We start from the raw sequence: 103491 nt of genomic DNA on the forward strand, positions 1-103491 counted from the left end.
GTCTCTGATATAGAGGTTGTAACGGCACATACCCAGGGCTCCTGATTCCTTAGCTGGCACAGCCAAGAGTCAATTCTGACTGGTGACTGTGTCATATGGTTGTTACATTATTTTTCTATTATAAAAATGTCAAACATCATAAAACTGGAGAACATACTATATAAGAATGCCCGCAAATCCATCATCATCATTCTGCATATATCACCTGATCCTTTTGTTATTGTTAAAGCATTATACACGTAGAAAATGTTCTTACTGAAAGAAACATACATAAAGTAGCCATCTTGGTGGATTTTTCAGTGAATCAGATCAAAATATAGACCATTTCCAGCCACCCCACCTCCACCCTGAAGTCTCACTCATGGCCCTTCCCAGACATGGGTAATCACCATTCTGACTTCTGTCATCATTGATTAGTGTTGCCTATTGGGGGAATTTATAAAAATGGAATCACCCAGTGCATACTCTTTTGTGCCTGTCTTCTTATCTTCGGCATCAAGTTGGGAAGGTTCATCCACATAGTCATGTGTTCTGTGGTTCTTTCTCACTGTGTTTACATTTATGAATGTATCACAATTTATCCATTCTAATGTTCGCGGACATTTGGGATTTTTTTTTAAAGAGAAAGGTGAATATATGATCCAATTTTTTTTTTAGTTTTATTTATTTATTTGTTTGTTTGTTTGTTTATTTATTTATTTATTTTTGGCTGTGTTGGGTCTTCGTTTCTGTGCGAGGGCTTTCTCTAGTTGTGGCGAGCAGGGGCCACTCTTCATCGTGGTGCGTGGGCCTCTCACTGTCGCGGCCTCTCTTGTTGCAGAGCACAAGCTCCAGATGCACAGGCTCAGTAGTTGTGGCTCATGGGCCTAGTTGCTCCGCGGCATGTTGGATCTTCCCGGACCAGGGCTCGAACCTGTGTCCCTTGCATTGGCAGGAAGATTCTCAACCACTGCGCCCCCAGGGAAGCCCCCATTTGGGATATTTTATGTTATAATTCTGCTGTAGACATTCTTGTCCATGTCTTTTGGTACATATGTATACACACACTTTTTTTTTAGTGGAAATACTGGATCATAGGACATGTACATGTCCAGCCTCATTAGATGCTTCCATGTAGTTTTTCTTTTATATAAATTTATTTTATTTATTTATTTTTGGCTGCGTTGGGTCTTCAGTGCTGTGCACGGGCTTTCTCTAGCTGCAGTGAGCAGGACCTACTCTTCGTTGCGGTGTGTGGGCCTCTCATTGTGGTGGCTTCTCCTGTTGTGGAGCACGGGCTCCAGGCACACAGGCTTCAGCAGTTGTGGCACGCGGGCTCAGCAGTTGTGGCTCACGGGCTCTAGAGTGCAGGCTCAGTAGCTGTGGCGTATGGGCTTAGTCGCTCCGCGGCATGTGGGATCTTCCCAGACCAGGGCTCAAACCCGCATCCCCTGCATTGGCAGGTGGATTCTTAACCACTGTGCCACCAGGGAAGCCCCATATAGTTTTTCAAAGTGATTGCATCCCTTGTCACTCTCTCCTGCAGTATGTGAGACTTGCTCCACATTCTCACCAACACTTGGTTTTGTCAGTTTTTAAACATTTTATCAGGAATTCCCTGGCAGTCCAGTAGTTAGGATTCAGGGCTTTCACTGCTGGGTATAAATAAATAAATAAACAGACAGACACACACACATTTTATCCATCCTGGTAGGTGCACAATGGTATCTCAGTGCGGAATGATCTTAATTTGTGTATCCCTGATGACTAAAAACATTGAGCACTTTTTACATCCTCTTTTGTGAAGCACCTATTCGTGTTTTTTGCCCATCTTTCTAGTAGACTGTCATTTCCTTATTGATCGGTAGGAGTACTTTATATATTCTGGATAAAAATCCTTTGTTCAGGGCTTCCCTGGTGGCGCAGTGGTTGAGAGTCCGCCTGCCGATGCAGGGGACGCGGGTTCGTGCCCCGGTCTGGGAGGATCCCACATGCCGCGGAGCGGCTGGGCCCGTGAGCCATGGCTGCTGAGCCTGCGCTCCGCAACGGGAGAGGCCACAACAGTGAGAGGCCCGCGTACAGCTAAAAAAAAAAAAAAAAAAAAAAAAAAAAAAAAATCCTTTGTTCAATATATGCATTGCAACTGCCTTCTCCCACTTGGTGGTTTACCTTTTAACTCTCTTAATGATGTCTAAGCAGATCTTAACTTTAATGTAGTCCAGTTTATTGCTCTTTTCCTTTATGGAAAAGTGTTTTTAGACTCCTGTTTGAGAAATCTTTCAAGGTCGTGAAATACTCTCCTAGTTTTTCTTTTCGAAGATTTATTGTTTTACCTTGACTTGTAAGTCTATGGTCCACTTGGAATTGGTCTCTGTGTATAGTGTGAGACAGGTGTCAAGGTTCTTTTTCTCCATTTGGATGTCCAGGTGATACAGCACCATCTATTAAAAAATAACATTAGGGCTTCCCTGGTGGCGCAGTGGTTGAGAGTCCGCCTGCCGATGCAGGGGACGCGGGTTTGGGCCCCGGTCCGGGAAGGTCCCACATGCCGCGGAGCGGCTGGGCCCATGAGCCATGGCTGCTGAGCCTGCGCGTCCGGAGCCTGTGCTCCACAACGGCAGAGGCCACAACAGTGAGAGGCCCACGTACCGCAAAAAAATAAATAAATAAATAACATTAGCTGACTAATATATGTGACTCTTGTACATCAGGTGACTGTATATACGTGGCTCTATTTCTGGACTTACTGTTTTGTTCCATTTGACCATCCTTGCAACAATACCACACTATTTTAATATCTGTTGGTGATAATAACTTTAACATAAACAGCTTTATTTTAGCCAATACCATAGTCCTCACCAACATTTGGAGAAGTAAATATTTTTAATTTTAGCTATTCTAAAGGGTGGTATTCCACTGTGGTTTAATTTTCACTGTCCTGATGAGAGACGATGTTGAGCACCTTTTACATGCTTACTGGGCATTCATACATCTTCTTTGGGGAAGTGGCCATCCAAGTCTTTTGCCCATTTTTTCTTGGGTTCTGTTTTTATACATGGATTTCTGGGATTTCCTTATATAGTCAGCATGCAAGTCCTTTTCTAGATGTATGTATTGTGAATATTATCACCCTGTCTGTGGCTTGCTTTTTCATTTTCTTACTTTCATTTTCACTGACCTAATGAGCAGAAGTTTCACTGTTGGTGGAATGCGAACTATCTGTTTTCGTTTCTATTTAATGCTTTTGCTTATCTCTACAAGTAGTTTTGCCTATGCCAAGGTCATGAAGATATTCTATGTTTTCTTCTGGAAATGTTATGGTTGTACTTGTTATAGTTAAGTTTATGACCTATATTAATCCCCACTTTGGGGTTAATTTGTTCTTTTTTTCTAGCTTCTTAAGATGGAAAAATAGAATATTTATTTTTAAATGTTTCATTTAAAGCTACAAAATTCCTTCTAAGGACCACTTTAGCTTCATCCCACAAGTTTTGATGTGTTAGTTTTTATTATCACTGACATTGCAAAATAGCTCTTAATTTCCTTTTTGATTTCTTCTTTGGACCATGGGTTATTTAGAAGGATAATGTTTAATTATCAAATATTTAGGGCTTTTCTAGATAAGTTATTTGTTTTGATTTCTAATTTAATTCTCTTGTGGTCAGACAACATATTCTGTAAGATTTTAGTGCTCTTCCTTTAGTTCTGTCAGTTTTTGCTTCACTGCACTTTGAAACTCTGTTATTAGGTGAATAATCATTTAGGATTGTTATGTCTTCCAAATATATTGACCCTTTTATCATTATGAACTATCCTACTTATCTCTGGTAATATTTCATGTCTTAAAATATACATTGTTTCATATTACTACAACCACACAAGCTTTATAATGCTTACTAATGCATAATTTTCCATCCTTTTAGTTTCAACTATTTGTGTCCTAATATTTAAAGTGTATTACTTACAGCAGTACAAAGCTGAGTCTTACTGGTTTTATCCTATTGGATAACCTCTGGCCTTTACTTGGAAGATTTCATTCATTTAGATTTAATGTGATTACTGATATGGTTGAGTTTAAGTCCAGCATCTTGCTATTTGTTTTCTATTTATTCTACTTCTTCTTTGTTACTCTTTTCCTGACTTCTTTTAGGCTAATTGAATAATTTTACATTCCATCTTATTTCTTTTACTAGTTTTTTAGCTATACCTTTTTATATTGCTTTAGGGATTATATTATGCATTATTGATTTTCCAGAGTGTACCTAGAATAAATATTTTACCACTTCAGGTAAAAAGTAAATACTCTAAAATAGTATAATTCCATTTAACCTCCTCCTTTGCACTATCAATGTTATATTCTACCTATGTTATAAACTCCCAAATACAAAATCACTATTTTTGTTTTAAACAGTAGTCTTTTGGGCTTCCCTGGTGGCGCAGTGGTTGAGAGCCCGCCTGCCGATGCAGGGGACGCGGGTTCGTGCCCCGGTCCGGGAAGATCCCACATGCCACGGAGCGGCTGGGCCCGTGAGCCATGGACGCTGAGCCTGTGCGTCCGGAGCCTGTGCTCCGCAACGGGAGGGGCCACAACAGTGAGAGGCCCATGTACCGCAAAAAAATAAATAAATAAATAAATAAATAAATAAACAGTAGTCTTTTAAAGAGATTAAGGAAATTAAAGATAGTTTTATATTTAGCCATGTGTTTACCATTTCTGGTGCTCTCCATTCCCCCATGAATGTCAGTTTCCACCTTGTATCATTCCTTTCAGCCTGAAGTACTTGCTTTAGAATATCTTGTCATGCAGTTCTGCTGGAGACAGATTGTCTCAACTCTTTTCCAACTAAATTCCCCATAGAATTTTACATTCACAGTTTTTTTTTTTCCTTTCAGCACTTCAATGTGGGCATTCTATTGTTTTCTAGCTTCTGTCGTTTCTGATGAGAAGCCAGTCATCAGTCTATATTCAAATTCACCCAGTTACCTCCAAAATGACTTTTTATCATTGTTTAGTTCAAATCAAGATCCAAAAAGGACCCTCATATTGCATTTTGTAATTATGGATTTTTTTAGTCCCTTTTAATCAATGGCTTTTGTTTCCTGACACCATGTGTATGATTATGTGTGAGTGTGTGTGTGTGATTTTTGAAGGACTGGATCAATGGTCCTAAGGAATGTCCTCATAGTGAATGTTTCTGAATTCTCCCCTCATGGTAGGTACTTCTTCCTCCAAACTTAATTTGTTCCTATATCCCCTAAGCTTCTTGTAAACTGGACATCAGATCTGCGAGCCTGATTAGATTCAGGTGTGTCATTTTAGTATTTTATACTGTCTGACATTAATTATATTGAACAAAATCTCTCCATCTACCTCATAGGGTTGGCAGGGGGATTAAAGGATCATAAAGCCTTTCTCAGCACCTACCTTAGAGCAAGTGAATATAAATGTTAACTAGTGTCATTATTACCATTCAGTCAGTTATGCCACTGGTTATGCTACTGACAGCCCACTGGTTAAATCCACACTACAGATGTATCTGGTATTATTTTTTAGGTTTTTTTTTTTTTTTGCGGTACGCCGGCCTCTCACTGTTGTGGTCTCTCCCGTTGCGGAGCACAGGCTCCAGACGCACAGGCTCAGTGGCCATGGCTCACGGGCCCAGCTGCTCCGCGGCATGTGGGATCCTCCCGGACCGGGGCACGAACCCATGTCCCCTGCATTGGCAGACAGACTCTCAACCACTGCGCCACCAAGGAAGCCCTCTTGGGCTCTCTTTATTTTTGTTTTGTTTTGTTTTTGGCTGCACCGTGCAGCATGCGGGATCTTACTTCCCCAACCAGGGATTGAACCCGCACCCCCTGCAGTGAAATCGTGGAGTCCTAACCACTGGACCTCCAGGGAATTCCCTCTTGGGCTCTCTTTAAAATGCATCTTAGGATATTCAGGGCTCTGAGAAATCCTGCAGGAAAGAGCCTATTTCATTTTAACTCAGCACTTTCCAGACACATTTGGCCTCAGAACCCTTTTTTTGTGTGTAATGTACCTCATGGGACCAATATCCCCAAGAACACCTGTTAGGAAATGATGCTGTAGGGAAAAGTGTGTGGGTTTTGGGACCCAATAGGCCATGGTTTGATTCCTGCTCTGTTACCCCTGAAATATGCATCTTTTTTTTTTTTTTTTTTTTTTTTTTGCAGTACACGGGCCTGTCACTGATGTGGCCTCTCCCGTTGCAGAGCACAGTCTCCGGACGCGCAGGCTCAGTGGCCATGGCTCACAGGCCCAGCCGCTCCGCTGCATGTGGGATCTTCCTGGACCGGGGCACAAACCCGCGTCCCCTGCATTGGCAGGCAGACTCTCAACCACTGGGCCACCAGGGAAGCCCTATTTTTTAGTTTTGAATTAATCCCCAATGTTTTTTTTTTTAAGATTTGTTTATTATTTATTTATTTTTGGCTGCGTCAAGTCTTAGTTGCAGCATGCGGGATCTTCATTGAGGCATGCAGGATATTTCGTCGCAGCACCCGGGCTTCTCTCTAGTTGTGGTGTGCAGGTTTTCTCTTCTCTAGTTGTGGCACGCAGGCTCCAGGGATCATGGGCTCTGTAGTTATGGTGCGTGGGTTCTGGAGCTCATGGGCTCTGTCATTTGTGGCACACAGGCTCTCTAGTTGTGGCGTGCAAGCTCAGTAGTTGTGGCACTCGGGCTTACCTGCCCCACGGCACGTGGGATCTTAGTTCCCTGGTCAGGATCCAACCCGCGTCCCCTGCATTGGAAGGCAGATTCTTTAGCACTGGACCACCAGGGAAGTCCCTCTCAATGCTTTTTTAAGTACTGGAAATTTTATATAAAATTCTAAATTTATGGCTTCTCTGGGAAAATGAGAAGTGGCAACACTCGGTCTCTCTTTCTGCATAGCCTTGATCAGCTGGAGCTAAAGTACGGATGCTTCCCTCAGAGGGGGCCCACTCACCCCAGCTGATAGTCATTGCCTCTCAGTCGATGTGGGTGTGTAATTCCTGGTCCAAACTCACCCCATCTCTTGTCTAAAGAGCTGGGACCATTTCTGAGGTTCTTTTCCTGTAGTTTCAGTACTCTGATCTTCAGAAAGGCTGTGACTGCCACTGCTGAGAAGAGTTCCATTTCAATTCAGCAGACATTCATTGAGTCCTTTAACCACTCAATTAAAACAACAAAAGCCATTCTCAGCAACCACTTTGTTAATATCCCAGGGCTCTCCAAAGGGTTCTACAATTACTATCAAGGGCCAAGTGAGCTAACCCTTGGGAAAAAAATTGGACTCCATGCTCGTGCTAAAAAATGGACAAAAATACCAGTTGACCAAAGGTGGGGAAATAGGAAGGACTTGCTATGATTCATATAATTCATTCCTGTGTATAAAATAAGACCAAGATAGAAGTGGCGTGAGCATCATGGTGGCGTGAGATGCTCTCTTTGTCTCTCCCCTTCAATCTACAACCAGTAAAACATCCACAATTCAGCACAGGTGTCTCTGCCCAACTCACCAGGCTACCCGAAAACTTCACACATTTGTACATCTAACAGCGGGTGGACTGGAACACACAGAGGAGGTGGAACTGGGGGAACAGTGGAAATGACACCTACAATCTCAGACTCCCAGCTGTGGCAGCTGTCTGCAGCCCCAGAGAACCCAGTAGCAAGAGGGGAGGTGGTGCCCACAACTCCAGCCACCTGGCTATAGCAGCTCCCATGGCCACAGATAACTGGGCAGCAGTGAGGTCTGTGAACCCATCTCTCTGGCTGTAGAGGCATCCATGACTCTCACCCCCTGTCCCCACCCACCGCGGTGAAGCCTGAACCCGACGGACAAGGTATATGCAACCCTGACTTCCCCCTCCTTCCCCTTTCAACTGCAGTGTAGCCTGCAACTCAGGAGGTCCTGGACTAAGCACCTACCATTCTGGTGCCCCAGACAGTGATGCCAGTGACACCAGCAGCAGCAAGGCGCCAACAACCCTTAGAGGCACAAGCAGCGCTAATGATGGCACTAGGTGACACCTACGACAGAGGCAGTGGAGGGTGGAAAGTGCTGACTCTCAAATATAACCAGAGGGAGCGCCGCTAAGAGCACCCAAAAAAGTGTGCTGTAGCGCCACCTACTGGAAAACTAAAGAAAGGTCTCTAACTTCTAATCCATTGACTTGTTAAGAATGAATTTTTTTAAAAAAAGCTTTACTTAAAAAAGAAAGGTATTCATTACTTCAAATGTGTCAGCAGAGGGACAACTCATCAAGTACCATGAAGAAGCACAGTAACTCTATGTCATAAAAAGAAAATGACAATTCTCCAGAAAGCAAACGTAAAGCCACAGAATATTGTGATCTACCTGATAAAAAAGGTATTCAAGGGCTTCGCTGGTGACACAGTGGTTAAGAATCCGCCTGCAAATGAAGGGGACACGGGTTCAAAGCCCTGGTCCGAGAAGGTCCCACATGCCGTGGAGCAACTAAGCCCGTGCGCCACAACTACTGAGCCTGTGCTCTAGGGCCCGGGAGTCACAACTACTGAAGCCCGAGGGCTCGAGCACCTAGAGCCTGTGCTCTGCAACAGAAGAAGCCACTGCAATGACAAACCTGCACACCGCAACGAAGAGTAGCCCCCGCTGGCTGCAACAAGAGAAAGCTCGCATGCAGCAACGAAGACCCAACGCAGCCAAAAATAAAATTTTTTTTTAAAAAAGATATTCAAAATACCTGTCATGAAGAAACTCAACAAACCACAAGAAAACTCAGAAAGGCAGTTCAGTGAGCTAAGAAATAAAATTAATGAACAGAAGTAATACTTTACTAAAGAGATGGAAACTCTAGGGAATTCCCTGGCGGTCCAGTGGTTAGGACTCTGAGCTTTCACTGCTGAGAGCGCAGGTTCAATCCCTGGTCAGGGAACTAAGATCCCACAAGCCCTGTGGTGAGGCCAAAAGAGAGAGCTCTCTCTCTTTTGAGAGAGAGAGAGAGAGAGATTAAAACTCTGTAAAAGAACCAAACAGAAATTCTGGGGCTGAAGAACTCAATAAATGAGATGAAGAATGCATTAGAAAGCATTGGAAATAGAGCAGACCATATGGAAGAGAGAATTAGTGAGCTCAAAGATAGAAATTTCGAAATAACACAGGTAGAAGAAGAAAAAGTGGACCCACCAGGTCATCTGCCTGGAGGAGACACTGTTGGACGGCAGGGATATTGAATAATATCCTCTGAACTGAGAAGGAACTTTGAGACTGAAAAGCAGAGCCGGCAACTCCATAAAGTGCAATTATGAAGTTTACTGTGGGTAACTGACATACAGGCAGGAGATGATCCAGAGGCATTTGCAGCTATACTCAGCACCGCCAAAAGGGATATTTAAAGGGGCCAAAGCTAAAAATAGAACCTGACCACTACGGAAGAAGCACATCTGCACCAACAGGAACCAGGAGCTATTCCTCCCCCCGGGGACCATTAATCCTCGAGAGCCATTCACCATCTGCATCAGCAAAATGCTTTCTTCCAGTTTTCGTATCAGATGAAGGCAAGGATTAAAGTTGGTCAGGAATTTATCTGACTCGGGTGCATTCCTGGTGAGTAGGCTAAATCTCAGTCATGCAGAAAGGGGACTACGGTCCCAAGATGGAGCTGACAAAACAGAGTCAGTGTGATTCAGCTACACAGATAGCCACCGGCCATCCGGGGCGACAGGGCCAAGGAGGCTGGCCACCAGTAGCACGTTGCCCTTCAGGCTGACAGAGAGAGGAGGACAAGGCTGCCCTTGGACGGGGGCCAGGGGAGGGATAGGTTGACATCCAACCTCCAAGAAGGCTGAAGTTGCTCAGAAACTACCAAAGCACAGACAAAGTGGGTGGCAGTGTGGTACCAGGGCGCCACACCACTTGGGGGCAGCTGCCACTGCCAGGCCTGGAGGAGGAATGTCAGGGCCACCACGGCAGCCAAGTCAGGGCCGGTCTTCAGAGCTGCAAGAAATTCCTTCTGGTCTTTCAGGAGCCGAAGCAGCTCAGAGATGGCACCTGAGAAGAGCAAGCTGGGCTCAGGGTCCTGACTCCAAGGGCACGCTGGGGTGCCTGCTGCCATCTCCAAGTGTTGCCTGCAGACTAAGCCTGATTTCTCCTCACACTAGGCATGGTGGGCACATATCCTGCCCAGTTCCCCCTGACAGAGGGCCTCCATCCTCTGAGCATCAACCTGTCCAGGACCATGGCTCAGCATCACCCAGGGCAACCCAGCAGCAGAGGGCCTGCTCTGCTTGGAGGAAGCAGATCAGCAAGCCTCGGAGGACGTGCCTGCAGGTCAGAGCCCCCAGTGGCCTGGTCCATGGCTGCCATTGGCCAAGGCAGGTCCAGTATGACAGCCCCCATCAAGGCCACTGGAGAAACTGCACAGGTGGCCAGAATCCTCCACATCTGGCTGGCTCCAGGGATGAAAAGGAGGAACTGGGGATGGAAAGCCCCACCGAGACACCCAGGGATGGGCTGTTGGACACCTCAATGAGGCCAGGGGTCCAGGAGTGGAAGGAGGTGGAGCTAACGATTTTACAGGAGTTTCCAGGGAGGACAAGGATTCATGGGAAAGTCAAGGCCCCGCATGAGAGTCAGCAGGGGTCCTGGACCCAGGACTATATCCAAGGTAATGGCCCTGACCCAGTTATATTTCCTCATCTGCAAATCCCTGATGATGACAACAGTTATCCCATTAAGTTGTGAGAATTAAATGAAAGGATGTGGGTAGAGCCCATGGGAGGGGCTCAATAAATGGGAATCTTTAGATTATGACTGAGGGAGGGTAGTGTCATGGTTAGGGGCATGGACTCTGGAGAGAGTCTCCTGGGTTCAAATCCAGGCTCTGCTACTTACTACCTGTGGGCTTTCACCCCTCTGTGCCTGTTTCCTCATTTGTTTGTTTGTTTGTTAATATTTATTTATTTCACTGCATCGGGTCTTAGTCGCAACATGCAGGATCTTTCATTGCAGCGTGCGGGCTCTTTGTTGCGGCGCATGGGCTTCTCTCTAGTTGTGGTGCCTGAGCTCAGTAGTTGTGGCACGCGGCCTTAGTTGCCCCGCAGCATGGGGGATATTAGTTCCCCGACCAGGGATCGAACCCGTGTCCTCTGCATTGAAAGGCAATTTCTTTACCACTGGACCACCAGGGAAGTCCCCCGGTTCCTCAGATGTAAAGTGAGGATGGTAAGAATAGTGACAAACACATGGGGTTGATGTAAGGATTATAAGAGTGAAAATAACTAAAGATAATTAACACTCATATGGTCATCCCAGTATCAGCTCTTATTTTCTCTCTCGATCTGAGGGTGATTACCAGCAACAGATTTCTAATACTAGCCCTTCTCTTTCTCAAGCCATCTTCTGAAAAATGCAGAGGAAGTCTTTTATTTATGACTAAACCAAGTATCAGTAGGAAAGTAAATCTACTACAGAGTCACAGCATGCACTCCCAAGCCAAGGCAAAACGATGTAAATTTCCTGCAGTTTTTGTTTTGCCCACTTTATCGCTGTGGATGATGTGGACTTAACTGCGTTAGCAGGCGAGAGCTCGGGTGGGCGCCGGGAGTGAGAAGCAATGAAGCAGGAGGAAGCCGCCTGCTCCTGGATGCCCAGGGTCTAAGCCCGACTGGGAGAAGCGCAGGGGCAGCTACGGAAGGAGGCCCCACCCCCACCCCTTCCCTCACACCCAGCAGCGCGAGGTTCAGTCCAGAGACTTGAACTCTGCAGATTTAGGGGCCACCTGGGGTGAGGGCTTCATCTAATTATCTGCAGCCAGCAAGTCTACGGGAGGGCTGACTGGGGGGATCTTGTTTGTCCTGGTCCATATTCTGGCTCAGAGCCCTGTGGAAGCCGGGGAGAGCGTAGACACTGGTCGAGGCTGCGCTTGAAAAAGGGGACACCTCTGGGAAGGAGCAGGGAGGTTGGAGGCTCAAGGACTCCAGCCTCTCACCTGCTCTGGGCTCGGCTTCCCCTTAGGGTGTCCCTGAAGCCCTCCTCTTCCCTCCGTTCTTCCTTCCTTGCCTCCCTCCCTCCCGTAGACTCCCTCCCTCCCGGGCAGCGGCGACCCTTCGTTTCTGTCTGGGCTGGGCCAAGCGTGTCGGGGAGAGCCGGTCCTCCCCTGCCCTGACTCGAAACCGCACACCCGTCTTGGCCGCGGGGCGGCGGAAAATGAGGACCTGTCTGGATCCGAGGGCGGCTCCTGTCCGCGGTGCTGAAATGCTGCACCCGCTACAGGCCCGGCCAAAGCATCTGCCCTGCGCGCTCCCGGAGGCGCCCTGCCCTCCATGAAGCCCCCGTGTAGGATTTGTGGTGCGGAGTTCATGGCTCTTCTCTCAGCCTCTGTCCTTACGTGATCAAATCCTGCTTTCTGTCCCCTAAAATTGTCCCTAGTGTTTTCTGGGGATCTCTCTGGGCAGACATCACAGGCTGGCCCGTTTGCTCATTATTTGCACCTTTGTTTTACACTCCACGCCACCTCCCAACTCCGCCTCCCACTGTCTTTTTGGGGGGACACTGACGTTTCCCACCCTTAACCAGGCTTTTTTTCTGATTATAAAAGTAACTCTTGGGACTTCCCTGGTGGTGCAGTGGTTAAGACTCTGTGCTCCCAATGCAGGGGGCCTGGGTTCGATCTCTGGTCAGGGAACTAGATCCCACATGCATGCTGCAACTAAGAGTTCGCATGCCACAACTAAGGAGCCTCCGTGCTGCAACTGAGGAGCCTGCCTGCCGCAACTAAGACCCAGTGTAACCAAATGGATAAATAAATAATTTTTTTTAAAAAAAGATCATGTTATTAAAAAAACCCTCTTATTTATTGCTGGGAATAAATTGTTTATTATTAATATTTTTATGTTTACTCTTAAACCTTTTATAGGCACATACATCTTTTTTTCTACCTAACTGGAATATACTTTTGTATCTTTCTTTTCTACCAAATAAATTGTAAACATATTCATATGTCATTATACATTCTTTGGAGAAAAACATTTTAATGGCTTCAAAATAGTCCAATTTATGGAGCTACCACAATGTAGTTAATTACTTATTGCTAGATGTTCATATCACTTCCAATTTTATTTTCATTGTAAAAAGTGCATTTTTCCACACATATATTTTTCTACATTTCTGTTCCCTTAAAATATATTCCCAAATGTGAAATTGTTGACTTGAAGCATATGAACTTTTAAAATATTCTTTTTAAGACTCTTGATAACCAAGTGACATTCTTTTTTTTAATTAATTAATTAATTTATTTATGGCTGTGTTGGGTCTTCGTTGCTGCACGTGGGCTTTCTCTAGTTGCGGATTCTTAACCATTGCGCTATCAGGGAAGCCCACCTGTGCTTTCTTAATAGCCATTTTCTCTCTACCAGTTGTTGACTGCAAGGCCTTGGGTGAGCTACTTCATGTCTCTGTTCAAACATTTTTTCTGCATCTATTGATATGATGATGTGATTTTTTTTCTTTAGCCTGTTGATGTGATGGACTAAATGAATTGATTTTCAAATATTGAACCAGCCTTGCATACTTGGGATAAATCCCACTTGGTTGTGGTGTATAATTCTTTTTATATATTGTGGGATTCAATTTGCTATTTTTTTAATATTTATTTTTTATTATTATTATTTTTTGATTGTGTTGGGTCTTACTTGCGGCAGGTGGGCTCCTTAGTTGCAGCTTGTGGGCTCCTTAGTTGTGACACGTGGGCTTCTTAGTTGTGGCATGCAAACTCTTAGTTGTGGCACGCATGTGGGATCTAGTTCCCTGACCAGGGATTAAACCCGGGCCCCCTGCATTGGGAGTGTGGAGTCTTAACCATTGTGCCACCAGGGAAGTCCCAATTTGCTATTATTTTGTTGAGGATTTTTGCATCTTTATTCATGAGACATATTTGCCTGTAGTTTTCTTTTCTTGTAATGTCTTTGTCTGGTTTTAGTATTAGGGTAATTCTAGCCTCATAGAATGAATTAGGAAGAATTCTCATCTATCCTCTGAAAAAAATTGTAGAGAATTGGTATAATTTCTTCCTTAAATGTTTGGTAGAAGTCACCAGTGAATGTATCTGTGCCCTGTGCTTTCTGCTTTGGAAGGTTATTAATTATTGATTGATTTCTTTAATAGATATAGACCTATTCAGATTGTCTATTTCTTCTTGTGCAATTTTGGAAGATTGTATCTTTCAAAGAATAGGTTCATTTCATCTAGGTTATCAAATTTGTGAGCACAGAGTTATTTATAATATTCCTTTATTATCCTTTTAATGTCCAAGGATAAAAGGAACTGTAGTGGTGTCAAAAAAATAGGATGTCCCATCTCCCAGCTGCTTTCAGTATTGTACTGGGAGTCCTGGTTAGTGCAATATGATGAAAGGGAAATTAAAAGCATACAGATTTGAGAATTCCCTGGAAGTCCAGTGGTTAGGACTCCGTGCTTTCGCTGCCGAGGGCATGGGTTCAATCCCTGATCAGAACTAAGATCCCACAAGCCATGCAGCATGGCAAAAAAAAAAAAAAAAAAGGGTATACAGATTTGGAGTGAATAAATAAAACTGTTCTTTTCCACAGATGACATGATTATCTATGAAGAAAATCCAAATAATTCACACACACACAAAAAAAAAAAACACCTCCTGGAACTGAAAAGCAATTATAACAAGGTTGTGGGATAAAAGGTAAATATATTGATACAAAAGTCAATCAACTTCCTCTATGCCAGCAATGAACAAGTAGAATCTGAAATTAAAAACATATTACCATCAAGAGAAAGAGAAGACAAGACACAGAGTTGGAGAGAATATTTGCAAAAGACACATCTGACAAAGAACTATTATCCAAAATATACAAAGAACTCTTCAAACACAATAAGAAAACAACACCATGGGCAACAAAAGCAAACATAGGCAAGTAGGACTACATCATACATCGAACTAAGAAGTTTCTGCATAGCAAAGGAACTCCTGTAACTCAATGGCAAAAAAACAAAAAAGATAAAAAATGAGCAAAGGACTTGAATAGACATTTCTCCAAAAATATACCAATGGCCAACAGGGGTATGAAAAGATGCTCAACATCTCTAATCATCAGGGAAATACAAATCAAAACCACAATGTGTGGGACTTCCCTGGCGGTACAGTGGTTAAGACTCTGTGCTTCCAATGCAGAGGGCGAGGGTTCCATCCCTGGTTGGGGAACAAAGATCCCACATGCTGCACGGTGTGACCAAAAAAAAAAAAAAAACAACCCACAATGTGATGTTATCGCACACCTATTCGGATGGTTATTATCAAAAAATCAAAAAATAAGAAGTGTTGGCAATGAAAAACTGGAACCCTTGTACATTGTTGGTGGGAATGCAAAATGGTGCAGCCACTATGGGAAACAGGATGGAGGCTCCTTAAAAAATTAAAAAGTAATACTATCATATGTTCCAGCAATCCCATTTCTGGGTATTTATCAAACGAATTGAAATCAGGATATCAAAGAGTTATACACACTCCCATGTTCATTGCAGCATTATTCACAATAGCCAAAATGTGTAAACCACATAAATGTCCACTGATGGATGAATAGATAAAGAAATGTGGCATATCCACACAATGGAATATTACTCAGCCTTTAAAAAGAAGGAAATCCTGCTAAATGTAGCAACATGACTGACCCTTAAGGACACTATGCTAAGTGAAATGAGTCAGTCATTGCATAATTCCTCTTATGTGAAGTATCTAATATAGTCAAATTCATAGAAGCAGAGAGTAGAAGGGTGGTTGCTAGGGGTTGGGGGAGGGAGGCATGGGGAGTTGTTATTCAATGGGTATAACATTTCATTGTGCAGGATGAATAAGTTCTAGAGATCTGCTGAGGAGCATTTTGTCTATAGTTTAAGTGTATTGTACACTTAAAATGTTTTAAGAGAGTGTATCTCACATTAACTGTTCCTATTGCAATAGAAAGAAAGAGAGAGAGAGAAAAGGAGGGAAGGAAGGAAAGAAGAAAGGAAGGAAGGAAGGGGAGGAAGAAAAAGAAAGAGAAAGAAAGAAAGAAAGAAAGAAAGAAAGAAAGAAAGAAAGAAAATGAACATTCGGATTAAAAAATGGACAAAAGACTTGAACACACACCTCACCAAAGAAGATATACAGACAGAAAGTAAGCATATGAAAAGATGCTCAACATCCTATGTCATCAGAGTTGCAAATTAAAACAAAGAAATATCACTACAACCTATTAAAATGGTCAGAATTCAGAACACTGACAACACCAAATGATGGTGAGGATGTGGAGCAACAAGAACTCTCATTCGTCATTGGCGGGGATGTAAAATTTTACACACACTTTGGAAGTCAGTTTGTTAGTTTCTTACAAAACTAAATAACATCGTACCATGTGATCCAGCAGCTGCACTCCTTGGTGTCTACCCAAAGGAGGTAAGAACTTGCTTCCACACAAAAGTCTTCATGTGAGTGTTTATAGCAGCTTTATTCGTAGTTGCCAAAATCTGGAAGTAACCAAGATGTTTTTCAATAGTTGAGTGTATAAATAAACCACGGTACATCTGACAATGGAATATTATTCGGCACTAAAAAGAAATGAGCTAGCAAGCCATTAAAAGACATGGAAGAAACTTAAATGCACATTGTTAAGTTTAAAAAAAGTCAATCTGAAAGTCTACATCCTGCAAAATTCCAACTGTATGACATCGTGGAAAAGGAAAAACTATAGAGACAGTAAAAGGATCAGTGGCTGCCAGGGGTTAAGGAGGAAGGAGGGATGAATAGGTGGAGCACAGTGGATTTTTAGGGTGGTAAAACCACTCTGTATAATACTACGATGGTAGATAAGTGTCCTTATACTTTTGTCAAAACCCACAGAATATACAACACCAAGAGTGAACCCTGATGTAAACTAGGTGTTTTCGATGGTAATGATGTGTCAATGTAGGTTCATAGATCATAACAAGTGTACCACTCTGCTTGGAGACGTTGATAGTGGGGAAGGTTGCAGGGAGGTGGGCAAGGGTGTATAGGAACACTCCGTACTTCCTGCTCGGTTTTGCTGTGAGCCTAAAACTGCTCTAAAAAATAAAGTTTGTTAATTTTTAAAAATCGAATGAACAATTTCACACCAATAATTTTAAGAACATAGACAAAATGGATACATTTCTAGAAAAATATAAAGTGCTGAAACTGGCATAAGAAAAATTAATACATTTCTGTACATTAATAGCCAATAAAAATATTGATATGAGAATCAAAAACCTTCCATCCCCAAAGCCTCAAGCCAAAATGGTCATAGATAAGTTCTACCAAACTTTTCAGGAGTATTTATCTCCTATCTTATACCAGCTTTTCTAATCATTTGGAAAAATACCAAATTATATTCATACCTGACACCATACACCAGAATAAACTTCAAACACACCAAAGATCAAAATGTTTTAAAAAATGAAACCATATAAGTACTAGAAGAAAATACGAGTGAATTCTTTTTATAATATGCATGAGGAAGCCCTTTCTAACTATGACTCAAAATCTAGAAAAAAAATAAATGATTGATAATTTGACTCCATCTTTAAAAAATACTTTTGCTCCGCAAAAATGAAAAACAGAAAGAAAATATTAGCAACTTACCTGGCAGATATATTTACCTTAAATATAAAGAGCTCTTTAAAATGACGGGGAAAATCTTTCCTTTCTGCGATATGCAGCTGCAAGATGGTAGTGCAGATTTCCAAGAAAACTTAACTGAAAATGCACACAAAAAGAGGTAGACAAATGGCCCTTAAACATACGGAAAGATGCTCACCTTTACTTTAAGAAAGAGAAATGAAAATTAAAACTATATTGGGGGGCTTCCCTGGTGGTGCAGTGGTTAAGAATCCGCCTGCCAATTCAGGGGACATGGGTTCGACCCCTGGTCCGGGAAGATCCCACATGCCACGGAGCAACTAAGCCCGTGCACCACAACTACTGAGCCTACACTCTAGAGCCCACGAGCCACAACTACTGAGCCCACGTGCCACAACTACTGAAGCCCGCGCATCTAGAGCGAGCCCGTGCTCTGCAACAATAGAAGCCACCGCAATGAGAAGCCTGCGCACCTCATCGAAGAGTAGCCCCGGCTCACTGCAACTAGAGAAAGCCTGTGCGCAGCAACGAAGACCCAATGCAGCCAAAAATTTAAATAATTAATTAATTAACTTAAAAATGGGTTGTTATACAACAGATAAAATGCATGACCTGGAACTAGGTCTATAGATATACCCACACAAAAAAATATTGAAAACATAAATGTTGCATGAAAAAGGCATGTTGCGGAAGGATGGATCAAATATATTATAAACCTGAATTTTAAAAACACAAGATCAAAGTTTTTTGTGTTTGGAGGACCCACCACAGCTTTACTGGAGAGGAAGCAAATGCAGGTTTCAACTGTATAAAAACAGATCTAAAGCATATTTGGAGAAATGTTGACATCTCTTAAATTCAGGGGTCAGATGCACTTTCATTTGTTACAGTTTTCTGTGGAGTTAGAAGTATTTCGTGATTTTTTTTAGTATATTGTTATTAATTTGTTTCCGCTTTATTGACGTATAATTGACAAATAAAATTGTAAGATATTTAAAGTGTATGTTGCATTAATTTGAAATACATATACATTGCTAAAGGATTCCTCCCATCCAGTTAATTAACAAATCTAGCAACTTACATATTTATATTTTCTTGCATGTGTGAGAACATTTAAGTTCTACTCTCTTAACAAATTTCCATTATACAGTATAGTGTTATCAACTATAGTCACCATGTTATACCTTATTTTTTTTACAGCTGAAAGTTTATAACCTTTTACCAAACTCTCCCTATTTCCCCCGCCTCCCAGCCCTGGCAACCACTTTTCTACTCTCTGTTTCTATGAGTTTGACTTTTTTTTTTTAAGATTCCACATATAAATGATACCACGCAGTGTGTATTATATCTGTCTGTCTCTGATTGGCTTATGTCACTTATCATAATGCCTTCAACTTTCACCCATGCTGTTGTAAATGGGAAGATTTCACTCTTCTTTATGTCTGAGTAGTACTCCACTATCTATCTATCTACCTATTCCATTATATATATATATATAAAACACAACCTTTTAATCCATTCATCTGTTGGTGGACACTTAGGTTGTTTCCATGTCTTGGCTATAGTAATAATGCTGCAATGAACATAACGGTGTATATATCTTTTCAAATTAGTGATTCAGTCTTCCTCAGATAAAGACCCAGAAGTGGAATTGCTGGGCCATGTGGTAGTTTTCATTTTAATTTTTTGATTTAATTTTGGACTCTCCTCCTACCTCTTTGAAGCAGGTCCTCAGGGCTAACTGAGGAGCTATTTCCCAGGCTGTAGTCCTCAGTAAGGTCCCTGAATAACGTTGAAAACCACAACTCTTTCTGTTTTTTGGTTTTGGGGTTTTTTTGGCCACGCTGTATGTGGGATCTTAGTTCCCCTGAAAATTGCAACCCTCGATTGTGCATTTTTCATTCTGTTGACAAGGGGCAGATACTGACCAACTGGTAGATTTGGGGGTGGGAAGATAAGGCTCCTGCTCTCTCAATGAAACCCTTGGGAGGTCACTGGCTGAGAGTGAGTCAGGGATGGGGGGCATGAAGGTGAGAGGAGAAAGTTTAAAAGGGGCATATTGGGGGTTGGACAGCCAGAGAAATGTCCAAAAAAACTGAGGCCCTCCTCAATCGTCTGATATTTCCAGCAGTTCAGTCGCCCCAGAACAGATGCTGAAAAGGCAGAGGGTGGGGTATTCCCAGCTGAGGAAGTTGGAGGGAACTTGGGGCAGGCAGGAGGTGGATGGAGGAACGGGCTCCATCCACGCCAGTCTTTGGGGCGGAGGGACCACCATGCTCCCCCTTCCCTCCTTTCCTTCTGCTACCTAGGGCTTGGGGTCCTTCCTCTAACCTGAAGTCAGCTACTGCCCCCTCCCCACTTCCCACCCCACCCTCATCTATTGTTTTTCTTTTTCTTTTTAAAATTTTTATTGAAGTATAGTTGATTTTTCATGTTGTTTAATTTCTGCTGTACATCAAAGTGATTCAGTTATACATATATATATATTCTTGTTCATCTTCTTTTCCATTACGGTTTATCACAGGATATTGGATATAGTTCCCTGCGCTGTACAGTAGGACCTTGTTTACTTCCCCGCTCCTGCATCTTCGTTCTCTCCCTCTGCACTGCCTCGTCCCCGGCAAAGTTTGACCCCCTTTAACACTCTCCTGATGCCAAAGAAAGAAAGAGTCCTCCTCGAACCTCACACCCCTTCCGCCGGTCTCCCTGAAGCCTTCACTCTCCACTCCACTCACGCCCTCATCAGCTCCCCACAGTGGGGCTTCTATCACTTCCACTCCCTGAAAACGCCTCTGGTCAAGGTCACTGACTTCCATCCCGTGACATCCACTGGCCCTTACAGTCCCCACCTTAATTGACCTCCGGTGGATATTTAACACAACTGACTGCTCCCTTCTGCCCTTGATTTCTCGGTGGTCCCCAGTCCTGGTCTTCCTTCTGCCTCCCTGGCCCCTTCCTAATGACCTTCACATGCTTCTCCTGCTGCATCACCTCCCCTCAATGCCACCATCCCCTAAGGATCTCCCTAGAATGTTTTCTTTCCTCGACTTTGACCCTTTCCCAGGCCTTGCCCCCCATCCAGGCCACTGTATTTCTCTCTGCTTTAATTCTCAGGCTCCTAATTCGCTTCCCCAAACCTCCTTGCTTTCCAACAATAGCCACACTTTAACCAGAGTGGTTGTCCAACAGTGTCTCTCAACCCAGCTGGCATCACACTCACCTGGAGGGCTTGTTAAAACCCAGCTGCTGGGCCCCACTCTCAGAGTTTCAGATTCAGTGGGTCTTGGAGTAGGACCCAAGAACCTGCATATCTAACACGTACCCAGGTGACACTGATCTGCTGGTCCCAGGACCGCTGTGTTAAAAAGCTAATCTGATCATGTATTCATTTTTAAAGCTCTTCACTGCCTCCCCACTGTCCTCAGGGTAAATCCAAGCTCTTAGCTGGCACTGATGGCCAACTGGTTACTTGCCCTCTGAGCACTGTGCCTCCCTGCCGGAATACCCTCACCACCCGGCTCCTGTTCTGCCCAGATGTCATCTTCTGTTATCAGTGCTCATCACTGACACCTGGCTCCCCATCACACTGAGCACTCCTTGAAGATGAAATATTACGGTTATCACTCTATCCCTAGAGGCCAGCACAGGGTTGAACACAGTGTTCAATAAATTTTTGTTGAATGATGAACATAATTATTTCAAGCTTTTAAATTTTTATTTTATTTTATTTTATTTTATTTTATTTTATTTCACTCCAAAAGAAATTTTTACTTGTAATGCCACCTATAAAACAGACTTTTTCTAGCTGGATCAGCCTCAGCTCTCTATCCTAAGTCTCGCCTCCGTTCTGCCCCCTGGCGGTAGTCTCGGGCCAGCACAAGATGAATGAACTATTTGAGGTATTTCCGGAAACCGGAGTGTAAAGACTGAGATTTCATTTGCATATCCAGAATGCATTGCACCCAGGACAAGTTTTTCGACTGAAAAATGACTAGATTCTCCTTCTCTCTTTAACTATTTTTCCCAGAAGTGAGAATTCTTTCATAGAATTGTCTGAGGAGAAAGCAGATATTAATAGCTCTTTCAGTTAAATAATCACCATTACTGTGTTAGGGGTAGCAGTTACCCGAGGAATGCGTGCTGCCTCATGGAAGGCATACTCTGGTTTCTCTTCAGATCGTATAAATCTTTCGCCTTTTACTAAAGATTTCCGTGGAGAGGAACAATTCTGAGTTTTTACCCAATTTTTTGAGGTCTTGCGTTTGCAAGGCCAATAATGATGTTTAAAAATAGAATTCTGTAGTTCCGGGTTGTTTAGTTTGTGGACGGATGTTTGTTTAATTTTGCGAACGATGTTCGGTTTCACGGAGAAGATCGTTGATTTTTTTTAGGCATCTAACGTTTTGAAAATATTTTCAGTACGCGTCTGGGAGTAAACGGCGTTAAACCCACTTGAAAAGATAAAAGTGTCGAAGTTCGGAGAGCGCAATAGTTGCTGTTTTTGAAATAAAAGTGTTTTCGTTTATGTTCCTTGGTTGCTTTTTCAGTGTTAAATGCGGCCCGCGGTGGGAGGGTTTTTCTTAAACTGTAGCGGGCAAGGTTTGGCGCTCTGGGATTCAATAATGGCGGTCAGCGGGTTTAGTTCCCTCCTCGCGTTTTGTAGAATCAGTTTCCCGACCAGGCATCTAGACCCCGTCCCCCGCAATAAAAGGGAGATTCTTAACCAATAACTGTGAAGGAAATCTATAAAAATGTTTCTTTAGAAAGAATTTAAGTATGGATTCATTGTTTCTTCTATAGCGTGTTTGTAAGTATCGTTGTTTTACTCTGTTGAGGTAGTTTAGCTTCAGAACAGAAACCATATCATTTTCGAAAAATACTACTCAAGAAAGACGTTCGCTCACGGTTGTAACAAATTTAATAAAACCCGCACGGAAGTGAGTACTTTAACTGATCACAGTGGCTAGAATTCAGCTTTCTGAGCACGCGTAACTGCAAAGGAGACTGGGAAATGTAGTCGTTTCTCCAGGCAGCCATGACCTTTGCGAGATCCTAGGAGGGAGGAAGTGAATACGTGGGAAAAAAACTAGCAGCGTCTGCCCCAGTAAAGAAAGGAGGGAATCCATCCGCACGTTTCCTTCTTGCAAGTTCCTTTGTTGAGTTTCGTTTTCTTGCCTCCCAGGCTTTTCCCTGTGGCCAGCTCTCCCATACGTGTACAAGACACCTCTGGGAGGCTGTAACGCTGCTGTGGGATCACCCCTTCCCAGGCCCTTTCGATGTTCTCTTGTGTAGAGAACCAGAACCCCAGGCTCAGGCAAGTTGTCCACCGTCTACCCCTGCCCCACTGCGGCGGGTAGTTTTCTTGTCCCCCTAGAAACGTTGCTTTTCTCACGACGAGATCTGGTCAGTGAGAATGTAATACTGGTGACAGTGCTTTCTTGGGCTCTGAAGGCTGAGTATGTATCCAAAGTAGGGGTTTTAACTTGTTTGTTGTTCACCTTCGGCAAAAGCAACAATCCAGAGTAACGAGCACGCCGAGCAACCAGAGCACTAGGTATTATATGTCTCCGGGTGAAAGAGCACGCTGCTCCCATGAAGTTGTCTGGCTGGGGAAAATCGAACTTGAGTCTGTTCAAGACTAGACCTGACCACTCGTTGACAGAAGAGCGGAGCACAGTCGAGCTTGTCTGCATCTCTGCGGGGATGGACGCAATCAGCAAAACCCTGGCTCGAGGAGCTTTTCAGGGCAAACCACCAGATTTCTTCAACAAATAAATTACAAGAAGAAATGAGAGAGAGAGATAAAAAGGGAATCTATATGTTAAAAGAGAGTTAAAAGAACCCATCTCACCAAGCAGAACTTACTGGGATCCCGGTTTAAACAAACACTATTTTCAGAACTTATTACATTTATGAGATGTCTTCATTTTTCAATCTGACTAGATATTTGATGATATCAAGGAATTACTGAAGGGTTTGGGGTATGATTATCATAGTGTGGTAATGTTTTTTGTTTTAACCTCTTTATATTTAGAAGTAGCTACAGGAGTATCTACAATATAAACTTTTTTTGGTGGGGGGCACACCGCACAGCTTGTGGGATCTTGGTTCCCTGACCAGGGATGGAACCCACGCCTTCAGCAGTGAGAGCGTGGAGTCTTAACCACTGGACTGCCAGTGAATTCCCCGGAAATATCTACAGATGAAATGATATTATATCTTGGATTTGCTTCAAGATAATGAGTGCAAAGAAAAAGCCCCACCCCCCAAATAAAAAAACAAAAACAAAAATAAAATTTTGTTTACGTGATGGTTGTTGGACTCGGTAACCAACACACGGAGATTCTTTATACTATTAGTTCTACTTTTGTGTATGGTAAACATTATTCATAATTTAAAAGTTTTGAATATATTTATTTTTTGGCCGCACCGCTCGGCTTGTGAGGTCCTAGTTCCCCGACCAGGGATCAAACCCAGTCCCCCTACAGTGGAAGCATAAAGTCCTAACCACTGGACCGCCAGGGAATTCCCTGAATATATTTTAAAAACAACTTTGCAGTTGGTAACATATGCACTTCTTCATTAATAGATCAAATATTGGTATCTAGTGGGAAGTCTCATGACTACCAGCATTTCAAAGTCACGATGATGTGAGCAATATTTCAAGATGCCTGCCACCACTGGGCGTGTCATGACTGCATCTGTGATTTCTAGTTGTGACAATGATGCAAATGTCAAAGTTAATCATGGAAGGAAATGCTGAATTTCAGTTGGAGGTTAGCGAAAAAAAAGATTTCTTTCCAGGGTTTCCCTGGTGGCACAGTGGTTGAGAGTCCGTCTGCCAATGCAGGGGATGTGGGTTCGTGCCCCGGTCCGGGAAGATCCCACATGCCGCGGAGCGTCTGGGCCCGTGAGCCATGGCCGCTGAGCCTGTGCGTCTGGAGCCTGTGCTCTACAACGGGAGAGGCCACAACAGTGAGAGGCCCACGTACCGCAAAAAAAAAAAAAAAAAAAAAAAAAAAAAAGATTTCTTTCCATCCAATTTCGCAGACCCCCTGAATTCTGTTCAGGGACCCAAGGTTTAGAAGTCCTGATCTGCATTCCCTTGCCTCTAGGCACATAATACAAACAATTCCCCCTTGTATGGGGAGAAGTTTTTGAATTTATCAAAGCACCTTCACACAGAGTCATTTATTTCATGGGAATTCCTAACCATCTTTCTGAAGCTGGAAGGTGTTACTGACCCATTTTACAGGTGGGAACCTAGAGCGTAACACTTAACCCACTTGTTTGAGGTTACACAGTGATAATGACAGAGCTGGAGACAGAACCCAGGTCCCCTAACTCCCAGCCCACTCCCCACTCTTTCGCATCCAGCTCCCAGCTCCAGAAATGCTGCTTAGTTAACTTTTCTTGAAGTTTTCTTTTGAGAGAAGCCACAGCCTTTCTCCTGAGCTCACCTGTCCTCCGTTTGGTCATCTCTCAGGACCCCCTTGAACAGTCACATTGATTCCTGTGGTGCTCGCGGGCAACCAGGACCTCTGATTTCCAGCACTCTCCTTCACATACTAGCAGAGGTGATAATTAACCTGCCACTGGGAGAGTGTCAATCCTGCAAGGTGGTCAGTGACCTCTGGCAAGTCTCTTTCACTGTGTCTCAGTTTCTACTTTTGTAAAACAGGATGATGAACTGTCGTCCTTGGTTTTGGAGGAAGCTGTAAAGATTGGCTAAAATTATGACAGTAACTAGGGGAGAGTAAGTGATTAATCCTCGGGAGAAATTATTACCTGTAATGTTATCATTGCCATGAGTTAGGGCCAGAGCCCACCTACCCCTTGCCTTTACAGGTCAATGAGGTGGAACCATAAATCCCAACTCTCTAAGCTTATTACCTACTTTTTTTCCCTTCCTGGATTCTATGCTCCAGACAAACTGAAGTATTACTATCCATTGCCTCTTTAAACCTCCCCATTTCTGTATGTCTACTCGGGCTCTGCCCACTGCCTGGACGGTCCTCTCCCACACCTTAACCTAGGATGTGGGATGTGGGATCTTAGTTCCCTGACCAAGGATCAAACCCATGCCCCCTGAAGTGGAAGCGCAGAGTCTTAACCACTGGACCGCCAGGGAAATTCCAAAGATTCACAATGAACATTTACTGAGTCAAATGATTTATTTGAAGCTTCCATCAGCCAAAGTCCAGAGGAGAGGCTCCCAGGAAGCACGATTATGAGACTAGGTAGCTTGTTCACGGCAAGGCTGTTTGCTCAGCTCAGCTGAGATGGGCCTCCTTTCTGCAAGGGGAGCAAGTGCCCCTCAGCAAGTGAGGTGATCCACCCAATCACCAGACCCCTAAGCAGATGGCCGGAGGTCAGACCACTGCTGCTTCTTGGGGGTGGGGTGGGGGGCTGAAAACAAGACCCCAAAGTGCAGGTTATCTTGTTCTTAAGGGTTTTTTTTTTAAAGGTCAGGAATCCTTTTAAGAATCTGAGGAAAGCTACAGAAACTCTCCTCATGAAAAAAAAAAAAAAGTACATACATTTTGCAATTCCAGGGGTTCACAGGTCACTTGAAGCCAGGTTACGGACACTTGAACAAAAAAACCTCTAAGGTTTTTTTAATCTAAGACCCTACGAATGTCTGGATTTTTGGCTTCGTACCACCCTTGAAAAGTTCCATTCCTCCACTGGAAGAATATGACTTAGTCCGTTTGCGCTCCTACAGCAGAATACCACACACCGGGTGGCTTATAAACAATAGAAATCTATTTCTCACAGTTCTGGAGGCTGGAAGTCTGAGATCAGGGTGCCGGCGTGGTCGGGTTCTGATGAGAGCCCTCTTCTGGGCTGGAGATAGCTGTCGTCTCTCTGCGTCCTCACACGGCAGGGAGAGGACTAGAGAGCTCCCTGGGGTCTCTTGTATAATGGCACTAATCCCATTCATGAGGGCTCCACCCTCATGATCTATTCACCTCCCAGAGGCCCCACCTCCAAACACCATCACATTGGGGGTTAGGCTTCAACATGTGAATCAGTCCGTAACAACACCCACAGGAGAATCCAACTTCCTCTTGGAAAAACCCTCCAGAGGAGCCACAGACCTCCTGGTTAGTGTCTTAACCCGAAGCAAAACTTGTGTTCGGGTAGTTTATTTAGGAAGAGATCCCAGGGGACAGCAGAGGGAGGCTGAGGGAGGGTAAAATGGAGGGAGGGAAACTGAATCAAGGGTGTCTTCCCAAGTTCTTCACCACTGTGGGCAGTGGGGGGCCTGATCTTGCCGTCTGAGGAGCCGTGTAGAATGTGTCACAGAACTGTCCGCCCAGGGGACGGCGGAGGGAGCACTGGTCCACTGGCTCCATCTCTCACGGGAGAAGGGTTGCCCCTAGCAGCGATATCCTTGGCCTGCTTTGAGGCTACACACATGCTGAGTGCAGAGCAGCTTCCTGAAGGTCAGAGAGAAGGTGAGGTCAGATGCTGCCAGGAACCCGCACCTGGAAAGAGCTGGTGGCTGCAACCATGGCAGGAGTGAAAGGTGGCCTGAGAGGACATGAGATAGGGCACGAGAGGCCAAGGTGCCCGTAGGTTTTCAGGGAGTTGATACATTTCCAAACCAACTTTTCAGCTGTTGGGAAGTGCTGGGTAGTATGCAATTCCATACCAAGCCCTGAAAAGCAACTGGACCAAGCCTCTTTGTGCATCCAGCCCAAGAAGAAAGCTCCAGTGCATTACCGGACCGTGAGAGGCAGACCCACTAGAGTTAGTGGATGGCCTGCTCCCAACTGAGGCTGAACTGGAGGCACTGCAGAGGCTCACGGCAGACGCCCAGCCGCTTTCAGAGTGGGCTGATGTCATCCCAGAGGGCAGGAGCAAATGCATTACCCACCCCATCCTGCGGGAACCATCAGAGGAGTGTGCGGGGAGAGAGCACGGGGAGAAACAGTGTGGGGGCTGAGAGAGAGGCTGGGCTGACAGCGAGCCCCAGTTTGCATCCCAGCCTGGGCTGCTCGGCCTTGAGCACATTTCTTCATCTCTCAAATTGGCATCTTAACCCTTAGCCACCTCCTCCCCGCATGAGGCCGTGTTGATGTAAAATACGTTAACACATGTGCTCGCTTCAATGACCTATAATTCGCAAGTGTTCATCTACTGAAACTCTAGTCGTTGGCTCAGTATTCTCCAGGCACAGGTACATGGGTTCGTGTTTACATGTATGCGAGCCCACGCCATGCCTGGTTCCAAGTTAACAGGGTGAGTGGGAGCCATGAAGTGCTGCTCCTGTGGTCAAGTAACTTCCAGTTGAATGCAGTGACTAGAGGGCATGTCATGCCAGACACCACAGCCCACCACACCCCGCCGCCAGCCAAGGGCCCCCGGCCAGAAGGGGGAGGCACCCTCAGAGCAGGAGTGGAAGGCGCACAGGACTGGAGCGACAGCAGGAAACCAGAGCAAGTCGTAGAAGAGCCTGAAACCCTTGTGTACTTTCTCTCCCAGCCACCTGCGGGGGCCGGACACTCGGCAACTTGGCAAGCAAACCAGGCTTCCTGGTGAGCCAGGCTGCTCAAAACGCCCATCTGGGAAGCCAGGGAAACCACCAAGACGCTGAGGGTGATGGTCCACACTCAGCCCGGCCCCTCTTTCCTCCATTCTCCCCACAAAGGAAGGACTCAGACCTTAGCTTCGAGAACAATCTGCAGGAGGCCCACTCAGGGTTTTTCCTGCCCCCGGTCCTATGGGCAGCAAAACCGGGGCACGCAACTCTCTTTAGGGCAGGCAGGGGGAGAGGCGCTGCAGCAGGAAAGGGCCAGGGTAATGCTCCTCGAGCAGCCCACTCAGCTGGGACATGCAGCAATCCCCCAGGTGGGCAGCACGGGGGCCACCTCCACCGCCTCAGAGTGGGCTCCTCTGAAGAGGAGAGGACGTGGGAAAAGAATACTGTCACCACGGCGGGGCCTTTGCTTCAGACTCTACCCAAAAGCCTGGTGACCGAGGAAGGTCCGATGTCTCCAGAGGTCTCAACCACACGCAAACCGGTCGTGGAGGTTTGAAAGAAATTTATTTAAAAACAGAACACAAAAAAAAGCTTTGGTATTCCAAAACCCAACAATCATCGATCACTAGACAGTTAAACACCTCCCCTAAAGCCCAGAGGTACAAAACCACAGATCTCCATAGGCTTTATCTGATAAGAAAGACGCAATGTGCAAACCCGAGGGTGACGGAGACCCACCCCCTCCACGCAGGCGGCGTGCGGGCCTCCAAACCTCCCGAGGTGGTGCATATTGGAAATCACTGCCAAGATTCCCTACCGAGGGTGGATGCAAAAGCCATCCAGCAAAATCTCAACAATAAATTAAAAATTCATTCAAGAAAGAACACATTAAATTAGGAAAAGAATACATTTTTTCCTAGACAAGAGTCTTTTCAAAAGAGGGTCTCTTTCCTGGGACAGAGGAAAGGGGGAAAGTGGAAAGAGCGAGTTCGATTTCAAGTATTTTCCGTACAGGTTCACTTTATTGAGTCGAAAGCTTACAAAAAGTCCAGCAGCCCATCCCCTCCCGCTCCCCGATGCAAACTCCTGAACATCCACACGCACTTCCGAGTCACTGGTGTCCCCCAACAAGGCACAAAAGGCTGGGTGCTTTCAAAGGATCCCTTGTTCGCAGCAGCAGGACTTTCAGTGCTGGGTGTCTTGTGTAAGTGGCGACTGAAAGCAGGACAGATGCCACTCAGACACTGGGATCTTCCTGTTCAATCAACAAGACAGGTCGTTACTGCTCACGCCAACCCCGGTGGAGAGCTACAGCAATCTCAAGGGAAGCAGGCGATGGAGACACCCTGCTGGCACCCCACCCAGGCTCCGAGCCCGCCTTGCTGACAGCGCTTGGCCCAGGGACAGGCTAGAGCTGCCACGGGCTCGGGGGCCCAGGCGCCTCCTTAGGCGGGTGCGGCGAGTTCACGGGCTCTGCTCTGGCCAGGCCCGGCTGGAGGGGCGGGCAGACGTCACTGGGCAGGACCTGCGAAGGCAGCTTGGCCTGTCCCCCTGATCAGATGGGAACCACGGGTGAATGGGGATACGCCAGATTAAGAGCAGAGAAGCCCACCACCTAGCAGGGAGAAGCGGCTCGCCCGCCTGCTTGACAGAGGCTGCCGGATCCATGCGATGCAAACGCAGACCCTGTCCTGTGACGGCCACCCGGGAAGGCGGCCTGCACATTTCCCTTTGATCTGACTTTCCGGGTTCTTCACGCTTGAGGAGCTCAGACCTGCCTCCGGCCCTTCTCCCACTCCTTCAGGTCAAGTGCTACCTCCTTCTCCAAACGAGAAGCCACAGAGCCCCTCTCTCCTGAGTCCGGGCTCTTTAAAGAGTGGGAGCACAGAGCTGGAGCTTAACGTACCCTCCACCCCACTACACTAGACTCGGGACAGAGCGCGAGGCCAGGGCCCCGGGCTCCGGAGGCGCAGTGGCTTTATACCTTACTCCTGAAGAGGGGCTTGGCGCCAGGCCCACAGTACTCGTTGTAGATGAGCTTGAATAGGAAGAGGTGGAAGAGGGTGATGAGGGATGCCACGCTGAACCAGAAGAGGAAGGGCAGCCCGGGGTCCTGCTGGGCCATGTGCTCGTCGTGGGCCAGGATGGCCTTGAGGTGCAGCGTGTGCCGCAGGTCCTGCAGGTGCGTGAGGTCGGTGGAGATGTAGAGCAGCGGCGTGATGGGCTGCGTCACCATGACCGAGAAGGTGTGGCCCTGGGGTGCCGAGGTCAGCTCCACAGGCTCGTCCAGGCAGCCCGCTTCGCAGGCGTAGATCTTGATGAGCTGGCCGCGGGACTCCACAGACACGTGCAGGTACGGCTTGCCCTCGGGGTCCGCGAGCACGGCCAGGTTGATGTGGTCATTCTTGTAGCGGATGCCATGCAGGGCATAGCTGTTGTGCAGCACGTCGGGGTCGGCCTGGAACTGGAGGTGGTTCTCGGTGAACTGCAGGCCGCCGAAGCTGAGCACCATGCCCTGCAGGATGCCCGGGGCGCCCGCCCGCACCAGCCCCTTGCAGCCGCGCTTCTGCAGGGTCAGCCTCCACAGGTCCCAGAGCTGCAGGATCTGCTGGATGGAGGACAGGCGGCCCGGCCAGAGGTTCCCGGCGTGCATGGTGGCGTGGCCGCTGAAGCAGTGATCTTCATAGTTGAGGGTCGACTCCATCTGGTCCCGCTCCCTGTGGCTCAGGTCGGGGCTGAGCAGTGGTGCGGGGGAGCAGGAAAGCATGTAGTACAGCGTCAGGTTCACGGTCAGGCCTGATGGAGTGTGGGCATCAGTGATCTTCTTCATTTCCACACCTGTAACACCACAAAGGTTGTACATTAAGGAGGAATGGCATGGCCAAGAGGCTGAGGTTATGAAACAAAGATCAAGAGCAGCAGAGACACGAAGCTTTTGTCCTCAGGGATGAAAGCAGCAGCTCCAGTCTCCCACGAGTTCGGGAGAACAGCACCCTGCCTGGCTTCCTCACGTGACCGCCCTGAGCCCTCTGGGCCTGAAACTGAAAATTCCGCCAGTGGGGCTCCTGCCAGAGTCCAGAAGAACACAGGTTTAGCCAAGCCTAGGGCGCCAAGTAAAAAGGCCAGTTCCCCGACTCCAAGAACTGTCATCAACGCCCTGACCAGTCGTGGGCTGCTTCTCTCTCACCGGGCCTGCAGCTTTAAACATCTGAGCACAGGATTGCCCAGATTTGTATGAGCTCTAGACTCAAGACAGCTCACCGCCCACGTGGTGTCTCAAGCTGGATGTCTGACAGGCATTTGGAAACGGACAAGGTTTGATGAATCCTTCCAGCTCCATGCTAATCCTTCCCTAAATCACCTCCAGACACCCGCTGGAGCCCTCCCCCCAAATCCAGGAGTCACCCTCAAGTTCTCACTCCCCACAGCCAGTCCACAGAACGCCTGGTGGCTCCAGCTGCAAAAGTTTCCGACTCATCCACCCCTGCTTCTATGGTCGCAGCTCTGGTCCCAGCCACCGTCCTCTCAGCTGGGCTCCTGCCAAAACCTCCTATCTGGTCTCCACACTCTACTTCCCCCTCTCCCCCACACTGTCTACACTCTGACACAGCAGCACCGGGACCTTTAAAAATGTGCACCAGATGGTGCCTCCACCCTGCCTCCCATCTCACTTAGAATAAAATTCACTGATCTCACCAAGGACCCAAGGCCCTTTACTCTCTGGCCACTGCCACCCTCCCCTGGCTCACTAGCCGCCAGCCACACTGGCCACTCAACCAAGCCCGCCCCTGCCTCAGGGCCTCTGCCCCGCTGGCTCCCTCCAGACCACCACACAGCGCTTCTCCTAGCTGTGCAGGCCTCGGCTTCGGCCATGCCTGCTCAGAGAGGCCTCCCCGACAGCAGAGCTACACACTCAGCCCCATCCACTGCAGTCACTCACCCCCAAGCACATATTTTTATCTTTTCTCCTTATAACGCTTGAGCCTAAAAAGCTATCTCACTTTTTAAATCAAATTTTCGCTTTCTAATATCTGTCTTCCGCCCGCCCAGAATTTAAGAACCATGAGAACCGGAACTTTGTTCTGTTGGCTTCCGTATGCCCCACGTGAAGAACACTTTCTGGCAGAAGCATTCGATAAATACTTGACTAAATTAAAGACTCTTTGAGCAACTAAGTTTAAGGATTTAGACAACTAGAACCCTGGAAACCAAAATCTCTTAATCTCTCTCTCCTCCACACTAGGATTTCCTTTTCTTAAGCAGTCAAGGGGGCGAAGGAGTTTTCAGTTGACAGGAGCATCCCACCTGCTGAAGAGATTCCACTACCCGCCCCCCCCCCGCCATGAAAAAGCTGAAGCCACAACAGCGAGGCCACAGCTCAGGCTAGCGGGAGTCATGTCAAGAAGCCCATGCCCAGGGCTTCCCTGGTGGCGCAGTGGTTGGGAGTCCACCTGCCGATGCAGGGGACGTGGGTTCGTGCCCCGGTCCGGGAAGATCCCACATGCCACGGAGCGGCTGGGCCCGTGAGCCATGGCCGCTGAGCCTGCGCGTCCGGAGCCTGTGCTCCGCAACGGGCGTCCGGAGCCTGTGCTCCGCAACGGGAGGGGCCACAACAGTGAGAGGCCCGCGTACCGCAAAAAAAAAAAAAAAAAAAAAGCAGCCCATGACTGTCACCAGCCAGAACTGTGGGGAACTGAGTTAAGAAACCCAGGATCGGGCTTCCCTCGTGGCTCAGTGGTTAAGAATCCGCCTGCAAATGCAAGGGACACGGGTTCGAGCCCTGGTCTGGGAAGATCCCACATGCCGCGCAGTAACTAAGCCCGTGTGCCACAACCACTGAGCCTGCACACTAGAGCCCGCGTGTCACAACTACTGAGCGTGTGTGTCACTACCGAAGCCCGCGCGCCTAGAGCCCGTGCTCATAACGAGAAACCCGTGCACCGCAATGAAGAGTAGCCCCCCGCTCACCACAACTAGAGAAAGCATCCGCGCAGTCGCGAAGACCCAATGCAGCCAAAAATAAATACATTAAAAAAAAAAAAAATCCCAGGATCGGCCAGGCCTCTGGCTTATCCTTTACCAACTGACCTCCCAAACCACGCTGCTCAAATAAGGCTTCAGCCACAAGAACGAATAACAATAAGACCTGCCCTTGCACTCCTCTTCCACGACAATCTCACAAAAGTCCTCTGAGGTAGGTGCTACTGTTATTATTGGACACAAGCCCAGAGAGCGTAGGGGTCAAGGTCACATAGCTACTAAGTGGTGGAGCAAGAGTCAGCCCCAGATCAAACGCCAAGCCCAAGTTTGAACCACCCCGGGACCCCGCCCTTCAGTGTCACCTCTGCAGACTCTGCAGGGGCATCTCCAGGGTGGACCGTGCTCACCCTGGTGCAAGGTGTGGACGGTGGACCAAGCACTCGCCAGGCCTCACCTGGGCTGAAGAGCTGGGCCCAGAGACGCTGGTGGTCCTGAAGCAGCTCCGCCGCCGGCATCTCCAAGAGCTCCAGCATTTCCTTCCGTGCCAAGTCCTGGAGCACCTTGAGCTCCTTGCCTGCTTTGCTTTTGAGCACCTGGGGGTTAAGAGGGCCGGAGACGTGAACCACCCACAGCACAGTCTCGTCCAGCTGCGTCTTGGGAGCCACTTGGAGACGGTTCACTAACTTCTTGGCGGCCACCACCATCAGGTGCACCAGCCCCGTGGGAAAAGGCGGGGACCGGCCCGAGTAGAGGAGGAACTGATGGTCTCCGACCTTCTCCAGGGTGCTGGTGAAGGCCCTGGGGACCGGGCCGGCAGTGGGCCCGACAGTCTGCAGCGCGGCCACGCGTTCCGTGGGGTTGTTGAGCTGGATGCGCTGCAGATAGACGTGGGGTCGGCCCCGGTGCGCCAGAAAGTCCTCTTGCAGCAGCACGCAGTCTCGGCCGGATCCCGTGACGAGGCCGGAGGCCGAGGCGGGGCCCGGGCCGCCGGCCGCAGGGCCGGGACCCGGAGTCCCGAGCTGCAGGCAGCGCACCCGCCGCAGCAGCCCTTCCCGCAGCAGCAACAATGACTCTCCAGCTTCAGATAGCACGCTCAGCGGGCGCAGCTGCACGAAGGGCACGAAGTCCGGCGCCACGGCGGGCTCCCGCTCCCCAGGGGTCACCCACAGCCGGTTGGCGACCACGTCCAGGGCCAGGAAGCCGTTGGCCACCAGGGCCGGCACTCCAGGGCCCAGCGGTACAGCCTCGCCCCGCTCCCGCAGGCCGCGCCACGCGCGGGTGGCTGCCTCCAGACAGGCAGAGGGCTCGGCGGCGCCCGGCTCGCCGCGGGGCCAGGGCAGCAGCTGCAGACCGCCCGCCGCCCGTCGCGCCCCGGAGCCCGCGAACCACAGAAGCAGCACCAGGAGGCCGAGCAGGCAGAGTAGGCGGCGGGCCCAGCTGCTCGACAGCAGTCCCGGCAGCCCCTTAAGCCGCTGCTGCAGCCACATCGGGCCGCCAGGCGCGGGCGCGGCGCGGGGGCGGCCGCCGGGCCCGCCGCCCAGCCCACCGGCCCGGCCGCCCGCGCCTCACTCCCGGGCCCGGACCGCGGCGCCCACCCCAGGCCCCGTCACAGGCGCGGCGGCAGCCGCCACAGCCGCTTCCTCCTCCTTCTCGGTTGCCTCCGGCCGTCAAACGACGCGGGCCGTCAAGCGCCGCCTACTCTTTTGCGACAGATGGAAAAGGGGAGGGCGGAGGGAGGGGAGAGGGGCGGGCCCGGGAGAAGGAGGCGGGGCCACAGCGAGGAGGGGGCGGGCACCGCCGGGGTTTGGAGCACCAGTGCTCGGGCCTGAAAAGTCAAGTCCAGAAGAGGAGAGGGGTCAGCGGAGGACTGGAAGCGGCCAATTCATGGGAAATAAAAACAGAAACGAAAAAACCCACCGCGCTAGCCAAACCGAACACGTGTTGGGCCCCATTCGCTACTAATGTATTCAACAACAGCCCCAAGATTTAAAAAAAATAATTTAAAAACTTTTTTTCTGGGCCTCCCTGGTGGCGCAGTGGTTGAGAGTCCGCCTGCCGATGCAGGGGATACGGGTTCGTGCCCCGGTCTGGGAGGATCCCATATGCCGCGGAGCGGCTGGGCCCGTGAGCCGTGGCCGCTGGGCCTGCGCATCCGGAGCCTGTGCTCCGCAACGGGAGAGGCCACAACAGTGAGAGGCCCGCATACAGCAAAAAAAAGAAAAAAAAAAAACAAAAAACTTTTTTTCTGTAAAAATGATCCTCACTGCAAAAAAAAAAAAAAAAAAAAGACTTAGAACAGTACAGAACAGTACCCCCCCAAAAAAGAAAGAAAGAAAAAGAAAAGTAAGCACTGTCAACCAGACTTTCTAGGATATATTTTGTTGACAGCTCTTCCAGACCTGTCTGGCTGCATGTACAGCATATAGGACACAAATCAGGCCCAGGACTGTCCATTTCTCCACCACACCAAGTCGTCTTCTTGATGTCAACCGTGAGTCTTAACTTATTAAATAACATAAAACGCTAAAGTCTTATGCTTGAAAATGCTTTTAAATTGTGTATTATCAATGCAAAAGACAAATTTTGTTTTGTTTCTCAGAAAAAACTTCAATTTGAGCACAGGGGCAGACAATGGGGCGATTGTTTCCACTTTAGGTTCAGGACATTCCAAAGCCAGACAGTGCTTCCCAGTTGTTGAAAATTAAATGGTCATTTGAGGTGGCTTCTTGTGAGCTGTGAGCAGACACGTGTGTTTGCCAAGTCTTAGGGCCAGCACCCTATAAGAAGGCAGCTGTCCAGGTGATCCTACAGTATGCTTACCTTCTTTTTTTTCTTTTTTAAGATCATTATCAAAACATACACACAAAATTCTTAATTTCCACCAGGATTTCACAAACCCCACAGAGTAACTTCATGGATGTGCAGTAATCCATAACCTACAGTTAGAGAGATAGGATCCATCCAAGCCCCTCAGGGAGGCAGAAACACTTGGGAGGCACAGTGAGATGAGAGCAAAGGACTAAACCAGGCTTGATCCCACCTGTGAAACGGGAATGACCAGAGAAACTGCCTCTCAGGTTTCTGAGGAATAAGTAAGTTAATACAGGCAAAGCAAGCAAGGTGCATGACATGGGGTAAGTACACAGTAAATGTAAACCCACATAATTATTTTTCGCTATTACGAATGTCTGGGTAATAGACATATACCTTGGCCTACTTTTGAGACTGTTTCTGGGGGAGCAATTCCTGGAAGTAGATTCCTACGTTAAAGAGAAGGTTCATGCTGGGGCTCTTAACTCCCTTACCACTCTCCAAACACCCCAGGAGAGGGAATCACAGCCCACAATCAGCAACATAGCCACAACAAAGCCAGGAGGTCAAGGGTAAGGACACTGGCATGAGGCTGCCTGGGTTTTGAATCTTGGCCTTGCCCCTTGCTAAAGTCAGCTAACTTCCTTGGGCCTTGGTTTCTCCATCCATAAAATGGGGATCATGAGACAGAGTAGAATTGCTTTGAGACTTCAGTTAGATAAACAAGTTAAACGCTTAAAATAACCATTCACTATTTAATTTATTTTTACTAGGAAACAGGAAACACATGTACATGACACAAAATTCAACATATATGAAAGGGTGAAGAGTGGCCATTAAGTCTTCCTCTTTCCTGGAGCCCCAGCTAGTCAGTTCCTCTTCCCAGATGCAACCACTGTTTCCTGTTCCTTGGATGCTCTTCTAGAAATTCTATTCACTTACAGATATATAGCCATATAGACAGAGACCTATATTTTTCCCTTCACAGAAATTGTAGCATATTATATACTCTTGCATATTACTTTTTTCATTTAAGGGAACAGCTTGGAAATTCCCTTATTATTATCATCATCATCATCATCAAAGGGGGTAGGTGCCAGTGGGACTAGCTGATGGGTGTAAATGGGGAGGAGGCTGAGAATCGGCTGGCAGCATAGAACGTGGCTGTCCACTGAGACCATCGCTCTTCCTCGGGTCAAGAAAGGAAATGGTAAAAATGGAGAAAAGCAGAGGATGAAAGGAGGAAAAGCCCCTTGTGGCACCAGACCACTACCCTCCAGTCCAGCTACCCTTCCTGCTTCCCAGAAAAGCAGAGTCCTGTGCCTTCAACTGTGCGCAACACGTGCAGCACGTACCCTGAGTAACATCTAGGCAGCAGCCACCCCTGGTTAAAGAGACAAGTCCTCCTTTTGGATGAAGCTTGGACCGAGTTCAAGTTCCAGCAATTTTGTGAAGGGTGGCAGGCAGGCTTCACCAGGGTGAATCCTTTCTCCAGGGGCGACCAGCAGCCTCCAAGATTGATTCCCCCTCCCAATTTGCGATGACTCTGGGAACTCCACTGCCCAAGGATTTTTTTCTGTCCATAGTATGCCACCATTGAGGTTCTCCTTGGGCCCGAGCAAAAGGGAAGTTAGAGCCGGTTTCCAAAGTCGCCTCCCTTACTGTGGTCCCCCATCAGCTGTGTGACTTCGAGGAAGTTGCTTCACATCTCTGAGCCCCGGTTTCCTTATTTCACAAATGGGGGCAATACTGCCTAACTGGCAGGGCTGTGGGGAACATGGCATAAGCCAGAGCTTTGAAAATTGAGCCAGTCAACACATGCTCTTCTCTTCCCCTCCGCTTATCCCTCCATTTCCTCCTCGAAGGAGCTGGAATTTCAGTCTGCATCCTCCTGAATTCAAAAACATCCGGTGGATTCTGGCACCATGTCCTGTCCCCAGCTGCAGAAACTCCCCGCCCTAGGTCCCAGGTCCCAGCTGGGTGGCAGCCCTGGATTGCACTCATGCCTCTTCCCTTTACTTGCCTTTCGAATTTGAACTTGCTGTTGGGTCCCCCTGGGCCTTTCTTCTACCATCTTTACCATGAGTAAATCTCTGTTCAGTGAGAAAATTTCCCAGGTTCCCAGGGATTGTACCTATCTTCTAAAAAGAACATGTGTTGGCTTTGTTTGGATTGTACAAATTGTATATATTCATTGTAAAATGATTGTAAAAACAATGAAAAATATAAATCAGAAAATAAAAACTACCTGGCAATAACACACACACACACACAGACACACACACACACATTCCCACAAGTTGGAAATAATGACTGTAAATATTTGGCTGTCATTTTCTTTTAGCATCATCTCTATGCATTGTACCTGTAAGGATATATTTTTGCTGAGCGGGGTCATACCGTATATACTGCTTTTCCCATGTAACATCATGTCGGTAGTGCATTACCCTGGCTGCGTCAGTCTTAAGAGCACTGCTGATTTCTCTTTTCCCCAGGACCTAGCATGGCCTGCTTTATGTTGTTCATTGATAATCATGACATTCCTCCCGCCTCTGCCCTTTCCCCCTGTGGGTGGGGAAGCCCCTGCCCACCCAGGGTTGTACCCACTACCCACTCCTCTGGAGCCTAACCAGCTGGAAAGGATCTCCCTTTGAGGGTCTCTTCCAAGGATGAAAATTGTTGTTGTTGTTTTCCCAGAGATGGCTGCCTCTAGCTGACATCTGCTCCAGGAAACCTTGTTCTAGAAATGCTTGAGTTGTTTTTTGAAGACCCACATCTGTGAAGAGACCCTAAACAACTTCTTTCTTTCTTTCTTCCTTCCTTCCTTCCTTCATCCCTCCTTCCCTCCTTCCCTCACTTTCTTCTCTCTCTCATTCATTCATTCATCCATTCATTCAACAATGTGACCTCAGGAACCAGACCTTCCTTGTCTTAGAGGTTCCCTTTGCCTCCTAGGGACAAAAAGGCAGATTAAGTGAGTCCCTTTTTGCGGGGCGGTGGTGCGTTTCTGCACTTGCAGCAGCCAGAAGGGTCTCGGCAGGCGTGTGGATGCCTCTGAGCACATTCCTGCCAGGCCTCGCCCGCTCCAGGCTCAGACCCTCACGCCCAAGGCTTTGGACAAGGGCGAATGAAATCTGAATAGCTGAGATTTACTGAGGGCTTATCAAGGGGCTGTTCTAAGGGCACTGCAGGTAACAATGTCATTAACCCGTGCAAGACCCGACGCATAGATACCATTATAAACCCCGCTTTCCAGAGAGGAAACCGAGGCTCACGTTTATTGATACCATCAAGGCTTGGCGCGGGGTCCGGGGTATAGAAATTGTTGCCTCGCCCCCGTCTCCCCTCCTCTTTCCGGTCGGAGTGAAGCCCCCGGAGACGGGAGGGAGGAGGCCGGCGGCGGAAGGACCCGGGAGCCGCAGGGACGGGCCCGCAGGGAGCTGCCCGGACTCGGAGAGGCTGCTGGTTCGGGAGAGTCTGCAGGAAACCCTTCCCCCCGGCAGCGCGGCGCGACACCGCCCCCGGGGCGGGCCCAGTGCGTGGCAGCGGGATCGCCGGCCCCGTCGGGAAGTTTCCAGCCTGCGAGCGAGCGCCGCTGGACGCGCCGGACGTTCCCAGACCCGGACCATGCGGCTCCAGCTGCTCCTGGCCCCGCTGGGCTGGCTGCTCCTGGTGGAAACGAAGGGTGATGCCAAGCCGGAGGGTGAGGGCTCCGGGCCGGGGGCGGGAGGGGGAATCCGGGGCGGGAGGTGGGGTGGGGTGGGGTGGGGAATGGGGGCAGGTGGGCTGGTCTGGGGGCTGCCTCCGTTAGGACCGGCCTGTAGCGGAGGCCTGGGCTTCCGAGGGGTTCTAGGTTCAGGCCAGTTGTCCACTGACTCAGTGGTGACTTGGACAAGGCACTTCCCCTCTTAGGGTTGCGTTTCCCACTTTCCTCGGGCAGCTGGAGGGGAAGAACGGCCCAAGTCCCGTTCATTACCCAGAGAGGCAAATAATAATAGCACTCATAATAATAAGGACCATAACTACCTTTGTGGAGCACTGGCTATGAGTCAGACGTCGATTAAGCAGGATCCTAACCTTCAGAAGTGCATCCTTCTATCATTTCCATTTTCCAGCTGGGCAAACTGAGGCTCCAGAGTTGATTCACTTGCCCAGGGTCACACCGCTTGTGGGCTGTGAAATCAGGATTCACACCTAGGCCTCACAACTATGGAGTGAGGGGCACCCGGGCCGGGTGGGGGACAGAAAGGGTGGCTCACATCACAGAGCCGTTTGTACTTTCACCCGTGTCCTCAGTGGTCTGCTCTCCCCCTCCCAGGTGGGTCTCACTCTCTCCGGGTTGCACATGAGGAAACTGAGGCCCAGACAGGTGTAGTGATTGCCCAGGGGGATCCAGCTTTGGAGTGGTGGGTCTCAGATCTGCTGGACTCCGGCTCCAGTGCTTTTTCTACAACCCCAAGGCAGATTGGATTTCAAAGTGTGTCCCACTGTGTATCCTGAGCGGGTGCTACTCTCCTCCCCAGCCCTCCCTGGACCACCTGCAGGGCCGCCCAGTCAGCACCTGAGAGCCCCAGGAGGACACAGACCACTGGCAGTCCCAGCGAAGCAGGGCCAGACTGACCACAACCTCCATCATCCCCCGTTCCCCTTGGCCCACTCTTCTAGAGAAACTGGGAACCAGAGTGGGGCAGGATGGTAGTTTAGCAGACCCTTGGGCCAGGAAAAGGGATGGGAACCACCATTCCTTGAGTACTTCCTTTGTGTCAGGTTCTACCCAAGGCCATGCGTCTCCCGTGGTAAAGCAGTGGTGCTTAATCTCCGTGAGGCTTGGTGTTCTAGCCTGCAAAACAGGCGTGATGATACCTGCGTCCTAGAGCTCTTGACAAGGATTCTGTGGGATGAGGCCTGTTAGTGAGAGTTCAGCTCGATGCCCAGCCCATAAAGGCATTTTCTTTCTTGGCCCAGCGCTGCCAGCTTTCCTGGAGTATCCCAGCAGGGCAGTAAGACAGGTCAAAAAATCCAGTGAGGGAGGTGCTAAGCACAGGGCTGGGCTGGTGGTGTGTGCAAAGGTCCTATGGCCTGGCTCCAGTTGCTGGCCTTTTTTCCCCTTGGGCGTCTCTTCCCTCTGCTTCTGCTGATGTAGAATCCCTCCACCCCAGACCATCCCAGGGGAGAAACTCCAGCTGCCCAGGGAGGTGATGAAGCCCGGGAGGTGAGTTGGAGGGTCCAAATTGATGACAAGGCTTCAGGTGCCCTGACCCCTATCAGGTGATGGGAGGGGACAGAGTGGACACGAGGCAGCCCCCACAGAGGGTACAGGATTCAGGGTGTTGCTGAGATAATCCAGGTAAAGCACCTAGTAGATAGTAAGCGGGTCCCCAGGCATGTGGCGAAAGTCAGGCCGCTCTCAAGTTTGAGGCCCTGTGCTTCCCTGGCTCCATTCAGACCCTTTTGATACATAAGGAATCATTGGCCTCATTTTTCAGATAGGAAGACTGAGACCCTAAACGGTTAAACACCTGGTCTCAGGTTGCCACCGCTGATTGGAAGTGGCATCATCGACTGGGACTCAGACCTTCTGCTCATGCCTGCTGACCCCCAGCTCCAGATGGGGGGGCAGGTGTTGCCGGGAGATGCTGCCTGGGGAAGTCTGCCCAACTGTCCCAGACCCAGGTGGTTGGGACCCCTCAGCCTGCTGGCCAAGAAGGCAGCATAGGATGGTAGTTTTTCCTACAGGCCTGGCCCAGGCTGCCCACTGGCCTCAGCAAGGGGGCACCCCAGCTGCCTGCAGAGGCCAACTCCTTCCTTCGGCTGGCTGGATGGGGACACCCAGCCCAGGTGGCTGGGATGGAGCAGCTACAGAGGAGTGTTCCATGGGGCAGGCGCAGGGACTGTGCCGTGTGTCCCTCAGGGGCCCAGTGAAGCCTGAAGTGGGGCAGGGGATTTGCTGCACGGGGTGTGGCGGGTGGAGGTGCTCTCAGCTGCTTGTCCACCCTCATCTGCACACCCAAGGATTCGGCACACGGAGAGAAAGAGGGACAGTTCTCCCTTTCAGGGTGCTGCCAGTCTGAGGGAGGGCACAGAGCTTCTCACCCCAGTGGACGCCCAGTCTGATGGGGGAGGCACAGCCCTCTGCTCCCAGAGAGCCCTGTGCCTGAGGGAGGAGACAGTGCCCTGCCCTGGGGGCCCCCCAGACTGATGTGGGGGACAGAAAAAGGCCTTCAACAAAGCAGCATCCAAACAAGCAAATTTGCACAGAGCTGAGGGGGTGGGAGAGTCCAGGAGCAACATGGTCCGTCCTTCTTTCTGTAGCTGCTTCTAGCTGAGCCCCCCTCTCTCCCTGGGCCCATGCCTTTCCCTGCAGGCCTTCATCTGGCCACAGAGAGGGAAGGAGCAGCCTGAGCCCGATGGCCGCTGAGACCTGAGACTCCAGGGATACCAGCTGGGCTTGGGTGGGAGCTTCAGGTCGTGCCGTTCCGGCGCAGGAAATGGAGAAGCAGGCAGACCCAGCTGGCTGTGTGTGTGTCAGGGCGGGGGAGTCTCAGGAGACCTGAGGTGGCAGAAATGAGTGGGAGGCCAGACCTGGGGAAGAGGCAGGACTGGCTCCAGCCTGGGAATCCCCATCTCCTGGCTTCCGTTCCAGCCCCAGGTGGGTGTGGGGGATGGGAGAGGAGCTTCATTCATTCCCGCCTCCCCAGAGAGCAGACTGGGTGTGTCATGACCGTGCCTTGGGAGCCAAGGCCACACGCTGACCATCCACCCCCTTGCCTGGACCCGCACTGCTTGGGGAGAGGAGGTGGCATCTGAAGAAACACAGCCGAACAGAGCCTGAGTCCTCAGCCTTCTCTTAGGATCCCAGAGAGATGTCTGCACTCCCCTCAAGACCCCCGTGCCCACCCCCCACTCCCCATCATTCTCACTCTCAGGAAGGCAGCTCCTCTCCATCCCTGCCCCCCAGGGCAGCACTTTAGTTCCCCGACCAGGGATTGAACCCCGGCCCTTGTCAGTAAAAGCGCAGAGTCCTAACCACTCCTGGACCGCCAAAGAATTCCCTGGTACTATTGTTATTACTCCCATTTTACAGATAAGAAAACAGAGGCACAGAGAGGCTAAGTTACCCTCCCAGCAATCTGTGGCAGTTTGCCACTCCACTCTGCTCTCTGGTTTGTCTCTGCTGACCCTGGATCATGGGTCATCCATCTGGGGAAACCACTGCTGGACTTTGAGCAGCAGGTCAGGGGGGACCAAGAGCCCTGTATGTCGGGCCTCACGTGGGCCCTGGCCTCAGCCCAAGGTGGCTGGCTGGACCAGACAGAAAGCAGGTGGGCAGGGCCCTGGGCCACGTTGTCACCCTGTAGGCTGCCCAGAGCTCTGGCTGTGCAGTGAGTTGGGAAGAGACCTCACCCAGTAACTGGAGCGGGTGTCCACACTGGGGAGGCCTGAGAGAAGGTGGCTGGAAATGCTGGATTCAGTCTACAGCTGGGATTCCCAGCATTCCGGGATGTTGGACAGGGAAACTGTGGTGAAGGGCATGGGCATTTGGAATTCCAGCTCATTTCCTTCTGACCTCGAGGTTATATAGCCTCTCTGTGCCTCAGTTTCCTCACCTGTAGAAGGGGGGGTAGAAATATCACCTACAGCACAGGGTGTCGATGGTTAAATTTGATAATGAATGTAACACGCTTCACAAGGTGCATGGCATCTAGAAAAGGCTCAACAGTGCTAGCGCTTACTAGTCATCTCCACAGGGCTCCTGAAGGCCAGACACTGTACCTGAGGCCCAAGTCACACTCAGTCCGAGTCCTGGGGAGGGGGAGGGAAACCGAGGAAATAGAGATGTGGGCCTGGCCTGGCAAAGGGAGGAGCAGGTTTGTACTGGTACTTCACCTGCTGTGCACACGGAGACTTCACGGGCCGAGGACTGACTGGGTAAGGGGATGAGATTGAGGAGGGCTTCCTGGAGGAAGTGGCCTGGGCCCTTTTCAGGGGAAGAAGCAAGTTTTTCAGGCAGGACAAAGGAATGGGGTGCCGGCTGGATTCAGCGATGCAGTTTCATGGGGTGTTGAGGGGTGATGCCAGGGTCCCTTAGGGGAGGGGCCTGCCTTGAGTTCTCTTGCTGTGAACCACCTCCCAGGCCCCTGCACTGGAGCCCAGAGGCAGAGGACCAAGGGATGGGTTGGACCAGCGGTTTCTAAATGTGGCTGACAGCAGAAATCACCAGGGAAATGTAGGACAAATCCAGACTCCTGGGTCCATCTCAGATCTCTGGTCCTGGGGCCCGAGAATGTGGATTTCACAACCTCCCTTGTGATGCTGGTATGCAGGCAGGTTTGGGGCCCTCTGTGCTGGGGGATTTTGTGGGGTCCTTGGCTAGGAGAGTGGGCGTTGTGTTGCCCAAGGAACCCAGGATTTGTTAAGGTGCCATTGCGAGCACCTGGCAGGAAAACTGAGTGGAGACAGGCTGTGCAGGAGGAAGGGGGCATGTGGGGAGGGAAGTGGGGAGGGTCCAGCATGGCTTGAGCTGGACAGTCTCATGAGACAGATGGAGATGGACGCCTGGCCACGTCCCAGGCCTGAGCGGTGCGTGCCGAGGTGAAGAGAGGGGACTCTGGGTCCAGGTATCTGTGTCCAAATCATGGTGCTGCGACATCATGGCTCCCTTGGGCAGGTTACCATGTCTGAGCCTTGGGTTCCTCACTTCCCCTCCCCCACTTCCTGACTTCAGGAGCCCTGGTCCAATGGAGAATCCAGAATCTCACATAGATACACACGCTGGCTTTTTCCATCCATGAAATGTGACACTCTTCCTGTCCCCAGCAGCCGACAAGAGGGCCTCAGAGCTGGGGCTCTGTCTCTCCTTGCCTGAGGGCAGACTTAACCATCCTGGCAGGAGTTGGGGGGGGCCCTTCCCCAAGTGTGAGCAGCACCCCTCTTTCCTGGACCCCAGGGTCAGATGGTGAGGCCTCCCCTCTACACATCTGCCTAGTGAATCCACCCGCTTCTGCGCCAGGTCTCTGGACCCACCCGCAGCGGATCCTTGCCAATCCTGGCTGGGCCACCTGGCACCAACCCCTTGCTCTGGGACCAGCAGCCTGCCCCTCAGCTCAGCCAGCTCTGTCAGGCCGGACTCCTTTGTTCTTTTAGCCCAGACTCCTCCTGACTTCCTGGGGAGGTCGAGGTGGGAGGGCCTTACCTGCCTGTGCTGGCCTGAGCCACTTGGTGAGTCTGTTCACCCAGAAAAGTGTTAAGACCTGGACCCCAGGGAAGTAAGGCTCACCCAGTGAAACAATGATGGGCGCTGCAAAGTGGGGTCCTGCCCTCTGCCCAGAGAGAGGTCAGGAGAAATCCAAAAAGGCTTCCTAGAGGTGGTGGCAGGGAAGACGTGTCACTGGCCCTGGGACTTGAAGGAAGGTTAGAGAAAGAGCAGAGAGAGGGAGCCCTGGCAGGAGGGAGGAGCCCAGCCAGGAGGAGGGCCCACTCAGTGGAGGGAATGAGTGTGTCACCAGGCCAATCATTGGGGGCCTTGAATGCCAGAGCAAGGCGTTTGCCTCTCAGTAATAAGCACCAATAATAGCTTAGTGTGTGCCGGCATCCCAACCAGGATTTTACAGGCCTGATCTCATTTAATTAGCCCAGCAGCCCTGGGAAGTAGGTACTACTACTATCCCTATTTTACAAGGGGGAAACCAGCTCAGAAGGGTCAAGGACTTGCCCTAGGTCACACCGTTGGTAAGGAGCAGAGTTAGGAGCCTAACCAGGCCAGCCTCAGGGAATTGTTTTTTTTTCTCCTGTGCAGCACGGCTTGTGGGATCTCAGGTCCCCGACCAGGGATTGAACCAGGGCCTCAGCAGTGAAAGCCCGAAACCCTAACCACTAGGCCACCAGGGGACTCCCAGAGCCTTCACTTCTCATAGAACACAGCCTCAAAGTATGGTCTGGGGGCTTCCCTGGTGGCGCAGTGGTTGAGAGTCCGCCTGCCGATGCAGGGGACGCGGGTTCGTGCCCCGGTCTGGGAAGATCCCACATGCCGTGGAGCGGCTGGGCCCTTGAGCCATGGCTGCTGAGCCTGTGCGTCTGGAGCCTGTGCTGCGCAACGGGAGAGGCCACAACAGTGAGAGGCCCGCGTACCGCAAAAAAAAAAAAAAAGTATGGTCTGGGAGGGGCTTCTTCACAGCTCCCAGAGATGTCATCTGGGAGCGTTTCCAGCAGGTTCTGTTGCAGAGGTGAAGCCATACTGCAGAGCCCAGAGAGGTCCCTCATTAAAAAGGTAGCATAGCTGCTCTGGCCAAAGGCCAGGATTTCAAGTCAGTTTCCACTACAGGCCAGCTCTTATTGGTTCTCACTGTGTTGGGAGAATCCAAGGCCAAGTGAGGCTCAGCAGGAAGGTCTGTTGGGATTGATTAGCAATGTCTGCCCTCAGTGCGGGCGTGGAGAGCTGTGATTGTTGCCAGGCTAATGTCTGATATTGGCCAGAGAGGTCCTCCTGTTGTTCAGCATTCAGAGCGAATCCTTTCCTCTGCTCCTAAATCCAGAGAGACCCAGTCTCACAATGCAAGGTGCAGACACCTCTGCTCTGGGTACTTCCCGCCACATTGGTCAGTTACCAGATGAACGGAGCCCTGAAGGAGAACTGGGAGACCCAGGTTATGTCCCAGCTCTGTCATTAACCCAGCTGAGTGATCTTAGGTGTGTCTCTTCCTACCTGGGCCCTGGGCCCTTGTGTATAATGGGTTGACAGGAAGATACATCTTGTGGGATTTGACACATCCCGCTGGGCACGGTCATCCATTCCTGCTGTCACCTCTCTTCATCCTTCATTCCCTTCTCTGTCCCTAGACAACCTTTTGGTCCTCACGGTGGCCACAAAGGAGACCGAGGGGTTCCGACGCTTCAAGCGGTCGGCCCAGTTCTTCAACTACAAGATCCAGGTAAGGGGCTCCCCGGGTGGGGCAGAGATAGCCGAGGGGTGGGGGGAGAGTCCAGGAGCTGGATGTCTGCCTTTCCCAAACTGACTTGGGCCCAAAGGGAAATCTTCTGGAAAAGTAAGATGGGAAGAACATAAGCAAAGTCTAGGAGGTGCTGGAGATAGAGGGTGTGTGGAAGGTGAGACTCGAGAGGTATGTGGGAATGCTCGTGTTAGTGCATAAGACTCGCCTGGGGACCTGTGGCTAGTTTAGAGGGTAGGGCCTGGGGATCAGCATTTCCACAAGGCCTCCCAGGTGATTTGGGGATGCCGTTGTATGGATATCTTACCTGTATAAACACTGCTGTAACGAAACACAAGCTAACGCCATGTCCATCGGTGGCATGGATTTCATGTCCTGTGCGTGCAGTCTGTGGGGCTGAGCCCTGCAGGGAGAGATTCCTCCATTTCACTGAGTGTGCTGAGTGCCTCCTTGTGTCAGGTGCCATGGTTGGCACTGGGGACAGAAAGATGGACGAGACAGACCAGGGCACCGCCTACACAGCTTGCAGTCTAGTGGCTTTAAGCCAGAAAGAAAGTGTATTAGTTTGTGGCTTCCCTGGTGGCGCAGTGGTTAAGAATTTGCCTGCCAATGGAGGGGACAGGGGTTCAAGCCCTGGTCCGGGAAGATCCCACACGCTGAGGAGCAATTAAGCTCATGCACCACAACTACTGGAGCCTGCGCACCTAGAGCCCATGCTTCGCAACAAGAGAAGCCACTGCAATGAGAAGCCCGCACACCGCAATGAAGAGTAGCCCCCGCTCGCCACAACTAGAGAAAACCCTCGTGCAGGAACAAAGACCCAACGCAGCCAAAAATAAATAAATTTTTAAAAAAATTAAAAAAATTCATTAGAAAGTGTAGGGGTCTTCCCTGGTGGCGCAGTCGTTGAGAGTCCGCCTGCCGATGCAGGGGACACAGGTTCGTGCCCCGGTCCGGGAGGATCCCACATGCCACGGAGCGACTGGGCCCGTGAGCCATGGCCGCTGGGCCTGTGCATCCAGAGCCTGTGCTCCGCAACGGGAGAGGCCACAGCAGTGAGAGGCCTGCGTACCGCAAAAAAAAAAAAAAAAAAAAAAGAAAGTGTATTAGTTTACATAAATGGGGCTTGAGGCAGGGGGTTGCTTCAGACATAGCTGGATCTAGGAGTTCAAGCAGCATGGTAAGGGCCTCGTCTTTCCATCTCTAGACCCTGTTTGTTTTCATTTGCGGACATGCTCTCTCTACATGGTGGCAGGATGACCACCAGCCATAGACCCACATGCCCCAGCTTCACAACCTCAGCAGAACAAGACAACCTTTTCTTACTTTTAACAGAACAGTCCCAGGGAAGACTTATAGGCCCTACTTGGGTTACATGCTCAAACTTATGGCTCTGGGAGAGATGGGACACTCTGATTGGCCAGCCATGGTCACATGACCACACCAGGCACCTGCTCAGCCACACATATGTCTTAGAATGGTTTCCCATGGGGAGGGGAGGAGGTGCTGGCCACAGCCAGAAGCAAAGATGTGCACTGCCCAGGTGGGGTTGGAAATTGAGCTGGCCAGATTTTTGTTTACCAGAAGCTCATGTTAAGGGGCCTTTCTCTGCAGGCGCTGGGGCTGGGGGAGGACTGGCATGGGGGCAAGGAGATGTCGGCAGGTGGAGGGCTGAAGGTTCGACTACTGAAGAAAGCCCTGGAGAAGCACGCAGACAAGGAGAACCTGGTCATTCTCTTCACAGACAGGTAGGCAGCTGAGAGGTAGAGGAATATTCTAGAATGAGGTCCTGCCAGGACATCAGGGATGAGGGGGGTTACTCTAGCTAAGGTTGCCTGAAGTTTTAAGGGGTCTATGAACCCCAGAAAAGACCCATGTCCACTCTTGGTGAAAAGATGGGTGGGGGGACCTGCCCAGGTTTGGTAACCGATGCTTTGAGTGTGAGATGGGCACAGATTATGGAGACCACGTCTCTGCCCAGGAAGGGGGTGGAAACGTGGTGGGCAGGGGCAAAGGCAACAGGGCAGATCCATTTCCCAGATGTGGCCTGGGGTTGGCGTGGGAGGAGGGGGAGAGCCTTGATCCCTGGTCTCCTCCTGCCTGCACCCTCCTGAGCCCCTGCCTCCCTCTCCCCCGCCCCCCTCTCCCCCACCCCTTCTCCTCCCTGTTCACCTCTGCCCTGTCTTCTCCCGGCTCTGGCCACAGCTACGACGTGGTGTTTGCCTCGGGGCCCCGAGAGCTCCTGAAGAAGTTCCGGCAGGCCAGGAGCCAGGTGGTCTTCTCTGCCGAGGAGCTCATCTACCCGGACCGCAGGCTGGAGGCCAAGTACCCGGTGGTATCTGACGGCAAGAGGTTCCTGGGCTCTGGAGGTGAGGGGTCCGGGTGCGGAGTGTGTGGCAGGCTGGGCAGGCTCCAGAGGGGTCCATCTGCTGCCTGCGTGCGGACCCCCCCTGGCTTGACATCCCATGCGGATGGCTCACAGGTCCTGAATGCAGAATGTCCTCAGTAGAACTCCTGATTTTTTTTTTTTTTTTTTTTTTTGGCGGTACGCGGGCCTCTCACTGTTGTGGCCTCTCCTGCTGCGGAGCACAGGCTCCGGACGCACAAGCTCAGCGGCCACGGCTCACGGGCCCAGCTGCTCCACAGCATGTGGGATCATCCCGGACCGGGGCACGAACCCGTGTCCCCTGCATCGGCAGGCGGACTCTCAACCACTGCGCCACCAGGGAAGCCCCAACTCCTGACTTTTTAACCCTTAAATCAGCTTCTCTGCAACCTTCCTTGTCTCATTCAATAGCCCCCCATCTGCACAGGGCAAAACAGGGAGTCACCCCTGATTCCTCCCTTGCCTTCCCGCACCTTAGTCCATCAGCAGGTCACAGCACTTCCAAGTCAAAAGATCTCTGGAATCGGCCCTCTCATGTCCACGCCCCTTGCCGCTGCCTCCTGGGGCCCCTGGCATGGGCAGTCGTCTCCTAACTGCTCTGCCAGCCTCCACCCTCGCCCCTTCCAGTCCATTCTCCACCCAGCAGCCAGATGCGAGTCTGCACACATCACTCAGTGACTTCCTACTGCACGGGGAATAAAATCCATATTTTATTCTGTATTCCTCTGTCCAGCCACGGAAGGGCGATCCGCCCCCAGGGACCACGTTTCCCCATTGGCCAAGAGAGTTAGCAGAGTCCAGATGGCCTGGCCCTGGCCCAGGGGTAGAGGTGTCCCCTAGGGCAGGGCCCTCCCTGGCTGCCCACCTTCTCCTTTTTCTCTTCCCTTCTCACCAGTCTGCACTGTAGCCTGGGGGCTGTGTGGCCCTTACCCTCTAAGCCCTCCTGTACTGTGTGACCTTGGCTCAGCCTCTACCCTTCTCTGGGTCAGGTTTCTCAGATAGCTGTAGAAAAGGGGCTCCAAGCCTGTGCCCCACCAGCCCTGCTCTCCTGGGCTTCTGGTCTAATTCATTTATTTACCACCTGTGTGGTGCCCAGGACCTGAGCTGGTGCAGCTTAATGGACAGCACTGATTTTTCTCTCTGGGCTCAGTGGAAACTTGTCACCAAGTGGCATTAACTGGCAGGCTGTTTCCAACCTATAGATATCACCTCTTCTCAATCCAGGAGGGCTTCTGAGAGGAGGCAGGGCTTATGGGTAAGGAAGTGGGAGGTGGATGAGAGGGGAGGCTGGGAAGAGGCCCCTGGCTTAGAGGCCGGAAGCTAAGTGTCTGTGTCTGTATGTCCCCCACCCCCAGGCTTCATCGGTTATGCCCCCAACCTCAGCAAACTGGTGGCTGAGTGGGAGGGTCAGGACAGTGACAGTGACCAGCTCTTTTACACCAAGATCTTCTTGGACCCGGAGAAGAGGGTAAGAGGCAGTGGGTGGGACTGTGGGATCTTGACGCTGGATTCCCCCAGACCAGGCTGCACTAGGAGCAGCCCCTGCCCCCCAGGCCTGACCCCCTGGGTTGGGCATTGACACTCCATTTATCTATTCTTCGATTCACTCATTTATTCAGCAGGTATTTATTGAGTGCCTGTGGTGTGTGAGAGACACTGTCAGGTGTAGGGCAGGGATATGGCAATGAACAAGACAGTTGGGGTGTCTGCCCTCGTGGACCTTCAAGCTGGGGACACAAGGAATTTACAGCCTCAGGTCAGGTGGTGAGGATGGTCATGAAAGGAACTGACAGGCTGAGCTGCCCCTGCCCAACCCTACCTGGAGGGTTTCTAGGGGGCTGATGTGATCTTGGCTGGACCTGGGCCCCAGAAGCTAGGCCTCTCAGCCTGTCTCAAGGCAAGGATCATTGGGGAATTCCCTGGTGGCCCAGTGGTTAGGACTGGGCGCTTTCATTGCTGAGGGTGCGGGTTCAATCCCTGGTTGGGGAACTAAGATCCCTCAAGCCACATGGCAAGGCCAAAAAAGAAAAAGCAGAGATCATTGAGGGGAATGGAAGCAGTAGAACTGGGCCAGTGTAGCCCCAAAGCCAACCAGTGTCCTCTGGGCAGGCAGGAAATTTAGGGAGCCCTTGAGGGGGGTCAGTATTCCTGGATTCTTCCCTGCTTACCCCCCCCCAGCCCCTGTTTATTCTGTGCTGCATGATGTAGGGTAACTCACTTTCCCTCTCTGGGCCTTGATTTTTGTTATCCATGAAATAATGAAGCAATTGGACTTGTGCAGTGGAAACTATGAACTTGATCTTTAGTTAGCCCAGTCCTTCCTCCTCCTTCCCCTTTGCCTCCAGTTACATTGCTAGCAGAAGCCCATGGTCTAAAACAAAACAGTGGAGCTGTTCTCTGTGGGATGAAGGCTGAGCCTAGAGTGTCACTTGGCCTGGCCTAGAGCTCCATGAGACACAGTCAGATCTCGAAGAGGCAGCATTATGCAGTGAACGTGGACCTCAGGACCAGGCTACCAGGCTCAGATGCCAGCTTAGCCAATTACTAAGTGTATGACCTTGAGCAAGTTATCCAACCTCTCTGTGCCTTGTTTGTTTTTATTTATTTATTTATTTATTTATTTACTTACTTACTTGGCTGTGTTGGGTCTTCGCTGCTGCACACGGGCTTTCTCTAGTTGCGGCGAGCGGGGGCTACTCTTCGTTGCAGTGCGCGGGCTTCTCACTGCCGTGGCTTCTCTTATTGTGGAGCACGGGCTCTAGGCACACGGGCTCCAGTAGTTGTGGCACGCGGGCTCAGTAGTTGTGGCTCGTGGGCTCTAGAGCGCAGGCTCAGTAGTTGTGGCGCACGGGCTTCGTTGCTCCGCGGCATGTGGGATCTTCCCGGAGCAGGGCTCGAACCCGTGTTCCCTGCATTGGCAGCCGGATTCTTAACCACTGTGCCACCAGGGAAGTCCGTGTGCCTTGTTTTTAAGTCTATAAGGCTGTTGTGTGGATTACATTAATGTACATACAACACTTAGGATGTGATTGGCACACAGTAAAGTGCTAAACAAGCATTTGTTATTACTATGGTGGTTGTTGTCATTGAACCAGCTGTTTCCTTAGATTCCTTCCAGTTCTGAGAGTCCCTGGTTCTCTGTGAATAGAGCCACTAGACTAGCAGACCCCAGGGGCTTGGCCACTGGCTGGCCTTCCCAAGGCTCCCAGCTGCCCTGATGTGACAGGGCAAAGTGGGTGAGGGGAAAGGAAGTGGCAGGAGTGGGAGGACAGATTCCCCACACTGGGTGATGGAGCCTTGTCCGCTGCCCTCTTTCCCGCAGGAGGGGATCAATATCACCCTGGACCACCGTTGCCGTATCTTCCAGAATCTGGATGGAGCCTTGGGTGAGCAGCCCCGACAGGGAGGGGGATCCTGCGAGGAGTGGTGAGGAGATGAGGATTCCAGGCAGGGCCTGAGCCGAGGAGGTTCCTCTCGGGTTGTTGTGGTGGGACGTCGCCCACCTCATCCCCAGGTCCCCAGAGACCACCTGGATGTCCTCTGGGGGCAGAGCTGTGTCTCCCTAGGGGTGGAGAAAGGAGGGCTAAGAGGTCATTCCAGAGAGCCTGCCGGACACCGAGGCTCAGCCTGGGAGGAGCTGGGTGATGCACTCGGCGGGTACCTGATCCCTGCCCTGCATAACTGGTCTTTAGAGGTGAGAGCCTGCTTCACCTCCTTCCCCTGCCCTCCCACCTCCCAGGTGAAGACTTCCTGGGCTGGGGGCAGGGAGTTGATGGATGACTTCGGAAGCAGAGAGGCCACTTGGCCCTTGAAACCACATATGCTCTTGGCCTGGTCCTGTCGGTGGCTGGTGATGACATTGCTTTGCCACTATCTTGCTGGGTGACCTCAGGCAAGACACACACACACGCCCCTCAGGCCTCAGTTTTCCCATGCTTAGAAAAGAGAATTTGGACCAGATCATTGATTGGTGATTTAATGGGGTAAATGGACCCCTTTGAGAATCTGAGGAGAGCTCCGGCTCCCCTCCCAGGGAGGTGCAGAAGCACTGCACGCTTTGGCCTGTGGGTTCTGGGAGTTTGTGAACCTAGGTTTAGAAGCTGGGTCCAGACACCTCTTAGGTGGATCAGGAGCTTGCACAGAGGGGCTCCCATCACATGATCACTCACCACAAAAGGCCTCCCAGCCCGGCATCTTCTCAGGCCTCTGGGAAAAGGCCCTTCTGCCTTTTATAACCGTCAGGCAAGGCAGCGTCCTACCCGCTGCGTTACGTGCAGACTGACCAGGTCAGAGCTTGGGTATTGGGACCCTACTGCAGGGGCTTTCTCCACCGGGACAGGATCTGTCCCTGCCTGACCCAGGCCTCCCTGCTGGTTGAACTGCACCTGGAGCTGGGATGTTTCAGGTCTTTGCTTGCTCCCATCCTCTGCTTCTGGCTCTAATAAGTAATCACAACAAACAGTAGGGGTTGCCATGGATTCCACGCTTACCACGTGCCAGGCGTTGTGCTAAGTACTCGCAGGACACGGAATCCTCCCACTCTAACCCCCATTTTACAGATGAGGAAACTGAGGCTCAGAGAGGTGAAGTGACTAGCCCAGGGCCTCACTGGGGGAGACTTTGGATTCTAGCCCATCCTGTCAGCCCTGGAGCTTGGCCTGTGCGCCTGATGCTGGACAGGTCTCTGCTTTCTGCCCCCCAGATGAGGTGGTGCTCAAGTTTGAAATGGGCCAAGTGAGAGCAAGGAACCTGGCTTACGACACCCTCCCAGTCCTGATTCATGGTAATGGGCCTACCAAGGTAAGGAGGGGCCCCAGCTCCCGGGGGAGAGTGGGATGGGGGTCCAGAATCCCAACTGTGCCCCCACTGTGACACCACAGCTTCCCCTTGGGGTCAGGGCCACCCACCTGGGACCCACGCATTGCCTCCGACCTCACATCTGAGTTCAATGTGGTTCCTTCTCTCCTTACTGTGGTGGTTGGTGATGCCCTGTCCATCTCTGCTGGACCACAAAGGAGGCTCCTGTCCCTATCCAGGCCCAGACTGGGCGGCCCTGAGTCATCTGTACTCTGCCACTCCCGGGCAGGCTTGTTTCTACATTCAACAAACGTCGACTGAATGTTTGTAGCAGGGCCTGAGGCCTCGCCAGCCCTGAACAGGACAGACTGTTCCCTGTGCTCCCAGAGCTACAGAAGGGGCCGGGGAGCAGGCCAGACCCAACTTGCCCCTGGGGAACGGGCCCCTGGATCACAGCACATTTCTTGGAGTGTGGTCCTTGACCACCCTCGTCAGAATCACGTGGGCGGAGGGGAAGGAGAGGGTGTTCAAATGCAGATTTCCTGATGCCACCCAAGAGCTGCTCATTTGGAATGTCTGCAGGGGTGGGGCTCAGGAATCTGCATTTTACAAGCTCCCAGGAGATCCAAAGATGAAGAAGCACCAGAGTGCTGAGTCCCCCCACGGCCCTCCCCCTCAGAGCAGCTTTGGTGATCTCCAGGGGGACATACATGCTCTCCAAGTCCCACCCCAAATAAAGCCACATTCCTGTCCCCTTAGGGGAGGCTGGGGTGCAGGCCCACAGGGGGCCCAGGGAGATGTGACTTGTTGGTTGGGGGGGTGCTGGGGGGGCTGAGCCTGTTTCCTCTCAGCCCCCTCGTCTCCCCACAGCTGCAGCTGAACTACCTGGGCAACTACATCCCACGCTTCTGGACCTTTGAGACGGGATGTGCTGTGTGTGATGAGGGCCTGCGCAGCCTCAAGGGCATCGGGGTGAGGCTGCTGGACCCCAGGGTTCCGTCCCTCGGGGAGGGGAGGATGGTGGATTCTGGAGGCTCTGTTGTCTTTGGTGGGGGGTAAAGGGGTCACCTCCCTGTCTGGGGTTCCATCCTCCTCCCCCTCACCTACACACCTCCTCCTGGAAACCTTCTCAGACTACACGCTCCAGCTTCCCCCAGATGCCTATGTTCCGGTGTCTTCTGCCTGGTCCTTCGGGTGCTCCTGCAGCCTTCTCCCCATCCCACGAAACTTACTCCTCATTTAAGGCCCACCTCAGACCCCATGCCAGCCAAGCTCTCCCGACGGCGTGCCATCAACCCGTCCTCTCTCCAAGTCTGGGTTCACGCTGCTCTCGTCCCCGGCAGGGACAGCCTCCTGCTGCTTCCCTGCCAGTCCCTGCCTCTGCCATCTGCACATCCTGCTCGGAGCACCCCGGCCCAGGCCCCTTTCCTGCTAAGTCCGCAAGCGTCTGCCTGTGGCTCCAGATCCCTCAGGCCATCCTCGGGGCTCAGCGGTGGCGCAATGGCTGGACATCGCCGGACTCCTGTGCCACCTTCTCCCCATGCAGGATGAAGCACTGCCCACGGTCCTAGTCGGCGTGTTCATCGAACAGCCCACGCCGTTCCTGTCCCTGTTCTTCCAGCGGCTCCTGCGCCTCCACTACCCCCGGAAACGGCTGCGGCTTTTCATTCACAACCATGTGAGTAGCAGGCACTTGGTGGGGTCGCCGTGTGGCTTGGGTCAAGGGCTCAGCCTCACAAGACGCCCTGACACCTCTGAGGAAGTGACTGAACCAGGGTTGTCTGGGCCAAACGGAAGTGGGCAGTGGGCTGTATCCCCACTCGCTGGGTTGACTCTGGAGTCGGACTGGCCGGGTTTGAACCCCAACATCACTGCTTATATTAGCTGTGTGACCTTGGGCATGTTATCCAACCTCTCTGGGCTTCAGTTTTCTCATCTCTTAGGTCTAGTAGATAGGGATAGTGTTAGTGCGGGCCACGTAGAGTTGCTGCAAGGGCTAAAGAAGTTGCACAGTAGGTGCTCTCAGCTGATGTCATTGTCATTGTTTCCCTTCCTGGTCCAGGCAGTCTTTCCTGATTTGACCTGGTGATGGTCAAATTGGTCTTCATTCTTTGAGTACCTTCTGAGGAATCGGGGAGGGCCTGGAGGCCTGCTACTCTGTGGCTCGCAGGGCTAGCTCCCTCCCTTGCCTGCCTCTCCTTCCCAGCCAGATAAAGTCCCACCTCTCAGCTTTTGCTGAGAGAAGCCAGATACGCTCTCCAAATTCCACCTGCTGTTAAGGCTCCTTGCCTTCCCTAGAGTCTTCTCAGCTGCCCTGTCTAGGGTCACCCCTTTCCGAGACCTCTCGGCCCTGACTGTCTGCACCCCACCCCCAGGGACCTGTGGTCCCCCACTCAGCTCAGCTCTGCGTGGGTCACAAACATTCATTCAACTGTGTCACCTGGAAACAGGAGGAGGGTGTAGGCCCTGCCCTTGGGAGGTTCCCAGCTTCCCTGGAGACATCAAACCTCACACGCATGCACTGTGACTTTGTATAGAAAAAGAGAACTGTTCCAGGCAGTCTTTGAGGACCTACTTTGTGCTCTGCCTTGTTGAGTCTTTGCAGTGACCCGGTGTGGGAGGCATGATCGCCCTCCCATTTTACAAAGGAGGAAACTGAAGCTGAGACGGGTGAAGTGACTTGTCCAAGTTCATGCAGCTAATCAGAGCAGAGCTGGGTTTCTCTCTGAACCCTGGGTTTTGTTTTTTTTTTTTTGTGGTACGTGGGCCTCTCACTGTTGTGGCCTCTCCCGTTGCGGAGCACAGGCTCCGGACGCCCAGGTTCAGCGGCCATGGCTCACGAGCCCAGCCGCTCCGCGGCATGTGGGATCTTCCCAGACCGGGGCACAAACCCGTGTCCCCTGCATCGGCAGGCGGACTCTCAACCACTGCGCCACCAGGGAAGCCCTCCTGGGTTTGTTTTTAAACACCCTGCTCTTTCTGCTTCCCGGTGCAGGGGCTCCAGGTATAAACTGTTTTTCAGAATGCACTTTGAAGATCGCCTGGAGCGTTTTATAGCAAAGCAGACCCCTGGGCCACACCCTGAACCAGCAAGAATCAGCGACTATGGATGTGTGGCTTGTGGGGTGAGGGGCACTGTCCTGGTGACAGAGGCTCTTAAGAGGCCTGTGGGCCTGGCCTGGTCAGAGGAGGATGGTCAAAGGATGGCCAGGAAGGGCACTCCAGGCAGAAGGTCCAGGCTCTGCATGGGCAGAGTTCTGGGGATAGGAAAGCAGATGGCCAGGGATGCTCCAGGAATGACGGAGAGCAGCCTGCAGTAGCAGAAGGTGCTGTGGTCCCTGGGGTGAAGCCTCATCCTCACCCTCCATCCCCTCACCCCCAGGAGCAGCAACATAAGACTCAGGTGGAGCAGTTCCTGGCAGAGCATGGCAGCGAGTACCAGTCTGTGAAACTGCTGGGCCCCGAGGTGCGGGTGGCGAACGCGGACGCCAGGAACATGGGCGTGTGAGTTGGGGGTCGTGGCAGAGGGGCTGCAGTATCAGGAGCACCAGGCGGGGAGACAGGTTCAGAAGGCTGTGTGGTCTCCAGCAAGTCCTGCCCCTCTCTGGGCCTCAGTGTTCCCATCTCTCAAATGGGGAAGTAGTTGAGCCAACCTCGGTGCTCCTGGGAGGGGCTGAGCACTGTCAATTGGATTCAGGAAGCAAATGGAGAGAAAGAGGAAGGACTGGAGGGCCAGAGTAGATAAATGCTGACAATTAGAGAAACAATCTCTGATTTTTTTCCTTTATCATTAAAACAAACAAGTAATTTGTGTTGACTATAAAAGAATTAGAAAGTCCAGATCCGAGACTGGCAAATTTTTTATAAAGGACTAGCTAGTAAATCTGTGTAAATTGGCTTTGTGGGCTGGGCCGTGACCACTCAGCCCAGCTATTGGAGCACGAATGAGCGTGGCAGTGCTCCAATAGCATTTTTTTTTTTTTTTTTTTTGTGGTACGCGGGCCTATCACTGCTGCGGCCTCTCCTGTCGCGGAGCACAGGCTCCGGACGCGCAGGCTCAGCGGCCATGGCTCGCGGGCCCAGCCGCTCCGCGGCATGTGGGATCTTCCCGGACTGGGGCACGAACCCGTGTCGCCTGTATCGGCAGGCGGACTCTCAACCACTGTGCCACCAGGGAAGCCCACGTGACTTCTTTTGATTTTTGTTTTCCCCAACCATTTAAAAATGTAAAACTGTTCTTACAGACTTGTGGGATGGGGTGGGGAGGGATGGATTGGGAGTTTGGGATTAGCAGATGCACGCTATTATCTATAAGATGGATAAACAACAAGGTCCTACTGCAGAGCACAGGGAACTATATTCAGTATCCTGTGATAAATCATAATGGAAAGGAATATGAAAAAGAATGAGTGTGTGTGTGTATATATATATATATATAACTGAATCACTTTGCTGTATAGCAGAAATTAACACAACATTGTAAATCAACTATACTTCAATAAAATAAATTAAAAAAACACAACAAACCATTCTTAGCTCATGAGCTAACCAGGCAGTGGGCTAGATTTGGACTGTGGCCCGTAGTTTGCTGAGCCCGGCACCAGATAAACAAAAAGAACATAGATTTTTTTTTTTTAATGTAACTATTGTTGACTTACAATATTGTGTTAATTTCAGGAGTACAGCTTCAGATTCTTTTCCATTATAGGTTATTATGAGATATCGAATATCGTTCTCTGTGCTGGAGAGTAAATCCTTGTTGTTTATTTTATATGTAGTGGTTTGTATCTGTTAATCCCATACTCCTAATCTATCTCTCCCCCTCCCCTTTCCCCTTTGGTAACCATAGGTTTGTTTTCTATGTCTGTGAGTCTACTTCTGTTTTGTAAATAAGTTGGTTGTATTATTTTTTTAGAATCCATGCATAAGTGATATCACATTTGTCTTTCTCTGTCTGACTTACTTTACTTAGTATGAGATTTTTTTTTTTTTTTTGCGGTACGTGGGCCTCTCACTGTTGTGGCCTCTCCCGCTGCGGAGCACAGGCTCCGGACGCACAAGCTCAGCGGCCATGGCTCACGGGCCCAGCTGCTCCGCGGCATGTGGGATCTTCCCGGACCGGGGCACGAAGCCATGTCCCCTGCATCGGCAGGCGGACTCTCAACCACTGCGCCACCAGGGAAGCCCCAGTATGAGATTTTTAAGGCTTTGGGTACAAGTTGCCAAACTATCCTCCAGAAAGGCAGAAACAGTTTACCCATAGCCCCGGGCAGTGTAGGCACCTGTCTGTGGGCCTGCTCTCGCCAGTAGCAAGGTTTTCAGGGCACTAGACACCACTTGCCAGGCTCTGGGACTTGTCTTGACAGCTCTGTAGCCCAGGGGTTGGGTCTCGGAGTTGGGAGGGACCTGGAGGTGGCTGGTCCCAGCCTGCAGCAGGGCCGGCCTGAGCTCCCTAAAGACCCTTGGCTGGTATGTGGTGATCGCAGATATGGGCAATGGTTGGGGACTGCAGCCTGGGGGTAGCTCTGGGATCCTGGGTGGGGAGGCTGGCGCCAGAGCCCTGTCCCCGCTGACCCCGTGTCCCCCTCCCTGCAGGGACTTGTGCCGGCAGGACCGTGGCTGCACCTACTACTTCAGCGTGGATGCCGATGTGGCCCTGACCGAGCCCAAAACCCTGCAGCTGCTAATCGAGCAGAACAAGTGAGGCTTGGGTGGGCTGTGCCTGCTGGAAAAGCAGGCCCTCGGAGCCAGGGCTCATGATGCCCCTGGGCCTGGGCCTGGGCCTGGGGTGGGAGCCCCTCCCCTGCCTTTCTCCTCCTCCCCCCGCCTTGGCCTCACCTATGACCCCAGGCTTTTCCCAGCCTGGCTACCTTGGTCTAGGACGTTCCCCACCTCCCGGCCACAAGCCCCAGCCTCACCTCCCGACTGCCATCCCCCCAACCCCCACCCCAGCCTTTCCTGACTGCCCTGTGGGAGGGAGCTGGCACCAGATGGGCCAGACCCGGCTCCAGGCCCTACCCTAGGGAGGTGCTTGCAGGGTGAAGGCACCCTCCCTCCCCTTCCCCATACCTGGGTCTGCCCCAACCTCCCCGTGGCAGAGGGACTCCCTCTGAGGTGCTTCCTTCCCCAGGAATGTCATTGCCCCGTTGATGACCCGCCACGGGAGGCTGTGGTCGAACTTCTGGGGGACACTGAGTGCAGATGGCTACTACGCCCGCTCCGAGGACTACGTGGACATTGTGCAGGGGCGGCGTGTGTGAGTGCCTGCAGGATGGGGGGCCCCCTCATCTGTTTTCCTCTTAGCCTCACAGCACTGCCCTCCCCGGTATTCCTGTCCTGTTGCTCTCAAATTCCTGTTTAACTGAAGAAGGGAAGACTGTGGTCAGACACACAGAAGGACTTCCTGATAGTTATCCTGGGCCCATGCGCCCAGGGTAGGGGAATCAAATCACCACCATCGTGCCCTCCCAGCCTGTGACTTCCCTTTTCCCCCTCCCCCTGACCCCCAGACTATGACCCCTCGCCATCGCCTGTGGCCCCCTCCATCTTCCTTTCTTTCCCTTAGCGGCGTCTGGAACGTGCCCTACATCTCAAACATCTACCTGATCAAGGGCAGTGCCCTGCGGGCTGAGCTGCAGGAGATGGACCTATTCCACCACAGCAAGCTGGACCCGGACATGGCCTTCTGTGCCAATATCCGGCAGCAGGTTAGCCTGGGCTGGGCAGTCAGAAGAGGCCCTGTTGACAGAGAAGATGGGCCACCTTGTCACCATAGGCCCTGCAGCTTCTGAGGTCCCAGCAGGGCTGCTTCAAGGCTGCCAGGCCCTGGTGGGGGCACTTGGGGCTCCGGGCATGAGGGCTGGTCCTCGGGATCTGCAGGATCATTTTTTTCACACCACCTGTTTTCACACCACCACTTTTATTTACATTTTCGACAGAGCCTAAAGGATGCTTTCTACCTAAAACTTTCCACCTTCACTCCAAGTGATGTGCCCGAGATGCCCTTACCCTATCCCCGTGCCCCACCCAATATTATTTTGTGGTTATTTTAAAAACTATGACGGCAGGGTAATGTTTCCCCTGTGCCCACAACTAACTCCAGGATCAGAACACCATCCTTTTCTTTTGCACATTCATTCTTTCATTCCTGTTCAGTCCTCCAGGAAGTCTTCCTTGATTGCATCCCCAGTGTCAGGCCTCATCCAGGCACTGGGGAGATGAGGTGAATTCGAATTCGGTGGGCAGAGGAGGCTGCAGTCGTGCCCCTCACCTCACCCCTCGGGGCGTGCAGGGGAGGGGGAGGGTCTCTTCCATCCGGCCCGTTCTCTCCAGGATGTGTTCCTGTTCCTGACCAACCGGCACGCCTTCGGCCATCTGCTGTCCCTGGACAGCTACCAAACCACCCACCTCCATAACGACCTCTGGGAGGTGTTCAGCAACCCCGAGGTGAGGCCCTTCGTGGGTGGGCAGGGGTGGGAGCGGAGGAGACCCCAGGGATCCTGTGGCCTGAGAAGCCTCCCTCTCACAGCCTGACCTTGGCTGGGACCCCAAGCCACACCCACCCCCCACCCCCCGCCTCCCTCTGCCCCAGGGGGCTTGTTGGGCAGGATTTCAGTGGGGAGAGGAGAATATCTCCAGAGGCAGCGCCGTCTGGTGGAGGAGGGACCAGGAGACAGAGGCCGAGGTTTGTGGTCCATCAGCTGTGACTTAGTTGAGCCTCTCCACCTTTGGGGCCTCAGTTATCTTAGCTCTAAAATGGGTGTACTATCCCAGCCTGTCTCACCTCTGAGGGTGTTGTGATGATCAGAGGAAGAGAAAGTTGTGAGAGCATCCCTAGACGTTGCAAGCTTGTGGCTGATGTGGGCACATGTACATACCTGCAGGCAGACCTGTACACACATGCACACACGTGTACACGCACATGCAGACACCCCCTCCTGCAGGCACACTTGTGGGCCCATCAGCTCACATGACCCAGTGGCATAGGCACATACCGGCTCCCCCGCCCCCCCCACCCCCCAGGGGGCTCGCGGGGCAGAACTCCATCTTGGAGCAGCGCATGCGGTGGAACAAGGGGTAAGCCCCAGCTGGCCCAGGCAGGCCCGAGATCCCCACCTCTCCCACTCCCCACAGGACTGGAAGGAGAAGTACATCCACGAGAACTACACCAAGGCCCTGGCAGGGAAGATGGTGGAGATGGTAAGGACTGGAGGCCGTTTGGGAACACAGCTGCTGGATTCACATCCGGCACCTGCTGCAGGGGTGGGAACAAAGCCAGCCGACCTGGGCGGGGAGAAGGCACCTTTGTATCCTCTGGCACTGCTTGGGCTGAGGGAATGGACAGTGGGATGGGCCCCCTCCTCTTGCTGGCACTTTCCAACTGGAGTCTGCAGGGGCCTGGGGGTGCCTGACGCTTCCTCCCTGGCCTGAACAAGAAAGAAGAAAATATCCCCAAATGTGGTCTCAACTGTGGACCGTGGGCCTAGGATGAGAAACAAATGCTTCTCTGCTTCTCCTGGAGCCTGCGGGCCTCTGCTTCCTGGGGGCACTGGGGATACGCATGTCCCTTTCCTGGCCCTGGCCCTGGCCGCTCTTGGCTGAGAAGGGCCAGCTCTGAGCTCTGCTTCCTTCTCCCTTCAGCAGCTCACTGAGCCCCTGCTCCCTGGGGACACTCGTGGGGACACGGAGGGCTCACAGACTGGAGTGTGTGGGACCGGGCATAGACCACATGATGGGCCTTGCCTGCGGTGGGTTCTGCAGAGGGTCATGGGGGCAGAGGGAGAATGTGGTGACGCCACTCTGGACCCCGTGACCGAGTCCCCGCCCTCCTCAGCCTTGCCCAGACGTCTACTGGTTCCCCATCTTCACGGAGACGGCCTGTGATGAGCTGGTGGAAGAGATGGAGCACTACGGCCAGTGGTCTGTGGGAGATAACAAGGTAGGGGTCCCAGACGCCTGGACCGCGACTGAGGGGAGGCTGCCCCTCCCCCCATGCCTGCCCTCTGGGCTCTTTTCCTGGCAAGCCAGCCAAGCTCTCTGGGACTCTTGGAGATGGGGGCACCGGCAGGGGTGCCTGCAGGCACTTAGGAGTAGAGGGATTGAGAGATGGGATGGGGTGTTGGTCCTCAAGCTGCCATTGCCGCTGGGTGACTTTGAGCTGCCTTAAGCTTAAATTGCAAGTTTTCCGGTTCCTGGTTTCTCACTAGAATGATTTAGCTTCCTTCCCCAGATCAGGCGTGGATGGAGCTGGGGGAGGAATGGACAAGTGTGGGCCGCAGAAGAATTAGGAAGCGACGGCAGTGCCAAGTGCACCAGACAGCCGAAGCAAGGGGCGTGGCGGATGTGACAGGCTGTGCACTCCCTGCAGGAGGAATGCATACCTGCACCTGTCTTGGGAAGTTCAGGAACCATTTTTAAAGGCACATGAGCCCCTGGGCCTATGTGCCTCAGAGACCAGCTAACCTTTGGGCTGGCAGCTTGACTAAGCAGTGGTTCTGGTTACCGCCTAATCTACATGCTCGGTGGCAGAGCTCATCTGCAGGACCCAGTAACTCGCATAGCCCATGTGTGGGGTCTGGTGAGCCCTTGTGCTCCACTGACCGGGCCAGCCCTGGGCTGCTAGTGCCCCAGCTAACCTGTGGCCTTCTGCGTTGGTTTTCTGTGCTGTGTAACAAATCACCACAACGTTTATCAGCTTACAACAACACCCATTTATTATCTCCCAGTTCCTGTGGGTCGGGAGTCCGGCTCAGGGCCTCACAAGGCTGTAGTCATGGTATCAGCCGGGATTGGGGTCTCATCTGAGGCTTGGGGTCCTTTTCCAAGCTCATGTGGCAGAACTCATTTCCCTGCAGCTGTAGAATTTCAGGCAGCTTGCTCCTTCCAGGCCAGTGGGACACAGAGCCTCCCTCTTCAAGATCCTCCTTGGGGCTTCCCTGGTGGCGCAGTGGTTGAGAATCTGCCTGCTAATGCAGGGGACACGGGTTCTAGCCCTGGTCTGGGGAGATCCCACATGCCGCGGAGCAACTAGGCCCGTGAACCACAGCTACTGAGCCTGCACGTCGGGAGCCTGTGCTCCGCAACAAGAGAGGCCGTGATAGTGAGAGGCCCGCACACCACGACGAAGAGTGGCCCCCACTTGCCACAACTAGAGAAAGCCCTCTCACAGAAACGAAGACCCAACACAGCAAAAATAAATAAATTAATTAATAAACTCCTACGCCCAACATCTAAAAAAAAAAAAAGATCCTCCTTGAAGGGCCCACTCAGGATGAGTTCCTTTTTGATGAACCCAAAGTCAATAGGCTGGTTACATTAATGACATCTGCCAAACCCCTTCACTTTTGTCCTGTAACCTAACCTTATCCCATCGGGTTCACAGGTCAAAGGGAGGGGATTAGACAGAGCCTGTACACCAGGGGCCTGGGATTCCAGTGGGGTGGGGGAGTCCATTTTAGAGCTCTGCTCACCACACTCTCCTTGGTCACTTCCAGGACAACCGCATCCAGGGTGGCTACGAAAACGTGCCGACCATAGACATCCACATGAACCAGATCAACTTTGAGCGGGCGTGGCACAAGTTCCTGGTGGAGTACATCGCCCCCATGACGGAGAAACTCTACCCGGGCTACTACACCAGGGTGGGCGCGCCTGGGGTGCAGCCAGGATGAGGGCTTGGGGTGGAGTGGCTGGGGCTTGTGGGGAGGAGGGTGTTCCTGGCTTGGGGGAGAAGTGATGGAATATTTGGTCTCCAGGAGTGAAGTCTCCTCCCCTCAGGTATGAGGCGGGGCCCCGGGAGGCATCTAGGGTAATGGAAGGCCCCTGGGCCTCTAGCCTCTGACTCACCCCTTTGCATCTTTCTCTGTGTACTTAAATCCTGCCTCAGTGACTCCTATGCTAGCCCCCCAGACAAGCCCCCGGTTAGCTGGCCAGCATGCCCATCCCTTCAGCTCCTGCCCCGTGTGTCTTTTGACTGTCTCTTTGGCTTTTGCACTCCTTCTCTCAGTCGCCTTTAAATGGTTTTCTCCAAATACCTGCTTTGCGTGTGCCTGGGCCTTACCCTCAAGGACTCACCAGCCAGAGCGGGTCTTGAGGACTAAGTTCATTTCCTCCCTTCTTTCCCCCCCGCCTCTCCTCTCCATCCTCTCTTCCCTCCTTTCCTCCATGTCCTCCCCTTCTTCCCCTTTCCTTCTTTTCCTTCCCTTCCTCCCCACAGTTTAACTGAGAACCTTTTCTGTGCCACGCACTGGAGAACACAGCATAAACAGACCTGCCCTCCGGCCAACGTTCCAGCGATTGGATGAGGGGTCCCTTCTGTGCACCCCTGCCTCTCCCGGCCTTTGGGGGCCTCTCTCTAACGCCACTTCTCTTGTCCCGCTTCCTCGACGCAGGCCCAGTTCGACCTGGCCTTTGTTGTCCGCTACAGGCCTGACGAGCAGCCCTCCCTGATGCCACACCATGACGCCTCCACCTTCACCATTAACATTGCCCTGAACCGGGCTGGGGTGGATTACGAGGTGAGGGCGGGCCTGGGGGGAGGGCTGGCTGGGGAGCACTCACAGCGTGGTCGGCCAGAGGGGCCCAGGGAACCCGAGAGAAAGGGTTCCAGGTCCGTGGGGACGGCTTCTTGGAAGGGGTGGCTTCAGAGCACAATTTGGTGGGAGCGAGAAGGCTTTAGACGTAACAGAGCAGCGGCACAGGAGGACCAGGACCAGACTGCCTGGACCTGGGTCCTGCCTCTCCCCTCACCAGCTGTCTGTAACATATGACCAGGCACGCTTCTTAGCATCTCAGTTTCCTCACGTCTTAGATGGGAAAACCTAGAGCGGCCCCCGTAGAATGGTGAGAATTAAATGAGTTCATCCAGGTAATTGCTTACATGGACCCATAATGAGTACTCAAGGAATGATAGCTATTAGTCCTCAAAAGCTTAGGGTTTTCATCATTCTTGAAAGTAAGATGCAGCTTTGGGAATGACACGACAGAGTTCGTGCAGGTGCGGGGCACAAGCTAGAGGCCAGAGGGGAGGGCTGGGGAAACCAGGAAGACAGGAGGGTCTGGAAGGAGCCAGGGGCCTCAGGGCCCCAGGGAAGGCCTCTAGGTGTGATCAGCTAGGGAGCCATTCATCCATTCATTCACTCCTTAAGCTACTATTTTCTAAGAGCTTATGGGGACTCAGTCCTGAGCAGGCACTGTGAAGGACACCCATAAAAACACCTGTCATTTTTTTGAGAGTTTACAATGTATCAAGGTTCTCATAGGGGATGATGTTGCCCCCCTCCCTGGGGGGGACACTGGTAATACCTAAAGTTGTCACAACTATGGGGGTGCTACTGGCATCTAGTGGGTAGAGGCCAGGAATGCCTAGGACACCCCCCGTAAGAAAGAATTATCTGACCCAAAATGTCCGTAGTGCTGAGGTTGAGAAACTGAGCCCTAAGCTCTTACTTGTATCATCTCATTTAATTCTTACCACCCTGTACAGTTTAATGCCCATTTTCCAGAAGGGGAAACTGAGGTTCAGGTTGATCACAGAGTTAGTTGGCACTGCCCAGTGCTCTTGATCCCTTGCTCTTTTGCCGAGTGTCTTCCTTAGGCAGCTCATGGCCGTCGCTCTGCAAGGTATCCCCAGGCAGGCTGTGCTGAGAGCCCCTTGGCTGTGATGGCTCAGATGGGAGAATGGGGGTAGTAGGGGAAGGGCCCAGCATCCCACTGGGGAACTGGTGCCTCCTGTTGGGGAACTGACACCTCCTGTCTCCCAGGGCGGGGGCTGTCGGTTCCTGCGCTACAACTGCTCCGTCCGAGCCCCACGGAAGGGCTGGACTCTCATGCACCCCGGGCGACTCACGCACTACCACGAGGGGCTCCCCACCACCAAAGGCACCCGCTACATCGCAGTCTCCTTCGTCGATCCCTAATTGGCCCGGCCCGGCCACCACAGACCTTTTCCTCTTTGTCAACAACCACTGCCCAGCAGCCTCTGGGACCTCGGGGTCCCAGGGAACCAGATCCAGCCTCCAGGCTCTTGACCTCTCATTGCTCTTGGAGCCGCCATCTGAGGGACTGGGCCACAGGCTAGAGGCAGAGCCCACCTCCTTGGCTGGGACTTTCCCGGTGCTCTGGACACAGCCCCAGGAGAAACTGCTCACTTTCACTGCTTTGTAGCAACGCGTCCTGTCCCATCCCTCTTCCCGAAACACCCAGTCCCACTTCCTCTGCTTCTTCCGAGGGGCAACACTTGAGCAGAAGAGGGGCTGGCCCAGCTTCCCAGAGAGACTCTCGGGGTGAGAAGCCACGCCCCAGAGCTTCTCCACGGCAGAGCTGCGGCCCCGGGGACTTCTGCTTCAGGCTTCCGGGTTGATACCGAGACCTGGATCAGACTCAAGTCCCCACCCTGACTGTGGGACTGCTGAAGCCCCATCCTCCCTGGCTCCTATCATGAGAGCAAAACTCTGTCCCTTGGAGACGGTGACTCAGAAACCTCCTGGGAGACAGAAAAGGCACCGATGCTACATCTCCATCCTCTACTGGACCCTTTCTGGGGGCGCAGAGCAGGGAGTGGTATGTCCACACACTGCACTGCGTCACCCTGTCCTGAATGCCTCCAGAGAGAGGGACAGACAGAAACAGGAGAGTTTCTACTAAAGGTCATTCAAACCACTGAGTGGGAGATGCTGGGGTGGGCGGGTGTATACATGTCAGGGCGGGTCTCTGCAGGGAGAAACTTGAACAGCTCACGACTGGCAAGGAAGGCCAGCCGTGGGTGACTCGTGTTTCCCACACTCAGTCACATGTGATCTCCATGTCCTTTGTATATTCCATAAACCCTCCTTATAAGCCAGGCACTGCTACCTGGGGCATACTGTGTCATCTCTTAAGATCTGAATCTGGTGTCACCCTCCTCCGAAGCCTTCGCTGACCACCCTTCTTGCAAACGTGAATGTCAGGGAACAGTGAACTTCTCCTCCACCATACCCTGGGCAGATTGGTAGCACCGATAACACTTGAGGGCATTTATTAATAATAAGCAGGTGGGGCTTCCCTGTGGCGCAGTGGTTGGGAGTCCGCCTGCCGATGCAGGGGACGCGGGTTCGTGCCCCAGTCCAGGAAGATCCCACATGCCGCGGAGCGGCTGGGCCCGTGAGCCATGGCTGCTGAGCCTGCGCGTCCAGAGCCTGTGCTCCGCGACGGGAGAGGCCACAGCAGTGAGAGGCCCACGTACCACCAAAAAAATAAATAAATAAATAAATAAATAAAATAAAATAAAATAAATAATAATAAGCAGTAACCTCTACCCGTCCCTGCTCTGGGCTGGGCATCGTGCATGTCAGGCCGGCTCAGCATGCAGTCCTCTGGGGTAGGGGCTAGTGTCACCTTTTTATAGATGAGGAAATGTAGGTTTGGAGAAGCCAAGTGACTGGCCTAAAGTCACACAAGTGGTAAGGACAGGGATTTGAATATGATGTCAGCAGAAATCTGGTCCCTGCCTCCCTACCCCCACCCCAGGCATCCTGTAATCAGTGGTGAGGACAAAAAACCAAATGCAGTTCACTGTGGACCCGGTGTGGACTGGTGTGATAAATGCCACAGTGGTTGTAAGAACTGCTGTGGGGAACAGGAGAGACCCTCCTGGCAGCGTGTGTAACAATGCTTCTCACCTGAGGTGGTTTTGCCTCCAAGGGCATTGGGCAATGTCTGAAGGGATTTGGGGTTGTCACACCCTGGGAAGGGGGGTGGAATGCTGCTGGCACTAGTGAGTAGGGGCTGGGGACGCTCCTAAGCATCCTGCAACGCATCCCTGCCCCCCAACAAAGAATTACCCAGGGGCTTCCCTGGTGGCGCAGTAGTTGGGAGTCCGCCTGCCAATGCAGGGGACGCTGGTTCGTGCCCCGGTCCGGGAAGATCCCACGTGCCGCGGAGCGGCTGGGCCCGTGAGCCATGGCCGCTGAGCCTGCGCGTCCGGAGCCTGTGCTCCGTAACGGGAGAGGCCACGACAGTGAGAGGCCTGCGTACTGCAAAAAAAAAAAAAAAAAAAAAAAAAATTACCCAGCCCCAAATATCAGTAGTGCTGAGGCTGAGAAGCCTGCTAGCAGATGCCATTTAAGCTGGGCCTGGGAGGGGAAGAAGGTATCCAATAGGCAGAGACACTCTTTAGGTCAAGGGCTAGAGCCGGGAAGGCACAGGTGGGATCTGAGAAGCAGGTTGGCTCGTGTGGGTGGGGTGGAGGGGTCAGATTGCAAAACCCATTTTCCCTGGCTAAGGAGAGCTGAACTTTATTTAATTGGAGTCATTCAAGGGTTTTGCATATATATACTAAAGATAAGTTTAAAAAAATTTTTTTAATTGAAGTATAATTGATTTATAATGTTTCAGGTATATAACAAAGTGATTCAGTTATATGTATGTTCTTTTCCATTATAGGTTACTACAAGATATTGAATATAGTTCCCTGTGCTATACATTAGGTCTTTGTTGCTTATCTATTTTATGTACAGTAGTTGTGTATGTGTTAATCCCAAATCCCTAATTTATCCCTCCCCTCTAAAGATAAGTTTTTGTGTTTAAAAAACCCATGGTGACGGGCTTCCCTGGTGGCGCAGTGGTTGAGAGTCCTCCTGCCGATGCAGGGGAGACGGGTTCGTGCCCCGGTTCGGGAAGATTCTACATGCCGCGGAGTGGCTGGGCCCGTGAGCCATGGCCGCTGAGCCTGTGCGTCCGGAGCCTGTGCTCCACAACGGGAGAGGCCACAATAGTGAGAGGCCCGCGTATCGGTAAAAAAAAAAATTAAAGAGAAAAAACCATGGTGGGGCTTCCCTGGTGGTGCAGTGGTTGAGAGTCCGCCTGCCGATGCAGGGGACGCGTGTTCGTGCCCGGTCCGGGAAGATCCCACATGCTGTAGAGCGGCTGGGCCCGTGAGCCATGGCCGCTGAGCCTGTGCATCCGGAGCCTGTGTTCCGCAATGGGAGAGGCCACAACAGTGAGAGGCCTGCGTACCGCAAAAAAACCCCAAAAAACATGGTGAATTCAAACAGTGCAAACCTTAATCTCTTTCCCATGTCTCATCCCCGGCTTCCCAGTTCTCCCCAGAAGTGACCATGCCTAATCAGTTTCTTGGGTGTCCTTTCTGAGATGGTCAGTGCTATACATTTTGTGTGTGTGTGTGTGTGTGTGTGTGTGTGTGTGTGTCTTAGGGTTGTTTTTCATTGTTAACCTTTTTCTGATTATAAATGCAATTCATGTCCACCGTGGAAAAGTTCATCAAAATAGAAATAGGTTATGTGGAAAAGATGTTCTGCGAATGCACCCCATCCCTGCCCTGCAGCCGCACAATCACACTACCAGCCAAGCTAGGGGAGCCTTGTCATTGGAGGCCTCACAGCATGAGGCAGTGCTTCAGAGAGAAAGCAGGGTGCTGGGTGGACGGTCATACTAGAGGCTGGGGATGGATTCCAAGGCTCCTGCGGCAGCCCAGGGAAGTGACCAGCGCCTAGGCCAGAGCTCGCAGGAGGGAATGGACAGGACAGATGTTTAAGGGGGAGAACCTCCAGGCCTCCTCCTAACTTGGGCAAGATTCTGCCGAAGAAGGGAAATGGAATTCACTTCGTGCCCTTGGAGTATTGACAGTCCCCTTAGGGAGGCCAGGGAGCTTGGAGGAGGAAAACAGGTGCTCTACAAGGCAGCAAGTACAGGCCCCCGTGTGTGCCACATCCAGAGGCCTGGCCACACCCTGAGGCAGGGTCTGAGTGTGGCCTCACAGCCTGGGGTCTGACTCTTAGGATGGGAGGTTACTAGCTCACTCAGCACAGAAAGGGCGGGACAGCTACCTCTGACCAACCTCACTGGGAACTGATAAGCTGGTTGGTCCAGAGGCTAACGATTTGCCTCTTGAGGTGTCCACAGGCAAGATTCTACCGTGGTTATAAAGCAGTGCAGTCCACTAGGAATAAAGTTGGCCTTCCTTATCCACAATACGTATTTGGACGTGGAGGAGCTGTTCTATGCCATTTTATATAAGGGACCTGAGCACTGCAGGATTTTGGTGTTCAGGAGGGTCCTGGAACCAATCCCCTGCGGATCCCGAGGTACAACTGTATAATGTGAACCATAAATCCTAGTGTAGAGGAAAAACTCTATTGTTTTTCCTTATACTCCACACCATACTCCCCTTAATGACACTTCTGGTCACCAAATGTGTCTGGGTTTTTCCCACACCAAGCAGTCCTCCAATTCTGAGTGAAAACAGAAAGGCTGTCTTGGGGATAGCATCAGATCCCATAGGTTAAGGGCTCAGTCCCACAAGACTGCCCCCACTTCAAATGCCAATTGCAAGTTCAGGTTGTCACCTGTGCTTCTGATGAACCATTTATAAATTGCAGATTCCCATAAGCCCCTCCTGAAGTTTGATTAATTTACTAGAGTGCCTCAGAGAACTCAGGGAAACAGTTTACTTACTAGATTACCAGTTTATTATAAAGGGATACCACTTAGGAACAGCTAGATGGAAGAGATGCATAGGACAAGGCATGTGGGAAGGAGTGAGGAGTTCCCATGTTCTTTCTTTTCTTTTCTTATAAACTTATTTATTTATTTATTTTTGGCTGTGTTGGGTCTTTGTTGCTGTGCACGGGCTTTCTCTAGTTGCGGCGAGCAGGAGCTACTCTTCGTTGCGGTGCACGGGCTTCTCATTGCAGTGGCTTCTCTTGTTGCGGAGCATGGGCTCTAGTCACACGGGCTTCAGTAGTTGTGGCACATGGGCTCAGTAGTTGTGGCCTGTGGGCTCTAGAGCACAGGCTCAGTAGTTGTGGCGCTTGGGCTCAGTTGCTCCGTGGCATGTGGGATCTTCCCGGACCAGGGCTCAAGCCCATGTCCCCTGCATTGGCAGGCAGATTCTTAACCACTGTGCCACCAGGGAAGCCCTACCTGCCTGTTTTAACACCTATGTAATGAAGTCCTCATAAAAAGCCCTGAACTATGGTCCAGAGAGCTTCCAGGCTGGTAAACAAGTGGAGGTGCTGGGAGGGTGGCGTGCCCAGAAAGAGCATGGTGGGCTTCCCTGGTGGCACAGTGGTTAAGAATCTGCCTGCCAGTGCAAGCCACATGGGTTCGAGCCCTGGTCCGGGAAGATCCCACATGCCGCGGAGCAGCTAAGCCCGTGCGCCACAACTACTGAGCCTGTGCTCTAGAGCCCACAGGCCACAACTACTGAGCCCATGTGCCACAACTACTGAGCCCATGCACCTGGAGCCCGTACTCCACAACAAGAGAAGCCACCACAATAGAAGCCCACGCACCGCAATGAAGAGTAGCTCCTGCTGGCCGCAACTAGCGAAAACCCACACGCAGCAACGAAGATCCAATGCAGCCAAAAATAAAATGAATCATTTAATTAATTATTTTTTTAAAAATACACCAAAAAAACAGGCAGGTAGCTAGATGTGAGCAGAGAAAGGGGAGCACAGGCCAGATGGCAGGAAACTATGCATCTTGGGGTCCACAGGCAGACAGAGAAAAGCAGGAACCTCCAGACTGACAGGAAACCACATATTCTGGGGTGGCAGACAAAGAAAGGTGGGAAAAGGTGGGACTCTCCGGTGTCCAGATGTAACCTTTTGCTCATTATGCTCTCATTACAATAAAAATTAGCCTTGCAGATAAGAAATACCCGTTATACACTGGCACCACGACACTTCCAATCAAGGTTAAATAAGGACAAAAATCCCTCCTCCCCTCGGGAAGGTGGAGCTAGAATGAAAATCAGGGAACACGACCCCCAAGCCTTCCCTCTGCAATGAATATTCCGCCCCTTCATTTGTACATCCCACATAACCGGCTTGCCAAGAAAACTCGGGGCAGCTACTCACCTGTCTGTCCGCTCTCCCTTTGAGAGCGTACTTTTGCTTAAATAAATACTCAATTTACTTTCTTGACCTCCCTGTCTCATCTCTCAATTCTTTCTGCCATGGATCAAGAACCTTTCTTTCACTGAGAATATAGGCATGGTTGATTAAATCATCGGCCATTAGTGATCAAGTCAATCTCCAACTCCTCTCTCAGGAGGATGAGAGGGGTGGTGAGGCTGAAAGTTGCAACCCTCTAATCATGTGGTTGGGTTCCCCTGGCAACCAGCCCCCATCTTTAGGAGTTTTCCAGAAGTTGTCTCATTAACATAAACTCAGGTGTGGTTGAAAGGTGTGAATAACAAAAAGACACTCATTTCACCTTTATTTGAATAGCTCTGAAGCTGTTTCAGAAACTGAGGACAAAACTAAATATTATGACAAAAGATGCCCCTATGGCTCTTATATAGGTAATTACCAGGGCTTTAGGAGCTCTGTGCCAGGCACAGTGGACAAAGACCAAAAATATAGTTCTTATTATAAACCACAATATCACAGCGAGCCACTTATGTAATTTTAGATTTTTTAGTAGCCACATTTTAAACAGTAAAATGGACAGATGAAATTCATTTTAGTAATGTATATTTTTTAACCCAATTTATCCAAAATATTATCATCTTACAATACAAAAATATCAATGAGATTGTTTACATTCCTTTTCTTACCGAGACTTACACATCTCAGTTTGCACTGGCCACATTTCAGGAGCTCGTAGCACACATGGCTGGGGGGTACCATACCTGAGAGCGCAGGCTTGGAGCCTTCCCTGCTGTTGTTGAGGCCATCAGGAGTATGTTTACTGCAGTGTCCCAGTGCCTGGCACATGATGAGGACTAGTAAGCTGCCATATGTGAGCTGGGGTAGTCTCCCCTCTGAGCCAACTGGGACCGCTGTGAAGGTCAAACGATATATGTTGGGTAGCCTGCTCAGGGACTGTTGCTATTCTTACTTCCTCAAAGTCAATTGAAGGGCGCAGGCCCAGGCTTGCTTCCTGTCTTACTCTTGAGAGCTCTTGTCTAAAATTACCAAACGCAATCTTGGATTCCAGAGCAGACAGGGTCCTTGGGGTCAGGCTCTGGGGCAACAAACGAAAGAGCGGGAACCTCTAATCTACGCCCTTGGTTTCTTTTCCCCTTGACAGCTCGGGGCCCCGCCCACCCCAGCCTTTACTGGCGCCTGGCGGAACTACAGCCCCCATGATGCAGCGGGAGTCCCGAATCTTACGTCATCGGCTTGGGACGCCTGGGCGGTGAATAAGATCGCTGAGGCGCCTCTCCAGGCGCTGAGCCAGCTGACCCCTGACCCATAAGCGTTAGTAGGGTGGAAGCTGCTGAGCTCGGAGTCTACCGACTCACTGGGACCAGAACGGCGAACCTGCGGCGGCTGGTGACGCGCGCGTCCTGCCTCCTCCTCCCGCCTGTCCCCGGGGGGCGCGTGTTGGTGACGTCTGGGTTATGATGGCCGTCGGGAGGCCGGGAAGGTGAAGGTGAGAGGGCGAGCGCGTCGGGTGGTGGGACCCGGCCCTGGCCAACACGGCGAGTCCTGATTACCCCGGCGTGGGCCTGTGAGACGCCGGGTTCCCGGGGGCTCAGGATCCGGGCCGGCGGGCGTCCCCACGTTCCGGCCTCGCCGCCGGGCCCTCAGCGGCCCTGACAGGAGGGGGCGGGACTCGGGACTCGGGAGTGGGGTCCCCTAAGGCTTCTTGTCACCCCCGCTTTCTCACCCTCCACCACCACATCCCACACCTGCCCTTTCCCCATTTCTCATCCAGTTCTCTATTTGCCAGCACTTATTCAGCACATGAGAGGTGCCTACGTTCATCACCGTAGGCGCCCTGCTCTGACTTCCCCAAATTTGGGCATTTCTTGCCCTCGCACAGTTGTCTCTTGTTTGGCTTCTCAATGGACGGTAAGCCCCCTTGAGGGCAGGGACTGTGTTTTATCCATCTCTAACTCTAGCGCCTAGCACACACACACACAAAAGGCAGACAGAAAATGTCGAATAATTAGCTGCTTGGATGCTTGAAGCCAAAACTGCCCATTCCCGTCTGTTTTAAGCCTTGATTGCCCTGTTTCTTTAATTTCTCTATTTACTCTCTTTCTCTCCTCCCAGAAAGGGCTCTGACGGTCACCCTTCCCATCCCCAAGGGTCAGGTAAGGCAGCTTCCCATAACTGAAAATAAGTGAGCTTTACAGTCAACGGGAGGTGATATCTCAGTTCCCAGCTTGGCCACTTAACTAGCAGTCCATAAATCTCTTAAGTATTCCAAGCCTCTCTTTGCACCATAAAATTGAGAATTAAGTAAGATATTTTACAGCATCTGGCAGATAGAGGCTTTCAGTAAGTTCCACCTCTCTCTCTCAACTCCACCTTCCCGTCTCTAACCCTCAGTGCCACAGTCCTCAAGCCCAGTCCTCGACCTGGCTCGGCCCCCTCCTCTCACCCATCTGGATGTGCCTTTACCAGGGTCCCTGCTTCTCACCAGCACATGTCTGAACACGTGTTTGTGCACACCCGGGCTTGGCCTCGCACCTGTGTGTTGTGTTTTTCCCCAGGGCACTTCCTCACACACCACCCCAATACCTCCATGAGTAAGCTTCCCTCGGGGATGAGTTTGTTTGGCTTTTAAACCTGACTAGACTTCTTTGGCATCTGTGTTTTGTTTTTTTTTTTCTGCCCTGTTGACATGTCCCTTTTCCTTTCCAACAACTCAGAATTGGTGGAGTCAACACAATCAGTAGCCAACCTCAACCTGAGACAGGACAAAGGAGAACTCAGACTCTTTTCGTCTTTTTGACTCCAGCCATGTCCATGATGCCCACCCTGTGAAGGTCTCTCAGCATCCATAAAGTAAGTGGGGTGGCTGTGACATCTGGCACCCTGGATCTGGGTGGAGTGGAAAGGGGTGTACTCTGCTGGCCATCCAGCAGCAAGTCTCTTGGATGGGGTCATCCCTGCGCAGAGCTGGAGCGTTCCAACCCACGTTGGAAAGAACTGTAGTTCCTTTCACCTTCCATGGAGGATTTCACTGGTTGCCGAGAGAGCCCGTTTAAAGGTTGACTGTTTAGAAAGTGACTGCGATCTCTGGGCTCCCTGAAGAATGAGTCTCTATCTCCCTCGTTTGTTCTCTGCTGTGCTGGCTCCTCCCTCCCCCTCTCTGCCCAGCAGAAGTTGGCTCGTTGGCTCCTTATCACAGCTCTTCTAAGAGTCTACTCTGCCCCTTTACCCTGCATACTCTTTTTTTTTTTTTTTTTTTTTTTTTTTAATTGCGGTAAGCAGGCCTCTCACTGTTGTGGCCTCTCCCGTTGCGGAGCACAGGCTCCGGACGCACAGGCTCAGCGGCCATGGCTCACGGGCCCAGCCGCTCCGCGGCATGTGGGATCCTCCCGGACCGGGGCACAAACCCGTGTCGCCTGCATCGGCAGGCGGACTCTCAACCACTGCGCCACCAGGGAAGCATACACTTTTGTTTCAGTTTCTCAGCTTTTCCTCTGTTCCAGTTGTGCCAGCAGACAATCCGTGGATCCATTTTATTTTCCCTGCTAGGAGTTGCTGTGCGTGAAACTGGGTAAAGAGGTGGTGTGGATTCAGGGACTGTGCCTGGGATCCAGACACACCTTGTGGTGAATTTTGCTGTTGCCATCCCTATACACGAGGCACTTAATCCTCCTTAACTAATAGCCTAGGTTGTGGCAGAGCTTTTCAGTACCTGGGAGTGCTAACAGCTGTTTAATTTTTTTTTTTTTTTTTGGCTGCATTATGTGGGATCTTAGTTCCCTGACCAGGGATTGAACCCATGCCCCCTGCATTGGGAACATGGAGTCTTAACCACTGGACCGCCAGGAAAGTCCCTCATAGCAGTTTAGAATTGGGTTTGGTTCTGGTCTTAGGTTAATATCCGTTAATATTGTGCCCCCAGCACTTTTTTTGGGGGGGAGTGGGAACTGCTAGGATGAATGAGGCTTTTCCCAAAGTATGACCCTCGGGGTTTTAAAAACTGTGACATAGAAGAAGAGTCTCTTCAGATAAATTTGTGAAATGCTGTGTTAAATACAGTTAAACAGGCCTTCCTTCCCAGAGTCTTTGCTGTGCTCGTGTACTCCAGTGGAGGGGGACTGTAACATATAGTGTTCTACAAATTGATTCTACTGTGGGATCATGTTTGTCCACTGCAGTTCTGTGGACCATGCTTTGGGAAATGCTGGCATAAACTCTCTGAAACCATGACCTCAAGAGCACTTTGAGGCGGTCACGACAGCTTGAAGCGTGCCACTTAGTGTATAGCTGATACCGGAGCTCAACTCTGGCCCAGCTGTGGTTGGGGGACTGGCTGTGCATGCCTGCTGTGAGCCCTGCGGTGAAGTAGGGGCTGTCAGGGCTTTCCAGAGGAGGAACAGGAACCAGCTGTTTCCCCCAGCTCTAGAAGCATAGGAAGCCAGCAGGTGGAACCCCAAGATAGCTGGGGCCCTATCTTGGCTTGTGTGTGTGTATTTGCAACTGTGGTCCGTTTGTGCACATATGTATGCCTAGCTTGCTCTTTGGAAGGATTACATTCTGGAATCTGAAAGATTTGTTTAACTCTCTTGACTCACTGAACTCCAAATACTAAGAAACAGATGCTTAGCCAAAGGCTGCTTTTTAAGAAAAAAGTAAATAAATGTATTCCAGGATTGGAAGGGTAGGAAGGTAATCCCCTTTAGGGGCACTCACTATCTCAAACCATGTCTCTTACGGTTGTAGAGGAGGAAAGTAGAAATGGAAATAGGTCACTGCTCTGTATTAGAGACTGACTTTCTAGAAGCTCATAGATTAGACAGGGAGAAAGTATGACCAAAAAAAAAAGCCAAAAGTCTGGTAAGGTTGCATGGCCTCCACAGAGATGTCAAGGAAGGCTTCACGGAGGGGGTGACACTAGAGCTGGGTCTAGAAGGACAGGAGGAGTAGGCCAAATGGGTGAATAAGGAAAGAGGATTCCAGGCTGGAAGCAACATGTGTAACACAAACATGGAATCTCAGCTCAGGCACGAACAGAGGCAGAGAAGGCAGTTGGGAGGGGTTGGCAGTTCGGGACCTGCAGTTGCAGGCTGGGGAATGTGCGAGCAGGGCAGCACCTGGGTGGGCTGCACTCTGAGCAGACCAGGTAACCTCGAAGCACTGAGCTTTAACTAGTGTGTATGCTTTTAAGTCTTGCATTTACTGAACACTAACGCCTTTGGTGTCATACCCTTTGGACTTGCAAACAATGACCAGAATTCGAAAGCATTTGCTTCTAAAAGCCCAGCTGATCTCTGAGAACTTGCTGCCTGCAAGCAAGTCACTTCTGGGGTGGGGCACTGCTGAACCTCACCCCTGAGCTGACCTGTGTCCTCGATCCCCAGGGCAGTCCCCATGGCAGCCTTCGGGCAGCTGTGGGCCTGCTGATGGTGGAGTTGCCTCCGCCCTCCCCTGAAGGCTGGCTTTTCCAGGGGGAAGTCTTGTGATCTTGCTGGTGGAGTTTATTACTCTTGTTGTTTTATAACATGTAAAACTACCTTTGAGCTCGTGCCATGTCATCTTTAATCTGCTCACAGTCTACGTGATATCATGCTTGTACATGTGACGAATCCAAGCATCTGAGGTTTAAACAGCCGAGAAATAGTACAGTCACAATTTGAACCCAGCTCTGTCTGATTCCAGAATCTATCTGTAATGCTAGCTACATCATGCCATCCCAGACCCAGTTCTCCTTTCGATGACTTTCCTCTTCTGCTTACACATATCCCCTGTTTCTCTAAGAGTCTTTCCTGCTGGGCCACAGTAAGCCTGATTTCAGTATACTCTCCTTTTCTGCTTTGGAGGAGCCAGAGGTATTTTCTTCCTAGTTCTCCTTCTCAGAGCTCTGCTGTCTTTCTTATTTCAGCCCTTGACACGTGGGCTCCATGCTTAGAAAATCTCCCAGCTGTGGTGTATTCCTGGGGAGGAAGGACACACACTCACTTTCCTCTCTCATCTCCCCAGAAATCAGGAACAGTGCAAAGTAATTGGTAGGTTTAGGCAAAACCTGTGGGTCCCCATTTCCCTGTGGGTCTCTCTTTCTGCCCACCCTTTGGGATGGTTAGTTCCTAAGGACCACTTTTCAGTTGTTATGCGTTTGTTCCAGATGTTCTTTCTGCTTCTCAGGAACTGGTTCAACACGCTTTGGCAGTTTCTCGTGTCCGTTCACTCCTGGGCAGTGCGCTGTCATTTCCCAGCTAGAGCGAGTGCTGGGTCTGGTGGAGAGCAGTGTGATTAGGGTGGCTGGGGGGGAGGGGCCGACAAGAAATTGCTAGGTGTTGAGGAGGGCAGAACCGGGCACACACAGCTGTGCACACTCCCCTCATCCTCAGAAAGGCCTTTTCCCTGTGACTTCCCAGCGTCTGAGGGCTCTACTGAAGAAATGGCACTGTGAGCTGGGAACTCTGAGGAACGATCCAGGGATGCCCAGCCACATCTGGGGACCGCCTTCTCTGGTCTGTCTCCCTCTTTTGACTTTGAGCAAAGATCTCTAGGGCTTTGGAGTTAAGCCTCACGGCCCCTCGCATGTTATTGCCGTGTGAAGGAAAAGAGCCTGCAGAGATGTGTGTGTGATTGAATAAGAGCAGGAGAGCTCCCCACACAAAAGCAGACGTGATGATAAGCGCATGTTAACAGTGCCCGTCACAGAATGGTGGGGCTGTGGATTTTTTTCTCCTTTAGTTTCCACATTTTCTACAGTGTACACATTTAAATTGAAAGAGAACAGTAAACGTTTCTAAGTAAATGGTAGAAGTAGACCTCTCTCATTTGAAGATCCCCCTTCCTTGCCATCCACTCCTGCACCCCTCCCCAGCAACCAAAAATAAAAACGAAAACAAAAAACCTGTTAGGAATTGGGGCCATCAGGACTGGGCAGCAGAGTAGCCAGGGCAGGGCGGTGGGAGTGCCTGACCTTGAGTGTCACTATGCTTTCACTGCTTTCCATATTCAGTGCTTTTTCTCAGAGGGGTGATGTATAGGAAATAAGTGAGATTGCTGTCACCCTTTTCTGCATAAGGCTAGGAGGAGGGCTTCTCTGTGTGTTACCTCGTGGTTCCCCTCTGTCTCTCTCTGAGATGGGGAGGGCAGGCCTGTCCCTGTTCACCAGGCAGGGAACAGCCAGCACTAGGCCTGAGCTCAGGGCCCTGGGTGCCCACACTGTGTGACATGGAGACAGGCCCAAGTGGTCCCTTCCTACTCTTGAGGTGCTGGTTCTGATCTTGCTGTCCCTGATCTAGTCCTGGAGGGCCCATGTTCTGGATGGACCCTCGGGCTGGTGCCCGTCCCCCTGCTGCGCCCCGCTGCACGCCGGCAGAACGTCCTGAGCTGGGTGTCCCTGGGTGCGCTCACGTGTCTTCTTTCTCTGGCAGCGCAATGTCCCTGCTCTTCTCTCGATGCAACTCCATCATCACAGTCAAGAAGGATAAGAGACACATGGCTGAAGTGAATGCCTCCCCGCTCAAGCACTTTGTCACCGCCAAGAAGAAGATCAATGGCATTTTTGAGCAGCTGGGGGCCTACATCCAGGAGAGCGCCACCTTCCTCGAAGGTGAGACAGGCAACCCCCTCAGCCAGGCCCACTCCTGTCAGCTTCAGTATTTAGGTGGCAGGATTTGGGGATGGGGAGGTACAGCCCTGCTCTTGAGGAGCCGATGACCAGATGGGTTGTCACCTTCAGTGGTGCTCTGGTCTTGGAATTGGACTCCGGGGAGACTGGGCCAGGAAAACAAGGGACCTATCACTGAAGAATTCTACGAACTCTGTTCCATTTAGTCACGAGGGGTAGGGGAATCGTATCCTCATCTAAGAGACAAGCAGACTGAGGTTTTGAGAGTTGTTTGATACCTTGTAAGTGACACAGCGGCCTTTACCCGGGTGTCTCTGACTCCAAAGCCCAGGTGTTTTCCTTGGCCCAGTCTGGCTGCCATCAGTCCGGGCACTGTCCGGGTGTTGGTTGTTCCTGACCAGGGTGTTCTCTCACTGATATTTTTAGACAACAGGGCTATGAATAAGAAACTTGTGTCACCAGTACCTTTTCCTCTAGTTACTAATTTGAGCCCAACCTCTAATCCCTGCTCTGTCAGCAGAGAAGGTCTGGTTCCCAGGGCCCCACTAGGTCTGAGCACCAGCTCCAGCCACTGGCTTCTCAGACTCCCTCTCTAGAAGGCACACCTTGGCTCCAGGTCCTGGGATTGTCAGTGAAGACCCAGTAGCTGAATCTTATCTGTCCTTGGTTTCCTCATTTGTGAAAGAGGGGCTCAGGTGAGACCAGGGGTTTCCAAATTCTACTCTGCAGAACCCTAAAAGTTCAGTGGGAATGCCCCTGGGACACACTGCTCTCCACTCTCTGCTTTCCACTGGAGCACCTTGGCTTCTGGTTGGGTTACATGTCAGGCTGCTACTTTAGGCTCCCTTTAAAGAAAGGAAATGGTTCCAGTACTATGGTGTAAATGTTTGTCCCTCCGTGTTCACATGTTGGGATCCTGAGGCCCAGAGTGTTGGTGTTAGGACGTAGGGCCTTTGGGAGGGGATTATGTCATGAGGGTGGAGCCCTCATGCATGAGGTTAGCGCCCTTATAAAGGAGGCCCCACAAAGCTCCCTCACCCCCTTCCGCCACGTGAGGATACAACAAGAAATCTGCCACCTGGAAGAGGGCCCTCACCTGACCAGGCTGGCGCCCTCATCCGAGACTTCCAGCCACCAGCACTGTGAGCAATACATTTCTGTTGTGTCTAAGCCACCCAGTCATGGTATTTTGTTCGAGCAGCCCGAATCGACTAAGAATGGACTCTTTATGCCCTGCCCTCAGCGTGGTGCTTGAAGCAAGAGAGGCGTTCCCAAAGTATTTGTTAAATTTAAAAATTTGAATTTCAGGGTTATAAGATTGGTGGTTGTAATCATTCCAGTTTATTATCTGTTTGTTTAGCAATAGTTCTGGTGTGCCTGGCCCTGTGCCTGCAGAGATGGGACAGACCAGGCCCCTGTCCCGCCGGAGCCCAGACTAACCCTCTGTGATGCTCTGAGTCACTCAGATGGTTCTGTGGATGAACACGTGCTTAATAATGAAGGTATTTGTGTGATGGCCTCAGGAGTGGGTGTTTTGGTTTCTCTTTTTGTGAAAACATGGAGCCTCTCGTATTGGCGGACTAGAAGGGAAAGCGCTGGAGCGATCCTGAGATGTATTTGGGATTGTCCTGGCTAGGGAGGGGGATGGCTGCTGCCTTGGGACTGTTCTCTAAAGGGCAGGTAATAAGAGCTTGTTGGCCTACTGCCTGTTTCTTTTAAATGTAGCCACAGGCTTAAGAGCCAGTTTCCTCCGGGCGCATTCCAAAGGCCCCACCCAGGTGCCCACACAAGGGAAGAATGTTGATGGGTCTGAATAGGTGCCCACATAAGGGAAGAATGTTGATGGGTCTGAGGAGGGGGTAACCAGTGTATGTGGGGAGGTCTTGTTGGTTTGCTCACTTCCTTTCGTGGCACCAGCTGCAGGGAAAACTCACTGGGCATCTCTGAAATGCGCTTGCATTGGATGCTCTGGATGCTCTGGGAGTGCTCTCAGTACTGGGGCCTATCAGCCCAGTGGTTCACAAGTGCCTTAGTCTGTTTGGGAGGCTGTAACAGAAATACCATAGACTGGGTGGCTTGTAAACAAAAAAATTTATTTCTCACAGTTCGGGAGGCTGGGAAGCCCAAGATCAAGGTACCGGCAGATTTGGTGTCTGGTGAGGGCCAGCTTCCTAAACTGCTGTCTTTTCTCTGTATCATCACATGTAACCACACGGCAGGAGGGGCTGGCTAGCTCTTTGGGTCTCTTTTGTAAGGGCACTAATCCCAGGCATGGGGTCGTCACCTCTATATACAGTTGACTCTCGAATAACATGAGTTTGAACTGCGCGGATCCACTTATATGTGGATTGTTTTCAATAGCAAATACTCTATAGTAGTACAGAATCCATGGGTGAATCTGTGGATACAGAACCGTGGATACGGAGGGCTGACTAAATTACATGCTGAGTTTTGACTGTGTGGAGAGTCAGCACCCTAACCCCCGTGTTGTTCAAGGGTCAGCTGTACCATCATACCGTCATCACATGGGGGCACATAAACATTTAGTCCATTGCAGCAAGAGTGTGCTGAGGGGCAAACACCCGTCTGCTGTCCAGCCAGCTCATGACCTTCCTCATGCAAGTACTAGATGGGCTGGGGTCAGGATCTTGCTCAGTTGCTCCCATCTGTCGTAGTATGTTATCCATCTGCCTGTCAAGGGCCCTGGGAAGAAGCAATGCAGTGATCCTGGTATCTGTTTGCTTAGTGAACATTGTGCACCTGCTGAGCGCTGGGTGCTGGGATCAGACAGCTTGGCCCTCATGTGGTAGGTGGTGCAGACAGGTGAGCTAGGCAGTTACCCTGTGGTGAGATAAGGGCTAGATGCTGTGGGAGTGTAAACAAGGGGACCAGACTCAGGGGTGGTCAGGGCAGGCTAAGTGGGAAAGAGCCAGGCACCCCGAGGCAGCGCATTAGTTCTTCAGAGTGGGGGAGGGGCGTGGGGAAGCACCGAGCAAAGCCCAGAGCAGTGGCGAGCGTGGGGATGTGGTGAGGCAGCATGCGAGGCAGCGGGTGCCCAAGACCCGGCCGGAGCAGTGAGCGGGGCCAGAGCAGGCAGGGCCTCGTGACGGTGCCCAGGGACCCGGTCCCAATCCCAGCTCTGCCGTCTGCTAACTCTGATGGGTACACGCCGTGGATTAAATGAGACCGTATTTGAAGAGTGATCAGGGGCTTCCCTGGTGGCACAGTGGTTAAGAACCTGCCTGCCAATACAGCGGACACGGGTTTGAGCCCTGATCCAGGAAGTCCCTGCATGCCGCGGAGCAGCTAAGCCCCTGAGCCACAACTACTGAGCCCGCGCTCTAGAGCCCACGCGCCACACACTGAAGCCCGTGTGCCACAACTACTGAGCCCGTGCTCTAGAGCCCACGAGCCACAACTACTGAAGCCCGCACACCTAGAGCTCATGCTCCGCAACAAGAGAAGCCACCGCAATGAGAAGCCCGTGCACCACAACAGAGTAGCCCCCCCTCGCTGCAACTAGAGAAAGCCCGCATGCAGCAACGAAGACCCAACACAGCCAAAAATAAATAAATAAAAATTAAAAAAAAAAAAAAGTGATCAGAACAGTGTCTGGCATATAGTGAGAACTTGGTAAGTATTTGTTAAGTAAAAAACATATAACTTCATTAGGTACCTGCCCCCATTCTTAGCGATTTTGTGTTTTAATCCATTTAATCCGTTCACTAGTCACATGAAGTAGGTACTGTTGTTATCTGTGTTTGAAGGGTGAGGAAACTAAGACCAGGAAGGTTCATTTGCCTGGGGTCACAAAGAGCCAGGAAGAGGTAAGAACCAGCACTTCTTACACTGGAATCCAGGCAGTCTTGCTCCCAAGCTGTGTTCTTTTTTTTTGGCTGCGCGGCCTGCGGGATCTTAGTCCTCCCACCAAGGATCAAACCCACACCCCCTGCAGTGGAAGCTTGGAGTCTTAACCACTGGACCGCCAGGGAAGTCCCCCAAGCCGTGTTCTTAACTGCACTGCGGCCCACATAGGGTGTAGCAGGGAGCCGTGGTGGTGGACTCTGCCTTCCAGCCTTGTGACTGTGGGACTCTGACCGTGGGGTGAGCCATTTTCAATCTCCACCTCCAGACACCTACAGGAATGCGGAACTGGACCCCGTTACGACAGAAGAACAGGTTCTGGACGTCAGAGGTTACCTGTCCAAAGTGAGGGGCATCAGCGAGGTGCTGGCCCGGCGGCACATGAAAGTGGCTTTTTTTGGCCGGTGAGTCTCAAAGCCCTCATACCGTCTTTCTTCCCAGCTGGGGGCAGGCAGGGGGGCAGGCACTTTGTGTGGGATCACAGCCTGAGGGCCCCAAGGCAGAGAAGCAGCTGGCATGCTTCAGAGTTCAGTGCTCTCCTTCTTATTTCTTTATTTTTAACTGTGGTTAAATACACATAACGTAAAATTTACCATCGTAACCATTCTTAAGTGTACGGTTCAGTTTTGTTAAATACATTCACATTGTTGTACAACCATCAGCACCATCCATCTCCAGAACTTCTTCCCCTTGGAAAATTGAAACTCTGCTCATTAAGTAACAACTCCCGTTCCCCTCTCCCCACCCCACTGGCAACCACCGTTCTCCTTCCTGTCTCTATGAGTCTGACTACTCGAGGTGCCTCAGGTAACTGGGATCACACAGTATTTGTCTTTTTGTGACTGGCTTCTTTCACTCAGCATAATGTCCTCTAGAATCATCCATGTTGCAGCATTTGTCAGAATACCTTACTTTTTAAGGCTGAGCAATATTCCATTGTATGTATATACCATATCGTGTTTATCCATTCATCCATGATGGACACTTGTTGCTTCCACTTTTTGGCTATTGTGAATAATGCTGCTATGAACGTGGGTGTACAAATATCTGTTTGAGACCCTGCTTTCAGTTCTTTGGGGAATATACCCAGAGGTGGAATTGCTGGACCATATGTTCATTCTGTTTAAAAAAATTTTTTTTTTTGGCCACACTGCACAGCATGGGGGATCTTAGTTCCCCGACCAGGGATTGAACCTGTGCCAACCTGTGCCCCCTGCAGTGGCAGCTCAGAGTCCTAACCACTGGACTGCCAGGGAAGTCCCCTGTTTTTAATTTTTTGAGGAACTACCCACCATATTGTTTTCCATAACGACTGTACCATTTTCATTCCTACCAGCAGTGCACAAGGGTTCCAGTTTTTCCATATCCTCCCAATACTTGTTTTCTGTTTTTTTGATAGTAGCCGTCCTAAAGGGCATGAGGTAGTATCTCTTGTAGTTTCGATTCGCATTTCCCTAGTGATTAGTGATGTTGAGCATCTTTTCATGTGTTAGTTGGCCATTTGTATATCTCCCTTGGAGAAATGTCTATTCAAGTCCTTTGCCCACTTTTAATTTGGGTTGTTTGGGGGGTTTTTTTATGTCGTTTTGGTGTGGTTTTTTTGTTTTTTGTTTTTGAGTTGTAGGAGTTCTGGATTTAATTCCTTATCAGACATATGATTTGGAAATATTTTCTCTATAGCTCGCCTTTTCACTCTGTTAACTGTGTCCTGTGATGCACAGAAATATTTTATTTTGATATAGTCCAATTTATGTATACTTTTTTGCCTATATTTTTGATGTCATATCTAAGAAATTGCCAAACCCAGTGCCATGAAGCTTTTCCCCTATGTTTTCTTCTAAGTGCTTTATATTTTTAGCCCTCAGATATCCTTCCTGTTACACTTTGAGGTCTGGTAGGCACCTCTGGAATGTTTGCTACAGTACCAAGGCCTTCTCCAGTTCTCAGTGGGCACTGACTGGGTGGCCTACACAGTGAACTCAGTTCTGACATGCTGCCTGGAGGTGGCGGCAGACCTCCCAGGATAAGAGCCCGGTCCCTCAAGATACCCCTGCTTCAGGTGCCATTTGGAAATGTGGGCATCTGACCCACTGGCTATAGATCAGAGGTTCCCACGACCTCCTCCTCTTAATTTGCTAGAGCGGCTCACAGAGCTCAGGGAAACATTTATTTACATTTACTGGTTAGTATATAAATATGGGATACTGTAAGGGATACAGGTGAAGAGGTACACGGGGTGAGGTCTGGGAGGGTCCTGAGCACAGGAGCTTCTGTCCCTGTGGAACTGAGGTGCACTGCCTTCCACCCTGAAGCTCATCACTTTTCATTGTTCAGGAGATTTTGTGGAGCTTAATCCACAGCGCCCTCCTTCCTTTTCCTGGAGGTCAGTGGGTGGGGCTGAAAGTCCCAGCCCTCTTATCACTTGGTCTTTCTGGTGCCCAGCCCATCCTCAGGCTGCCTGGGGCCCCCGCCTGAGTCACCTCACTAGCATAAACAGGTGTGCCCAACAGGGGCTCCTTATGAGTGACTGAAGACACTCCTTCCACTCAGGAAATTCCAAGGGCTTTAGGAGCTCTGTGCCAGGAACCGGGGACAAAGGCCAAACATAGTTGTTGTTGTACCACAGCACCTTTAAAAAAAGTAAAGCCCAATACAGGGGAAAAAAAAAAAAAAGAGACACCCAGACGGTTGGATGCTGTGCGCACAGTGGTGGCCTGAGGAATTGGCACTCTGCCACCCCTGTCCCTATTCACCTCAGGGGTGGCCCTCAGACCTCTGGGCTGTCATTTTGCATCCTCCCCTCAGAGCTGTGGCCCTGGCTTTGGTGAGCTGGAGAGATGAGTCTGCAGAGCAGAGCTGTTTTCAAGAACCAGAGTGTCGGGAAGGGGTGTGATGGGCAGGAATGCTACAGTAATCTGCCCTTAGCAGGCCCTTAGCAGCCGGGACTGACAGGTGGGGCTTCAGGTTTGGGAGGAGCATGGCGGGGGTGGGGGGCAGCAAAATTGGCCTTTTGTAGAAAACCAGGGGCTTTGGGGTCATTCAGCTGAGGTCACTTGGACTGAGGAAGACACCCTGGGGGTGAGCCAGTGGTCATTCAGCTGAGGTCACTTAGACTGAGGAAGACACCGTGGGGGTGAGCCAGTGGTTCCAAGTAGAAGAGGAGGAGTGGGTTGTCCCTCGGAGTCAGGCGGGTCATCTCCAGAGTGATGCTGAGAGCCTCAGGCACGGTGGTGGGCTCCCCTGAGGGCAGAGAGCATCTGCTTGGCAGTGCCACACCGTGGGAGCCCCTTGTGGGCTGGTTTGCCGTGATGAACCAGGAGCACATCACAGACACGGGTCACAGTGTTTGTCCAGCATTTTCATAAACACAGAGAGCCCTCTCTGCCTGTCTGGGCACACACATCACGGTGGAGGACAAGACTTTGGACTGTCACTTTTTAGTGATACAGCCTGAGACGCAGATAGCGGTAGCTTCACTGACAGCCAGGATTTCCTCGTAGGACGAGCAACGGGAAGAGCACTGTGATCAATGCCATGCTCTGGGACAAAGTGCTGCCCTCCGGGATCGGCCACACCACCAACTGCTTCCTGCGGGTGGAGGGCACAGATGGCCACGAGGCCTTCCTCCTCACGGAGGGCTCAGAGGAAAAGAGGAGTGTCAAGGTGAGGGGACAGCGCCGGCCTGGCTTTCAGCCCTGGGCATGCTGGCGGGTTAAATCCGGGCTTAGACCAACCAGCGCATCCACTGTGCCAGGGCCACTGGAAGCTCTAAGGAGAAGGCAGTGCCCTCCACTGCAGTGGAGTCTGGGAGGCCCTGTCCTAGCCTGGCTGTTTGGGAGTTGGGAGAGCTTCAGGGAGGGTCTGAAAGCCGGAGCGCCTGAAGTCCGGATTCACAGTCCTCGTGAATTGCTGGGCAGGCCTTTTCTCTTTGTGATGAAGAGCATATGTGCCTTGTTCTTTGGCATGTTGCCAGAGAGCGATCCCTGCATTTGCTCTGTGATTCTGACACGTCAGCTTGGGGCTTGCGTGTTTTCGTTTTTCTGAGAGCCAGCTGCATTCCTGGTTGGGGCCAGATGCTCATTTTGGTTCCTAAAGAATTAATGCAGAAAATGCTCAGCTTTAGGACAACATCCAAGAAAGAAACTCAGAAGAGGAGTGAAGAATAGTTGGTTCTTATTGACAGCTCCCAGCTCTTGATTTTTTATGTGTGAAATGAAAGAAAAAGGGGTAACAGGGCTTCCCTCATGGCGCAGTGGTTGAGAGTCCGCCTGCCGATGCAGGGGACATGGGTTCGTGCCCCGGTCCGGGAGGATCCCACATGCCGCAGAGCGGCTGGGCCCGTGAGCCATGGCTGCTGAGCCTGCGCGTCCGGAGCCTGTGCTCCGCAACGGGAGAGGCCACAGCGGTGAGAGGCACGCGTATCGCAAAAAAGAAAAACAAAAACAAAAAACAGGGTAGCAGATCAGGCAGCAGTTCCGGCCATCGTGCTGTGGCCACATGGCACTGGAAATCTCCAGGCTGGAGGCTCTTCCTCAGCCCTGATCCCTCTTTCCCTTCTCCCCCATCAGACTGTGAACCAGCTGGCCCACGCCCTTCACCAGGACGAGCAGCTTCATGCTGGCAGCCTGGTGAGTGTGATGTGGCCCAACTCCAAGTGTCCGCTTCTCAAAGATGACCTTGTGCTAATGGACAGGTAAGAGGGAAGGTGCCTCCCCACGAGGTCCAAACTGGGAGGGCACCAGGTTTCCATTTCTGGATCATCCAGGCCAGGATCCCCTAGGTCCTGTTGTTGCTCTGCTTAAGTATATTGCTTTTCAAACTGGCTCAACCAAATCTTCCTGCCTCTTTGATTTCCTCTAGGGTCTGGTTACTGTGTCCCTGGGCAGGTGTCAGGGCCCTGAAGATGTCCCAGTGATGGCCTGTAAAGAGGGATAGGGAGGATGCTCAAAAGTTGGGAAGGTTCTCAGCCTCAACCCAACATTAGTGTGTTTATTGGGGGCGGGGGGGTGGAGCTTGCGGTGGTGAGGTCCATGTTGTATTTTATTTTTCTCAAAGGAACACTTTGCTCCTGCTTTGTGGACAGGCCGTAACTATACCAAGAAGTGCGGTACTAGGGTGCTTGCCAGACTCACATAAATACAGAGCTTCACCTTAATTGTATACCCCCAAAGTAAAATTCAGATCATTACGTTTTTATAAAAGTGATAGATGCGTATGGCAAAAACCACATTTTCAGAGTCTGGAAGGATATGAGATGAAAAGGAAAAATCCCTCCAATAAGGGCCAGGCCCAATTTCTCTCCCTTCTGTAGCTTTCTCCTCCTTTGCCTGGCTGCCTCAGGTCTGTTCAGAGCAGGAAGAGTGGGGCCCATGGTCTGTGTGTCCGGTGACAGTTTATCCTTGTCGCCTCTAGCCCTGGCATCGATGTCACCACAGAGCTGGACAGCTGGATTGACAAGTTTTGCCTGGACGCCGATGTGTTCGTGCTGGTGGCCAACTCAGAGTCCACCCTGATGCAGACGGTAACCCCTCCTCCGCCTTTTCCCACACTCCGAGGACCCAGCTGAGTGGGCGGGCTGGCAGGGCCTCAGCTGGCACAGCTCCTCCCCCACTGAGGTCTTCCCCTCCATCCAGGAAAAGCAGTTCTTCCACAAGGTGAGCGAGCGCTTGTCCCGCCCTAACATCTTCATCCTGAACAACCGCTGGGACGCGTCCGCCTCGGAGCCTGAGTACATGGAGGAGGTGGGTGCCTCTTTACTCAGCAGTTTGGGGAATGCCACCCCATGTGTCTACCCAGACCCTCTTTATGCTCTCCCAGGCCACATCCCTGAATGAATTTCAGCACCAAAGAAGTCCCGGGTATTCCTTGGGGTCGCTGATGGCTTTAAAAATACCCCTTCGTGGGAGTTCCCTGGCGGTCCAGTGGTTAGGACTTAGTGCTTTCACTGCTGAGGCCCCAGGTTCAATCCCTGGTCAGGGAACTGAGATCCCACAAGCCATGCAGTGTGGCAAAAACAAAACCAAACAAAACCAAAATGAAAAAACAAAAACAACTCTTTGGGACTTTCCTGGAGGTCCAGTGGTTAAGAATCCGTGCTTCCACTGCAGGGAGCACGGGTTCATTCCCTGGTCCGGGAACTAAGATCCTGCCTGCTGCGTGGTGCGGCAAAAAAAAACCAACAACAGCAACAAAACGCAAACCCTTCACTTCTCCCATTCGCTTTCCCGGACCCCTCTCCTCTTCAAAAGGCTTTCTTCCAGGTCTGAGAAGCATCCCTACCACGTTAGCCGCTGCACCCTTGCTTGCTCTCTTTATTTAGTTCATAAAGAATTAATCATTATAGAACAGGCTTAGCTTTACAAAGACATCCAGGAAAGAAGCTTAAAAGAGGAGTGAAGAATAATTGGTTCTTACCGACAGCTCAGAATGCTTTACTTTTTATGCGTGAAATGAAAGAAAAAGGAGTAACAGACAGTTGATGTGGGTTGATGATAAAGCATGTAGTCAGCGGGCTGACGCTGGGCAGTGTGACTGGTAAATTTCCTAACCCCTCCGGTAAATCCTCACCTGTGAGTTGGATATAATAGATAGAGTTGTTGAGAGGATGAAATCTGTTAACTTTGAGAAAAGGCCTGGCACGTGGCAGGTGTCCATAAGAGGCCGTCATCACTTTTAAGTTCCAGCAGTAGAACCCTAGGGCTTCAGAGCTAGGAGGGATTTTGGGGTGCGGCCACTCATGTAATAAACGAGGCCCAGGGAAGACTCAGCTTGTCAGTACAGAGTCCAGGTGTAGGTTTCTTGACCAATCCCCCCCTCCCACCCAGGTTCCTTTCCTTCTGGGCCGCCAAAGTGAGACACTCTGCAGGCTCTAACAAGGCAATTTGGGGCACGTGTAAGCATTTCAGCTTGTTGATGCACCAGCTGTCTTTGACAGGCTGTACCCCAGGGAACCCCTGTGACATGGGTTCTGGGGAGCCTGGTGGCTGGAGAACAGATGGTGGGAGATGGTCGCTGCATGTGTGTTTGTACCTTTTGAATCCTGAGCTGTGTGAACAGATTATCTGTGTTTTAGAAAAGAAGCAGTTGGGGGCTGCGGGCTCTATCAGGAGGGGCCCACCCGCACCCTACCTGCTCACGTAACGCCCGTCTGCTTGGGCTCCAGGTACGGCGGCAGCACATGGAGCGCTGTACCAGCTTCCTGGTGGACGAGCTGGGCGTGGTGGATCGAGGCCAGGCTGGAGACCGCATCTTCTTTGTGTCTGCCAAGGAGGTGCTCAACGCCAGGATCCAGAAGGCCCAGGGCATGCCCGAAGGAGGTGACGATGGAACCAGCTTCTTGCTTTTCCCGAACATTTGAGTCGTTGGGTCTCATACTAAGTCAGCCAGTAGAAACAGTTCTGAGAACGAGGTGGTGAGAAGAGCCCTGAGTGGGAAGCTCTCTCGGCTGCGAGTTATTTCTCGACTAATGCGGTGCAATTCTCCTAGGGGGCGCTCTTGCAGAAGGCTTTCAAGTGAGGATGTTTGAGTTTCAGAATTTTGAGAGGAGATTTGAGGTGAGCACAAGCCTTTGATCCTGGTGTCTGGCGATTCTGTGCCTCCCTGGCTCTTTCCAGCCGTGTCCCTGGCAGTAGATGCCAGAGCCTGGCCCTTGGCCGGTGGCCTCTGCCCCCCTCTGTGCCTCTTGTCTGTTCCAGGAGTGCATCTCCCAGTCGGCTGTGAAGACCAAGTTTGAGCAGCACACGGTCCGGGCCAAGCAGATCGCGGAGGCTGTCCGCCTCATCATGGACTCTCTGCACATCGCGGCGCAGGAGCAGCGGTAAGAGCCCCGGAGGGGACAGGAGGGAGCGTGGCAGTGACCGCCTCACCCCTGCCTGGACCCGGCCCAGGGCCGCCAGATTGGAGTCTCAGGGTTCCCTCCAGGCCCCGTTCGAGCCACGAGGAGTAGCCTGGTGAGGATGCCGTGGGGCGTCTGTCCGTCCCACCTGGCCTGTGCAGCGAGGTTCCCCACAAGCCCGTGTTGGCGGCCTTGGCCCAGTGCTGCGCCGAGCACTGCAGCCGTTCTCATAGCCTGAAGCAGGACATGCTTCTTAAAAATACCCTGTTTTTGGAGAAATTAAAATATAGGAAAGTACAGAGAATAACATACCGTGCTTCCATTGCACAGAATTGACAATATTTGCTTTATTTTTAAGTTAAAATAAAAGACATACAGCAGAAACTAACACAACATTGTAAAGCAATTATACTCCAATAAAGATATTAAAAAAAAACCCACAACAACAACACAGAAAAAAGTGTTGAACATCCTTTGATTCTTCAGCCCCTGTCCCAGTGTCTCTCTGCCCACTCCTCAGAGGCAACTGCAATCGTGAATTTGGTGTGGAGTCCTGTCATTCATTAAGCAGTACTTTTTATGTAAGTTCTGAAGAATACACAATGTTGCTCTGAAAGTGCTTTACATGTACAGATACGGGATCATGCTGCACCTGGCTTCTCTTTCCACCCGGCATCGTTTTCACCCTTTGTCCTTGTTGATACCTGTAGACGGAGTTTAGGACTGTTAGCTGCTGTAGAGTAGTCCATTGTGAACGTACCTCATTTTCCTGTAGATTGATTTTTAGATTTCATTATTTTGCTATTGCAAACCCTGCTGCAGTGGATGCCAGTCTGTGTGTCCACTTGTGCACATCTGCAAGAGTCTTTCTAGCATTAATTCCCGGAGATGGAAGGTTTCCTCTTAGGGTATGTGCATTTCAGTTTTACCCAGTTTTACTTGTAGCTTTCTGAAACATCTGAACCCATCTGAGGTCCCACCAGCAGTGTATGCTGGAACTCCCATTTCCCTGACCCCATCAGTAATTCAGACTTGGTGAATTTGGCCAGGCTTCTGGGTAGCGTAGTACCTCTTTTTTCTTTTTCTTGATTATACTAGTGATTTTTTTCTATATTAATTGGCAGAACTTGTTCTAAAGCCCCTGAAAGCACCCTCCCCTGTCGGTCACCACCACGTCTTCCAAATTTGGAAAACTTGAGTGAGTTGTCGACGCCGTCTCTCCCTCACACCTGGGAAGGGGAAGAGCAGGCGTCCGGGGATGTGCGTGGACCTGCCAGGATCACCTCCGGGGCCCGCACAGGCTGCCCCGTGTCACCTCTTGCTTCTCTGCTTAGTCATGTGGGGAGCTGCGTCGCGTAACCAGAGCTCTTGCTTTCAGGGTTTACTGCCTGGAAATGCGTGAAGAGCGGCAGGAGCGGCTGCGATTTATTGACAAGCAGCTGGAGCTCTTGGCGCAAGACTACAAACTGCGAATTAAGCAGATTACGGAGGAAGTTGAGAGGCAGGTGAGGAGTGGGAGAGGAAGCCCACTGGGGAGATGTGGGCTCCGCGTAGAGGCTGGGGAGCTAGAAAAGTGAAAACACAGACACCCTATTCCTTGGGGGCTCCTCAGCCTTCCAGGAGGAAGTCGTGGCCCTGATTCAAGAACGTGGCACCTCCCTGGGTTTGCTCTTCCATCGTGTGACCCTGGGCAAGTCCTGCCTCCTCTGGGCCTTGTCCTCCATATCTTCCAGGAGTGTTTGGTCAGCCAGTCTCTCATATCCCCTCTACCTCAAAAACTTTAATTCCATAGATCAGCTGAGGACACTGCATGGGTGAGGGGAAAGATATCCAGTGTGTTAGAGTCTGTTAGACCCTCTCCTGGTGCTGCACAATTGAACCACGTTCCTCCCTGACGCTTACCAGCACGCTGCTTCTGCTGTAGGTGTCCACCGCGATGGCTGAGGAGATCCGGCGCCTCTCTGTGCTGGTGGATGAGTACCAGATGGACTTCCACCCTTCCCCAGTGGTCCTCAAGGTTTACAAGAATGTGAGTCATTAAGTGGCAGGTGCTCTGGGCAGGGGCTTCCCTTATTCCCTGTTGGCTACTGGAAGGGATCACCAAGCAGACGGCGACTCAGCCCTGCTGCTCTAAGTCAGGGCCCCTCAGCCTGGGACATGAGCCCCGGGCTCCCATGCGGCCTGCCTGCCGCCGTCGCCTGGTGGGCCTGGGCTGACCAACCTCGGATTTCCCTGTCCCTGGGCTCCCCAGAGGGAACTGCCGGCAGAGAGCGCCACTTCCCTTCATCTCTCTTCTGGCTGCAGGAACTGCACCGCCATATAGAGGAAGGACTGGGCCGAAATATGTCGGACCGCTGCTCCACGGCCATCACCAGCTCCCTGCAGACCATGCAGCAGGAGATGATAGGTCAGTGCTGCGGGGGCCTCAGGACCTGGTCCCTGGGCTGCCCAAAGATCAGTTTCAGGCCAGTCTACAGAAGTAACGGCCTTTCCTTGTCTGTCACCTTTTATGATGAGTCAGCTCCATACCTTGGGGTTCTGGGCATGTGTCATGAGTTCATTCCACACATAGACTTGGGGGTCGGTGGAGGGGCATCCTTTTTTTTAAATAAATTTATTTATTTATTTTTGGCTGCGTTGGGTCTTTGTTGCTGCGCGTGGGCTTCCTCTAGTTGCGGCGAGCGGGGGCCACTCCTCACTGTGGTATGTGTGCTCCTCGTTGCAGTGGCTTCTCCCGCTGTGGAGCACGGGCTCTAGGCACGCGGGCTTCGGTAGTTGTGGCGCATGGGCTCAGTAGTTGTGGCTCGCGGGCTCTAGAGTGCAGGCTCAGCAGTTGTGGCGCATGGGCTTAGCTGCTCCACGGCACGTGGGATCTTCCCAGAGCAGGGCTCGAACCCGTGTCCCCTGCACTGGCAGGTGGATTCTCAACCACTGCGCCACCAGGGAGGTCCTCGTGGGGGTGTCTTGTGTTACCACATGGGACTAGCAGAGGCTGAGAGTTCGGCCTGCTCCTTAAATCCGCACGTTAGCCGGTGTGGAGCCTTGGCCTGCATCCCCCCGCCCACTGGCCCGCTCTTCCGGGCCTGGTTTCTGGGCCTCACTGTCAGCATCCTGGGCCGCAGCAAGTGTTCTGAGGCTCGGCCCTGGCGTGGCACGGGACTCAGCTGCTGTGCTTTCTCCGCATTTCTGTTCCTGACAGACGGCTTGAAACCCCTCCTTCCTGTGTCTGTGCGGAGTCAGATAGACTTGCTGGTCCCTCGGCAGTGCTTCTCCCTCAGCTACGACCTGAACTGTGACAAGCTGTGTGCCGACTTTCAGGAGGACATCGAGTTTCATTTTTCTCTCGGGTGGACCATGCTGGTGAACAGGTTCCTGGGCCCCAAGAACAGCCGCCGGGCCTTGATGGGCTACAATGACCAGGCAAGCGAAGTCCCGCACCCTCGGGCGTCAGGGGAGGTCAGTCTGCACCCCAGGCACACAAACTGTTCTCAAAGGGGTGCCCTGAGGTCACAGCCGTGGCATGTGGGCCACCACCACGGTCAGGTTTTTGCCACAAATCAACCTAGCTTTATCCTAAGCACTAATATTTGTGAAATTACAAACGCAAGCCGCATTTTTTTTTCTATTACACGTTAAAGTGAGCGTGTAACTATTAAATATAGATAACCTATCTGTCCACATACCACCATTTTCATGTTTGGATGTTGAACCCCCCATATCTGTACCGAGTTACTGCCCGGGCTGCTCTCAGGCCACGTCCCACGCCTGGGGACCTGTGCTGAAGCGTTCCAGGGCGGCCACTGCTCCCGTTCTGTAGTACCCCACGGTGCTCACCTTTGGGCCGGCAGGTCTGTTAGGAGCTTAAATTCTTCTCTGCTCCATGTGAAGCTCATTTCCCCTTTTGGAAATAGAAGAGCCACTCCGCGTGCCCCTGTTCTGGACCCTAGAATGAGAGATTGGCCGGTATCTTCTTAGCCCCTCCTCGTTTCTCTCTGCAGGTGCAGCGGCCCATGCCCCTGACCCCGGCTAACCCCAGCATGCCCCCACTGCCCCAGGGCTCCCTCACCCAGGAGGAGCTCATGGTTTCCATGGTCACCGGCCTGGCCTCCCTGACCTCCAGGACCTCCATGGGCATTCTCGTTGTTGGAGGAGTGGTCAGTGACAAGCGCTGCTCTGGAAGGGGGGGGGCAGGCGGGTGGGGGCCGAGAGGCACAGTCTGGTGGGTGTCCCCGCATCGGCCCTGTGCTTCACATCCGTGATGACTTTTTGCTGTGATCTCAGGAGCCGTGTAGCCTTAGCCCTTTAACATACATTTATTGACTTATTTAAGTCTCACTCAACTAACGTGACATTTAGGTTCCCGTTTTACAGAAGAACATCTGCAGTTGGCTTGCCAAGTACACACAGCTAGGATTTGAACTCTGGCCCCATCTGACCCCAGGACCATATTCTTTCCCCTGTAGGGCCAGTAGGGTAGGGAAGTGACCTGAGAAATTGACGGACCTGGGTTCTAGAGAGGTGGGTATGACCAGGAGTTTCTCACTGGTAGGTGAGGAAACCGAGAGCAAAACTTGCAAGGGCTTGAGACAGAAAGAGGCCAGGCTGGGCCTTGAACCCTTGTTTCTCCAGCTGCAGTTGTATTGCCCTTTCTTTCTGCCCCAAGGCCTGAGATCACAGGCTGCCTTCTTGATTACTGGGGTACTCCCCACGTCTTGACCCAAGACACACTGCAGCTAGAGTTATTTATGCCTTGAATTTTCTTGATGATGTGGGAAAGTTCTCTTTGTCATGGTCATTTGAGTTGTGGAGTGGTGGCAGAACGGAACTGTAACAAAACTGCCAGGGATTGCATTCTCAGCTTGTAAGACTAGGGCGGACTGGAGCTGAGGCCCCCTCCCTCCTGGCCTGTAGATGGTACATGCTCTGGTTTTTTTTTTCACAGATGGTGACCTGGCAGAGGGTCATGATCTGAGAAGCTGACACTTGACGGTTATGTAACCCTTTTTACAGTCAGTGTCTCATTTTACCCAAACAACCCTGAGAATTGGGTGGGGGCCATTATTCCTATTTTGGGAGGAAACAGGTGTAAACAAACTTGCCCAAGGTCACACAGCCAAGGAAGAGCTTCACACTAGAGCCTCGATTTCTGGCTCCAAGTCCAGTGCTCTTTGACTGTAACTACACTGCCTCCAAGCAAAGTGTTACAAACCAGACCGAAAGAGGCCATCTACTGAGGACCGATGTGCAGAATTCTGCTTGTCAGTGTCACCAGAATGGAGTGTCCCTTCAGAGTACTCCAGCGTTTATCTTTAAGATTTCTCTGTGCCTGGATCTGTGCTTCTGGTGCTCACAACCACAGAGGTGGCCTCTGCACAGTCATGTTGTGTGGCCCACACTAAGTTTCCCTCGTCTCCAAACTAGACATGGTCCCTGCCCTTCTGGCCTCAGTGAGACCAAGGAAGATACTGAAAGGAGTGTTCTGAGTAGAAGCACAAAGGCTCTTTGAGGCTCTTGGGAAAGTCCTGGCTGAGAGGATGGGCGGTGGGATGGCAGAGGGACTGTGCCAGCTGACCACTGTGCCTCTGCAGGTGTGGAAGGCTGTGGGCTGGCGACTCATCGCCCTCTCCCTTGGCCTCTATGGCCTCTTGTACGTCTACGAGCGTCTGACCTGGACCGCCAAGGCCAAGGAGAGGGCCTTCAAGCGCCAGTTTGTAGAGTACGCCAGCGAGAAGCTGCAGCTCATCATCAGCTATACCGGCTCCAACTGCAGCCACCAAGTCCAGCAGTGAGTGGCCCCGGCAGCCCCGAGGGACCAGTGCTGGCTCCCGTGGTTCAGGACTGCCCTCTAGTTTCCTCCTAACCTGGCCTGGAAACCACTGGGTCCTGAGCGCTGTCTGACTCTGGCCTTCAGCTGTGCAGCACCAGCGTGGAGGCTAGGGATGGGGGAGGGGTCTCCAGGGACACCTTACGTCCTGGGCTGGGACCAAGTAGGCCTCTGGTCTCCCAAGGAAGGAAGACATGGGAAGATGAGGGGTGTTACCTGTAGCCATCTTTTAAAGGTTACCTCGAAGGGCTTGGGTTGTGGGCGTAGCTTTGATGTTCTGAGCCACAGCCCATTGTTCATGGCGTACATTAGGGCAGGTGGGAATGGATGGCTTGATCTGGGTGGTGGTCAGGAAGGTGCTGGCTGCCTGCCTTTTATTGCTATGTGGCAGGCCCTCTGCTAGGCATTTTGCACCTAACTCTTCATTTTCTCCCCGAGCCCTTTGGGGTAGACGTTTTTACTGGCACCTTGTTTTTCAAAATGAGGAAATTGAGATTTGAAGAGGAGCCATGTGTCTCCCGCACTCGACTGATTAGCAGTGGGGCTGGGATTGAGTCCTGGTCTCTTGTGCCCACGCCGGGGCAGCTTGCTCTGCGCTCCTGCTTCTCACACTGTGCTGATGCTAGTGTGTGCGGCGGCTGTGATGTCCACGGTCTCAGCAGCGGGCGGGGACGATCCTGACAAACCAGGGCAGGCGCAGGTGACAGATGGGCTGGCTGCTTCACCACTGACGTGGCCTGGTTGATCCCGACTCTCCCCCCACAGGGAACTGTCTGGGACCTTTGCTCATCTGTGCCAGCAAGTTGATGTCACCCGGGAGAACCTGGAGCAGGAAATTGCCGCCATGAACAAGAAAATTGAGGTTCTTGATTCACTTCAGAGCAAAGCCAAACTGCTCAGGTGAGGTTGGCCAGGTGGCAGCAGAGGAGTTCTGGTCCCTGGGGTTACAGCTCACAGGCACGTCCTTAACTGTGGTGTCTCAGGCACTTGACACGTGCTGTCCCATCTTCAGCGTCCCTTTAGGGACGAATCATCGCCTTCGCTTTATGAAATGGATCGAGGCCTAGAGAAGTTAAGTAACTTATCTGGGATCCCACAGTAAGCGGTCAGGCCAGGAGCAGGAGAATCCAGGCGTGCTGGCCTCCAGCACTCTCTGACACTCCACACATTGATTGTCCTTTATTGTCGGCGGGAACAGTGGGCTACACCCGACGCCCACTTTCCGCCATTTCACGGTGCGGCACATCAGCATCCGTGTCCACAGGGGAGCTGGCCAGGTAGCCAGCGACCGGCAGGACCCGGATCAGAACCTAGGTCTGTGTAGGGTCTCTGTTGAAAGTCAGAGCTTCCAGCAGCAGGTTGCTGGGGAGAGGATGGGTCTCAGGAGTCAGGAGTCCTGGCTTCTGGTCCTGGCACCCCCGTTTGGGCAAATCACTGAGCTTTCCTATGTCTCATTGCTTTCATCTGTAAAACGGAGTAAGGTTTCATGACACCGTCACAGAGCTGAGTGTGAAAGCGCTCTGCAGAAGTCCTCGGCCCACTCAGGCCGGGATAACGTCAGCACGCGGGGACTCTGTTCTTCCTGCCCCCGGCCTGACGTCAGCACAGAGGGGAGCTGCATCAGAGGCGTCGGTGGGCCTTGTCCTCCCCACCCACTGCCCTGGGACAGCTGAGTTCTAGAGACACACTGCTCATCCCCGGGGAAATCTCACGCGGCATGTGGGTTCGGGGTGGGGGTGTCTCTGCTGCTTGTCACCTGCAGCGACAGGGTGAACCTGCAAAGGGCTGCGTGTGAGCAGCCCAGCCTCCTGCTGACAGGCAGGAAGACTGTGTTCCCAGCAGTCCAGGGACTTGCCCGTGGTCCCGGCAGGAAACAAACACAGGGCTTGAGGGTCAGAAAAACCTGATTTTATTTCCACCGCTGATTCGTCGCGTGACTGTAGGAAGTTATTGAACCTCTCTGGGCCTCGTTTTCCTCATCGGTGAAGTGGAGGTTATTGGAGGGATAATGAGTAAATGAGTCTGTACAAGTCAAGTGTCCGGTAGAACAGCACTTGGCCTTGGCACATGGTGCTGTTACTTGTCATCAGCTGTTACTGCTACAAGGTAACCGTTTCTCCGCAGAAATAAAGCTGGTTGGTTGGACAGCGAACTCAACATGTTCACACACCAGTACCTGCAGCCCAGCAGATAGTGGGCAGCCCGGAGCCGGAGCCTGCGTTGGGAGGGGCAGCGCTGCCCGCCGGGAGGGGCCTCCCACCAGGGCCACGCACAGCTCCTGTCTGTTGCCGCCACCGTGAGAATGAAAGCACCCACTGTCTCCCACTGTTTTGAGCCCTGAGACGCTAGTTATTTTCCCCTTCCTTTGCCTGCTGTTGCAGGAAGATATTCCAGCTCATACCCCTAAAGGAGACTTGTTTTTTTCAGTGATAACTCTGGACAGCATGATACTGAGGAGTTAAGTCGAGTCTTGTCTTGGTTTTGTCAGGCTCTGTTAATTGAGAATCGTCTGATTGCTTGATAAGGTCTTGGGATCAGCCAACACTGCAGAAGGCCTGGTTGGGCCTTTAAGGATATCAGGCAGACACCCCCTCCACCAGCCAGCGCTAACACTGACCCACATGCACCTGCCTACCACGCACCCCAGCGCACACACAGAGAAACGCCACCTCAGGGGGTGGTTGCATTTTCTTCCCGGATTGCGCTGGGAACAGTTCAGGAAGGCCAAGGCCGTCCCAGGAGGGTTGTGACTTAGGTGTCAGTTTGGTCCTTCGGCTTTCATCGTCCCATCTGCAGAGCCTTCCAGACCGGCCCTTCAGTCTTGCTGGTGGGGCTGAGAGTGCATAGGTAGCTGGAAGGCTGAGTGGCATGTGTGGAGGGCGCGTCCCAATGCCCCTGCGGTCACGGGCGGCCGGGGCCATGATGGGGGGAGACTTGCCTCCCTCTCCTCATTCTGTCCCTTGTTCTGGTTTCGGTCCTTAGCCTATCAGTCTGGTTTCTTATTCATGAAAGATGGGTTGGTCCAGATAGTTAAAGGATGTAGTAGAAAGAAAGATGGCGGAAGGAGGGAAGCTTGGCGGCAGGCTGAGAGCAGTGGGCCCCTCCCAGGACAGCTGGAGAATCTGGAGTTGATACAGAACAGGACCTTGCATTTGACCTCTCTCTGGGAGGGGCTCGTGGGGTCTGAGAGCCCACTCTACTAGCTTGATGGTCCATAAGAGACATTTTCCCACCCCTCACCCCGCCTCGACCCAAGCTGCCCTTGGCCACCGGACCTCTGGATGAAGTCTCCCGTGCCAGCAATGCTGCACGTGGCCAAGAGACAGTGCAGGGAACCCAGCACCCAGCCTCGCACCCTCCCTGATCCCAGAGCCTCCAGCTGACACATGGGGCCTCATGTTGATTTTGAGAAGTGTTTCCTGTTGTTGAGTTTGGGGATTGTTACCGGTCAAAGTGGGGGCAGGTTCCTGTCTCCAAGGTGTTAAGTGTCTGGGGCAAACAGCCTTCGGGTGACAGCCTTTGCAGGGCAGGTCAGAGAACTTCCTAGAAACCAGCGGCACGTCTCTCCCAGAAAGAGGCTCAGGCAGAGAGGTGGGGCTTGTCCTGCTCTCTTGAATCCATGCGCCCTCTGACTTTGGGGAAATGACTTGGTGGCCTCTGCTCACTGGTGGGTGGCACACAGGCGGCGAGCTGTCCAGGTGCCCACTTGTCCTTCAAACCCTCAGTCTACCCTGGTGCGTGGAACAAAGTGGTGGACCTCGCCGAGGCTGCCATGCGGCGGGAGGACGCTCTGAGCTTTTTGCCAGCCTGGATGGTGGTTACCTCCCAGTGTGTCTGGAGAAATCAGTGTCACACAATTCCAATGAATCTTGTGCTTTTGGGGGGTGGTTATTATTTAGAATAACTAAACATGAATTTGCTTTGAATGTAGCCTCTGGGCAATGAATGAGGTTTTGAGCTTCTTATACAATAAGTAAAATTGAAATTACACCACTGAGGGCGAGACTCTGAAAGAACTGTGGCAAAAAGCACTTTAATTTAATGCTGCTGACTTTGTTCTCTGTTTTTATGTTCATTTGCTGGAGTGCAAGACGTGCTTGACATGGTGGGTTTTTTCTCTGATGTATTTAAGGTGATATATTTGCCTGAATTATTCCTGTATCATTGCTGATAATATTGAGCACTAAAATAAAACCTAGTTGGAAACCATTTGTGTTTTGTGTGTCTCCTCAGCTTACTGTTTCTATGCAAACTCTCTTTGACGTGACAAAGTCTGCAGGCTGTATTTTGAAATGACCTTAACTTCGTTTAGGGGAAGTTCCCCCTGTAATCTGCCTGTGGGTTCCTCCAGACTCTTGGAAGGAACTTGATACTCTCAGAGGAGCAAAAAGTGTAACTGATCTTTAAGAACCAGGAAGTCTAGAGTGATTTCTTTACAGATTTCACCATAACTCTAAACCATTCATTTTTCACTTAAAAAGTAATGACTCAGACTGGTTCACCCTAGTTTGCCTTCTGAGAAATTGGTTGTGACCTTTTCTTTCTTTTTTTATTTTTAAAGGGCCCTCAGCAGTGGCTCGGGTGTGACTAGTCCATTTCGCTGACCCTGCACTCCTGTCCCCTGGGCTCTTGCACTGCCCACTGCCTGCGCTGCTCATCCATTTCAGAGGCCTCCGCACCTCATGCGGATGGCATCCTCGTCCCTCCAGATTCCCAGGTCACAAACCTGGGGCATGATCCTGGACTCCCCTGTCACACGTGCTGCGTCCAACCTGTCAGTTTCTGTCTTAAAAATACACCTCACCCCTGACCATTTCATCCACTCCATTCACAGTCACGGCTCTGACCCATGTGACTGCCTCTAACTCAGCCCCTCCTCCCACCCTGGCCCTCTCACACTTGTTTCAAAGCAGCAGCCAGAGTGACCTTGACGTAGGCTGGAAGTAGCACTCAGCTCGTATTACTCCTTTGCTCAAAATACAGCTCTGGCTCCCTGTCCCACCCAGAATCGAGGCCCGAGTCCTTGTGGTGGCCTTTCAGGATCCACTGCCTCTGATTGGCCCTCCCTCTTCGGCTCCCTCTGTTTCGGCCACACTGGCCCTCGCTCTTCCTTGAAACTGCTGCCCACACTCTACCGTACGGCCTTTGGCTGACCCTCTGCCCGTGGTCCAGAATGCACCACAGCTGACTAACTCCTTTACCTCCAAGTCTGCTGAGACGTCACCTCATTGAGGTCCATGCACACCCTTCCCTATTAAAATCCCTCTCTCCCCTCTTCCCTGGCACTTCTGAGTACCCTCCTGAGTACCCTCCTACCTCGTCATCATCTGAGCAATATTGTTTGTGTCTGCACCTGCTAGAGCATAAGCTCTAAGAACATAAGCAAAATATGAGACTTTTACATGTTTTGTTCATTGGTAAGCGCCCAGGGT

General features: G+C 51.5%; 3 protein-coding genes across 5 annotated transcripts; 2 read left to right on the forward strand and 1 right to left on the reverse strand.

Moving 5' to 3' along the window:
* Positions 1–29123: 29123 nt before the first annotated feature.
* On the reverse strand, positions 29124–34773 carry KIAA2013. The gene is made up of 3 exons (XM_082613034.1): positions 33556–34773; positions 30106–30959; positions 29124–29376 (listed from the first exon to the last, which is right to left on the reverse strand). Exons 1-3 carry the CDS (start codon positions 34586–34588, stop codon positions 29359–29361), a joined length of 1905 nt encoding a protein of 634 aa, XP_082469160.1. The 5' UTR covers positions 34589–34773; the 3' UTR covers positions 29124–29358.
* Positions 34774–39451: 4678 nt separating this feature from the next.
* On the forward strand, positions 39452–67891 carry PLOD1 (procollagen-lysine,2-oxoglutarate 5-dioxygenase 1). The gene is made up of 19 exons (XM_082613281.1): positions 39452–39615; positions 46749–46840; positions 48473–48606; positions 49064–49227; positions 50600–50712; positions 52567–52630; positions 53947–54044; positions 54912–55013; positions 55588–55719; positions 57424–57545; positions 59637–59741; positions 60172–60297; positions 60607–60748; positions 61374–61487; positions 62175–62240; positions 62875–62979; positions 64535–64681; positions 65432–65557; positions 66803–67891. Exons 1-19 carry the CDS (start codon positions 39540–39542, stop codon positions 66956–66958), a joined length of 2184 nt encoding a protein of 727 aa, XP_082469407.1. The 5' UTR covers positions 39452–39539; the 3' UTR covers positions 66959–67891.
* Positions 67892–74239: 6348 nt separating this feature from the next.
* MFN2 (mitofusin 2) lies at positions 74240–102268 on the forward strand. Of its 3 annotated transcripts, XM_082616352.1 has the most exons (20): positions 74240–74423; positions 75050–75090; positions 75652–75787; positions 80341–80519; positions 84670–84805; positions 87902–88064; positions 88970–89094; positions 89814–89922; positions 90035–90142; positions 91564–91717; positions 91887–91954; positions 92096–92217; positions 93614–93740; positions 94160–94264; positions 94540–94642; positions 95435–95691; positions 96234–96389; positions 97824–98020; positions 98825–98959; positions 100184–102268. In XM_082616352.1, exons 4-20 carry the CDS (start codon positions 80345–80347, stop codon positions 100251–100253), a joined length of 2310 nt encoding a protein of 769 aa, XP_082472478.1. In that variant the 5' UTR covers positions 74240–74423; positions 75050–75090; positions 75652–75787; positions 80341–80344; the 3' UTR covers positions 100254–102268. The 3 variants fall into 3 exon arrangements, with proteins under 3 accessions (XP_082472478.1, XP_082472477.1, XP_082472479.1); XM_082616351.1 differs by lacking the exon at positions 75050–75090; XM_082616353.1 differs by lacking the exon at positions 75050–75090 and having other exon boundaries at positions 74242–74423; positions 95435–95655.
* The last annotated feature ends 1223 nt before the right edge of the window (positions 102269–103491 follow it).

This window comes from Mesoplodon mirus (assembly GCF_964341445.2).
Source record: "Mesoplodon mirus genome assembly, chromosome: 3".
NCBI classification, from domain to species: domain Eukaryota; kingdom Metazoa; phylum Chordata; class Mammalia; order Artiodactyla; family Ziphiidae; genus Mesoplodon; species Mesoplodon mirus.

What these genes read in the sequence shown, in the direction of transcription:
- PLOD1 (XM_082613281.1), top strand. Translation starts at nt 39,540, where the DNA reads ATGCGGCTCCAGCTGCTCCTGGCCCCGCTGGGCTGGCTGCTCCTGGTG. An exon ending in GGGTGATGCCAAGCCGGAGG is followed by an intron (nt 39,616 to 46,748) that starts GTGAGGGCTCCG and finishes CTCTGTCCCTAG; the next exon opens with ACAACCTTTTGGTCCTCACG. An exon ending in GAATCTGGATGGAGCCTTGG is followed by an intron (nt 52,631 to 53,946) that starts GTGAGCAGCCCC and finishes TCTGCCCCCCAG; the next exon opens with ATGAGGTGGTGCTCAAGTTT.
- MFN2 (XM_082616352.1), top strand. Translation starts at nt 80,345, where the DNA reads ATGTCCCTGCTCTTCTCTCGATGCAACTCCATCATCACAGTCAAGAAG. An exon ending in ATCGCGGCGCAGGAGCAGCG is followed by an intron (nt 92,218 to 93,613) that starts GTAAGAGCCCCG and finishes TCTTGCTTTCAG; the next exon opens with GGTTTACTGCCTGGAAATGC. An exon ending in ACCCTCGGGCGTCAGGGGAG is followed by an intron (nt 95,692 to 96,233) that starts GTCAGTCTGCAC and finishes TTCTCTCTGCAG; the next exon opens with GTGCAGCGGCCCATGCCCCT.
- KIAA2013 (XM_082613034.1), bottom strand. Translation starts at nt 34,588, where the DNA reads ATGTGGCTGCAGCAGCGGCTTAAGGGGCTGCCGGGACTGCTGTCGAGC. An exon ending in GGCCCAGCTCTTCAGCCCAG is followed by an intron (nt 30,960 to 33,555) that starts GTGAGGCCTGGC and finishes GTGGTGTTACAG; the next exon opens with GTGTGGAAATGAAGAAGATC.